The 144,179-nt window shown below is 39.5% G+C and overlaps 1 protein-coding gene across 2 annotated transcripts; it reads right to left on the minus strand.

The window, feature by feature from the left end:
* Nucleotides 1–19,055: 19,055 nt before the first annotated feature.
* Nucleotides 19,056–92,592, minus strand: Igf1 (insulin like growth factor 1). Of its 2 annotated transcripts, XM_076855027.2 has the most exons (5): nt 92,317–92,592; nt 86,949–87,105; nt 40,243–40,424; nt 38,675–38,726; nt 19,056–25,242 (listed from the first exon to the last, which is right to left on the minus strand). In XM_076855027.2, exons 1-5 carry the CDS (start codon nt 92,377–92,379, stop codon nt 25,217–25,219), a joined length of 480 nt encoding a protein of 159 aa, XP_076711142.1. In that variant the 5' UTR covers nt 92,380–92,592; the 3' UTR covers nt 19,056–25,216. The 2 variants fall into 2 exon arrangements, with proteins under 2 accessions (XP_076711142.1, XP_076711143.1); XM_076855028.2 differs by lacking the exon at nt 38,675–38,726.
* Nucleotides 92,593–144,179: the final 51,587 nt, after the last annotated feature.

The following is a 144,179-nucleotide window of genomic DNA, read 5'->3' on the forward strand; positions in this document are numbered from 1 at the left end:
GTGTGTGTGTTTGTCCTGTCTATGGTATAGTGGTATAGACAAAACTTTTTTTTTTTTTTTTGGTACAATAACTAAAAGGGATGTTACATTTTCACTATCTCAATTTTTCAACTTTCTGGAGTTATTCATTTGATTTTCTATTCATTAGTTTGTCAATGCTTTTAAGAAATATTTATTCAACCTTTCTATGTGCCTACCAGCATTATGCTGGTGCTGAGGATAAAATGGGGACAAGATGGGCAGTTTACTACCCCAACTAGTTGGTTCTCATAACTCCTTTCCCTTTATCTGATTTGGGGGCCTGAGCCAATCTCCTGAGAATATTTCCTAGTGCTGGCAATCTGGGGTCCTTCAGCAGGCCATAAAGTGCATGGTATATGGGTTTAATAATGTCAGGGGAAATTTTCAGTTAATCCCTTGGACTGTGGGTACACCCAGGATTCAAAGGCCAGACCAAAACGGCACGAAGAGAAACAGAGAACTAGTAATTATCTGGTGAATTTGGGTCATGTGGAAAGCCAAACCAAATTACTTTAGCCAAGGAAAAAATGAATTTTTTTTTTCTCTTCAAATGAATTAGTTTGGGTAGGATTTTGCTGGGGTCTTCCCTTCCTTGGTTTGCTTTCTTCCACCAGGTATTTCCTAGAAACCAGCACATTGCTGGTGAAGACAAAGACAAGGACTTTGAGGAAGGAAACTGCCCTTCCATGGGGTATTAACAGATCCCTGATCTTATTTCTAGTATATAACAGGTATGGAAAAATTGAAACTACGTTCTTAATTGTACTACATTGGTAGTGCTATGAAAAATCCAATTGGCTCTTAGGTACTTTAATTTTGAAATAAATTTGACAGTTTCTCTTTATTGTGAAACAAACATTTACAGTTAGAGTTTTCTTATGTATTTTGAGTTCTAAATTACATTATATCATATTACAAATTTGTACCTTTTAAGGCAAAAGCAAACGAAGGGAGCAGACTTTAATTTTAATGTTTTGAGGCATTTATTATACTTTTAATAGAGGATTTCAGTGTATTCCCCATCCAGGAAATGGTAATGGAAATTGTCTACTTCAACCTGTAATCTACAAAATTCTGTTAAATGGTGTAATGAGAATTTGTCACTTTGTCACCTAGCTAACCCTTTATAGCCCCAAAACTCAAGGCAAAGTGACATCTCTCTCAATTTGTATAAAATGCCTGCATATTTCACTGTGTTCTCACCAAGAAGCCCCTTCAGCCAAAATGTCAGCTAGTCCAAGTCAATTTTTAAGCAAAGTGCATAACCAGAAATTGGCACAAACATTTGTGTATCATCCTTTCCATATTCAAAAGCTGAGACTCATTTGATTAAGCATAAAAATAACTCTGTGAATGTCATTAGAAAGGCTGATGAACATTCCATGTCTAGTCCCTTGAATTTGTATTCTGGGGATCCATCATTAAGTCACTGTTAAGTCATTTCCCTAGTAAGGACCTGATCATGCTCTCTAGAATCTGAAAAAAATATTTTCATATTGAGCTTAGAAAGTTTAATTTTTCTATTTCCATCCAACAGAAAGGAAACAGCTGGTAAGTTAGGGAAGGCCAGTACAGTTTATTTGGCTACTGTACTCTCCCCTGGCCTCTTTGGTTAATAGAGCATCTTGATTCCAACCAGGACCCCCTCTCTGCCAAACGTCCTCATTGAACTGAGTTGTGATTAGAAAAGAATAAATGACATTTTATTTCACATGTTACTCCTTCCAAGCTTCCATACTCCTCTTTAAGTTTCCTCTTGCTCAACTTCTCCTCAGTATTGGGTGTTTCTTCTCCCTGTCAGCTCTTCAACACAGGCTGCGTGAAGACTCATCAAGCCTTGTAGACTATCACCCAGTTGAACATCTCCTCACCCATTCCTGTGGGCTCCACTGTCATCCATTCATTATTCATTCCACAACCATTAATTCTTACACACAAAATACACATGTGCACTTTAAACTCAAGTGGTCAACTCTGAGAATAATGGATGTTTTGGAAGTGGAAATCCTCTTTTGGTTTACATTTATTTTTCTGTTAGAAGGAGGGGTGCTTTTTTCCTAAAGTTAAAGAAACTCAATGATACATGTTACATATGGTGGAGAGGCCTCCAAAGGTGACTAAAAAAGTATCCTTTAGGGAACTTGTTAAAAGTGGAGATTTCAGGGACTCAGTTTCTAGAAGTTCTGAAGCAGTTTGGGTAGAAGATCCTTATGTGCAGCTAGATTTTGTGCTATTGATGTCCTAGGGTGATAGTGGTGGGTAATTGGTATGAAGATACTTTGAAGAAAGACCTGAGAGACAGGATGGACAGGGAGCAAGGAATGGAAGATAATCAATGTATATTATATATTTTTCTTTTTTTGAAATTTATTTTAATTGGACATATATGACAGCAGAATGCATTTTAATTCATTGTACACAATGGCAGCACAACTTTACATTTCTCTGGTTGTACAGGATGTAGCATCACACCATATGTGCAGTCATACATGTAATAGGGTAATGATGTCCATCTTATTCTTCCATCTTTCTTGGCCCCAAGCACATTCTCTTTTCTCCTCCCCTTTGCCTAGTCAAAGTTCCTCCATTTTTCCCATGATTGGGCCCCCTCCCTGTTATGGATCAGCATCTACTTATCAAAGAGAATATCTGGCCTTTGGTTTTCAGGGATTGGCTTCATATTTTTTCTTCATGTATTTGTAGAAACATTAGAAAATGCTGCCCATTCCAACAATGGGGAAAATTCCCAGGATGGTTTTAATGAAGCAAGATAGAAAAAAAAAAGAAAAAGAAGAAGAAAGAAAACACTCCCAAATAACTCTTTGACCTCAAAAAATAAATCCCAGGTAGAGTGCACATTTTTTTGATTGACTATAATTAGTTGATTGAATATTGGGAGAGGTAAAAATTAAAAGTTACATTTAGCAAAGACCTTGACTTTTCTCCCTGGTACTTTTCAACTTGTGGTCATAGAGACAAATGGTCTTATTGGTATCTTGTATATTTGTAATCCTCAACTTCAAATGAACATTCTCTGTCATCAATAGATGTACCACATTTTTTTCTAAGGTTGTCCTACCATCTGCAATGGTATATCTTTTGCCACCTCAAACTTCCAGCCCCCTCCCCTATTGTTATTACTTTTAATGATGGCCTTGAATCCCATTTCAGAGAATGTTGACATTATCAGATAGGCACACTGTAACTTTTCTGCTACTAACTTATAAACTTACTTGCATTTGGAGTTTTTTTCTTCCCTCCTAGAAAAGATTGTCAAGAAAATAATTATTCAGGAAGTAGCCCTTCTCTAATCAAAGACTTTTTTTTTCCCCTCTGAGAGCCTGGATCTTATCTTACACCTTCTCATCTTTTCAAGGACTTCATTCTTTTAAGTTTCATTTTCCCTTTTTCACCTGTAGCCACTACTGGTGTGTGTTAATATACACACAGTTTCTAACATCTTCCATTCAAAATAAACCTCTCAGGACTGGTGGTATAGCTCAATGGCACAACACTTGCCTAGCATGTGCAAGGCACTGGGCTTAATCTATAGAACCACAATAAATAAATAGAAGAAAGAAAGGAGGGTAGAAAGAAAGAAAGGGATGGAAGGAAGGAGGGAGAGAGAAAGAGAGGGTAGAAGGAAAGAAGAAGGAAGGAAAAGAAGGAAATCTCTCAATTTCATACCTACCATTTCTCTGACTCTTTCTTGGTCAAAACTCTATTAAAAAGTTTCTATACATTTTTTATCATTTCCTCAACTCTGTTGTTTCTTCACCTAACCTCCAAGTGGTATTTGCTCTCTCTAATCCAGCAAACTCTTTCTAATCTACTCAAGAAAATCCACCAATATCTTTTTAAAAATTTTTAAAATTTGTTTTTATTAGTTATTCATGACAGTAGAATGCATTTATGCACTTTGATATGTCATACATAGATAGGATATATTTCTTGTTTTTCTGAGTGTACATGTTGCAGAATCATATTGATCATATAGTCACATATATACATAAAGTAATAATGTCTGTTTCATTCTACTATCTTTCCTATCCCCACATCCCCTCCCCTCCCCTCCCATCACTTCCCTCTATCTAATCTAAGGTAATGCTATTCTTCCCTAGTGGCCCCCCACCTTATTATGAATTAGCATCCACATATTAGGAAAATATTTGGCCTTTAGTTTTGGGGATTGGCTTATTTCACTTAGCATGATATTCTCCAACTCTAGCCAGTTACTGGCAAATGCCATAATTTCACTCTTCTTTAAAACTGAGTAATATTCCATTGAGTATATACACCATATTTTCTTTATCCATTCATCTCTTGAGGGACACCTAGATTGGTTCCATAGTCTAGCTATTTTGAATTGAACTGCTGCAAAAGTACCTTGTGGAGCTCTTACTGCCGCTCAGTGCAGTAGAACACTGATCTTCTCCTTGAAGCACTTTGTCTTCAAGACTTGGTAGCATCTCAGTCTTCTGATTCTCCTCCTACCTCTGTGATATGACTTCTCAGAACCCCTTTGAGGGTTTGTGTTTCCTCTGAGTTGAGTCATGGGGCGTTCTTTCCTCTCTCCATACTCTTCTTAGGTCTATTCATTCCTTTGCTCTGTTTTGTCTATCCATTCCCCCTGTTTTTCTCTCTTTCCTATGTATCCTTCCTATCTATGTATGTATGTATTTATCTATCATTACCATAGGAAATGAATTGTTTTGTTTGCTATTATGTACATGATATGTTACTGTAGATATCATTCTGCACCTTGCTTTTTTTTTAACTTAACATAATTATGGTTCAAGGAGACCTACTCCATTCTTTTTAATAGCTTCATACTGTTCATTACCATGAAAACTGCAAAGATCTAAATGTCCTCCAACATTCATTTGTGGAAACCTAGCCCACATTGTGGTGGTATTGAGGTAGGGCCTTTTGGGAACTGATTCATTCATGAGAGTGTTGCCCTGATGAACACTGCGGGTGTTATTTATAACACCTTTTATAAGGGCAGGAGGGAAGTAGCTTATTCCCTTCCCATTGCCTTTCCATCCCTTCAGCTGCATGAGAATACAACTTCATTCCCTCTGGAGGTGCAGAAACAAGGTGCCATTTTGGAAGCAGAGAGTGGCCCTCACCAGAAACCAAACCTGCTGGTGTCCATCTTGATTTTGGGATTTTCAGAAATAAATTTTTATTGTTTATGAATTGGTCTGTGGTATTCTGTTAGAGCAGCACACATGGGCTAAGACAAGTGCATTCACAGGTTTTCACTGTTCCCCTGTCTTGGACATTGAGATCCTTCACAGGTTTTTGCTGCAGAGAATACAATATCCTTGTGGTTCCCGTCTCATATACACCTTGTGAGGACTTCTCTAGGGTAGAAGTAGAAATGATGGATCATAGCACATGGGCATTTTAGATCTTAATATTTGCTGCTAATTTGCCTTCCAGTGAACTAAAGTGTATACCCAGGGCAGGATAGGAAACTGTTTCCTCCTAGTTTTGTCAATTTTTAATAGTACTAACATTATGGGTAAAAATGGTATTTAACAGTGTGTTAATATTTGGTTTTTCTGATTATAAGTAAATGGGAGTATCACTTTTTTTCATATAAGTATGAGCCTTTTGCATATTAACTCCACAAGTTCTCTGTTTGTGTCTTTTCCAATTTTTTTCTACTGAATTATTCGCATTTTTATATTGACTTATAGGAATTATTTATAGATTCTGGGTATCTCTTTCCATTATATATATTGAAGCCATTTAACCTTCTAAGCTTGGTTTACTCAATAGGTAATTGTTACAATTGACTAGAGTAATTTTGAGGATAAAATATTTAAGCTCTTTAAGTACTTCCTGGCACATAGAACTCCCTCAAGGAGTTTGTTGTTTATATATTTTTTAAAATATATAAGAGTTTGTTGTTTATATATTTTTAAAAATATTTTTTAATTGTCAATGGACCTTTATTTTGTTTATATACATGCAATGCTGAGAATCGAACCCAGTGCCTCACACATGCTAGGCAAGCACTGTACCACTGAGATACAACCCCAGCCTGTTGTTTATATTTTATTATCCTGATGATAATAATCCCAGGACCTTCACAAAATCCTACCTAATTTTTATCGTGTTCTAACTCAGTTGTCCACACAGTCCATGAATCTTTGTTGAAGGCCTAAAATGTATTGGGGACTTTTGTAGGTGCTGTGGATGCATCGTGAACAAGGCTTTCAGGTGATTGACATGCTGGCATGGTCAACTGGCAATCATTACACAAGAACTAAGCACATGTGTCAAATAGAGTCAGTGGGGGAGGGCTGAGGAACAGGGTAAGGGAATTTAAAGTTCAAGGTGTGATGTACTAATTGAGGGTAGATGACCAGAGAGACCCTCTTTTCCTTTTTAGCAGAAAACTATACAAAGGGAGAAAGATCCTTGGGCATATCTGAGAGAAGAGCCTTCCATACAGAAAGCAGCATGTGCAGAGGTTATGAGGTGGGGGCACACTTTTTGTATTTGAGAAACATCCAGAGGCCAGGAAGATTAGAGCGAAGTATAGGTCTGAGAGTGGCCAGAGACCAGGTCACACTGTGTCCAGAAGGTCATAGGCAGAACTTTAGATATCATTCAAAATATGATGAGAAGTCACAGGAGGAAGGATTGTGAATAGGACGTACCTTGGTCTGTTAACTGGAAAGCTCTAATAGTTGTGTTAAGAATAGAATAAGAAAAACAAATGTTTTTTATTTTACCATCACTTATTCTTCTACAATGTTCTTCCTTTTTTGGTGTAGATCTGAGTTTCTATTAACATTTCTTGGAAGGTGTGTCAATAAGCAACAATTCCCTCAATTTCTGTTTGTCCAATTTCTGTTTGTATTCTTCAGTTTTGAAGGATAATTTTGAAGAGTACAAAATTCTAAGTTGGTGGAGATTTTCTTTTCCATTCAACACTCATTTCACTTTACTTTTGTCTTGCCTCATGATTCCTGATGAGAAGTTGGATGTAATTCTCATTTTAAACACCTCTAGGTATTTTTAAGTTCTCTTTTGTTTTGGGAACTTATTTTTTATTTTCTGTAGTTTGAAAATGATATGAGTAGGTATGGATTGTTTTGTTGTGTTTTTAAATATATTGTATGTTGTTGTTGTTTAAAGTATCCCATTTGGTGTTTATGATAGTTTTTCATTGCTGTAGCAAAACTTGACAAGAACAGTTTAGAGAAAGAAAAGTTCATTTTGGCTCAAGGCTTCAGAGGTTCAGTCCATGGTCAGCTGACTCCATTTTCTGGACCTGAGATGAGGCAGAGCATCATGGTAGAAGGATGTGGTGGAGAAAAACTACTCAGCACATGGTGACCAGGGAGCAGGATGAGATAGTCAGGAGCCAAGAACAAGATATAGTCACCAAGAGTGTGCCCCCAGTGACCTACTTCCACCAATCATGCCCACCTGCCTATGATTACTACTCAATAGTCCATTCAAATTATTAATCCATCAACTGTATTCACCTGCAAATGAGATTGCAACTCTCAAAGTCTAATCTTTTCACCTCTGAACATTGATGCATTGCCTAACACATGAGTTCTTCAGGGGACATTTTTAGATCCATATTGTAACAGTGATCTCTGAGATTTCTGGATCTGATATTTGGTGTTTTGTATTAATGTAAGAAAATTCTGAGATATTATTGTTTTGAATATTTCTCTGTTTCTCTTTTTTGTATTCTCATTATGCGTATATTATACTTTTTCTAATTGTACCTATTGAAAGAACGATCAAGGCTTGCCGTCAGAGAAAATGCCCATTTATTGAGGAACAGCTCGGCATATTTATAGAGCCAGGGGTGGTTTGACAGTTATGACAGTTTAATAGTTGAAGGGTTTGACAGTTGGCATGGGGTGCTTTTTGATTGGTGGGTAAGGATCATGTGAGCCAGCAGGGCTAGTCTGATTGGCTGGCAGGATCATGTGAGCCAGCAGGGCTCACCATTGGACGTCTCTTCTTGGGGGATGGGAAAGTTAGTCTTTGGAGCTGGGGTGAGTCCCAACACCTATAGTACTTGGATAGTCTGTGTTGTTGTTTGTTTTTTATACCCAGTCAGTTTTCTCTTGCTTTTTAAATTTTTAAAGTTTCTGCTGATATATACTCAGGCCAGAGATACTTTCCTTAACTGTATCCAGTTTGTTAATAATCCCATCAAAGTTACTCTTCATTTTTGTTTACAGTGTTTTTGATATGCCATTTCCCTGTGTGGTTCTTTCTTGGGATTTTTTCATCTCTCTGCTTCCATTGTCCATCATAACGACAGTTATTTTAAATTCTTGGTCTGATAATTCCAATAATCCTGCCATGGCTGCTTCTGATGCTTGCTCTGTCTCTTCAAATTATGTTTTTGTTTTTGTTTTTATTTTTGGTGTGTGTGCATGCACATGCATGTGTGTGTATGTGTTGCCTCTTGGTATACTTTGTAATTTTTGACAGCCCACATGATGTACTGGATAAAAGAAACTGCTATAAACAGGTCTTTAGAAATGGGACGGTAAGTGTTGGAGAGGGAAAAAAATCTTTATTTCTTTGATAAGTCTCAGTCTTTTACTGAGCCTGTTGCCACGGGGACTATAAACTCTTCAGTTCTTTCTCCCCACCTCAGTGTGGCAGAATGACTAGACTGGTCTATTTCCCTTTTCCCATGTGGAAGGCTAGAGTTGATTAGAATTGCAGTACCTTCCTCTGGTAGGTTAAGCTCTGATAATACCTCAGCAGATTAGGCTCTGGTTAACTAGTTTTTTTCTGAAAGAAATGAACGACAGAATGCTCTGGTATATTTCAAACTACTTCCCCGCTCTCATGCTGGAAGCCTGAGAGGATTTTCTCTGATATTTACCATGGGAACCTGGTTGAACTCCTGGAGATAAATCTCATCATATTGAGGAAGCCCCCTCTGACTGTTGTTCAGGAAATTTTTAACCCTCAGGCTTATCAACACTGAGTTCCAGTAACTTGTCAACTACAGTTCAGGTTTTCCTGTCCTATCCCTGGTTCCCATAATAGTTTCTGCTTGTAAGTTTCCACTCTGGTAAACTGTGGCTCCCTGTGTCTCTAATCCTGGGAGCAGTGGTGTATCTTGGGTCCTCCCTTCTCCTGTGAGTCCAAGAAAAGTGGTTGATTTTCAGTTTGTTTGAATTTTACTTGTTAGGGATGGATTTTCAACTTCCAAACTCCTTTAACGCAAAATCTGAAACATGGAACATTTCTGTTAAGAATAGACTGTGGAAGACAAAAGGAGAGTGTGTTAGTTTTCTAGGGCTGCCATAAAAATTCCCATAAATTGAGAGGCTTAAAGCAACAGAAATTTATTCTCTTACAATTCCAGAGGCCAGAAATATGAAATCCAGGTGTTGGCAGGGCCATGCTCTCTCTGAAGGCTCAAGGGAAGAATCCTTCTTTGAATCTTCCAGCTCTGGTGGCTTCTGATATTCCCTGCTCGGGCCTCTGCCTTGCTTTTCCCTGTGTTTATGTCTCTGTGTCTGAATCCCCCACCCTCTGCTCTCATCAAGACACAAGCCATTGAACTTTGGGCCCGCCCTTGGTCCGGGATGATCATATTGTAAGAGCCTTAATAATTGCATCTGCAAAGACTGTATTTCTAAGTAAGTCTATATTCATAGATAAGGGAATTTTGATTTTATCTTTTGGGGATAAAATTCAACCCATGACACCAATAAAGAACCAAATTAAAATTTGAGCCATGGCGGGTCTTTATGAGGGTATGTATATGTATGAAGATTGTGGGAAGTTCCACTTGGGGTATATTTTTTAGGAGAGAGATTATGGGATTTGCTGAAGGATTCAGTTTGGAGTGTGAGAGAAAGAAAGTCATAAAAAACGACTCAGAGAGTTTTACTCAAGCCACTGGCTGAATATTGGAACCAGATACTTATCTAGACAGAAGCAAACTTCTAGGAGAGAAACTTACAAGACTTTCCTGTCATTGTAATAATGTAATGTAGAATGTAAGAGGCCTCTGAGGTCAGAGACCAGACTTACAAATAGTGCTGTGCCTTGAGTTATGATACTTAATCTCCCTGGGTTTGGGATCTCCATCTCCAAAAATGTGTTCAGTAATAATAATGTTTCTTTCATAATGTTGTTTGGACAATTAAATGTGATTATGCAAGTGACATACAAAATAGATGGGGGAGCACAGATAGTACTTCTTCTATAAATCTTATCCATCCATCTCATTTTGAAAGGAACCTACACAGATTCCCAAGATTCCTTCGATTGTCCCATTCTGTGATCCTGTTATCCATATAGTGAATCCAGAAAACTGATTTGGCAGTGGCATCTAGGGAACAGGGAAAGAAGGAGGCAAGGAACCTACTAAATTGTCCTTTGAGAGATATTAAGAACAGTGGCATAAGTTTAGAGGGAGATGTTACAGAGGGACCTACATAGGACTTGGAAAATGATGCACTGTGAGAAAAGATACATATTTATGACTTCCTAAATCTGGAAAATTAGAATGAAATCTTTGATGGAAGTCAGAAAGCCAAAATATAGAGTAAGCTTGGGAGGAGACTGGACACATTCAGTGTCACTGTGTTGAAGTACTGACACTATGAGAGGTTACGTACCAAGTTGAATCCTGTTATGCTGGAAGTGCTCCACATCTGAATGGATGGACCATTGGGTTAGCACTCTCCAATAGCAATATGAGAGCCACACATATTAGCCATGTGCAGTTTAAACTTCACTAGTAGCTACCATAAAAAAGTGAAAAGAAACAGAGTAGACTAATTTTAATGATGTTTTTTAATTTATTGCAACTACAATATTATCATTCAGGTGCTTAATGTGCAAATATTAATTATATTATTTTTCTGTCAGACCTTTGAAATCCAGTATGTATCTTAAAATTATAGTATATTGAGAGTTCAATAACTGGTTTGTTAGACAGTATAGGTAGAGGTGGAAGTGATTTTTAGTCAGTAGATTATAATGATTTAATTTCAAAAGAGGAAATAAATATAGCATGAAGGAGAATACTACAATAATAGGATGGTATTTGTAAGGGAGGGGATGCAAGTGGAAAAGGTAAATCAAGACAAAATTGTTTTACAAAGTTTAACTTTGTAAAAGTTTGATTTCCCACATTAGACTGCCTGTCCCCAGATAATAGGTGAATTTGTAGTAGCAATTCATGTTTTTTATATGACCCCATTATTTTATTTATTTTTCTATTTGCAAGTGCCTTGTTCATGTGTATTTTTATTGTTCATCTCTCCATTACAAGTAAATCTGATTTCCTTTATGATTATATTCCCAGAATAGTGCCTCTCATACATTAAGACTCAGTAAATTCCCATGAGATAAAAATCAATTTATATCTTCCAAGAATGTTCAGTATAAATGGGAGAGAAGAATTATACAGAAGAGAACCTAACAATAGATTCGAGGAGAACTAGACTCCTAAAGAATGAAATTATAGATGCAGAATTTAGAAGGACAATAGAAAGAAAGACCCACAGGCTTTGAAGTAGCCTAGAAAAATAGAATTGGAGTGTGACTATGTCTTAAATGATAGAAAACCTTTGAATGTTTGGAAGGGAAGAAAGGACTAATGTCAAGCAAAGGTAAGATGCATGTAGGTAGTCTGGTTGTAATAATTATTGAGAAAAACTAAGATATCAGGTTGAGATAGTAGCCACTGAAGTTTTTTGAGGTGTGTGAAGCAGAATTTTAAGAACGTCGTATGAAAGTAAATTGGAGAGAGAGCTGGTAGGAAGCTATTACAACTTTCCAGAAGGTAGCAAAGTTGGATTGTCATAAGGCCTTTGGGGATAGGCAGGGCGAGAGATATAAGAGATTGTTTGAACAATGGCTTCAGTGGACATTGTTTTGACTAAATGTGCTTTGGAGGCTTGAATGAGTTGCTAAGAACAACTCTGTCTTGGTCTACTGGTGATGGCACTGTAGATGAAAAGTTCTAAATAGCAAATTGCTTTTAGAGGTAGGGACTGTGAGAGGAAAATGGACTAAAGTCAAAGTGTTGAAAGATGTCCAAGTGGAAATTTCCAGTAAGCCTTCAGATGACTAAGGGATTTAGAGAATGTAGGTTCTTTCCAAATCTTCCGATCTTTTTCGCCTATATAGAAGTGTTTACTTTATGTGTTTCCCTGTGGCTCCGTTGATTACATTCTTATGTGTGGTTTGAAGCTCCTCTGGCTTCAAACCTGTATTTGTTTTGGGCATGGTTGGAATAGAGTGCTAACGAGCCCAAGGTCATGGGTTTGATCCCAAGAAGGGCCAGTTAGTTTCATGGAGAGGAAAATTGCATTCCATGGTTCACAGACTTCACCCCTAATCCTGTCTACTTGTCTCTAAACTATGTAGCATTGTCTCAAGGGGGCCCAGTGAGAAAGTGTGCATGGTTGTGTGTAATCCATTAAACTACTGGAAGAATAGCTCCAAGTGGCTTTATCTGGGTTGCTTCTTCAGGAAGCTTTGTTTTCTTTCTCCCTCTGCTCTTGGGACAGAGATCACATTTTCTGAGACGGCATCATGACCCAGTGCACATGGAACTATCACGTGCACGTCCACTCACATCTGCCTTCCCACATTCATTTGCTTCTCTGGTAGAGGCAACGCAAGGATCCAGGAGTGTGTGGTTCTTTGCTTTTCAAGTGTCTACTTGCAAATAGTGGGGTAGTATCAGTATGACTTTGAGAGTTGTCTTACTAATGTGCAAATAAACCTTGGAGGGCAAGAACAAGCCAAAAGACACTAAGAAAATCTTTCACTGACTGATCTTCCTTACCTTACCTGTCTGCTTTAGCTTGCTATGGACTCTTACTGGGGAATACAAGTCCATATTCAAAATTCTTGTGAATGATCATACAAGGATACAGCATAGAATTTTTTTTTCTTTTTAAAGGAATGATGATTGGCATAGAATGGCCCTTTAGCAAGCCCCCATAAGGCATCTTCCACAAAAGTACAGTTACAGCTCCTGCTGGGACAGCATCTGAAGTCTGTTTCTGTGCATACTGCATTTTTAAAAATCAATCCTAGAGATTTTCAAATTGCTTTTCTAGTTGACCGACACACCCCTGGGTTGTACAGGAGTGACTCCAAAGAAGATTTGGAAAAAAGGTTACACACAACTTGAAAGAGTAAAAAGAAATCTTCCCGGCTTATGAAGGACTTGAAAATATGTTCACTTCTCTTTCAGGGAATTGGAGTTTGCCATACCAGGGATATTTCTGTTATTTGACATATGAAAAATTAAAGATTGAGAAGTAAGAGACCATTTAATAGACTGCTAACAATAAGAGTGATATCTTAGACTATGATGTGGAATAAATATGGCTAAAAGTAAAAAAAATAACTACATGTGAACAATAGATGATATGTTCCCTAATATCTGTTTGATGAAAAATACTATCTAAAAGGATGGTTTTCAGAATTCTGTATGGTAGTAGACATGTTTTTTGGACTTGAAAAATAAGTGGTGCTCAATAAATATTAGTTGACTGAATAGCAAAAAGTTTTGTAAATGAATGGTAATTATTTTATTATGTTTCAATTAATTTTTGAGCTAATAAAATTAATTGGTATTAGAAAAAAGAATAGCTACAATTATATGCTGATGAATCTGGCAAAATGGTTGAAAAATTATTGGTGTTTGGTGCATAGTGACAACCATTTTTAAAAAATTCTTTATTTTGACGAGGAATTACATTGGTATTATATAGAGATAGACTGGAAGTATTAAATAAGTCACTAAACATTATAATGTAGGAAATTTATAGCTCTGATGGCTAGGTTGGGAAGGGCTGGGTGAAGATAAAGAATTACACTGACCCAGAAAGAAAATGCTAGACTTGAAATTTTATATTTGTTTCATGGTGTAAGGATTTGCACCAGTATTTTCCCAAGTGAGATTCTCTTGGATTAGGGAAAAAGGTGGTAACTTGGTTAGTGTTAGAAAGCTGAGGCCAGGAGTCAGTGGAGAGAATTCTACCTTGGGAATGTTAGATTCTTAGAGTGCTCATTCTTAATAATAATAGTAGTGATGAGAATAAAAACAATGATAATAAACTACACGAGCAAGACCTAATGAACAGATAGTGCTAGACTGTGCTGGTATTTTCACCTAGCCACAGAGAAATAAAAAAGATGGAAAGAATGAAGCCAGTGTAATGAGTTTTCCATACAGCTTTATTTATTCCATTAAAAGAAATGCCTTCTCATATCCATGCCATGATTTTTGAAATTCCTTTTTTTTAATGACAAATGTTGGTGATAGATGATTATTTTTTTATGGCCTTATTTTAGCTAAATACAGATTTTGCCATCCAATGTCCATTTCACCCAATTTTTACTTTTAGTTTTGGAAATTTCACTACTTTAAGAAATTTAGGTGTTTAGGAACTGTGGCACGATAATGTTTAATCATCATAATTAATATAAGACAGATATTACTGATCTTCATAGAAGTCATTTTAATTTGTCCAAAGCAACCAGCTAGAAATGCCAGAGCCATGACACAAACTCACATCTGCCAGGTTTCTGCTATCTTGTTCCTATTTGTTAGGATTAATATTAACACAGAGAGGATTTAATGTAGGTGATAAAGAGAGGAGTAGCTGAATAAGGGAGAGGAGCCCACCCAGAGAATATCAGTATTGGGAAATCACTATGCCTAGGGCTAGAGAAACACAGAAAGGAGATGAATTCCCAGTGGGAAAAACCAGTAGATAGACCTAGGTCCTTCAGGAGGCATGAGATGCTTCTTGGGCTGGAGGACAGGGACCATGGAGGGAGGAGCTGCACATATTGCTAAAAGATGCTACTTGAAGCAGAGGGAAAAGGCGGGGGAATACCCTGGCTTCTTCCTTCCTCTTATCCTCAACGTTTTGCTTGGGTCTCCTTTGGACAAATAAACCCAGAGACCAGAAAGCATAGATGCTGTGAAATGTAGTTCCCTGTAAAATAGAGCAGATCAAGGGAATGTTGGGAAACAGGTATAAAAGCAGACAGGTTAACAACCAGCACATTTTGCATAAATCTGTAGTGAATTTTACTATAGCTTTTACTATAGCTGCAGGGTCTAGTGATACCAAAAGAGACTTTTCAATATTAACACTCAAGAAGAATCAATTTGGCCTATTGGAGAGGGATGGGGTTATTTGTATTTCCAAATGACTCTTAGAGTAGAGAGATCCAGAATAAATACAAAGAGAATTTTGGTACTTTGGTGCATTTTACATTATATAAGGGTGGCTGAAGTAGAATTCTGGGCCAAATAAGATAGGAAGCAAATCCTGGCAAATATTTTTACCTTGTTTAAACTATTGTCTCTTTCAATTTCTCAAGGAACAACCCCTCCCCCTTTTACCTTTTAAAGATTTGGGTTGGGAAGAACAGTGTGGGGTAGAATGTTAGGTTCAGTCACAGCACTTTAGAGAAGTTGACATAACTAAGGTCTATGACCCCCTCCCCATTTCCATTTGAATGAGCTGGGGGCTAGGCAGGAGCCATTGAGTGAAATAAGTAGAGTTAGGAAATTATAGGACAATTACTCGATCTTTATCTCTCTTCCTCCCTAACTAAAGAGAGGAACCTTCTTGCCAGGCCACATTTCCTACCTTACTTGAAATCCAAGGTCAAATGTTACTTCTGATGTACTGCTGCAATTGTCTCAAATGCAATTTCCATCTGTTTCTGTTTTTAGTGATTGCTTTATTCTTTTCAAAGTCATCTAATCCCATCATAGGGTAAAGGAAAGAACATTTAGAAACCAGATGTTGTATTAACCATAACCATTATCCTTTATTGGATCCCAAAGAGGCTTAATCTCTATCCATAAACAGGTGAGGAAGAGGCCAGTTTTTAGTTCAGTTCTGTACTTAGGATTCATCATGACTAAGGGAGCTAAAGCTCCGTCATCTATCTGTCATTGTGACCCAGAGAGTGTCAAAATTGATATCCTAGTGTTTCAGCCCTGTCAGGTCCAAAGCTCCACTTTTTATAATGAACATTTTGTGACAGACATTTTAATTTCCAAAGTGAGATTCATAGATTACATTGAAATACACAATTTTAACAACCATGACAAATCAGAGCCGTGCTTGGATTGTAATATAAAGGAGAAATTAAAGGAAAAGAGTTTGTAATAAAAAAGCATGCATCCAAGATAGAAATGCTCAGACGCAACTCTACTAGAAAACATAATGAAGTTGTCAGATATTTACACCTGTGTAGGGAATTGCGAATGTGAAAACTGCCTGTGCAGACTGCTAGGTACAGACTGAAGAGTTTCAGATAGCACAATCAACATTGCCATTGTTGGTGCGGATTTTCTAAATTGGCGGCAATATTTGGTAAAATTCCAAACAAAAGACCTAAAACCTTCCCTCGATCTACGTGGCAATTGCATTTCTGCAAAATCCAGTTTGTGTTAAAATCATGGAAAAATACTTTGTTTTAAAATAAATTGGAGTTATATTCTACACTTAAATGATTATAAATAGGGTTATCACCTACATGAAAATTCTGAAGGCCTGGTCTCTGCCTAATAAATGCCAGTAACACTTTCCCCAATCATTGTGACCACCCCAGGTATCCCTGTATGTTTTCAAGATGCCATCTAGGACAGCACTGTTCCTACTGGGAACCTGTAATGTGGTCTAACAGGCTGTTTTGAAGGACAAGTTCATTGGAGCATGGTCTCATGAAGTTCCAAGCTTCAAGGGCACTTTTTTTTTTCTTTTCTTTCAGCAGCTCTGATTCAACCTTTCCCCTTGAGACTACACTGACTGTGATAAGTTGTGAAGGGAAAAAAGTAGATGGATTATTGCCGGAGCCCTTGATAAGATTCTTTATGATCGGCTTCAGTTTGACTCATGTGAAAATTGTTTATTTCTGGATTGTGTAAGAGCACAAGACATAACCTTCCTCCCCAAGGAGTCTGGAGATTGGTTTACCCTTGGATGTTACATACTCTGTGTGAAGCATTGTCAGGACTGATATTATAGTGTGGTTGAGTGGAGGAATGATAGCCAGCAATGTTTAAAGCCAGGGTAGATAACATTGGTCATATACAGAAATGCTTATTTATCTTGATAATGCCATACTCAAATGTGATTTATCACTCAAAGATATAACTAGCTGTATTTCTGCCTGTAACATGTAAAACAAAATTTGAATGAGAATGTATTGATCTGTGCACTGAGCTGTTTTCAAGTCAGGATTGGGACGTGGATGGTGAAGAATAAAAACACAGGTTTTGTGGTCTTTGACCCAGATTCAAGCTGGTTCTGACTTGCCTTCAGAAAGTAAATAATGTCTTTGGGCATTCATTACTAGTCTTTAAAATAGGTTTCATAGTTGTGTCTGATGCATAGAAATTTTTCTTTAAGGATGAATGAGACAATGTAGGTAGGTCACTAGGCACAGCGACTGACCCACAGTAAGTGCTCAGTGAATATTAACCATCATTATATTTAGAATAGTGATAGACATTTAATGTAGAAGTTCTGGCCCAGATGGGAGGCAAATCCTGGCAAATATTTTTACCTTGTTTAAACTATTGTCTCTTTCAATTTCTGATAATTATTCCTGATGCAGATCTGACAGGAAGAAAATAATATTTTTAACGGTGGCAGTCATTTGACCTAAATGACTTTGGAGGAAGATAACATTCCTTCTAAGAATGGAATTGTTCCTTTGTTTTGGAAAAAAACACTCTTTGGACATTTAGTAATAAAATGTGGGTCAGCTCTGCCTCCACCCCACCATGGGCAAAGCTGTCATAGAGGAAGTTTGCTCTGCAGAAGAACATAATAGAATTTTCTCGCAAGTTCTTTCTAAGGGAGGTGATGAAAGGTTGGATAGGAAATACTGTTGTTCCTGGGAGGGTTTGCAAAGCAGAAGAGAGTTCTTACTAAGGCAACAGGAGGCCAGTGAGCAGCCAGAAATTCCTTGAAAAATGTGTAGTAATGGATGTTTGACATTGAATTAGATGCCTTTTCTGCTGTGTGCGCAGTTGCCTCTCACTTCCTTATCTACAAAACCTTTATCAGGGGTGGAACTAGATTAATCTAGTGTGAATGCAGGGAAAAAGATACTCTCCTGAGCAGAGGGTGTAGAAGAGCTGGTAGAAGACTGTGGCCATGGGAGATAAAATGACAAAGCATGAGTTAGACATTTGGAGGAAAGAGCCTGAGGAATATTAGTCCAGGGCAGATCCACAGAAATTTTGAGGAAGTGAGGATGGGACTCATGGGGAGTGAAGTTATCAGGGTCGTGAGGGAAATAGTAAAGAAAACTTCAGTATTATTTCTTTAAAACCAAATACTAAGTTCATGAGCTATTTTCACATTGGAGTAATTTTCCAAATAGTTTGTGGTGAGTTTATTAAAAGAAAAATTGACCAATCATGTGCTTTTAAACGAGGGAAATTTTAAACCTTTACACTTTGTATCACTATGAATACTGTTGTGAGTTTGATATCCACAGTGTCTATTCAGTAAAGAGTTAGAAAGATCTATTGAAATATAAGCTCAATACTGAGCAAGATCACATTCTTATATAGTCTCTTGGTTTGGGCATGTATTAAATGCCATCTGTATATTATGTACCCTATAAAATATGTTTAAGTCTTTTGGCAAGAAAATTGTTTGCCAAATACTCTCTATCCTGGGTTATTATTACTCAAAGCTGAGTCTTAGTGAGTGGGGTCAGTTTCTTCAACCTACTTTATTGTTAATGCACATATTATATGATTCATCTTATCTTGCTCTTACTTTGTGTAAGTCCTTTGAAGTATATTTATTTTTAAATATAATCTAGGTTTTATAAGATATTTCCATTTTGTTGTATGATTGATTTTATTTTTCTGGGTAGGTTTTCATGTTTACTTGTTGAGTAATGTTAATAAATAAGAATGTTATATAATAGTGGACCTCTTAAGGAATGACACATTACACCAACATTATCCAAAAGAACAAATTAATCAAACATGATTAATTTTAATGTAATTACTAAAGAAAGATATACCATTTTATTATGACACTCTAGCCATACATTTTCAAAATATGCTTATTAAACAGTAAATGTAAGATAATGATTCAGTTAGTACATTTTTAGAAGTCATTAGGACTGATATTCTTCTGCCATAAATGAATTGAATAATAATTTCAAATGCAATCAGAATTAATTTAATAAAAGTATGCTTTTCACTAAAACAGATACAATGAATGACCAATCATTATTTTCTGGTTTCAAAGAAAACACGGGAAAATTAATTCAGTGTCCGTAAGTTTATTTATCACATTTGGCCTATAAGTGTGATAAAAATACATGAAGCAAAATACATTATGTAATCCCAATTCTCATAGTTCATTAACTCTCTTGGCGAAAAGAGATCTGACATCTATTTGGGGCTTCTATGTGAACTGAATATAAGCTACATGATGTTTGAAAGTTTTTGATATTTTGAATAGACATTTTAATGATACATAGACACAGAGAAGAGATGCGAGCAGACAGCTTGAGGTTTCAGAGTCCCTCTTGCACTGTGTTTAGCAGCAGGTACAAGATAAATATCTAAATAAAATCAGAGTAAGGGATCAACAGAGTGACTTTGCTATGAATCTGTGAGTGGGGTTGGTGGGTGGCTTGGAAGGGATTTTTAGAATTCTAATTTCATTTTTTCTACTTTACATTAGTGCATTGTGGGCAAAAGAAAATGAGTAATGTTTGCTTGTAGGCCTGGGCAATTTGAACAAAGGGGTAGTCTAAGGATTGTAAAAGGTCGTTTTGAAGGTGAATCAGCATTGGATTTTTAAGTAGGAAAAACTCTATTTTCATCTTAGCTCATATTTCAGTTGGGCAGGAACACTTTGACTCTTGTGTTCTCTCTCTTTTTAAATTTTTTTTTAAGTTTCCCTTGAAAGTTTATATCAGTGACATTTGGAAAATAGGGAGAGAAGGACTGTGTTTAAGATCAATGTAATCATACATTAAGTGGGACCATGTGACGTGTATGTTATTTTAAAAGAGGTTCCTTTAATTCTAGGACTTCAGCTTGATCAGCTCTCTAAAAAATTCTGAGGCAGATTAAAAAAAAAAAAACAGAGAAGAATAAAGACAGTTTCAAAAATCTCCTGGGCCTGTTTTATCTGTGAGAGTTTTCCTTAAAAAGAAAAAATTGTTCCAGATAGGACTTATTTATTTAAATCAATAACTTTATCCTGTACCATATGCACTTAAAGCTTTAGACAGTCTTTGTGTCTTCTTTTCTTTTTAAATAGAAATTACACACAAAAAAAGATATCTATGTATCAATTTCTAATACCTAACAGGAAAGTCTTATAGAATATTAAAATAGCAAAAAGCAAATGTGTACTATAAGATTAAGCACTAGCCTTGAAAACAAAAACATAACAAAAACAAAAATGAAGAATCCAAAAAATTTTCTTTTTGTTTTCGCCCCCTCAGATCCTGGACTTTATGATCATTTCAGGGAAGGGGCATGAAGGACTGCTATTTCTTCTACTGTATTTTAAAGTACATGAGGCCCTATCATAGATCAGATTTACCTTTTGAAAACATCGATGGGAAATCCATGTGATTTGAATGGAAATGCTCTTTCTTATGAGGACAGCCAAACAGACTCTAATAATTTAGGACCATCTTTCAAGGTTAAAAATAGCAAAACATTTTAAATAGTTGGATTCGATAAGTCAAGCATATGTTTCTATCTAGCCTATGGTTTAAAGAGTATATGTGGTTTAATCTTATCATCCCCTCATTCCAATATGAAAAAAGAAGAAAAGGACCAAGTCATTTGGAACATTCGGGTATTCATAAAGACAGTTTAAAGTTAAAAAAAAAAAATCAGAAACTGAGAACAAAAACATCTTCACAGATTGTAACATCTCTTTCAACAATTTCTCATAAAGGCTTCTCTTTCTTAATCAGCAGATGACCCTCATCTCATAAGGAAGTCCTTTCCCACATTTCCCAATGAGACCAGTTATTGTGTTTTAGGAGAGCTCCTGCCTGTTTGAGATCTTTGAAGAAGGGAGAGGATCTTCTACAGACCATACCAAAGAACACCAAGGAAGAAGTGGCAGAAGCTGTTTTTAGTAGTTGGTGAATCTATGCATTTTTTTCTCTTTGTTTTTATTTTCTCCACTTGCTGAATATCTGTTTTAGAGCAGAGCACACACACACACACACAAAAAAAAAAAAAAAATCAAAAAGCAACTGAATACTCTTTCTAGTTCTGCCATTTATCTAGAAGATCTTTCTTTTTCTTTCCCTTTATACTCCATGCGTTTGATCAAAGTGTTTGGATTAGATGAAATATTGCTAATTTTGCTGAGTTTGAGAGCCAACAAAATAATGGAGCCTTGTAACTTTTAAAAATTTCCATCTTCTACCCCAGTACCCCCAAACTCACAATTTGGTGAACAACACTTTACTTGTGAGTGATACAAAGTTGAAAGGTGGTGTGACTAGATCTAATGCAATTTTATTAAGCCATCTATCTATAGAATTGTTGGTTTCATACTTTAAAAAAATATGTCTATGCTTTCTTTTTTTTTCTTTTTTTCATTTTTTTTAAGTCAAGTACTTTCTTAAAGAAACAATAGCACCACATTGGCATAGCTGGCCAAACAATAAATGGGAAAGCAAAATATGCTACATCTTCATTCTAAGCATTCTTGCAAGCCATAAACTAGTAACAGAAACCCTGGAGCCACAGAGCATGAGATGTTTTCATCTATACAAACATCCATGTTCTAAGGGAAGGGAAAGGAAGGATTCATAGGGAGGCTTTGTTGGTTTTCATTATTTTTAAGTAAGATTTTCAAGGAAGTGATTTTTTGTCCCACTCAGTATTCCATTGGTCTCTTAGGGTGAGCATGTGTACATGTGTGTGTGCAGTCTGGGTGATGAGATTTTCTTTTAAAACAGAAGAGTGAGTTTTGATGGAGAGATGCATTAGCCTGTCCAGTGAAATTGCCTCATCTTGAAATAGTCAAATAATTCTTTCACTATTTGGGGAAGAGAAACCAAAAATTGACAGAGGTGTGGAATACTGTCAATTACATTGGAAATAAACCTATCCATTGAAAGCTCATCCTACCAATATTTGTCATTCTTTTTATAAACAACTAAAAATTGCCCCATTTCTAAGTACTAAAGAAATATAACTCCATAGCAGAGTGGTAAAATTTTGAGCTGTGAAGTTCTAGGTGTTTCTTTCCTGTCAATCCTGAGCCATTCTGTGGCAGTAATCAATTGAATTGCAGCAATAACATCTATTTGTCTTCGAGTGTTAATTCATTTGAAAGTAAAATGGTGGGCTAGTCTAATTAATTAATTTTTATTTGTTGATTTAGGATCCAGCTGGAAGGGATTATATATTGGAAAATGTTTTAAAAAATGACATGGTATCACATATTGAAGCTTTCCTCATTGGGATGTTTTTGACTGCATGTAGAACTAAATGAATAAAATATGTCGTAGTCACCCTTAGAATTATCATATCCAACTATGTCAAGAAACCCATGAATCTGTGGAAGACTGCCTGTGAAGTTTTTCTGGGAGTCAGCAATTTTAAAAGGTATACACTGGGAACAAAAAATAAAAATCAGAAGAGTCATCTTGGAGAGATGCTTAGTCTGGCATCTCATTCCATAGAATCCATGTCTAGAAAAACAGGCAGAGAGCAAAACCAATTTATAGGTTTTTTTTTTTTTTTTTTTTTTTTTTGACATCTCTCCATAGAGATCAGAGCCTTACTCAGCATCCCCAAGGGGCTCGATTCAAATGGCTCTGAGGACTGAGTGTTAAGATGCTGGTTGGACAGGAACACTCCACTGAATAAGGCCCTCTTTTTGCATATTATCAGAGATTCAGGAAGTCTTTTTTTTTTCCCCCTGGTCTCTTAAACTTGAGGAGACCCAGTAAGAAAGGTAGAAAGAAAGAAAGAAAACCCCAAAACCTAAAGATGTCATTTTTGTTTTTCATATATACTTTTCAAGAACATAAAAGATAAAAATTTACATGACATATTCAAACTGTGTGCTTTTCACCAAAAAATCTAAGGCAGATAAAAATATCTGAATGCTTGATAGTTCATTGTTCTAAAAGGAAAATCCTGATCCATAGACAGGGAGCATTTTGGGGGGCTGTCCTCATTTCTGGATTTTCTTAATATCAATGTTCAGTTGAATGTGTAAGACATTCACAGAAAGTTCGGAATCACTCTTCTAAGCAGATATGAGGAGAAATTTCAAGGTTGAGGAGGAATTTTTTGTCTCTTAATTACCAACTCTATTCAGCATATTTTCACAAAAATAAAATACGTGTGTATATATACAACTAAGGATAAGAATAAAGTCCATTAAAGAAAGTAACTATGTGATATTTTAGTGGATATCCATTTTTCTTATATTTTCTAAGAAGCAAGAAAAGTGTGTTTTTCCAAATGAGTAGAATATTATTTGTCACATTTAAAGAGGTGCTACTAGATAGAAGGCAACCGCTTGGAAAAAAATCAGTTAAGAACTTAACAAACGGAGTGATTGATTGATTACCCTTTCATTGGTAGAAATCTTTTTGTTTTTCCACTGTTCTCTTTTCCTTTCTCTCTTTTCACTTGTATTCATAAAAACATTTGGTAAATAACCCTCTAGCCATGTTGTGAATGGGTTGTTTGTAGAATTCCATATATCCCAGCAATTCAAGGGCTCTGGTGTTGCGCCCTCCTACCAACACAGGATAAAAATCTGAAGCTTCATCTTTTTGACCCTCATACCACCCCTTTGAGGTAGGTAGATGACATATTGCCCCCATTTTGCAGATGAGGAAACTGAGGCACAGAGAGGTGAAGCGACTTGCCCAAGGTCACACAGTGGTGAGTCTGTGGCAGAGCTGGATGTTTGTTTCTTCAGCAAGAAACAGAAACCAGGACTGTTAAAATTGCTAGCCGTTTGCTTTTTCCATTCCAAGGCTTCCTCTCTGGATGTGCCAGTCGAATTTGCATTGGTGTTTTGTATGTTAAATTCCTCTGGAGGCATAATTGGGGGACTTTGCCCTCTTTCCTAAATGGATGGAATTTCCAGTTTCCCTCCCCTTGGTACCATCCTTGGCTCCAGGCTTTCCCTCCTGCTTTGCTTTCGCCTTTTACCGTTTTGACCAGACTCTTTCATATAACAAACTACAAAATAGCACCATTGTACTAAAAAACAAAGTTTTACATACTGTTTGATATATCCTGTATTATTGATATGCTAAATTTACATAGTGCTCTACATGGAAAAAATAAAAAGAGAGAATTTACTAATCAGGTTGCACGCTAACTCATCATTCGAAGGAACCATTGAGAGTTTAAGAGACTTTCTGTTTCAAACATACACCTAAAAATGATTGGCCTCAAAGTTGCAACTGTTTGCGTTCTTATAATTTTTTTTTGTGGCATGATGTGGAAAAATAAAGCTATTTGTTTAAAATAAATGCATCCAATTCATATTTGGTATGAATGCCACAGATTGAATCTTGTAGGTTAAACATCGGTGGGCTTTTTGACTTCTTGCTACTGCTTTTGAGGAGGCCAAATTAGACAAATGTAAATGACATGAAGGGGTGAGTGATGGGATAAACAAAGAAGATTATTAGACACTGTAAAATAAACATTTTGTGTTGTGTAGAAAGAAGTGCAAATAAGAAAACAATTCATAAACCACTTAGACCAGGTTGCTGAATGGATGCTGCAGCAGCCAAGATTCAGAAAGGAACTGAGGGCAGCTGGGTCTGAACAACACCCATGCATCTGTGGCTCTTAAGAGGCAGGGACTAAGATATATATATTTTTCTCTATAGAACATGATTGATATAGGATCAACAGCAATCTATCAACTCCAGGACCGTTTTTGCAAGGTGCAAATCTTCTAACAATCACTGCTAAAGACAATGTTGGAATGTTTACTTGTATATTTCCTTGGGGGAAATGCCCATCTTTGAAATGCTATCAAACTTATTTTTTGGTAGGTGTTCCAATGTTTAACAGGTAACTCGTGCAGAGCAAGGAATCCTGCGGTGACATGTCATTATTGGCTCCTCAGGAGGCTCTTCCTACATTCTGTAGTTCTTGTTTCCTGCGCTCCCTCTACTTGCGTTCTTCAAATGAACTTCCTATGAATAAACGAGAGACAGTGACGTTAGCTTGGTGAGGTTTTGTAGACTCATCTAATTTAATTGTTTTAAGTGCATCTATTTTAAAAAGTGTACATATTTATGGGGAATCTTGTGATAGATAATTCAATACATGGGTATCAACAGTGATAATCAAAACAGGGTAATTAATATTTCTAGTCCCTTAAAATTCTATCCTTTCTTCATGCTGGGAAACTGACACTCTCTCTCATTCTTTACAAAATATATAATCAATTATTCTAAACTATACACAGGCTGCTGTGCTGCAATAGACTAGTACTTATTTTTCCTATCTAACTGTACCCATCTGTTTTTAACACGAGGTCTCATTCTTTTGTATTTTGTATGCCATGAATCAAGCTACAGCAGAGCTTTAGGCATTGGTTTTTCTGAGAGAGGCATATAGATGGACAGGTCTTTAGTTAATTCCTTGGCTAAACCGCACTTAGGTTACTTCCATGTCTGGTGATGTGGAAATATATGTGTGTGTAATATATATATTACACACACATATATACATATATACACATACATATATTTTATATATGTATATATAATCATACTATACATATATGATTATATATAATCATATAAAGTGTATTTCTACCCATCTGCCTATCTCACACATTAATCTGAAAGGGATCCTGAAAATCCCTGTGTCTGACCTGTATCATCTTTTCTTAGAAAAAAACAAACACATAAAATAAACAAACACATTTCACAAATAAAAAAAACACATCAGTCAGATGGTGAGATCATCCTCTGCTGTTTTTATCACAGTTTTGTTTTAATTTTTGTGAAAAAGGTGATATTTCTCTTTTTTTTTTTTTTTTGTTCTTTTCCCTGCCCTCTAGAAAGAGGCAGAGTTTGGGAAGTAGAAATTCACAAGTTTGTCAGTGATGTCATCTATAAAATCACAGACTTCCTGAGCTGAGCTCAATTCCTAATTAGTGTATTTTCCAGCCATGGGAACTTGTGCAAATGAGGTCTCTTTTGTTTCTGTTGCTTCATGAAACAGAATAATAACATTATCTACCTTATAGGATTAAAGATGAAAGGATTCATGTATAATAAAACCACTTAATACTAGTCTGGCACATGATAAGCACTACATAAGTATTAGCTGTTACTATTTTCAGTTATTCTTTGTTTGCTCTTATTATTATGTCATCTGTATTGCAAAGTAATCATTTTAAGACCAAATATCCTGAGTTCTGTGCTTTAGAGATACCATTCACTCACTGACAAACAATGCTATTAGCTAAGGAATTTGGAGTTTCATTTAGAATCAAAGCTCTATGAGGGCAAGGACACTGTGACAGCTGCAGAGTCTAAAACAGGACCCAGGATATTGCAGGTGCTCAAAAAATATCTATGAATCACATGAGTACGAGGGATTCCTTCACGGTATGCAAAACTAAGTCATTCAACTTTTCCTATAGTTCTTATTTTAGCCTTGAATCAATTTAAATAGCACTGTATGTAGTCATATAAGGAGATATGAACTAAAATGTTATTCACATGGCACACACTTAAAGCACTTCTTTGCTTGATTTTGCTTCTAGCCAGAGAATCTTCTATGGGGAGACATAATGGACAATTACAAAATGGAGTTCAAGAATTCTTATCCTCATCCTTAAAACATGTTTTCACTAAGACCCCAAACCAGTGGTTCTTATAACGATGGCCAGAATCTCCAAACTTTTCCTCTGGCTTAAGTTATGATCGCCCACCCAAACACAACACTGTTAGGAACTAAGAGTCCTTAGCGCTGCTCAGAACTGAGACCTAGAGCAACGAGAGAAGTTTTAATGCTGAAACGGGAGAAAACCTACCTACCATTCCTTAGAAATAATACCTGTTGGCCAAGACCCACAGGGATTTGGCAATTTTTCTTATATGTGTTCAGTTCTGCCTGGAACATTATAGAGTTTTACCATCAAGTCCTTCATGAAAGGCAGCTAGCATTTCCAGTTGAAGGTTGATATCCCTGAATTGACTGAATGAAAGGCAGATGGCATCACTGTATGAAAACATTGATTAAGGAGTCTAGCTCAGTGGCCACTGCAAAAGAAGCTGATGCGAAGAAACTAGGCACTTGAATAGAATCCTCAAAATGCTTTCTATTTAAAATCCTGGCACTTTTTTTCTCAAATAGCACACACCTTTTACCAAATCTATTTAACATGCATTTATTGCTGTATATTGCAGCTATGAATATTGCTTTTTAAAAAATAGTAGTTAAGAAAATGAAAGAAAGACATATGGGCCCACAGAGTAAAAACACCAATGTTCCCAAACTCCTTGAAAAATTTCTGTGTTGACCCTGCTGATGGGATGTATCTCATGTAAGTCCCTAAATAACTATTTTGAAGGCTACCACCTTTCCGCCAAACTATAAACCAAATTAACTAACAGGAAGAGATATATTCTAATTTGAGTTTTACCTTTTTTTTTCCTATTTAAGATGCATACCAGCTTAAAACAAATATTCTTAGGAATCTGACATGCCCAAACTAAAAAAATACTGAAGAATGATATGTTAACAATGCTCTGCAAGATGTTTAATTCCCAGTTTTCTTTGCAAGCTGAATTAATTACAGATATGTAGAAAACAGGTATATTCTGTATTCTGCTCTTCAAATTCATGAGCGCTGTATCAAAAACATTGAGGTTAGCTAGACACATCATATAGATCTTATCTTTTGTTTCCAACATAGATTCTTTTCTTTGCTCCTAAAGCAGAAGGTTGAAAGTGTGAGGTTTGAGCAAAGTTATCTTCTGGACTTTTTCTTCTGGGCCTGTCTCAGCGTCACAGCAGATCTATGGGCTGAAACTCACCCAGCACTGCTCCAAGTAGCATGGTTCTCATGCACACACACATACGGTGAAGGCCATTCAAACCAGCTGGGATGTTGTCTGGTTTGCATCTGGCTCTCTTCCCAGGCTCTCACATGTGACTTTTTTGTTGCAGACAATGACAGTGACTAAACAAAAGCACTCAGGGACTTGGTCTCAGATGCATCTGTTGCTTTGCTCATTGTCTTAATTTAATTATGCCGCCACCCTTGACAATGGGTGGCAAGTGTAGGCACACAAGGAGCGACCGTCCTCGTCCTGAGCTGGCACCACCTTCAATGCACTTCTCAAAGGGTTATGAAACTGTCCCACATTCAGCCAAGCAAAAACTTTTCACTTCAGCAGCCTGTCCAAGACAAACAAACCAGCTGAAGCTGTTTCTAGTATGCAACTAGACAGATTTTTGAAAGGGAAACAGTAGTGAGTAAATACTGTTTCCTATTGACATCAGGGAAGGTAAGATTGTTTTAAAAAATATCGGTCTTCCAGTTTTACTGGGGTTGGTTAACCCTTTTGAAGGGAGGGTTAACCAACTCATCAGGGAATAAGCTGGGAAAGAAACTGATTTGCAATTTACATTATTGCACATAGGTATACCTCCACCCTGAGGTGGCCATTCACTATCTCCTATTACATTCTGGTTCTTATCCTAGCTCCAAGCTTTCCTCTGGAAAGTTATCCATTAACTTTCCAATGAAGAAGATCATTGAAGGCTAATAACAATGAAAATAATAATCATCTTCACATTTGCAGAAGCTTTATAGTTTGTGGAGAATCTCACTCAATCTTCTCAAACTACATGGTGAAGTCACGTTATTCACATCAGCCCCATTAATAAGCTGAGGATTCAGTGATGTGCTTGAAATAACATAGGAACAAGTTGATAAGCCCAGAACTGATACTAATAGTACCCATCACACGAGCATTTATTATGTGCTGGGGATTGTACTATGCATGCTCATTGAAAATATTTTCTGTATCTAGATAGGGAATAGGGGTGGGAGGAAAAGGGAGGGAGAAGGGGAATAGAATGGATGGTGAAAGGAGACCCTCATTACTATACAAAATACATGTATGAAGATGTGAATTTGGTGTCAACATACCTTATATACAATCAGAGATGTGAGAAATTATGATATAATGGTGTATTAAGAATTTTAATGCAAAAATAAATAAATATTTTTTTTAAAAAAAGAAAATATTTTTTCTGATGTAATTCTTATAGTCCTTTAGGGGTGGGTATGAGTATTTTGACCATTTGACCTTTAAGGAGTCTGAAGCTTTGAAAGGATAAACATATAGAGAAGATGGAGCAGAGATTGGGATTTGTGCTGGTTCCTTCTGATTCTGGAGCTTACCATGTTAGTCATTCTACTGTACTATCTCCCCAAGACTGAAAACTGTACTTGGTGTCTCAAAGTCCAAAAGTCTTCCCAATAGCAATGGCCAATAATGCTCTGAGCTGCCCATGATTACAGCCGTTGTTAGGGGCTTTTTTAGAGAAGAAGGTACTACCTGGTGGGTAGAAGACTGATCTAGGTGGCTGGGTGCCCTCTCTTTCTACTGATGTGAGATGGACTTCTTTGTGTGATTATTTATAGAGATCTAGTAGCACAGTATTCAGTTAGTGAAAGTGAACTCTTGGATAGCATAACCATTTCTCTTCTCCCTAATCTGAAGGAGATTTGGCCTGAAAGACAGATTCTGAAAGAAGAATTATAATAGACTCTTTAGATTTCAAGGAGGAAGCAGTGATCTTTTCAATGACTATGTTTCCTTCTCCACCCACTCCAAACAAGTTAACTATTGTATGAGAGAAAGTCTGGAAAAACCTGGCATCCTATAAAAAAATACTGGGTAAATACTGTCCAGCATGGAACATTTACTGCCTGTTGTAAATCATAAAGTATTAACTTAGCATTGACTTTTTCCCCAAAAGGGTAAAATAGAGGAAAAAGAGCAGTGGGTGATGGAGAAATGGCCCAGATCTTAGCTCGTCACTTGTTGGAAGGATGTGCTTTTTTCCTGGTTTGGCCTGGGAATGTGTGAAATTGTGAAGGATGATTTAGATGTCTCAGTGTCAACTGTGATATCTTTTTAACTTCACAAGTTCAAATTCCAGGAGAGCTAGGTCAGCCTTTCATCTCTGGGAGCCAAGCTGAGTGAGTGTCATGAGATTTACTCAGGGCATTTGGATGTGACTTTAAAACTAAAGGACGAGGTGCAGAATTCAAGAGATCTGTATGTCTCAGGTAAGTGGCTGTTTCTTTAGCAAAAAAAGAGAGGTGTGTACTTACTGGACATAGTGTTAATTCTGCCCCACTTTATGCTGTTGCTCGGAAACTACTTCATTGCCTTTTATGTAGTTATGCTAAAAATGGCCTAAAGCATAACTTTTTTCTCCACCATGACCTTCTTTGATCATAGTAGATTGACCCAGGGAGGAGCCTCCCATAAGCCAATGACTAGGTGTGGTGGGGATACCAAGCTAGACCCATTCCTGGGAAATACATTCTTTTGCAGGCCAACTTTGGTTTAAAGACTAATATGGATTTATGTTTCTTCCTTTCGACCACATAATAGTATAGATATTTCTTCCCAAGTTCTTCTCCCTTTCTTCTTCCCATGGGCTCAGACTTACATTGCCATTGATGGTTTGCCTAGTCTTCCAAACCCCTCCTATTTCCTTTCACACAATAAAATAAAATCCTTGCTCATTTGACCCCCAACTCATTTTCTGCTTCTTAGGGAACCTAGGCTTATATGCCTGATTTGGATTCCAGCTGTTGGACCCCACAGGGGTAGTGCGACCTTTGATAATCACTGCCTTGTTCTTGCCTCAGTTTCCTCTTCCATATATTGAAAGGGTGAAGCAAGAGCACCAACCCCATACAGGCATTCTGATTAAATATAATAACCCTTGAATGTTTAACTGGCCCAGGGAGATAGGCATAGTTGTATATGAGAGAACCGATACTTCAAGGGCACTTGATTAAGGTGGTTTTTGTGAAGAGTATCAATCTATTTTGACATGTGCATTGTTAGAATCTGCTCTAGGGCTACTTTTGTTAGAACACTGGACTAAGTTCTGTGTGTCTCGTCTCCCCGGTAGAAGGTAAGATCCTTGAGGGTAGGAGGCATGTTTCCTTCACCTCTGTATCCTCCCCATACCCAAGCATGGTGCTTTGAGCAAAGCATAAAGCTGGTTAAATTAATTGAAATGTCCTGTAGGATTGAGGGAACACAGTTTAGGTCAACAGCAAGCACCGCATGGCGGCCTGTTTCCTGTTGGCTTCTGAATAAGGGACAAATAACACAGAGCCTTCTGCTGTCTTGGAGCTTACTAGGGGCAAGAGGGAGTGCAGTGCAGTGGTGGTGGTCTGGTGTCTGACTTGGTTTTGCATTTAGATTTGGCCACTTTTTAAGAGTAGCTAAGACCTTGGCAAGATATTTACCTTTTCTAGATTTTCTTAACTTGAGTCTGTTCCTTCTCTCCCTTTCTTCCTTTCTTTCTGAAGTTCACATTTTCAAAATAAAATATACTTTTAATTCACTTTAAGGAGGAGTTTTGTATAATGTATTTATTAGTTTTTAATGTCACAGAAAACTTATCCACATACTACCATTCCTAAAATTTGGGGGATTGTTAGAGAAAATTTCTATTATAGATCTTTTATTTGTTTTAAAGAATTATAATCATATGATGATTCTTTAGCTTGAGTTTTCAGAAAAGAAAAGTAGGGATAATCATAGTATTTAACCTGCAGGCTATAGTGATTAAATGAAGTGATTCACTGTGGCCTTCACCACAGAATATTTTCCTAATAAATATCAGCTCTTACTATTACCTTTTTTTTTTTTCCTTTTAATAGTCAAAGCACTTTCCATGCTAGCGCTTTTCTGGCTGAGTACAGTGAAATAGCAGGTACCTCCAGATTTTCAGAGCTCCCTGGAGGGCTGGGAGAGCAGACTTATAATTCTTCCCTCACTGACCCCAGTGACTGGTATGCACCCCCAGCAATTCCAGGAATTGGGGAGCTTACATTCATCCCATCATTATTCCAAGATTGTCATGATTTATCAATTTTCTTAGTCTTCAAAGGACACCACCTGACTCTATTTCAAATAGTTCTTCCTGTGATGTAAAAAAGCACTACCAAAATGGCTTAAAAGTCTGGAAGAGAAAAGAAAAAGAAGAAAAAAAGTGCTGAAGGGTACTTTCTCTCCCTGGCAAGAGGTATTTATATTGTTTTTAATAGTCTTGAAGGGTGTTGTAAAATACTTCAGAATTCAGGGCTGCTTAGATTGCTGATTTTCTGGGCAGCTTGTTGAGTTAGCTGTTTATGTTTGTTTTACATTTTTAAATTAAAAAAAAGTTTAAGCATACTATCTTTCCCAGAGGGAGTTGATTTTGGAATTGCTAAAGGTTCAAGTGTTATGGCATTTAAAAAAGTGAAACGCCAGATTCTAGTAATTGTACTGATATGCGTTAAAATTTCGGCACATTCTTCCCTAAGAGCTGGATTTGATGATTCCTTTTCTTTTACACTTCTAAATACCATTGTTTCATCTGACAACTGATTTAAGCTAGGGTTACTTCAAGTAGCGTGTGTGATAGTTGACATGATGATGTCCTTGAGAGATGTGAGGCCCTGGGTTTTTACCTGTGGGTGTCAGTGTAATGCAGTTGTGATGAGTCTGCAGGGTTAGTAGGAAAGGGTGTTGCCTTCTTCCACTCATTCTTTGTATGTGTGACAAATCTGGGCAGAACATTCAAACTCTGTGTTCTGAATTTTCCTCCTCACTGAATTGAGAGAAATTTTGGAAGTTTGGAAGACTCTTCTGAACTTTTAGGATGTACAAAATAACACTATGACAAGTTGAAGTGATTTGCATCTGTTTGAGGTTGATGGTAGACTTCAGCACATAAAAGTAAACATAACGGATGCCAGCCAGTGCTTTTCCAAGACAGAAAATGGCACAAGAACAGTTCATGCGTGCACAGTCTTAAAAAATCAGACTTGATGCATTGTGCCAAAAGGACCTCCTCCTCCACCCTGTTATCCTTTTCAAGAAAGGAGACAAGTATTATTTGTAGAGACAAACCAGAACATTCGAGAATGGCCTGCTCAACTAATGTTGACAAAAGAACAATAATGATGTTGTACATTTACTGGTTCTTTGCTACTTTTCTTCTCATCTTGCAATACCTCATGAACAAGTCAAGCATGCCACACCATGACACAGATTTTGGGCATTCCCATGTTTACAGTTGTCACAGGATTAGAGATCTTTCTCAGCCCTAGACTTGCCATGGTCTTGCTCCTAATTATTTGGAATTTTTGTCTTGCCATAATTGTTATCTACAGCTGTGAAAATAGCCCATCATATTTTCACAGATGGCAGGGCTGGTTGGTCTTTGATTACTTAACCTCTTGGTGTTGGCCAGACAGAAAGCCCCATGCAAATGTTTATAGATTTTACACAGAATTTTATAAAACTTTTGGCATATGAATCCTAGCTCGAAAGCCTGGGCCCATTTGGCTAGTGCAGGGTTGATGTAAAATTTCTTGGTCTCTCACTGGGAATGGTGGAGCAATTTTACCAAAGACAAGAGTTGCTATCATGCTCAGCCAGTCAGAGGTCCTGCTCTCAACATCTTATTTCAATTCTGACCATGCCAGTTAGAGGAGCCAAGGTGGACATTGTCTCCTTTAAAATTTTTTTTTCCAAAGTGAAAATAATACATGCCTGAACAAGTCTAAACATATGTTCCTTTATCAGAACTATTAAAAATGAAAGCGTGTGCCAGAGTGAATAGAGGAAGTTAGAGATTTATGGTTAAGAAAGGGGGAAATGGTGCAAGAAGCATGTGATGTTTTTTTGCCAATAATCCTAGTCTCCATCAAAAGGGAGGAAGGGTGCACTGGACCTTGATTCTCATGGTCAAGAAGTAGATTTAGAAGCTTCTCAACTTGCAAACTGATTCCATGGAAAAAGTAATTACAGATTCTGAATTACTACCAAGGACATTTAGAATTAAAATCAGTTGGCTGTGTCTTTAGTATTATCTTTTAAAATAAGTTTCCTAATCAATGGTTCTTAAAACCATAACCATAATAGTTAATAATATAAAGAAATGAATTTCCCAAAATGTTTTCTAGTTTTGTTACTCATCTACCACTAGCCCATGGAAGCTGTAACTGAGCCCTTAAATTGTGAGAACTTTCCTTTGGACTCTAGAAATGTCAGGCATGGACTCATGAGTGTCTCTCATCATTTCCCTGCTGTTCTTGATACCCAGTTCTGTCTTCTGGAGTTTAAATCTGTTTATATTTCTAAATTATCTCTTTTGTTTGCTGGGTAAAAATGAGTTAGGACTAAAGGCATCCAGAAGTTCCATGAGAGGCCCCATACCCTGCCAAATATGTAGGTATCAGGGAAAAATTCTGATTTCGCTTAGAACATTAAGGATGGACAAACTGATTTTGGCCTTGCAGGTCAGGTGTTTAGTGGTCCCTGAAGAACTTTTGCTAACATGAGCTTCTCCGACTCGTCTTGCCTACATTAAAGAAATCAATAATGGGGCTTTCATCTTTGAGATGAGCATATAAGCTGCAGAATTCTGTAGTGGGTACTCCAAACTTAAAAAGGGGGAATTGTGCTTCATCTCAAACTGCTAATCTTTGTATTGCTACCCAAAGCTTCTACTTTAAATTTAGACTGTCAACTTTGTTATCAGATGAAAAATCACCTTCACCCTTTCTATTAAATATTGCAAACGAGCGCTATTCCCTTTAAGTGGGCAAGTAAAGAGAATAGGCCTCATCTTCTCCCATGGATGTAAACAGACTTGTGAAACTGTAAGATATATGACCAAGGAAAGCCTTGCTTCCCCTGTGGATGACAGCTAGGTGGTCAGGAGAGGCTGGAGAGGGCGGGAGTTATTCTTTGGAAGCCATTTATTTGCCTCCTGTTCCATCCTTCCATCCTAACAGTACCCACATTCAAAAAACATTTGAGGAGCTGTATGAGGTTTTGTTTTGTTTTGTTTTCAAGAGACGCTTGAAAGAAGATCAAATGCTTGTGAAAGGCACTGGATTGGTGGTCCTAGAAACTGAAGTGTCCAGGAAGCTGTGAGAGCCCGGAAATATCCCCCCTTTCTATTTAGTTTGGCACTTACACTTAAAACTAGCAAGAGCTGGAGTTCATGCTACAAATACGTTTTCCCCAGGCACCATGAAAGGAAAACACATATTATACTTGATTTTTAACTGGTTGAGAAAAATGGTGGCTTCCGAAAAGTTCATTATGTGGTCCTGAAATAAATGTTAATGGTTCTTCATGTAGGAGAGCCAAGCTACCATTTCAATTGAAATTCTTCATAGTTTCAGGGGTTCTCCTAGTTGGAAGGGGCCTGAGGTCATCGGGTTCTCTCCATCTGTCACATGCTTGAGATTTCACTACCACATCACCAAAAAGTGTTGGCAAGCTTGGGCTTAAAGTTTTTGGTGATATGAAACTTGTTTCTACTTCAAGAGACTAACTTTTTTATATATGGCTCTAATTTTCAGAAGTACAATCACATTAGTTAATACTTTAATAGCACTTGTCGTGTGACATGTGCCATTTTGGTCACCATAATGTGTGTGTGTATGCACACATACATACATACACACACACACACACACACACACACACACACACATACACATTTGTCTGTACCTACACACAAAATCTCGGTCCTCACAACTATATGAGGTAGATGCAATTATTAACCCCATTTGACAGACTAGGAAACTAAGGCATAGGATTAATTACATGATTTGCCTAAGACTATGCAGCTAGTAAGTGAGCCAGAATTTGAATTCAGGCATTCTGACTGTACATTCTGTGTTCTTAATGGAAAAAAAAAAAAATATATATATATATATATATAAAATCTCCTTCATGCCTAGTATGGAGGTATTTTACATTGTAGTCCATTCTTATTTCAATTCATTTTGCACACAATCATCAATTTGCCCTAAGAAAAACATTTAAAGTTGAAAGTTGGAAATTTTAAGTGACTATTAATACTCTGTCTATTTAAGAAAACATTGAGGAAGTTAATAAGCATCTAACATTCACTATATTTAGCCTTTTGTAGGTCCTTGAACAATTCACCTTATGTTAGAGAAGGACATTCCAAATATATAAGATTTGTGTCCTTTCCTGTTTTACTCTTTACTTGCCTCACTATTCTACATAGAAATCATTTCATCTCAGCAGTGAACTTGTTTTTATGGTCTGTCTTTCTACCATGATACAGTCATCTATATCACTCATTTGTCCATCTGTCCATCCATCCAGTGGGCTCTTTGGTATTGATAGTACCTATTACATGGCAATCATTATTTGGTAATTCCAAAGGATTGCTTAGGGTTGATAAAACCCATTCCAAAAGAAAGTTTATTTTAATGCATAGTCTAAGACTATGGGAACTTAAACTAGACAGCTCTCTTGCCTTTATAAAATTCTTCTTGAATATAGTTTATGATTATGTGTAGTAATAGTTTACCCAAACCTTTCCACAAGACATGCACTTTGAATTCTTCTGCTGAACTAATGGTTCCTTGAGAAGCTTCTGATTGGAACTTTTCCTTATGTATTGAGCCTTGGAAGTCTCCATACTGAATGAATGCTGGGTTTTCAGGAAGGGGGATCTGGAGTAGAAAGCAGAGCAGGGGCACCAAGAACCATGACTTCTTTAAACTAGGCTACTTGGATGGACTAGGTCACGTGTGGTTTTTAGTCATCTTCTTACCCCCGACTTCATCATTTACTTGGCTAAGTACTTCTCTTTTGTACCCTCTCTGAATGCCTATAATTCACAATTTGGATGATTTTGAGACTTTTTGCTTTATCCTCTAGGAAGACTTTGTTCCTACCAATTAAATCAAGAAAAGTGAAGAAGAATACCTCTAAGACTTAAATTCTGCGAATCTACTTAGTTTTTCTTCACCCTCGGGGAAATCCAGCATCTTTTCTGTTATTTACTATTTCCTTCTGGATGAAAAATATTAAATTAGTGGGAGACTTCATGTATTCATTTCTGTTCTCCTTTTCGTTTTAGAATTTTTTCTCAGTTGATTCATTGATTATGTACTTTTGTTGGCTGGCCAGAAAAAAGAAAAGCTTGGAATCTAAGTATGTCTTTACCCATTTCTAAATCTCACTGTCCTTATATTTAAAATGAAGGGATTGAACAAAACAATTTCTGAAGCTTCTTCCGTCTCTAACATAACATGGTCCTAATGTTTTTCATGGAGCAGAAACTCATGGAATTTTAATCTAAAAATCCAAATCAAATTTAGAAATGTGTGTGTAAAGGAGTAAAGGGATTGTGTATGTGTTGGGGGTGGTTCTAGGAAAGATAATTAGAAGGTAGTAATTGGACATCAGAAGTTTTCATTATGGATTGAATTATGTTCCCTTCTCTGAAATTTATATGTTGAAGTCTCAATTCCCAGTACCTCAGAAATGTTTCCTTATTTGGAGATAGGATCTTTACACAAGTTATTAAGTTAAAATGATGTCATTAAGTTGGGTCCTAATCCAATATGACTATCATCCTTATACAAGGAAGCACTTGGACACAGACATATGTACCTAGGGAAGATGAGAAAGACTCAGGAAGGAGACCATCTACAAGTCAAAGTAGGAGCCTGATGCAGAACCTTCCTGATAGCCTCTGAAAAACCTGATACCTGAAGTTTGAGTTTCCAGTCTCTGAAACTGTGAGAACAAAAATTTCTGTCGTTTTTGGCCACTCAGCCTGTGGCACTTTGTTATGGCAGCCTTAGCCAACTGATACATTTTAAAAATCAGATTCCAAAGTTAGAAAAAAAAAAAAAAGTTCAGCGACCTCTCAAAGGTTACCTCATAAGCCTTTAGGTAAATACTGGGTGCCTTTTGGTCTGACCCCTGGACCTGACCAAGAAACACGGCCTCCAATAATATTGCAGGAAAAGAAATCTGGGAACTTCTGTGACACAATTCAGTCTTGCTGAGAATTTGGGGCTAATATTTAACTCTGAACATATATTGACATGGGCAATTCTTCTATTATAGATTAGTAGAAAATTTAAAATAAAAAAATATATAAAAGCCTTTTTTATCTGAATTATTTTTACTCATTTAAATTTTGGAAGGGGAAAGGAAAAGGGTACATCTTGTTTGCCTCTTATAATTTTTGTTCTTTTTTTTTAATCCATTCTTGCCACTTTCCTTGTCCTTTCTTGGCTTTCCATTTTTCTTTCCCATTTAACAGGTTATTCTCCTTCCATTGTGAGCATTATCTAGCGCTGTCAGGGCCACTCGTCTTCATGTCCTCTACAGCATTTCCTCTCTTATCCTGGCCTCTGTCTGCTTAGCCCTTCTCTCTTCCATTTTCCTTGTTTGATCAGTTTCTACCTTGTATCCCTCCTCTGCTCTTTCTTCTTTGCTCTGATTTGCTGACTTGCTTCTGCCCCTTCCTTCTGTTCCCCTCCTGGGTGTGGCTTTGACCCACCTTTCCTTCGCCTCTGAGACTTCTTTTTCTTGTTGGTAGATGGGAGCTGATACTGTAAACATCACAAAAATAATTGCATTGAGAACAGGCTGTTCCTAGGGTGACCCTGAAGACAAAGTCTTTGAGTCAGCCCAGAATGCCCAGGCTCCATAGAAAGTAGGAAGCCAGCATTGGCACTGGAGAGGAGTCTACAACTGGGTCCCAAGACCCAACATTCCAGAACTTTGAGACTCATCTCTGACACCCACTTCCTCCCTGGCTAGAAATCAAGAGGCACTGAGTCACCTGGGAAGAGAAAGAATGAACATACCTTCCCCCCTTCCAGCACACCTTCCCACCTCACTTATCTAGAAGTTTCTTCTGTGGCCCTTGCTCTCTGACTCACTGTTGGCTACTGTGTTCTGTGTGCATCCTGTCTTCAACAGTCCCTATATATCACATGAGATGGTTCCTTGGGGGACATCTCCACTAAGACACCAAGGTCTTCCTTCTGCTTCAGCTGTGGCTTAAGACCAGGAAGCACCAAAACTGTCGGAATGAATGGTCTCCTAGCTGTGCTTTCTAAACAGTGTAGTTTTTTGGCTTCAAAAATTAAAACAACACGTAGGAATTTTTTATTTTTCAACAGAGTCCCCAAAGAGTCCTAAATGTAACTTTATCTTTTTTTTTTAAACTCATCTTCCTCAGTTTCTCCTCTTCTTTCATCTTCTCTTTAGTTCTCATTATTTCTACTTACAGACTAAACCTTTACTTAGCCCTCATATTCATTTGTCACTCACCCATTCAACAAAAATCTGTTGAGTGATTTTATGTACTTCTGATGGCATAGCTGGTACCTCTAATGTTTATAGTTTAACTCTTAGAAAACAAAGAAGCCTGCAAATTTTTACCATTAGAAATTTCTAGATGTTCTCACAAGTCAAACAGAAATTTCTATTTGTAATTTTTCCCCTCTAATTTGTATTTCCCACTGAATGTCAATTTCAAATAGTTCCCTGTACAGAGCTTTTTTGTTGTTGTTGTTTGTTTGTTTTTGCACCATTGCAGAATTCCAGGATTAACAAGTTCAGTTTGCAGTTATCAATTACAATTACGACAGTTTTGTCTGATACTAAAACCCATTTTTTTTTTTTTTTTTGGTACCAAGGATTGAACTCAGGTCACTCAACCACTCCACATCCCCAGCTCTATTTTGTATTTTATTTAGAGACAGGGTCTCACGGAGTTGCTTAGCGCCTCGCCATTGCTGAGGCTAGCTTTGAACTTGCGATCCTCCTGTCTCAGCCTCCAGAACCACTGGGATTACAGGTGTGTGCTACCCTGCCTGGCTCCAAAGCCCATATTTTTGCCAGCGTTTTACAGCATATTCCAGATCATCCAGAGCAGAGGAAGGTGAAATTTGCAATGCTGAGTGACTGAGGGATGGACATAGAATCCATCCTGTTGGTGGGAATGTTTTTTCCCCCCTTTTAACCAGGAGGCTGTAGGCAGAATTTCTGTTTGGCCCACCCACATGCAGAAGACGGAGATCACTTGAGGGTGACTGGATCCCACCCAGGTGGGCTTACCTTCTGAGTCTTGGGCATGTCAGTGTGGCGCTGGGCACGGACGGAGCGGGCCGACTTGGCAGGCTTGAGGGGTGCACAGTACATCTCTAGTCTCCTTAGATCACAGCTCCGGAAGCAACACTCATCCACGATGCCTGTCTGAGGTGCCCTCCGACTGCTGGAGCCGTACCCCGTGGGCTTGTCTGTACAAATCACATGCAGAGTGGCTGGGGTTAGTGTGGAATCTGCTACTTTTCATCTTCCAACTCTCCATGCCTCTCTCCTCTCTCCACTTGGAGCCAATATCCATCCTCTAATATCTCACCTTCTCCTGGAAGCTTCCCCAGCAATTCCTGACCCACGGATCCTCCTGGTTTCCTTGTGTCTCCTGGGGTCTATACTATACTTGTTAGTATGAACTCATTCACCACAAAACTTGGAGAGAAGTTTTAGAGAACGTCTTTCCATGTTTTCAGCAACTCATAGTCAAGGATCTTGTCTAATCTGAACATTTTTAATATATTGGCTTATTTGGGAGGCCACTAAAAATACTAACTAAAAGAAAATCATTCAGTAAGTTTCCTTACCTCTTTTTCACTTATTTATTTGTCCTTTTGACAGATAATATTAGTGCATGTTTATGGGGTCCAATGTGATATTTCAGCACATGAATATACTTTGTAATGATCAACTCAGATATTTGGGTTTTCCATTATCTCACATATTTGAGCAAGGATACTCTTCAATAAATGGTTCTGGGATAACTGGGTGTCCTTCATATTTTTAACAAATCTGTATATTTTTATATTCAGGACAGCTCCAAGGTTTGCTTTTTCCCTTAACTGCTTCCTTTGTAATATCAGATTGAAGATGAAAGAGGTTTTAAGTGTGAAAAGGGCTCCTAATTTTACTGGTGTGAAAACTTGAGACTCATTTGGGAACAACTGTCTCAAGGGGATGCGTGCAGTAAGTGGTGGAGTAAGGATTCAAACTCCTATGTGCTTTCTGCAAAGCCCAAGTGTTCCATCAAGCCCAGGAGACCTGGCATGTGACTCCAGACAAGTGACATAAGTTCTTTAGGCTTCAGTTTCCCCATTTATATAATGAGGTTAATAAAATCTTCTTTGTCAAAATAGAGGATCAAGTAAAATATTAGAGGAAAGAATGTAAGGGTAGTGCCTAATGCAGCACCTGACACATGGTAGATGCTAAATAAATATTGGTTTGCTTCCTCTGCGCAGCCTTTCTGGGTCTTATATGGTCTATAAAGAAGCAGTGTTACTATTGACTACACCCAGAAGCTTGGGAACTTAGAACCCATAGTAGCAGTGGGATAGGGCTCCTTCTAGCATCACCAGAGGGATCAGTATAATCATTTCTTTTTTCTTATAGAAATCTACTAGACTGAGACAGAATAAACTAAAAGTCCATCTTCCATATGATTCTGATTGCTAAGAGGGAGCACTCAAATCAATTAGCCCTCTTTACTTGGCAAGTAGGTCTTGGCTTGGTTTGATTTTGTTTGGGGCACACTTCTTTTGGCTTTGGAATTAAAAGAGAGGGCAAAACAAGCTCACACAGAACTTAACTGCACCTGGAAAAATTATTTGTAAATTTGTGTCCTATTAGATCTTTCGTTAAATCAAATCTTTCCTATACACCAGAACATAAAACAGACCCAGGTGAAGCTCCTCTGGCTCAGGTGAGGGTAGGGAGACTGGACTTTGGCCTTTTCTCATCTCCCTTGTCTCCTATGGGAGGGTAGGGAGACTGGACTTTGGCCTTTTTTCATCTCCCTTGTCTCCTATGGGAGGTGAGGTGCCTGGAGGTCCTCCATGGAGGTCCAGGCTTCATGGAAGACAATTTACAAACCATCAATCTACAAGAATACAATTACAAATATGAAAGAGATTCAAATTTAATCCCCGATCTGGGAAAGCTTGACATTATTAAAAAAAAAAAAAAAAAGTCTTATGTTTGCATGATAATGACACTATACTTAAGGATGGGGTTTTGAAAGTCTAGATCCTCATGTCTACTTTGAATTTCCTCATTTGAGGATGTCAGGCCCATGGTAATGGCCAGCTACCAAACTAGTCTGGCTGCCTCTCTGCTGGAAGGGCCAACTGTTCATGGCATCCTCTAAGAACCCAAATGTTTTCCTGATGCTTGGCATGCGAGCCTAGTGGCTGCTTCCTCCCGTAAGGCAGGTTTATTGTCATTCTTAGGGCAGCTGGAGGCAGTCTCTTAGTGAGGGTTCATTTGTGGACTCTCTGGGCGGGATCTGCTGCTGTGTCCCAGTGCAAACGCTGTGGGCTTCTCATGGTTGTGGGCTTTGGGAGGGACCAGGCAGCTGGCCCCAATTGGAGCCTTGGCTTTGCCTTCACTTGCCATCAGAGCAAAGGCTAGTATAGAAGTGGACTCTGCTCTGACTTGCCAGCCAGGTCCTGGCAAGCCGAGACCGGCTGATCCCCTGAGCAGTGTAAACAATGTTTTCTGTGTTTTTTTGTTTTGTTTTGTTTTTATAATCTTTTCCTGGGACAATAAATTAGAAGAAAGACCCAAATTGGCTGACATGGTTCTTTGTAATCCACAAAGGACTTCTACATACTTTTTGCTAAGTGGCTAGCCAGTCAAGAGTAGTGGTTTTTCTCTTGAGGTAGGGAAAAAAAGTAGGTGACATGGTCATTTTTGTGCTAATTGACACTGTCATCCACTACAGGTAATGATTGTTCTGTGTTGAGACAATCTATTTCTTAATAGGACCTAATTGGGATTCATTTATTGATGATGAAATAGAAATTTGATATTTGGGGATGGGTTTGTAGGAATGGTTCCAGAAACTTCCAAATGTGTGGCCAACTCAGAAAAAAACTGATTTGAAAACTCAAGGCTTACACATTGAAAATGGAGAGGGATAGGTTTTGGGATGCCAGGACCTACACTGCATTCTCTTTTCATGCACACCTGACTTAATCCTTGCTCTGAAAACCTTACCTACTACAGGAGGAAGTCGCCAACCCTCACCTGGGATAGCAGAGCCACTCTGTGTCCTATAATCCCTTCTTGGCAACTGTCAACAGTCAAAGGTCTCTCTCTTCTTGGGAAACAGATAGTAATCACCACAGCCAAAAATGGCAGACATACCCGACACCAGGTTTGTTGTCTGTCTTAGGTGAGCTCAGGTTTGACAGGACTCAGTTTATGAAGTAGCTGTGTTTTTTAGTTCTTAGACTGATGAATTTTAGAATAGAGAATATTAGGAGTTTTCTGTAATGTTCCATAAAGAAAGTTGATTTTATGTCCATATCTGTTTTTTAAAATGTTATTGAAGTAGTGCTATACAGACTTGGATTTTCCCATAAAATATAACTACCACTTATCTCCACTACCAGAATCTTAGATGTTTTCCTTTGTCTATTCATAATGTCTACAATGGAATCATTGTACTCTATTCAGAATATATGAAATGACAAGTGTTTACCTATTGCCTTTTAAAGTTTAATTTATCCTTTGAAGTGCCCTATAGGCTTGATTTCTGGTTCTACATTAAGATGTTTAACAAACAATAATCATCTCTCACCAATTGGGAGACCACAACTGTGAGTCAAAGTTTTGTTCTTTATCTTCAAATCCTCATATGCCTTCTTTTTCTGAACCACAATAAAGTTATGTGCTTCTCTGACTAAAACAGGAAACCTGTCTCAATGTGATTTATTAGAAAAGGCAATAAAATAATTTTCTCCAGTATAAATTTTGAGAAAAATAGGTACTTTTAATGACCTCAAAATTACAGCTTACTCTATTCATTTTGATTAATTTTTAAATGAAATGGGACAAAACTCTATATTATATACTTCTGCTGTGGTGGGTAGAATCATAATTGGTATTTCTATAAATAGAAAACAAATTTTGGTTTAATAGAAGAAAACATTTTTTAACAATTTAAATTCAAAAGAGTTAACAATGAGACAGACATCCCTGAAAGCAGTGAGCTCCCCATTGCAGAAAGCAGTTAAATAAAGGCAACATGAACACCGGTCAGTGGTCCTAGGAGCTCACTCCTGTGTTGAGCATAGTGGATAAGTACTCTGGTCTTTTCTGTTCTAAAGATTCCAAGAAAAGATGGTAGAAAAAGCTCATCTAGGCTGAATATTCATTGTGGTTGGAAGCCACTCACATTGTCCTCAAGAAAGAAGTTCAAATATTTTTGAATACTGAAGTTGAAAATTTGTTTTCTATGCATCATTTGGGTTCTCCAAGATGCTCAAAACATTTTTCATTGTCCTTACCCAATGCAACAAGAGAGAGATGACTGAGCTTGTTCCTTCTACATTGAGAGACAATCCCAGAGTTTTCTTGTACCAGCATTATAAAGTGTCTAAATACTCTGTTGTTACAGTGAAGAGGCATGTATAACAACACACAGATTTTTCTCACTGACAGTCTTAACATTGAAAATTCATATATTTATGTATTTATTTTGCCAGTAGTTGTGCTTCAGCACTTTCATAGCATGTAGACCAAAGACTGCTTATCAGAGAAGTTGATCACCACCTAACCTAGACTTCGACTGACTAGGAGTAGACATAATGTTTAGTCATAACACACTACTGTGTCTTGAAAGTTGGCCAACAGACAGAATTCCAATGGTTAAACAGCTGGCTTCTGTAATAACAGCACTTCCCTTTAAATAATGCATGGTCAGTGGAGTAATTCAATAATCTTCAGGGCAAACTTGCTAGTTACAAGGGTTTTGGGCAGAATTGTGGCATCATCAAAACCACATCAATCAGCTGAGTCTCGCATTTTGTCATGGATACAAGCCACTTGCTCTCCTCCATTGCTAAGGAGCAATGTGTGATGCTGAGATCTAACTGGGGTTATCACTTCGAGAGCAAAGAATTCTCCACTGATAAAACTACCTCTACTTGGGCTGCACAAGTTTTTGTTTCTTACCGGTTTTTGGACATGCAGTCGAGACCTTGTACTTGACTGATTTCCTTTGAGACTTCCCCTATTGCTTACTGAGAAAGCTCTACTCTATTTTAAGTCGTTGGAAAGAGGAAACATTGATTTGAAGAATCAGTATTTAAATAATGACAACTGCAAACATTTTCCAAATAGAGATATATCTAGTTTTGAAGTAGAAATATGGAAAGAAAGATTTACTACTGGTCATATTGCTATGCATTTAGAATAACATGGATATGTACCTGTATATACTCAAACACATATCAGGATGAATTATTGTCAATATCAAAGCTTTAGAAACTAGGATTGGTTTTGAAGAATTTATGAATATATATCCTATTTTACACTTTGCTAATGAACCATATACATCTCTGATTTTGTTGTGGAAGGGTCTTTCCACGTAAGACTGATCTTTGGCATCTGTAAAAGTGAACACTGAGAAAATGTTCTCTTTTCTGTGAACTCTGTGTCATAAACTTTTCTTGAAAACCTATCAAATTTAGGTATCGATTTCACTTTTGGTCTGTGTTAATTTTTAATTGGCCATGTTTGCTGGCCTCACTACCTCTTAATGGGACGAGGTCATCTTTTCTAGGAATCATGGCCTTATATGACCTACCACCACCCCCACCACCACCCAGCAATTCTTTCTCAGCTGCTAAATCCCCATACCCAAAAGACCAGTCTTCCTGTTACCCAATAAAGTCAATGTTTATTTGTGGGTCTAAAAGGAATGAAACAGAGCACTGTGGGGTTGCCCCTTTCTTGTGAGCCTCTTTTCTTTTGAAAGCCTGACACAAGGACCGGTGTGAAAGGGTGCTACTCAGTTTAGCTTGGTTTCCAAGGCTAGGGAGCTAAAGTACAAGGCCTATGGGCAGAACAACTGGAGATTCAAAGCAGAAACATTACTGTTTTAGGATTCTTTGGAGAAATGGGCAGACAGAGTGGGAAGCAACATGATGTATTACTTTAGCCTGATACAATGCCCTGGAGGATGAGTATCTTGCCAAGACAGCACAATTGACTAGCTTAGGTCTGATTCCAGGGCTTGGAGGAGATAGATGTAGCCAACAAAATTATACTTTGGCAAGAGAAATGCTTTGCTTCACAGAAACCTGTCCTAAGGGAATGGTTTGGCTTATCAGCGTCTAAGGTGAAAGATAATCAAATGCCAAGAGGTCATTTTTAGGTTTGAATTACTTCAATGGGTCCTGCTAAATAAGTTAGCTACCATCTTCTAGTTATGTAGTTTCTACTTTAGAACATATTAAGGAATTTGAATAAGATCTGTCATACTGTTGATGGAGTCAAAATATGGAGTCATTAAAAGCACAGGTTTTGGAGTCAGACAGGTCTAGAATCTACCATTATTCACTGTTCACTTTGGTTTAGCAAGACACCAAATCTTCCAAAACCCAAATCCTTGAAATGGACATAGCAAAAGTACCACCTAGAACTGTTATGAAGATGAAGAATGTGTTTTGTACAATATCTGGCTTGCAATAAACTACATAAATATGGGTTATTTGTATTATGGAGTTGAGTTGCTTAACATAGTTAGCTGGGCAGGTATCCCTTTCCTCTCTTATTCTTAAAAATGCACCCCCCAAGTTTGGTTGAAACAGATGGCTATCTAGAAATACAGGAGGAGTGTTCTCCATTAAAATAAATGGAAGGCTATCTAGACTTTATGTTGTGCAGATTATCCTGAACAGTTTTAATCTAGAGTAGACACTGAGGGAGAATGGATCCTCCAATTAGGTCCAACAAGGAAAAGTCATATGAGATGATCTTGACCCCCTGTTACTGTTGATTTCTCCTCAATAATTAAGTAGTTAAAATCATTGGTTTATCAGTGGCAATATTCATCCATCTTATTTTAAAAACAATGCTGTAAGGCATTGGGATGGGTGTGGGTGAAATACGTTGTCAGAAGCTCTTTCCCCCCTCTTTAACCAGCATCTGAATTTCTCTCATCTCTCTCTCATTCATGGCTTACCTCTTTCTTTTCTTCTCTTTTTCCCTTTCCCCTCTTCTCCTGATATTGATAGCCATTCTTTTTACTTACCGATGAATGTCAGGTCAAAAGCTCATGTCATGCAAAGTTCATGGTGGGCTAGGAATTAAAGGTTTGTTCCCTCCCAGAAATGACTAATAAAAGAGGGCTTCATCTCCCACCAACCCTGCTTTGGGAATAAGCAATCACCAAGTATACTGTGTCACCAGGCCCATTTAGTCACTACTCCATCTTGGACCCATGAGATGAAAATGACAGGAGAAAGGATGAGAAGAGGTGTTGAGGAACTGTATATATGAACTCTCTCTCTCTCTTCTTCTTCTTCTTTTTGTGAGAAAGACTGTGACAAAAATTGCAAGCAAACTGGCGGCTGTAGACATGCCAGCAGCATTATCTCTTATACTTATGCAGTTATTGTTACTCCTTCAGAAAAGAGGTCTTGTGGGCAGAACATAGGGCATTCATGAATAAAGGGTAACACCTCTCTCTCTGGTGACACAGAAAGATGAATCAGTCACAGGGGTATTAAAACACATTCTCTTCATTTTTAGTTTCCCCCTAGAGTCTATCGTTTCTCTTATTTGTGCCACTTGGCATCTGTCCTGTGTTCTCAGGGGCCCTACTCCCTGTCAGTCTCCTCACTCAGACCTCTGTTTTTTTTTTTTTTTTTTTGCTTGGGGCACATCTGGACATTTTCCCAGGGGTGGGTGTGACAGGGTCAGGATGGCAGGTGAAGGGGCGATGGCTGCCAGGGAAGTCTGGCATGTCTGAAGGGAGTGTGTTGGGAGGTGGAGGCCCTGTAAAGGGAGTCACTGGGGCTGTGTCAGGAAGTAAACTGTTGGAAGACAGCCTCCACAGCAGCAGGGACAGCCCTTGGCAGCATGGCAGAAAAGGGAGCAGCCAGAGTCAGTGACAGACTGAAGACAGGGAGAGAGGGAGGGAGAGGGAGGGCAGGAGGAGATGGTTCAGGTGTTTCACGGTATAAATAGCTGCCTGGTGAGCACCCGAGTGCCAGCTGGGTCATGTGTGATGCCCCTTTCGTGCTGGTGGGTCAACAGTGTTCTTGGATTGAAAGGTCCTGAGAGTGTTTCTGTAGCACCGTGCTATACACAGAGAGGGGATAGAAAGAAGGCAGGATGGGATATCAAAAACATCACTGCATTCCAGCTCGGGATCCTTTGTGTGTCTCACAAGCCACCCAAACTGGCTAAGATTCAGTTTTCTCATGTACATAACCGAGGTACTGAATAATCTCAAGCTTTTTTCTGGGTGGTTACACATTTTTTAAATCAATAATATATAAGTTATTTCCCTGTTATTATAACTATGCTATATTTCCCTGATCTCTCTGTCTTTATATCTATCTATCTATCTATCTATCTATCTATCTATCTATCTATCTATCTATCATCACAGCAGTTATTTTCCTTATTAACAGGAAAATATAGTAGTGAAGAGGGGTTAGTGTAAGAGTCTTTCTTGGAATCCCTTTTACAAGGCCTTTTATCATTACACTTCACAAAACTGCATCTTCAAGAGGTGAATAAGTGACTCTTTCTACCCCAAGGCGGATTGTTAATATTATTGGCCAAAATGCTTACCTTTCTATTGCTCAATGTAGGCCAATGTTTTATCTCACTAATTTCTTTGGTGCCTGTCAATGATCTATGAATCCTCTGTGTGATATTTACTTCCGTTCAGGTGAACAGATGCAATTTCCCTGAAAATTCCCAACTACATGTTGTCTCATCTCTAATGATGTGAGTGGGCCACCAGACATTGGTACCCAACATGTGCCAAGGGAATAAAATCGCATGAGAAAGATTGTAAACATGGTTTTTCAAATGCCACCCCCAACACTTTTTTTGGCAAAATAAACGAATGCTGAGGTTACTAAAATTCTAAAATCTGTACAAGAAATTCTCAAGCAAGTTGTAATATTACTCATCAAATATCAGGCAAGTATGCAGACTGAGGTTGAATGGTTCATTTAGAGTGTGATTATTTTATTTTAGAACCTTTAGGATAAAATCTGGACTTATCAGACCATGACTTTTTTACTTTTTGTGGATTTTTGATGCTGTAATTTTTCTTTCTTTTTATGATAGTATTTGATTGCTTAAGTATGACCAAGAGACCTTAAGTGCTTTCCTCAAATTATTGGGTTTTAGAGTTTCCTACATCTTTTGATATTATAGCAGATTCATTATTGAGTCTGTTAGTGTTTACCTTCTATGTTCCTCTTAACTTTCTCCCCACTGCCCACATATTATTTTTCCAAATTGAAGAAGTGAACTATCTGTGAATAAGGGGTGGAGGGGAGGGGGGAGGGAGGGAGGGAGGGAGGGAGGGAGAGAGAGAGAGAGAGAGAGAGAAAGCGAAGTTACAGCTTGACTCCAAGATAAGTCATGTTCTTGTCTTTATTTCATCTGGGACCAACATCATGCCTATATCCCAACCTCATTAAATGCTTTTTAGCAAATACAATTATCCACCAAGAAAAATCTCTGATTCTTTTAATTGTTTTACTAAATTCAGCATAGAAAAATATTTTTGGCTTGTGATACTGGCTGGAAGAAAATCACACTCTTTTCTATTTGTAGTTTTTCTTACATACTTGAACACATTGTGAATGGCCACATCACTGCCCTGGGACCCACTCTGAGGCAATGGCCTCTTGGCCTTCTGGCCACTCACCCACTTCTGTGAATTTCCTTTCTGAGAACCAGAGACTGTTGTCCCACAAGCTGTTTTCTAATTTATCACAAAATCTTTCCCCAGTTGCAGAATTAGTTGGCCTCATTGAGAACGAGCAATGTGAGGCCTAACATGACACTCAGCTGGGAGGCTCTTTTGGTACAGGGACACTGAGCCTGAATAACGGCTGTGGGCCATTTTATTTCCCCTGACACTTGCCTTCTGTGTGCTCTCTTTGGCTCAGTCTGGGTTTGGGAAAGTTTCATGGAGACATTGCTTATGCCAATAGGTGTCATCGGCTCTTCCCTGACTCTAACAGAAAATGAGGGCTCAGCGCAGGGGCTAAATGCTCTCTTCTGATATACAGTCTCACAGTAGAAAAGTGTCCATTCTCTTTCCCCAGTCTTGAAGCCAGCACCTTCTTCTTTGCCACCCTACTCAAAGCTGTTGTTCTTGGGAGAAAGGAGAATAATGAGTCCATTGACCTCTTGGTGGGCATGGTCTCCATAATCTCTCCTATGTCAACTACATACATATATTTTTAAGATGCATAAACCTTCAGGTTGCTGAGGAGAAATGAATCTCAAGGTCTTAGAATAGTTCCATGCAATGGCATTGGAAGCTTTTGACTATGAGTGGTGGAGCTCTGATAGGAGACTGGAGAGCCCACCCTACATTCTCTTTCCTATACTGAAGCTCAAGTTTTTGAAGAAAAAAAAAGATAGGAAAAGGAGATCTATTGGCTTAGGAATATTTTAATCTACTTTTAAACACTTGCTAACTTACTTTCTTCCCAAGAAAATTCTTCTTCTTTTCTTTTTTGCTTATGGTTCAAGAACATACTCTGGTAAAGGTCACTTGTGAAATCTTAGTCTTCTCCTATCTTCTTCTAAGAACCAGTGCTCCCACCATCTACTGAGATTTGCCTTTGGCAGCCATTTATTGCAGTTGGACTATGAACTGTCATAAATTCCCTGCGTTCCTCAGAACATCTGTGCCTTCTTTTGCCACATCTTTTTTCCTGGTACTCAACAGGCCACAAATCACCCTGGACTTCTCTTTCCAGGCTGTTGCTATCTTAATACTTTCCTTTCAAACCAAATTCCTCTCTTGTCTTTGGCCATTGCTCCTGGCTCCCTGACCTTCTCATATCCCCCATCTGGGTTAGTCGTCGGTAACATCACCAACAGCGTCTCTCCAGCTTTCTACCTGACCTAGATATTTGCATTTTCCAAATGTCAGAGTACTATGCAGGCTGTGCTACTTGGTTTGAAATTTAGCTAAGCTCCCTCACATGAATTAAACAGAGTAACATAGACAGTGTGTGCAATGCAAGCAGGAACACTTGAGAAGACACAAATCTCAAGGAAGCTGATAACTAATGAGAGAGAAGGCATTATAAAACCCAAAGATATCACCAAGAGGAATTTGGGAACATTTTTATTGAGTACAAGTTTCTTTTCGACATTTTAGAAAATTCAGAGCCTCTGCAATAACTCTACCACTAGCTCTCCTTGATTGAGTGCTTTCTGTTAAGCTAGTATGGTAACTATTGCTTTTAATGTCTTATTCATACCCTTACAACATCTACATGCAGTCAGTGTTACTACCATATCCATTTTATGTATTAAAAAGCTGAGACTTAGCAAGGTCACATAGTAACTTGACAGAAATTATACATTGGGGCATAAGCATCTTGACTGGGGACACCTTGAAATTGTGAGAATTCTGTGGTGATGAAATATTCTGAGGTCGATAGCATTACTGAGATTCTGGAGGGTGCATAATGCAGTACAGGGTGATCCTTTCAGTTTTAGATGGGGCAGTCAGCTCTGTCATGTATTCAGATCATCTTTATTCCAATCCCCTTGAACCATACAAAGTGGTAATAATTTAAAGACAATGAAAGAGGGAAATTTTATCCACAATTTTGATATCCCAATAAATCCCATTATCTTCATTTTTCTAAATTTTTTCTCATTCTCATCCAGATGTGCACATTATTTCAATATAGTCACAGCCTAAAATCTATTCAGTATTGTTTTCTACTTAACCTTACATCATAGGCATTTTCAATATTGCTACATAGTATCTTCATAATTATAATTTTAAAAGTGCAGAATGTTTTATAAGGTAGATTACTATCATTTGTGTCCTCAACCATTTTTATATTTCTATAGACATTTGGGTTATTTCCAGTGTTATCAGTATTTTAACTACTGAAGCAATAAGTATTTGTAGAAATAACATTCTCCTCAGTCATTTATAAGAATAAATTCTCAGGAATGAAATCATGGAGTCAAAGAATGTTATTAAAAAATTGTATTTTGATGAAAGTTCACAATTTTGCATAAGGACCAGAAAGATTGATTGATTGATTTTGGTGTTGAGAATTGAATCTAGGCAAGTGCTCTACCAGTGACCTACAATCCCCAGTCTAGGACCGGAAAGAATTTAATAAACAAGGAAGAGAATAAAATCCAGAGTAGAAAAGAGACAGCCAAGGTGGAACATACATAGGAATCTTACCTGCCTCCCATGAATTAGAACAAATGAACCCATTTCTGCTTTCAATTTCCTCTGAAGGAAACATGGGATGTAACCAAGACTTGGGCTTGGCATTTAAAGGTTTGCTAACTAGAGGAAAAAGCACGGAAAAAGAAATTGATAACAAGAGACCCTCATTCTTAACTTGCACGATCACCAAGTATCTGTGAGTTTTTCTTCTCCAGAGAGGGTTCTAGAATCACAACTGCCCAGATGACACTACACCCCAAGGGAAGGAATGGGGTGGGGGGCAAGATTTGTATTCTAAATAACAAAGGCTCTGAGTTCCCTTCTGGTGTTTCCCAAAGTTCTTTTGTGAAATAATATTCCTGCCTTCTCATCCAAGCCAAAATTTGGCCAAGCACATATGCCCTTCTTTCACCACAATATTCCTCTCCTGCTCATAATCCTTCAATTACAAATGTTTATTGAGCACTTACTCTATTCTGGATGGTGTTCTTAGTAGGTGGGATAAGAAGTCAACCCAACAGACACAAATGGGATAACAGGTCAGTATCCCCTTATGACCCTGGTTCCTGTGGCAACCTTAAAGGAAACTGTAGTGCAGAGATGCTCAACTATTCACTGACAACTGCTCAGAGCCAACATTGAAGTCTGTGTCTGGCCAGAGTAAATTCCCTCAGAACCTGGGGAGCGTTCTGCTCTGAGTACTTCATTCCCATTAACTTCTTCAGATGCATAAAATGATTACTTTGTGTATTAACAACTCATACTTCTCTATATATTGACTTTTCTTTTTTTTTTTTTTTTTTTTTTGCAATGATCAGTCCATTTCCCCAGCTTCATTTTAAGCATCTTTAGAGCATTAACTCCAACTGCATGCTCCCATGCCTGGAAGTACAGCCCTGGGCACATGGGTACTTCCTAAATGCTTGTTAATGGGTGGATTGATGAAACTGTGCAAGAAAAAAAAAAAGTACACCACAAGAAGAGAAGCAATCTGTGCATAGAAAAGGGGAAACCTACCTATCATCAAGGGCCTGGGATGTAGCACAGTGGTAGTGTACCTGTCTAGCATGTCTGAGGCCCTAGGATTGATTCCCAGCACCACAAAAAGAACAGGAAATCCTATTACAGGCCCAGGGTCTGTATCTCCATATCCTGTCTTGTTAAATGGTATTAACTTATATGGGTTATTGGGAGTTAAGGCATAAATAGCATGTGGGACATAGCAAGTATCTGACATCACCCTCCTTAGTATCACCACGACAACTTGGGTGCCAGGTTGTGTGGAGAAGAGGTTCTGTCACGGTTCTGGAACCTGATTTTTTGGTTGACACACTGGCTCTGCCATTTCTACCTATGTGACCGTGGGTACACAACTGTGCCTCTCAGGTCTCATCCAAAAAGAGGCAGAGACCTCACAAGGTGCTCGTGATGAACGCAAGATTAAACACTTAACAAACGTTACTTAACATCACTCAGCAAGGAGCCAGTGCTTGGCTCTTATGTGCCTGGACACAGTTCTCAGAATGCCGAAGAGGACAAAGGGGACAGTCCACGTCCCCTCCCACCCCCAGGAGCCTACAGTTCATAATGCACGTCAGCATTATCGATCCATACAGCCAGCACCACCGGTAATTCCAGAGTGCAAATCACTTTCACAGAAATTATCTCCTTTAGCCATTTCAATAACCTGGTGAGGTAGGTGGAATTATTTCTATTGTCAAGAAGAGAAAACTGAGAGTAGAAGTGACTAATGTATGAATCTGAGGATCTTTTGGTTTCAAATGGTGAACCTTCTCTATTCACATTCCTGTCCCCCAAACCCCATGAAAGCATAAATTTCAAGATCACAAGTGTGTGGGTGTTCTTGAAGCAGCCCATGCCCAAGAGGACTAACACACCACAGGATGGGTGGATTATGCAATGATGCATATCAGTGGTTCTTAAACTTGAGCCTGCATAGAATCACCTAGAGGACTTGTTAAAACACAGATCATGGCTTTGGAGGCTGAGGCAGGAGGATTGCAAGTTGGAGACTAGCCTCAGCAACTTAGTGAGGCCTTCTGAAAGGTAGTGAGACTGTATCAAAAAAAATAAAAAGGACTGGGAATGTGGCTCAGTGGTTAAGTACCCTTAAGTTCAACCCGTGGTACCAAGACAACAACAATAACAACAAAAACAGAGATCAATAGAACCCACCCTCTGTTTCAATAGCTGATACCTGAGAATTTGCATTTCCAAATGCAAGTTTTCAGAACTTTGAGATAAGGCTAATGCCTCTGTGTGCTATTGACCCCCAACATGTGATTGAACAATCAAGCACTAGAGAAAAAGAAAAAGCCAATGAGGGCTTCAGTCCTGAGAGAGACCTAGAAAACTCTAGAAAGTCTTCATAATAACTGAAATAATTGAAAATCTTGATAATTGCCCATAAAAATATTAATATGTCAGTCTGGTAGCAGAATAACTTAATTTCAAAAAGAAAAAAAAATCATAATCCCTCAAAGTAAGAAACGGAACTGGAATTAAATAAACAACAACAACACATTGACCTATCTCCCTTCCCTTGTTTTTTTCTTTTCACAGTCTGTGTCCTTCTGAGTTCTAGTTAGAACCTGAAGACAAGAAGTCAGGTCTTAAGGAAAGAGAGACTGGAAACACAGGGACAGTCTCTGATACCAACAGCCATTTCTTTTCAAAGTCCCATGTTCAACTCATTTCTAAGCTTTCATTTCTAAGCTTTCAGAATGGCCAGGTTGGTGTTCCAATCAATCTGCTCAACTGTACAGCTTAGCTAGAAGACAGACTTCACAAGAACCCTAATTTTCCTTTTCTATGCCTTCACCTTTGTACACTCCTAGGGTCATGCAGAGAAGCCAAAAGGGGTGGGATTGGGTTTGAGCACAACTTCAGAACTACACTGTCCAAACATCCTTTCATGGATCATTCAGAACTCAAGGCCAAGGAGGGTGAAAAGGAAACATTACCGCTGGTGATTGCCCATAGAACCAAGGTGGCTACACAAACCAGGGGACATTCAATTTTGCAAAAAGAAAAAATATATACAGCTTGGTATTTGTCAGCCAGGCTATACATAATCACCTACGTTTTTCAAGGGAGGATCAAGCTTACTGCATAAACGGGGTTAATGAATCCAAAGGGTCCATACAGAAGTGGCAGGAAGAGGGTGAATGAGGCTCTGTTTCTGAGCCCTCTCATGAGATTGTGTGTGAGGTTCTCATAGCTTTAAATCAAGCAGTGCCCCGCAGGCAGGAAATCCATATTGGAGGCAGAGGCAGAGGCCATGGCTGGCCGGATAATTATTACTTTCCTTCAAGTCCCTGTTTCCATTGCCCTTTTAAGAACTTGGGTTTTTAATGATTCTCTTTCTAGCTACTTCCTTCCCATTGCCTCCCTGGGTCCTTTCAACACATGTCTTCCTCTAGGATCTATTTCTGGAAAAGAAAAGAGGGAAAATGGCCTCATTTATTCATTGCAAATTCAAAACTGAGTGTCCCCAGGGTCAGTTAGAACCTCTGTGTTGAGGAGTCTTCCCATCTTCCTTAGCTGTTTCTCAAATGGCAGCCATTTCAGGACCCTCTGGGGAGAATCAGCCACAGCACAGAAGTATGTATGCAAATTCCTTGGATACTGAAGTGTTCCACCAAGGCTGAAGGAAGTTTAAGAGGTGATAGGACACTTGCTCTGACCCAAAGAGCCCATGGGTGAGTCAAAGATCTGGACCATGCTGGGTTAACATGATCCAAGAGCCCAGACTTATTCAAACTGCAGTGCTGGATACATAGGTCCCTAGAAATCTTTCCACCCATGGATACGTTTTGGGAAGAGGCTTGTGAATCCATTTTTTTTTTTATGTATAATTAAGTATGTTTGTGGATTTTCTTGGAAAGAGGAAATTCAGACAGACAGTCAATGGATTTTCAAAAGGCTCCATAATCTGAGAAAACTAGAGAAATATAGGCCCATAGGGAACTGAAGTAGAGTCTGTATTCCCTGTCTCCCACTACACTCTTCTTTCTCCCACACCCTTCAGAGATATCCAGGAGTGGCTTGAAGTTGTGATTTGGAGTCACCTCCCCAGTGACACTTCCAGTGTCAAAAGACAATCAGGGATCCAAACAGTAGCCCATTCTGGAGAGTCTTAAAGTTCACCAGTCTGTTCAAAGCTGTGAGGAGTTCTATAGTGAAGAAATCTATGTGATAGCACCAAAGTCTACTCTCCCCTTGCTTCATCCACCGCTGGACTCCAGTTTTCCAGGAATATCTATTAACTTCCTTAAGGACTAAGGTACCTCATCCTGAAATTCCTTCTGCTTATCACTTTTATTTTTGATTAAGAGAGAATCCTTTGAGAATGTAAACAATTACATGAGCAACAATGCATTGTCCATCATTAAAATCCCCTCAAAAGTTAATTCTGTGTCTGGGCAAAGAGAACACAGGAAGGTTGGTTTGCTAAAGGGGCTGGTTTAGAATAAAAGAACTCTGTTAAGCTGTCAGATCTTCAGGGACTCCTCCCCTGTCTATCTAAGCAGCCGCCACCATCAAGTCTATCACCCACTTATATCCTTGTAGACATTTATCAAGATTTGACATGGTCCTGTTTACTTATTGGTGGACCTGTGCTTTGTCTTCCTCCTCCCCCTTCCTCCTCCTCCCTCCCTCTTGGTTTATGGAACCAAGAGCTTTTTATTCCTTTTCACTGCAAGGGCTACAAGGCCCATAAGAGGTCTGCATAGAGTAAGTGCTTAATGAATACATTTTGTATACATGTATGGATACAATAGTGAATGGCTGGAGACACTGTTCTGTTCATCCCCGAATCCTCAGTGGCTATCACTGGTGCTCAAAAGTTTGCTGAATGAACAGATGGAGGGGATGGTCATGTTGGTTTTCATGTTCCCACCGTGCCTGTGATATTGGAAGAAATGACTGATAGTCGGGCCCTTTTGGGAATGAATGTAAATTGAAATTCCTTCCTCAATGATAAATAATAGAAAAGAATGCTTTTCAGATTCCACTGAGTCAGGAAAAGATCTTCAAAATGGTAGGAGGTAGGATTAGAATTTAAAGAGATCTTTAATAATTTAGACAGGGGGAGTCATTAAAAACAGGAAGATGTTTAAAACCAACTGAAATGGGCTTCATCTGGCGGAGACAAGGACTGAAGTGAAATAGCTGTGGGCCCCAGTGAGTGAGAGAGGACTACAACACATTGAAATATGAGGCGAGCGTACGTGGAGAATCAGGAGCAAAAGCCTGGAGAGTTGTCTTTCCACAAAACTTGGCATTGCTGAGGTTTTAATTAGAGTGAGAGCTCAGATTTCATCCTCCCATTTTAAGATTCATTTGGAGAGGGCTGGAAAGGTTCCAGGGAGGACTAAAAAAATGATTAACTGTGTGGAAAACGAAGTTAAGATATAGCCCAGTAAATGAAGGCTAAGAGGTGGCTTAATAACCACCATCAGGTATAAGAAGGGTTAGGATTTCACTGAGGATTCTTTCCTCATCTCCACTGAGGACTAGACAAGGGTAAACAGGCTTGAGACACTTTGAAAGTTATTCCCACTTAAACACTGGGAAGAATTTCTTGATTGTAAGGGGGAAATGGGCTGACCCAGGGTGCTGTGGGAAGTTGAGCATTTGCTACCCTGGAGATCTTTAAACGTAGGATGACAACCATCTGTCTTGGAAGGCTTAGGCAGAGACAGGGGACTAGACCTCAGGACCTCTTGGCTTTCCTTCCATCTTTGATTCTGTGTTCAGAACCATGGCCACTAAGCACCCCTGTTCTACAGTAATCCTCCATTCCTGTCACAAGACAGACCCCACACTGTCCAAATCCAAATGGCTTCCCCTGGGAGGAGCTGGATTGTTCTCTTCTGAATGGAAAGGAAACTGATAGTGTTGCTTCAGCTGCGTCCGTTCTGCAGCCCCCACAGAGAGAGGCCAGCTTTTGTCCTTATGGGCCTCCCAAAATGCCGGGGATCGGCCCGCTTCTCCATATTGTGTGGAACTAGAAGATGGGGATCCAGTTGGAGACAGCTGATTCCTCCAAGAATCGTGGAATGTCAGAACTGCAAGACATTGCAGTCTAGACCCGTCCCCTTCCTATTAGCCCTTCCTATTGGAATGGGGAAACTGAGAACTGGGAAGATTAAATGACTCTCTTCAGGTCATTCTTTTTGCATGGGACTAAGATCTAGGCCTTTTGGCTCCTTTGTTATTCACCCTCTCTTTGCCACCTCTGCTTGCATTTCAGTTAGAGGGAACATTTTTAATGCAGGTGAAATGTCTAAAATCATATCATCAGAAGCTGGACTGCAGGAGGAACAATGAGCAAAGGAAAACAGAAATTCTGACAGAATTTCTGGCAGCCTTTTATTCATCATGAGAGAGAAAGCGTAGGTCACCCACATCTCTAGCAGGTCGGTTTCCCCATATGTAAGCGAGGCATTTGGTTCAGGAACATTTTAAGGCTTCTACCAACTGCAATATGTTATGATTCTGTGATTTGAAATCTTAGTTACAAAAATAATGGGTAGAAATTTAGCTGCTGGTCTAGAGATTATCTGTAATGTAATTGGGTGGTCTCGGTCCTTTTTAAGTAAAAAGGGCAATTTTTATTCCACTTGTAAAAATGATTTATAAATGTAATATTTGCTGGGTAGAGGAATGGGGAGCCTACTTCAGCTATCAACTGTATTAAAAAACTTCCAATTCTCTTCATACTCTATGTTGCCCTCTTTCTGAGCCTCGGATTAGTACCTTAATGACCCATAAGAATTATCTTCTGAATGTGCCATAACGATTCAGTATCTCCAAAACCAAAGTCAATATCTTTACCATTGACCAAAGTCAATTCAATTAAAGTCAAATCCTTTTCTGGACTTGCCCATGTTTGCTCTATTATCTTCATGCTTAGTCAGGCTCAAAATCCTACAATCATCTTTGGCTACTATCTGCTCCTTTTTCTTTTATTCAAAGAAGCATTAGATTGCTTCCAGATTTCTGTTATCACAGATCTCAGGGTCCCCTCCTACTACCCACTCCTACTGCTCTTGCAGAACTCCAACCAGTCATGATTCTCCTCCCAGCTTTTTTCTAACCTGTAGGTGAGCTACAGCAAAAAGGGGGCAGATGACAGAGGATAGCAATTTCAGGAGTCTAGAGTGATAAGTGGGAGTGGGAATACTGGGGAGGCAGACCGTGACGTGAACTAACTTGGGAGAAGCAGAGGCCCCAGTGCTGCAGAGCTCTTAGGCAGAGTATGGACTCCCCATGGAAGGTGGAAAGAAATCACATGATGATTTTAGTAGATATTGGAGGAAGTGTGACCCAAGAAGACCAGAAAACCTGGGGACATCTGGCTTGTACATGCATCATCGCATTTTACTCTTACAATTCTTTAATCCTGTGAGATGGAAACCATCCTTGTTCCCACTATACTGTTAAAAATACTGAACTTTAGAAAAGTTTATTAATTTGTCTCCAGATCACCCAGACCTAATAAGTACACAGGTCAGGACTCAGACTCAGGTCTTTCTGAGCACCAAGTTATTCTATTACTTCGATTTTCACCTTGACTAGAAAATTCCTGCCTAGGCAGAAGCCAAAGAGAAGAGCTTAATGCATCTTAGCACATTTTCTAGGAGTGCCTTAGCATGAAACAAAGTGAACTAAATCCCAGGACACCTCTTAACCCACTTACTTGATATGGCATAGTAGGCAGTGACAGAAGAGATACATTTTTCTTGACCTTTTTCCACAGTGACTTCCCACATTAGTTTGCTTGACCTGATCAACAGGGTGAACTGAAAAGAAATGCTCTTTGTAACCTATAAAACCCATAACCCCAATGCTCACCATTTTATGCTCCTTTTTGAGCTCTTCTGATCCTAACTGTTATCTCTTATAGTGCTGAGAAGTTTAATAAATTGCTTTTGTCTTGTTCAACACCATCCAGCAAAGAGGAAGGGAAGGGCAGATGAGGATAGGCATTCTCTTGAGCATCACTTATTTGCTCTAACACATCTGGTTAATGGATAGGGTGTAAAATTGTTCACGGAAGCATGACTGCCAGGAACTTTGTTAATGTTTTCATGCCCAGGTTGATCTAAAGTCTGGAGCAGAGCCAATCTTATGCACAGGCAGAATGATAATAGTAATAATTGTGGACTGAGCATCTCCTCTTTGCATTTCACTTCGCTAGCCACCATACCAGTCATCTCAGGATCCTACAGAGATCTAAGAGGGAAGTGTTATGCTCATTTGTGATAGCACAGGACATGGTTTAGAGACCATGCCGTTTATTAGTGATGCTGGCAGGATTGGCATCTGGTTCTGGATGACACTAGATCAACCTTTGATTTTGCAGTGCCTTGATGTTGGACACCTAAGTGATACAACTTATAAGAGCTCAGGGATGTTTATTCTGGCAGGGACTCCTAGTCATTGCCCAATATCCATTCTCTCTGTCTGTAATAATAGAAACTCTAATTTTCACCTGAATGTATATTTCCCAGCCTCCTTTGCAGCTCTGCATGGTTATGTGCTCAGGTTCTAGACAAGGCACTATAAGCGATATGGCAGCTTCTGGGATCCTTCCTTGAAAGAGAAACAGAAGGTATCCCTTTTCTTTTCTTAACTCTGCCTGTTTGCTGGAGCCTGGATGTAATGTTGAATCTCAAACAGCCACTTGGGGCCATGTAGACGAGGGCTACAATGCAAGGAGGGTGAAACAAAATGCTAGAAGGAGCCGGATCCTTGAGGACTTTGTAAAACAACCGCTCTGCATAGCAGATAGTCCAGGAGCCCTGCACTATGTCTCTTGAGACTGTTATGTGGGAGAAATAAATTCCCATTGTATTGAAGCTATTGTAACCCTGGAAATATTTTGCTCATGGAGTATTTTAATGCTATCCTCCTCCCCTTCCTCTTCTTTTTTCTTGGATTACCCCTTCTTGAATAAGTAATTTCCCCATTATGACTTTGTCCCATTGAACTAGGATGTATTTATACAGAGATTCTGGGAGAAGGTAACAGATCACCCAGGGTATGTGAGTGGAGTGACAGAAGGCACAAAATAGGAAATCTGGGCAGGTCTCTGTGCTGCTGGGAAGGTTGGAGTGAGGGGCCAAGGTGGAAGAGGCAGAGCAGAGTCATCATTTCCTTGATCTTGACAGTAAGTAAGGAAGAAGCCCAATGTTTATTTTTTCCTATTTAACAGTTGTGTCCAGGGCTGTTCTCTTCTAGGAAATTCACCACTGATCTGTGATAACACAGAGCAAAAGTTCAGGTTACATCAGTATTGGATTAACAACGATGATGATAATTTGTGTCATCATTACCAGACTGAAACAGGAGAGTTAGGGTCAAATAAAGCCATCTGCCAACACTGTCCACTCCATAGGTAAAAGAGGGAAGCACCTGCTATTCACTAATTTATTCACTCACAAATTCATAAATTCATTCCTTCATTCACTCCCAAATTCATTCAACAGACTCATTTACTTTCAGCTATGTGTCAGGCATGCTTTTTAGCAGATGAAATTTAAATTTAACAGACTAAGGAAATTTCAATCCATGTTGACAAAATCGCTTATAATCTAGATGTCTTCTTGCAGAGCTAAGTTGCAAGTCAGTTTAAAAGTAACTCACACTGAAAAGCAAGCAAAGCTACTGGTTACCTGCCATATTTAAGGCATGGCCCTAACTGGGAAAATGAATGGGTAAGCCCAAGCTAGGGTCTTCATGGAGTTTCTGATCTAGCAGGGAGATGAGGTAACCCATAAATAACAATAGTCCAAAGCAGAACAAGGGTCAGTGTCTCTGCAGATACAAACAAGGAAGGCTCAGAGGAGCAACTCCACTGAGTCTCCATCTCACCAATGTGACACCCTATTGATAGTTTTCTGTTTGCAGAATGGGGAAGGCAGGAGAGTTATCTGTTGTCTGCCCCCTCTGGAGGAATTTTAGCACAGACCTCTGTCATGTTGTGGAAGAAGGGAAAGCCATCTCTGCAGAGTGATTCTGAGTTAGAAGGTCTTTTCCAACCCTTTAATTCTTTGGTTCTTCTACCTCTCTCCTGACACAAACTCTTGCCCTTTTAGTTATCTGCACCTAGTCATGTTGCATCCACTTGGAAGAAGTCAGGCACAAATGTGGGTAGGTGGAGAGGCCTCCAGGGAGACCCACTCGTGGACTTCCCTTTTCCTTATCCAGTAGTGGACAGAGAAGGTGAGCTTCTAAGAAGGAAGTGCTCAGCTATATCAAACATAAGAGATAAAAACTGAGAAAGCATTTTATTCAAGAGACGGATTCTTCTAAATGGAGAAAATCTGTCCAGAGGATATCTGGTTTATAGGTGTAAATTTTTACCTGGAACACACTCTTTTCTATTACTCTCCTATCACTTTTTTTTTTCTTTTCCTTTCTAAATTGTATGCTTTCCTTGCCCAATTTACTCATCTGCCGCTCAAATTTAAAAGTCTCCTTACTTTTACACAACTGTCCTAGAAATTGCTCTATGACAAAGCGTAAGAAAAGCATGCAATAGCTGAGTGAACTGTTTGGGATGTGACAAACCATATTTGCCTTTTGGGACTCCTCTCTGAGTCTCTTTGTGAAGCCCCTCTTGCTTTGACGGCCCCAGTGGCTTTCTGCCAGCCACCACACAATGCTCCACTTAGAGGCAAATGGAATCTCAATGACTGGGACTAAATTAGACCTGATAAAAGTCTGCTTTTCTGGATTTCTCCATCTACTCTACATCTTCCACTTGAAGACTAGGGCTGTGCACCATCTAATTTGGAGATGGTTTTTACTATATCTTGTGTTGACAAATACAGTTAGAGGATACATTTGCCTTTTCTTCTTTCCAAGTCATTTGGTACCCTTAAGTTCTCTTGGTATTTTAGATGTCATTTAATCAATATCTACGTGCTATTTGCCAATACAATGTCCTTCCATCTATGCATCTAATTTTGACATATTCTTTCCAGTTCTAATAGGACTCCAATAATACCTTGGGTGGATTTTCAGAAGAAGGGTCTTGGATCAAACCTCTGTTAATTAAAGTCAGGATTTGGGATCTAGGGATACAGAGTCATGGGGGTTCCTCCTTGAAAGAGACTTCGGAGAGTGTTGTTATAGCAAGTTAGTCTAACGGGACCAGAGGAGAGAAAGATTATTGGTGAGAAGATAAGAAATTGCCAAAACATTCTAATGATATATCAAGTGTATCAAAGTCTCATAGATGGGATTTAATCCTAATCTAGTTTTGTCTATGCCCAGAATTAGTTTAGGCAGACCAGATGGCTTCTGGGTGGGAACTGAGTTCATCAATGAAAATTATGTTAAACCTTGGGACTTCTTCATGTACCTGGTCAAGATCTGGGATCACTGCTTTCCCTTTTACAGAGTAGCTAAGTATTTCTCCAACAAATAATATGAGAACTACCATTATCACCTATCATTCTCTATTTTGTTTATTTATACAGTATGGGTAATGAGCTTTGAGGAAATCAGCAATTTCAGAAGTTTGAGATCAAGGTGCCATGATAGAGGGCCATGGTTTCCTTTCTTTGACATTCAGGAATATGGACCTTCCTAGGACAAGAGAATATAGCACACCTGAAATTTCTAGATGTGTATGGGAAAATGCAGAGGACCAATGAGCCTGACTCTGGGGGGAGACCAACAAGGCACACAATTTTAGTAACCAAGGTCCTTTGGTTAACTAAGAAGAGGGGAAGATCAAGAAACCAACTGAACCCCACAGTGAGGCAATCTAACCACAAAAGGAACCCATAACCAGTTTCTAAAACAGTGGATAACAGTGGGTATGCAGAAGCATACGTTACAGAGGATGATAAGAAGAAAACGTGAAAAGAAGATGGGAGATTGAATAGATATTTTAACAGTTGGGAAGGAAAGAAAGCTAGGGAATGTACTATATAGTGCTCCTATCAGGTGATTCAGTGCACAGGGGTCTCTCTCCCTCTTCCTTGCTCTCCTTTGGTACTGGCATCTATACTTTATTGGCTAAATTATAAGCACCTAAGACAGAAACCCTGCCAGTTTAGTTCAGCATCATATTCCCAGCAATGGTCATAGAGCCTGTCATGTAGTAGATGTTCAGCAAATATCTGAGCACTTATCAATCACATGTTAGCACTCAACTTGGCACTTATTTGACACCCAAACTGTGTTAGGTTCGTCTTGCCAATTAGATCATTGTTGGCCATTCCACATGCTTATTCTTATTCAACAGCATTCCAGAAAGACCACTGCTGTCCTTACTGCTGTTATTGACACTCTGAATTGGGACATAACTACTGAAAACCCATTCCGTCCCATCATCTTATACAGAGTGGAAAACTTGAGACTTAATGGGTTAAAAATTACAACATTATCTTCCTATGGGCTACTCTCACCTATGGGAGAAAGAACTATTCTGGGCCAGAAAAGTTTTGGGTGAAAGAGAGAAAGTTTGGATTAAAATCTGCCAGAGAAATTTGGTCCTTAGAAACATTTATGCAGCAAAGTAATTTAAGGACATAAGCCCTAAAAAGAAAACAGCACCTGCCTTGCTGAGCAGTCTAGTCTGGAAAATGCTGGGTTAGCAACACGTTGTATCCTGTGAAAACTTGTGACTTCAATGTGAAAAAAAAAAAAAAAGAGGTTTAATTAAATTGGGTGTTTTTGAATCTCCCTAAGGGAGTTTGGGTTTGGGGGCTGAGACTCTGAGAACTTTATTAGGATGAAGGAAGCCTTCTCAGAAATCCTGAAACCCCATGGCCCTTGGTGAGATGTGTCATGCATGTGTGGCCACATATTTGTCTTTAGAAGCACTGTTGCCATTAGCGTCTTTTGCAGCCAAACTCGGCTAAACCCGGAATAGTGTGCGTGGTCTGTAGCCTGAGATTATCTACACTGTGCTTCTCCAAAGAGTTTTTTATGGGTTGTAGGTTTTTAGGAGTGGGAGAGTTCCCTGTAGGGCTCCACATTTGTTAGGTTGGTCTTTTTTTTGTTTGTTTGTTTTTGTTTTGAATTTGGAAAGACCATCTTAAAGATATATGGCGAAGGTAGAAGTAGGGGACATTTCTTCGGGTCTTAACCAGAGGCCTTTGGTATTCAATTCAATCCAAGTGATGCTAATAGAACACTTTCTATATGCAAAGAACCATCCCAGGCTTTGAGGATATAAAGAGAAGGATGATGTCAATTATGGCCTGAAGAAATTCATAAATGAGTAAGTAAGGCTGGTGAAATTATTGTATGACAAATGAACAGTCACCTGGAGTCCAGAAAGATAAATTCTTTTCTTATGGAGTAAGAGGCTACACTAAAAAAAGAATAGAGGAGCTTAGCCTTAGAGGTTACCCAGCATTTACACAGATAAGGAAGAGGAAATGGAAGAAAGAGTGAAGAATAAAATCATGCTATGGGGAGTATGATGTAAAGGTGACCAGGTACCATGGGTGCTTTGGTTGATCACCTGAGTTAAATCCCTGGTTGTCGCACTTAGAAGCTATGTGCCCTTCAATCCGTTGTGTAATTTTCTGTGCCTCTGTGGTGTAACTTGTAAAGAGAGAATAATGATAGTACCTATTTCACAGAGTTGTTTGAATACTAATGACTTCGAAATACATGTAAGTGTTTAGAATGGTGTAGTGCATATATAAGTGCTCAGCATATGCTAATTATTATTCTCCACTATAAATGTTATGCCAATCTATTTATTTTGTTTTGGACTATCTTGCACTACACTTTGCTAGGATAATACCCAAACAGTTGGATGATATCTCATGTACCTAATAGACTCTATACTTTTCTTTCTGGGTGCTTGTTCAGTGACTTCTTTTTTATGCCCAGAATCTCTCCACCTATCAAAATACTACCTGTTCAAGGTCTACTTTAAACACTATCTGTGACTTTCAGGCAAAGGCAAGCACCCTTGTTGAACTTTACAGGTTTTGTGGCAAGTGGTTGCAGGATCCCCTTCTAAAACTTGCCATTTACCAAAGCTACTTCTGACCCTCCAGAGTGATTCACGGAAATGGCAGGGCTTTCTCTTCCTCCTCCCTGGAGGCGAGGGCATGTAGCAGAGGGAAGGGCAGGCAGATTCATCTTTCTGCTATTCCTAGATTTCCCTGAAGGATGTCAGCAACACAGAGGGGACAAGGCAAACACTAACACCAGCTTGTGACCTGCATGTGCCAATGTTTGACTTAACCAAGTCTGAAGGCCATTGCCACTTCTGTGAACAAGCCAAGACTCGTTGTTCTTCATGGAGCTCCTAAGAACATTCTAGGCCAGCCTATGCAAGAAGAGAAAAAGAGCCTCATATTCTCAGTTTTGAAAAATGTTCATAGATGGAGCCAGAGGAGGGATCCAACACAGATGGACGATTCTTCATCAAGAGGTCAACTGAGTCAGAGGTCAACATCAGATGTAGAGTCAGGCTGTTGGATGAATTTCAAAATATCTTGATGGGAATGCTGAGATGAGGGTGGAAGAGAAGTGCTTCCTCTTTGCTGTTTACCTATCAGTCTGGGAGTGAGTTTGTGTTCTCAGGCTCATGTCTCCATATCCCACTGGGTTGGAGTCCATTAATGCCATGCTTGGCAGAGACCCTCAGGGCTGACTGACCACACAAGGACTGAGCTGCTTTGTCACTTCAGCCCCCTTATGCCTGGAGAATCTTGACAGGGAGTGTGGGGGAAGGGAAGGAAAAGAAAGGAGGACAGGGCCCCAGCCACCCGCTGTGCCAGTCCTGGGATTTGATTAAAGAGGAAAATATTGGCTCTGACATTCTGGATTTGCAAGAGCTAAATGTCTTTTGACTTTTTAAAACAAAAACGAAAGGCTCAGGTTTCAAGGGAATGATCCTTTTTAGAACTTTTGACTCAAAACTTAAAGTCAGTCAGCTTCTCAGTGGAATGCACAGCAAGTGCAGTTAGCAGAGTGACATTACTTGTGTCTGATTGCACAACGGTGTGACGTCAGCCTTCTGATGGGAGCTAGGCTATTGAGCAACGCCACTTGGAAGAGAGAGGTCATACACAGAAACCTGTCCAACGGTTCTAAGTATTTTGTATCTTTAAAAAATATTCAATGTTTCTTTGTATGTTGGGATCCACCCTTTCCAAACCCCCAATTAGGGTTTTTTTTTCCAGAAATCTCCCCTCTCAGGTCAGGCAAAGAATATCCAGTTGACAAGTTAAAATTATGTAAAAGTATCCCACAGTGAAATCAGTAGGGCATTTCAGGTGGGGGAGGAGTTTCCTAGAGGGGTCCCTGCCCAGCACATCTGCCCTGTCTGCTCAGCCATCTTTAACTATAGCACCTTTCTTAATGCTGAGTCTGAGATAGCTGAAATCAAAAGCCTCCTTGGGACAAGGTGGGTACACTTGGGCAAGATGTCCCATACCCTCAGCCAAGCGGGGATGAAATGCATGTTCCATTGCATTCCATCCATCCTGCCTGGTACAAGACTGAGGCATCCTGCTGCTCCATCTTCAACCCCTCATCCTAGGGATAAACCTAGCAGAGAGCTTGGATGAGAAGCTGTAATTTCTCTCCCTGGGCCTGAGAAGAGATGAGTCATGAACATGAGCAGAGGGCCAGGAGTTGACTAAACAGAGTTCGGACCATTCTGATATTGCCCCCGTCCAAATGAAAAGAAAATGGTTCCATATCTAACAAGCTCTCAGTAGCAACAGCTTATGTGATGTGGACTTTCTTCTATAATACTTCCCTTTGTCTCTTTGGTGGTTATGCTCATCGCTAACGTGTATTTAATTTGTCCATGGTAATTTGGTAAAGAATCTCTTTCATTGAAAAGAACTTCTCTAATAGAACAAGATGGCCAATTTGGGAGTATCTGAGGCAACAGGTTTGCCCCCTGTTGAGTTCCTAACACTAACATTTGATGTATTCAATTTTTCCCTTTAAAGAAAGGGGTGTGTATGCATGTGTGTTGTCTAATCTAGAAAGTAAGGAGAGATCCTGGGGACCCAGGGAAGAATGAACAAATATACTTTAAAGACTACACTGAATTTTAAACTCAGACGAGAAGAAAGTCCTCATTTAGGGGAAATCAGAGAAAATACCTCAGGAAGGAAAAGGTATCAAATCTAACTGTTAGCATGTAATAATATTTTGTCAGGATTTCTTCCCTCATTTCTGTTCAACTACAGAGTTTCAGCTAGCGTTAATCTTCTAATCAAAAGGGAACAAATCTATTTATAATTGACATAAATGATAGTCCTATTTATAGTTCTCTTTGGCGGTCCATGTTTCTCTGTGGGAGATTTTCCCTGAAACAAAAGCCTACTTTTTGAAGCAACTGTGTTCCAGGGGCAGCCTTGATCATTTCTGTTGCCCGAGAGATGTATTTAATTAACCTCTTATCCCTGCTCATGGGATGGAGGAATGTGAGATGTATTGACCAAGAATACAGTGACCCCTCCTTTTACCCTTGTCATTTGAGTTCGCAGAAATTATATATGACCCAAAAAAGGAATGGCAGTCCCTAAGCTCTTGTGGTAGATGCAAGACTGCCATCTTGGCTAACCCACTTTCAGCTTTAGAATACTCCAGCCTAGCTCTCCTTCAGTTCTAACAACTCTCCACTCAAATTATTTCTAGAAACTGGTAGTGGGCCTTGGTTCTCTGACAATGTTATGATAATGCCACCAGTATTACCTCACCTCATACTTAGAAAAAAATCTCTTTTGGTAGGCAGGTAGGGATGGCCACCCTCACTTTCTAAGGGACAGAAATAGACCCAGTTTATAACCAGCTAGTTCAAGGCTGTTTCCAGGTCTCCTCAACTTAGATGCAGAGTTCTTTGTGATACTCTGTGTTGTCTTTCTGGTAGCAAAATAATCTCTCTCCAATACACTCAGACACTCATAGTTGGATTTTTGCTTACTTTAGAAAAATCTGCATGGAGAGTACTTGTGCTGAGAACAGGGACCAACAATGCCCGTGTTCTCTGCATCTGATCCTCTCTGTATTGTGGGGTGTGGAGGTCAGGTGGGAGGTGAACCTCAAGACTCTAGGAAGAATTTGGATGCATCACTTAAAGCCTGGCCTGGCAACTTCACAGAATGAGGGAGTCTTTCATGAGCTTTCCTTCAACTCAAAGTCAAAGCAGCTTGCCACATTATTTCTGGCCTGTCTCAGGCTACAGAAAACATCCACATCTCTGCCTTGCCAAAGACCCAGCAGAGACAGGGCATGAAGGTGACATATTCTACCTTAAATATCAGTGGGAGACCTTATAAGACTGAATAAAAGAAGAGGAGATTGAAAATTGTTGGTATTCATTTGGAAATTCAATAAACATGTTTTAAAATCTATGTTCAGGAGACATAGAAAAGAAAAAGAATACCATTTCTACATATTATTATTTCTTTTAATACTATAGGCTTATGATGGTCATTCCTACATAGTAGCAAGGGTTGCTTTCTGAAGTAGATTGAAGGACTTTAGGACAGACTTGCATTCCCCTTGGGCAGTGTCTCCTCTGGCTTTCTTATTTCAGCTTTCATCTTATTTTTTAGCACCATGCTAGGTACACAGTAGCTCATGGAACCTTGCTGAATTTAAATACATTTAAAAGAGCGACTTTCTTCTTTTTGATCATTATTTTACAACAGATCATTCCAATTGAAATTCATTAAGTTGTATTCATTTCTGGAGCCGAAATAACCTTGTGACTTGTTGACAACCCTGGTACCAGTGCCAACAAGGATGAGAGTCCCTTTCTAGGTACTCACAAACTTGAGAAATGGATGCTTTTGAATGTAGCAGGAAGAGCTCTTTGCATTCCATTTTTTTCCTAGTGTATTTGTGATCTATTGGTATTGGCTCAATTCACTGTTCAGCTGGGGCCTCAGGAATAGATGGACTCCTGTAATTCAAGTACAAGTTTGAGCAAACGCAAGGATTTGCTGATGTTCCTTGTGAAGCATGCACTAGCGTTTTAATCTGGAGATCACAGTCAGTTTCCAACAAAAAGAATCATGTTCTGTTTACCTAAATTCCCTCAGTAGTTTCCTTTAGATACAGCATTTCTCACTCCCTTCTTGAAAATGCCTAAAAGTCCATGGGGGCCTTCCGACTCAGTCATGTCTGCATTTCAAATGAGTTATTGCCTTCTTATGAGCACACACAACTAATCTAGGCTTGTGAGTCCAAAGAAAAATGGAAGCCTTATTTATTTCCATGCAGTAATCGACTTTCCTGTGTACAAAGGAGTGAGGGGGATTTTACAGAGAGTAATGAAATACAGTCTTCACCTTCAAGGATCTGATAGTTAACCAGATGGCATGAGGCATGAACAATCCACCAAAAACCACGAAATAGAGCAGATTATAAGTAAGAGTAATATTATTGCTGTCCTCAGAGGAAAGACAGTTTACATCTGGTAGAAGATTTTTACAAAGGAGGTGACATTTGAGAGAACAGAAGGGCAGTTCAGGAAAATAAAATATGCAGTAGTCAATCATTGGGGTTACACATAGGAATATGCAGGGGGCAGTTGTAAACTCAATGAGGAAATGATTCAGTGACTCTATGACTGACACGAGTCATTATAAGGAAGTGAAGTGGGCCAGAAGAAAATAATAGAGAATGGTGGGGTTTTTGGTAAAGCATCAGGCATGTGCCAATATGAAGGGAAGAGTCATTTAGTAAATATTGGCAAATAATTCACATTTTCATAAAAACACTGTATTTGCCAAACAAAATACTTGTGAAGACTGGATATGACTTACAGACTGCCAGTTTGCGAGCTCTGCTGTAGGGAAACATTAGGAAACACAATTGGAAAGTCAGATAGAGGTCTTCCATAAAATGCCTTGCTGTCAAATTAGGAAGTTTGGACTCAATTTATTTAGCCATGGATGGTCACTGGAAGTTGTTTAGAAAAGGAATAAAGTGATTAGGACTGTTTTTTAGAAAGATTAATCTCATGGGTGGGATGGCTGGTGTCAAGCAAGATTGGACACAGCGATCACTGAGGAGGCTGTTGCAATAGTTTTGGTGAGTGATGAGGAGGACCTAAATAGTGGTGGGACTGGAAGGAGGGACACATGTGTAATCTTCTAGCGAATTGGTAACAGCTGTTCTGGATCTTGGTGCAAAACAAACTATAATGCTACAGCTTGCTTTGTCTAAAGAGTTGGGTTTGATGGTCTCCACTGTCCTAAACACTCTGGGTGATTGCGTAAATCATCCATTGCATTGGCTGGGAACCTAGCCTTCCTGCTTTGAAAGGTCACTGGGAAAAAAAAAAAAAAGTCCACTTGCTCTTGAAGAAATATCTCTTTGTGATCTCTAGATTATTGAATGCTCAGCTTTTCAGATCTGGGATCTTCCTTCACCAGGAGGACTTATTGTCTTTTAAATTCTAGCTGAGCTGTAGCCTTGGTATGTCTGAGGAGAGTCATGAAATTCTATTAAGATGAGGTTTGTGTCTCATTCATATGAACCAGCTGTGGTTAGCCTAGTGCTGGGTGACAGTAGAGAGTGAATAAATGCCATGTAGAAGTGAATAATGAGAAGGGTAGACAGTTAATATTCAAAGAGATCTTGCATGTCTGAGGCAGAGAGGCATGGCTCAAAATATGCTAAAACTAGAAAGGTAGGCGTACCCCCCACACACTTTGAAACCTGCATACCCCCCACATGGAAGCCTCCAGTTTTTCTGGCTGGCATCCAGGAAGTAAGCCCAGCCATGGTAGGTTGCCCCATTTTTTTTTTTTTTTCAAGAGAAACTGTTAATCTTTGCTTCTACTTAAAATCAGTTTTATAATTCTGAAATTCAGAAAAAAACACACACACATAGAATGAACCAAAAAATCATGACTATGGGCTGGATTCAGGCAGGGTGGGGTGGGGCCTGCACCACTGTGTGCCATCTGCTCTAGAAAACAACTCCACCAGCAAAGGGGTTGTGCTTTATTCCCTCCTGTCCATACTGGGGTTTAGATTGTGGTGTCTTCCTCAAGTCTTTCATCATTTGTGTAGAGGGCTAGCAATTTTGGAAACTAATGTGATGGAGGGAAGGAATATCTCCATCTCACTTAACTTGGGGTGTACCACTGATATTTAAGGGGCCTTGTGCACTAAGTGAAACCTCTTTGAAGACATGGTTTTGTCTTCTCTTGGGTACTTAGTTCAGAGCAGGTGCTCAGCCGATGATTCTACGGTTGCTATAATCTTATTGCCATACCTTTTGCCAAAGCACTGAGAAAAAGTGCTGAGAAGAGAATGCTTACAAAGAAGCAAACAATAAACTCTACACACAGTTGGATTTGAATTTTATAGATTCCCATGAAGCCACATTAAATGTTCATTCTAGAAAAGGTCTTAGAGATTATTTTGTGTCAACATTCATTCAGTAGGGAGAGTACCAAGGAGTCAGGGATATTATTGTGTCTAAATAATATGAACTAAGTTTAAACAAATCGAATATGTAATCTTGATCAAAGCCTAATACCACCTTATCTTGAATTTGTATATAATCAAGAGGTAGCAAATACTTAAAGTTTGAGGAAAACATATGTAAAAAATGCAAAAATGATATTGATGAATTATTTCTTTTTCCTGGAAAATTGGGGAAAGGGATCACATTTCAGAGGTGGGATGTCTTGTTACATCTTAGTATCATCATTCCAATGGCAACAAGTTTTGAGATCCAGAGGAGTGATCAATAAATATGCCAAGTTATTTAGTGATAGAATTTTGATTAAAGCCATGATTTTCAAATGGTCCAATTCAAAGCCTTCCTTTTTTTTTTTTTTCCCTAGTGTCACTTCAAAGAATACAAGTTAAAAACTGACTCAAGTTACCTACTCTGTTTCAGGATAAGGTCCTTGTGAAGAAGAAGCACATCCTGGTCCTCCATTAATGGACCCAGATGGGAGAACCAGTCACATTCTAAAACAGGTGTAGCAAAGGCTGGAAGCCAGCTATCTCTCTTTGAAAAGCAGTTTCCAAATTTATCCTTCACATCCCAATAAGTGACAGAAATATACTTTTCTCATCTTAAAATCATTTCTCCTAAATCCTAATAGGTGCCCTAAGGGTACTAATCAACTCTGACTCATAAGAAATAATATTAGAACCTGGCTAAGCATGACAAAGGAAGCAATGTGATATGAGTAAAACACATTTGTCAACTCCCTGCATTTAGAAAACATATTTTATTTACACACACACACACACACACACACACACTCACACATCACTCTCATTTGGCTATTCTTGGAAAAAAAAAAACTATTGAAAAAGCAATTGGCAAGATCTTAAGTACTGGAGCTCAGTTCCTGGCCACAGTGAGGTTTGGAAATTATGCCTACAGCAATTAGGAGTTCCAATTTCCAGTTCACAGAAAGTCAGGCCATGGGGTTATCCTTGGAACACTTCTAGCCTCCTCTGAAGAATGGCTCCACTGACTTAAAGGAATGCGGACTTGATACAGATAAATCACCTTATATATTGTTTATATATTGACCACAATTTGGGTATGACCCCATTATTGATTTTATCTTCAGTGGAAGGTGAACTCTGATTATTTTTTCTTTTCTCTCTTATCAGATGAGTGTCACCAATTATTCTTAGACTAGGGCTCAGATCCTAATGCATGTGCAGTCCCTGGGTATCTAGTTAAAATGGCAGGTTTGGATGACTTGTCCTGGGATCTTGAAGCTCCTGATTCTGCATTTCTAATAAGCTCTCAGGTTGCTTTGAGTAGTATATTCCAATGGCAACAAGTTTTGAGATCCAGAGGAGTAATCAATAAATACGCCAAGTTATTTAGTGATAGAATTTTTGACTAAAGCCACGATTTTCAAACTTCACGCACTAAGCAACATTGGCATGTGTCCTTAGAACATGTGTCAATCAAACCAAATCCACTGATTACAAGAAATTGTTCCCTGACACAAAACACTTACCATAGCTACCAATCAAATCTGGTTTCTTCTAAGAAGTAGACATCCCTGTTCTTTATCATTGTAGTTGTTTTTTATGTGGTGATAGTGGTGGTAGAGGGGACCAAACCATTTATATTGAAACCAATAATCCCCTGAGTGACTTTAAGATTCTAAGTGGCCAAATGACTGTCTCAGAATCAGTCAAAAACAAGTCCTTTAGCTTACACATCATGTAAGCTCTGTACCCTTGACTGACTTATCTGGGAAGGGAGATTTCCCTAAGCACATGCAAGGCACCAATACTAATAATCTCCAGAAGTGTCATCTGGATCTGTGGCTGACCCTTTTTACAAGTCTTTTGATTCATCTGACTTAGTGCCCACAGATTGTCTATCTTAAGGGAAGCCTGAAATGATACCTATGGTATGAGCATGTCATTGAACTTCTCAGAATTGATCCTCAAGTGTCTGTTCAATACTGGGAGGCAAGAACAGGCAGAAAATAAGGGATCTTTGGGGAGCCAAAAACATCTCTACACCACAATTGAGAGAGTGAAATTATAAGGTGAACACAATGAACTGGCAGTGGCATTTACACCGAAACATCATCATGCCTCTAATAGGGAACATTTGCGGTGCACGACAAACTCACAGTGATGTGGTTGGATCCATAGGAAGGAACATGCTGAAAATGATTTCAATTTGATCCTGTTTTTTCACTCAATAGCCATTGATTGAGGGTGTCCAGCCAAAAACAATGAGACAATGAGCCAACAATAGTCTTACCCTTTGACCATATTAGATATAGTTGCAGCTGAAATTTGTTATGTGTTTCAGGAATAACAAAACATCCATATGGAACAAATATTTGGCAGTGTGGTAGCTGATGAAACCAGAGAAAATTAGACAAATTATCAATTGCTTGCTCCCAAATTACCCTAAAAAGAAATTAGATCCATTTTCAGTAGCTTTGCCTTCAAATTTCTTCATTCCATGAGTCACCACTACCTTCTGCCAAACTAAATATGTCTATGAACGGCTGGAAACTTTAATGGAAAGAAACATAAAACTCAAAATACGTAGGAAAATTTAAGCTTCTTCATGGAAGACCTTCATGGAAGACTAGCAAGTCGGGAATGTGTGGAAACAGAGAAAACTCATTGACAATACTTTTTGTTTGGGGTATCTTCTAAGTTAGCCAGCAATACAAAATGCATTAACTAGACTTCAGATTAAAATTAACTATAAAAAGGAATTAGCTCTTTTTTTTTCTTTTAGCTCCCAGACTATCAAACTACTAGGGTTTAGGAAGATTCATAATCCTGTAAGTCCAGTTGATCAGATTTGGGATAAAGAGACTTAATAATATTATCCAATGGGAGACAAGAACTGGGAAATTTTTTAATGAATAGTTAAGGGCTTGAATTTTCAAAGATTATTCTGATGCATTACACCAGTAGAATGTGCCATAGCAGTTCATTCTGAGTGTTTGGACCACCTTTACAGGAGTTTATAAAGGTTAAGTTTAATATATCTAGCTGTGGGAAAGCTCTCTGAGTTGAATGAATTGTAGTCCTGGTTCCCCCAGCCAGTATTTATGACCAGCTTTATGACCTCATGCACATTGTATTTTCTCTAGATCTCAGTTCCATGGATCAGATTGTTCTATGTGGTTCTTTCTAGATTTCCAGTTCTTCAATATGCTTTGGCAATAGAAACTATTTATGGTGTTCTCCAAGGGTTGATGCTCCAGCTGTGCCATCCCTTTGGGACATATTTTCCAGGGATGTCCCCTTTGTTGCATGTCTTGCCTTGCACAAATCCTTTTAAATAATTCAAATGGTATAAGAAAGAGAAATTGAGTAGTGGTTCTCATCTGGAACCTATTAGTGAGGGTCCAGACTAGAATAAGTTCACTCTTGAGATGGGAGTTTTAAGTATGACAACATTGAATGGATCCCCAAAAGGTTATTCCTCAAGTAGATTTGTAGATTTTTCTATTCCTTCAATCACAATGCCATAAGTAATGATGATAGTAACAAATGGAAACTCCTGGGGTTTATTCTGGGGACTGAAAAAGGAAAATAGCTTCTGGTATGACTTTTTAAATATCAAATCAAGTATTAAGTGCCACACACTGGGTGCTATAAAGGACAGGGGAAAAAAACCTGCTAAAATTTGTCTCTGCTTTTACTGAAGAGCTCAAAATAAAACATAATGAGAACTCACCACAAAAGCAACCAGTATTTGACTGTGTAATTCAAATATGTCTCTACTATATCAAATCTTATCTCTGGGATCCCCTGGATGTGAGGTTCCTGAGAGGGAAGGACTACTTAGTCACTGGTCCATAGGGTGATGAAACTCACAATTTTGATTTGACAAAAGGCCTGCTCAAACAAACAAAAAAAATTTGATTCCCCCAAGTAGGATAGTGATAAGCAAGCAGTTTAGATGTGCAACTTGAGAGTGTAAAGATACTTCTCAGATTAGGAGCATATTCCCTCTGCTGAACAGTTTTTGGAGGCTAAGCAGAAATCTCCAATAGCTGATTTGGGAGAATGGAAATTGTTTGCCTAAGTGTGATACCTCAGAGACTACCTAACCACCTCATTGGGGACAGATTCTCTAAGCAAGCTCTGTGTGGTAATGTGATAGACCCTGTCTTTTTTCTGCTTCTTTCAATAAGAGGAAATAAAGAGCAATACTGAGTGAGCATTCTCAAAGTCATTAATTAACTCTTGGGCAGCCTAAATGCATAGTGGTATGTGACTACAAGGTACCTACATGCTTTTCTTTTTAATTAAAAAGTTTGAAAAATGCACTGCCATATTAACTTCTCTGGACTATAATTCTTGCATAAGGTTTTATAGAAGCTGAACCATTGAACTCATTTGTGGAACATGAGAAGGGAGATAAGGTAAAGTGAGTCATTAATAGTGACGTACTTGGATATCAATAGGGACATATTAGGATAGCCCTTTCAGTTTCCAAAATCCTTCTGGACTTGAATCTCAGAACAATGCTGAGGTATAACATTTTTATCCCCATTTTATGACAAGGAATGTAAAGCTGGAGGATGTTAAGTGACTCCTCCAAGATCACAGAGCTATTTGGTAGGGAAACTGAGTCAGGCCTGAACATGGAACTGTTGACTGTTTCTAGGTAATAATTAAGTTCATGTGATGCTGTTCAGAGAGGAAAGAAAAAATGAAGGAAGAGAAAAATGATGGCTACTACCTTCGAACTAGGTTTTTTAACTGGTGAGGAATTGAGAGTTTATTTCTTATGAGACTAAGAAGGGAACAGCCACAAATATCGAGGTCAAAGATAAACAGCTTCTTTTTCATTTTCTCCAGGTGGTCACAATTAAACTTCTAAGCACAAGGCTTTGCTAAAATAAATGAGTTCCATAGCTATAAGGCAGAAATGAAAGCCTGCAAATACTTTTTAAAGAGCCTATAGAAAGAGCTTTTTATTTTCAAAACCCCAATGACGCCTCTCATTGCTTACTCTGGGCAACTGGACACTAACTCAGGATTAATCAGTGACTCCCCCACAAGGGAAGCCTTGCTAAGGGGGGTGTTATTTTCACTTCTGGAGACTCGTCTAATCCAGTACTTTTTTTTGGGGGGGGTGGGTACTGGGGATTGAACTCAGGGGCACTCCATCACTCAGCCACATCCCCAGCCCTATTTTCTATTTTATTTAGAGACAGGGTCTCACTGAATTACTTAGCACCTCAATTTTCCTGAAGTTGGCATTGAACTCATGATCCTCCTGCCTCAGCCACCTGAGCTGCTGGGGTTACAGGCATGCGCCACCACGCCCAGCCCAGTACTTTTTAACTAGAGGTCATTTTGCCCACAGAGAAGACCCTGGGCAATGTCTAAAGATATTTTGGGTCATCACAATTTGGTATCTAGAAGCCCAGTTTGTTGCTGAGCATCCTATAATGCTTAGGACAATCCCCTCCTTCAATAATCAATGAATCTGGCCCCAAACATGCATAACACTGAGGTTGAAAACCATGTTGCCAGCGGTGTGGTTGGAAAACTGAGTGAGGATTACAAGATTGGAGCAGGATTTAAAAATGTGTCACTTGGTGTCATAAAGGGGTTGGGCAGGGGGCAGAGAGGAGGGAGAAGAGAAACTGACAGAGGCTTCACAGCAGTTAAATCCAGGATTCTAACTCCTGTGCTCCTTTCCCCAGTTTCACAGATAATCAGGAGTTGGCTGCCTGTGGGTTGGCTCAGCACAGACTTTCTAAATCACTCTCTTCTGATGAAAGACCCATTTCATCAGGGTAAATGGTACAGAGGTAGTGCCATCTTCCCAGAAACGCTCACAGAATTGCCTGACAATTCTGTCATAGACTGACAGATTTTCAGAGTTTCAAAAGGTTCCTCAAACAGCCTTTCTAATACCTCACAAAGGCCACAAATGAAAGAAGAAAATCAGAATTTATAGAGTATTTGCTTGGGATTTTGGGGAAAAAAAATCAGGTGTAAATTTCTTTTGGCCTGAGACCATCAGAGAAATCTCCAGAAAAAAAAAAAAAAAAAAAAAAAAAAAGGCTGATCCAACAACTCATCAGACTTTTTCAGATTTTCCAGAAACACAGCTTTGCTAAGTCATTCCAAGGCAGTTCTCCCAAAGTTGACATTGGAGTGAGTGACCAGAGAGTCAGAATAATATAATATACAATAATAGTCTAAATTATGACCTTAAGTGGACTTGAAATGCCCAAAGTACATTTGAAAAAGTTTTGCCTATCCTATATGTAGGAGATAAGTAGGGGATCACTTTTTGTAGCAAAGGAACCAAAGTGTTGATTAAGTCTCTGGTGAGTTAATTGGAATGAAAGATCCACTGACATCTGTGCTCATTTGCATGAACTCGATTGGAGGCTCTCCTGGTCTTGTTGATTTACCAGATCACTTTGACACACACATGGTTAATTACTGCACTGGGATCAGAAAACAGAATCTCCTTCTACTTCTGGCACTAATTAGCTATGTGACCTTGGACATGTCATTTCTCTCTGGGTCTAAGTGTTTGACAAAAATTATTTTTCGGGGGCCTCCAAGCTTACGGCGATCTTCAATTTTGCTTCCTTTCAACAATCAGGTAGTTTTAAGAAGGAATAGGAAGATGTATACTTAATCAATAATGAGGTTCTTGGGTGTCTCTTCAGGGGTTTCAGCATGACTTTTTTTTTTTTTTTTTTGAATGGAAACTCTTATTCCTGCAGAATGCCTTAGTATTTAAAGCAAGAGGTTTTAATTTAAAAGACTGTGTGGTCTCTGCTGGTTGCACAATTTCTCTTTGTATCTGTGTTTCTGCTGATCAAATATTGCAAAGCTATTAATTACCTTAGGACAAATTCAGAGGGCCATGTGCAAAGGTTCTGGTGAATTACATAAAGCAACATGCCAGATATAAAGTAAGTGAAGGGTTTTTCTTGGTATTTAAGGTTCAGTGAAAAAGTAAGAGGGGCAGCTATGCCAAGAATGAAAGCCTAGAGCTTGCCAAGTGCTTCTTTAAGTGGCTTTAGCCAATGTGAGACTAAACAATGCATTAAATAGGCACACAGCTTACTGCAGTCAGGGAATTGCACGTCAAATAACAGCTCTTTGCTATGTTTTAAACATGATCTCACATATAGATAAAGACAAACAAAATGCTGTGTTGTCATCTCCTTAGTGTAACAGCTAATAAGGGGTTTGAACTTTCCAGGCAACCCAAAGTAATTCTTTAGGATGGAAGAGCTTGTGGTGTAGGACAGACCTTTGCCAGGGTAGCAGCTCAGTGCAAAAATGACTTTTTGCCACCGCCACTGTCAAAAACGTCTGGCTGCATAAAAGAGCAAAACCTTTGCAGCCTGTTATTGAGAACAATGAGAAATCTCCTTGAGAAAGATCTTGTGCCCGTTTTCAGTGTGTCTGATTCTTTGTGGTGGGCTGTGTAATCAAGGAAGATGATGGAGAGCAGAGGTTGTCTTTCACCGAGCCTGAGGGATGCTGGCATGTCTAGACAAGGCATCTGAGCCCACTGAATCCACACAACGAATGCCAAAACCCTCTTTTGGATCGCAAATGCCTACCCTACAAGTTCCAGAAGATATGAGACATTCCAATACCAATGGTCTCAAACAACTGGTTGAGTTATACCATCCAGGTGGAGGTCTTGCCTCCAAACCTCCTGGCTATTCCCACAACTCTTATCCTGGTCAACTCTTATCTCTTCCTGCCAGGCTCTCTGGCTCATGGTGCCTCCTAGTCACTATCACTTTCATAGTACCCCAAGAGAGATGCTTGTTCCAACTAAATAGCCCTCACTGAAAGCTCTTCACGAAAAACCAACAAAGCTAATAGCCGCAAGAAATGAAGCACTTGAGATTTGCTGGCAGAGGAAGAAGAAAACTTGAGTTGGCTAGAGGAGAGGCACCCTAGATCACACTGGTGACCACAGAGGAGTGGCAGTGTCCTGCCTGAGTAGGGACCTGTGAAGTCTTTTACACAGCAGGAGACTCTGATCAAAGAAGACTTTTCTTTTGCAACCCAAGAAATTCTTATTAGTATTGTCTCCATTTTTTTTTTCCTGAAGGTAAAATGTAGGGTCATTACATGGATATCTTCTTCAAGGAAATGTTCAAAATCAATTGAGTCACCCCAGGATTCCTGCTTCTTATTTCTTGGAAGAGGACTGAGATTTTGGAAACATCTCACTCTGCTACTAGACTTTGGGCTTCTAAACAATGTAAACGACCATATGAATACACATCTTGGAGACGAGAAAACCTGGTTGTAGTTCTGGACCTATCCAGTAGGGTAAGTCACCAAATCTCTGTACTTCACATATCTTATTTGCCCAGAGAAGCAATGATCTATGTTTTAAACATGATCTCACATATAGATCATGAGAGGACCCAGACAATTGGATTTTTCAAACAGTAGATGTACTCGACAAACATATGGTCATTCTTCTTGTTACTAGTATAGATCCTCCTTAAATAATTGTTACTAACAATTTTAATCAGCTTCCACAAGGAGAGAAAATGAGTGCATAATTAATTGGGCTCTTCAGATATCTCAACCTTTGCAATAGATTCTGCAATGGATCCCAGAAGAGAATAAATAAGTGTAATAGCTAAGATGTGTGGGTTGCTATATGTCAGTTGGTATTTTAAATGAACATATTCTCATCCATTAATTCATTTAATCCTAATACCAACTCTGTAAGGTTGTCCCATTTTAGAGATGATGATATTGAGAAACAGGGAGGTTAAGTAAATTTCTTAAAGTCACCTGCCAAGTAAGTTGCAGAGCTGGGGTTCAAACCCTGGACACCTGGCATAGAGGCCACAATCTCAGTCTTGAACCCCTCACTCTCCTGTTTATAATTTTCCATCAGGTAGAAGATGGCCTTAAAGAGCATTAACAAAACATCAAGATGCAAATTATTTTTAAATTTTGTGCAGAAACCATGCTTTTCCTAGTTATATGGACTCATCTTCCTGAGTATATTTAAAGAGTAGTAACAAGCTTTTGGGGCCAATATAAAAACCCAGTGCTTTTCTTTTATAATATCTGTGGCCTATAAACATTGTGGTATTAATGAGTCCAGGACCATAAGTTCAAACTCCACATGTACCAACTTATTTCAAAGAGAATAGCTTTTCCAGGGTTAGTGGTTGTACCCCTAATTTTGACCAGTAGTCACACAAATGCATGCCTGGGAGTCTCAGGGGTATCAAGCAAAGGAATGCAAAAAGCACAGTTCAAATCCAGTCTGCTTTAAAATAATGCTGAAAGTGGGTGAATGTACATCTGAATGCTCCAAATTGTAGATTCTCTTCTTCCATTGGAAAGGTAGTATCCATAGACTGGGGAAAGGCTTTTGGTGGAAGTTCAGAAGCCTATAGATCCTTGTCTCCTCTAACTTATTAAAACACAGCTCAAAAGGAGCCTATTAATTTGTTCTCACAGCTAAGAAAATGAGAAAATGCAAAGATGAGAATCTTTAGGTCATGCTTCCTAACAAAGAAAAATGGCAGTGTGCTTTCATGAGGTGTGTACTCTTTGGGGTAGATGATCTGATAGTACTTGGCCATGTCTGAATTTCTGTTTCATCTCTAAGGGGTTGAGGCCCAACTTAAAACAAAGAAGGTGACTCCTTTTTCTCTAAGTGGGTGGTATCTGCTATCTTTGGGAACAAAGAGAAACTATCTAAAGAAGATAATGCTCTTTGGTCACTACTTAAATCCAAGATTGTCCTTCCCTGAATAGCACCTTGCTAATTACAACCTAGAATACAAATCTGTTAGAGTTAGTAGAAGTCATTTACCTCAACAAAATCCCCTTGTTTTATGGACAAGGACATTTCAGCCCAGGAAGTTTAAATGCCTGCCAAAGTCATACAACTAATGAATGGCAGGTCTGGGAGAAGTTTTCTGAACACCATATATCAAAGGAAAGACGCTTGAGTTAATAATAATAACTGAAATCTAGGAAGGTTTATGCAATCAATAACAATGAAAGTTAATTGCAAAGTTTCACTTAAACTCTTTAGAAACAGTATGTTTTAACACATGAAGAATGTCTTTCGTTTATTCAGACCTGTTCTTAATAACTGTGCATTGGAAGTATGTTTTACAAAAGCCATAAATCTGGAATAGCTGAAAGGGTATCCAACTTTCTTTTCTAATTGATTTACTTCTCCTTTTTCCCAGACTGCCCGAGGTATAGCATATACAGTTTATTTAAGGGACTGTTTATAGACTCTTAAAACTAAAAAGGACCCCAGAAACTCTCTTTCTTTTGCTTGCTCTTAATTGAAACCATCCAAGATGGTTGGTTGCCCTTCCATTTTTAAAATATCTTCAAGAAGAAAAATTCCACCAGCTCCTAAACAGCATGCTAAAATGGCTCATCACTGTGGCTGTCAAAAATGACTTCTGTGCAAGCTTAACTTCTCCCACTTCATTTCACCTATTGCTGTGTTCTATGTAAAAGGAGATTACAGTGTGCCACCCATGGCGAGGGCTTCTTTAGTCTGCAAAGGTAATAGCCAGCTCTGGCTCAGTGTGCTTTACCTCCAAGATGCTGCTATTTTCCACACAGGACCCTGAGAGCAAAAGGCTGATTGATAGGCCCTCTTACTAAGATGTATAGGGAAGGATCAGTAATTAGTTCTTCATCGGCTCTTCTATTTCATAGAATGTCTGGGGGGATGTTACATTAATTATAGGTGGACTGATCCACTTAGGCTTGGGATAAATGTTCACAAAACAGGTTAAACTAGAAGGCTGCTTCTACTGTGCTCCTTTGGAACTTGGGCTTGAAGGGGAAAGTAAACTCATTCATAATACTGTGTCAATTTATACAAAACAAGCATTACCAACATTTTTATTCAGAACAGTTCTAGTAGTATTTTAAAAACTTTTCTTGTTAAAGATTCTGTATTAATGAATAAGAGACAGATGGAGGCAATTTTCTTTTAAATTTCAAACTAAGATCCGAAACTCTCTTTCACCATTAAAAAAAATTCACACTCTAAAATAGAGTTGAGGAAGCCTAAAATAAAAGGTACAGCCACAATGAAACTTTGAAAGTAAGGGTAAAGAACAATAAATAACAAGTGTCAACTCACAGAGGATAGAAGTATGGAAGAATGCTTTCCTCTAAAAAGTATTTCAAAGACTGTAAATGCTTAGAGCTGACTTCTCCACACACAGTAAATCTCAGGGAATGAAAAGGAAACTCAATAAAATTTGTTGACAACAGTTAATTCCTGTAAAAATAATTGGCTCAGACACAAAACAGACCGTCAATGTAGCCCAGGGATGACCAAAACGCAGCCTCTAAGTCCTTGTTAGGATATATACATTATACACAATTGGGAGAAAGAAAAGCAGTTTTATCAAATAACTGGGTAAACATTTGAGGTAAGAAGTATGGTTCAAAGTACTTGACAACCAAGCCTAAGTTCTGATGGCTCTTAGGTCTAAAATTCCAAAGAAATAATTGCATTAGATTCAGACTGAGTCAATTGGATTCAGTCCCAACCTTTCAAGAATCAGATATAAGCAACCACCTTATCAGTGAGGCATTAAACTAGACAATGGGATTCAAGGGTAAATAAACATGGTCTTTTGCAACAAGGAGCCCACTGAGAAGGCATTATTCATGAGAAGGTAGAACCAGGTAAATTGATGGCAAAAATGAGACAAAATTCTCAGGAAAGGCATCAAAGATAAAGTCTCTTCTTCCAGGTTCTTTTTCTCTTAGACTCCTGATGATATATATGTGTACATTTTTTTTTAATCTTCCCACTAAACTGTGAGTCCCTCAAAGACAAGGCCAATTTCTCATTCATTTTCAGGCATCTGATTCATGCTTGGTATAGAATCTGACACACATCTCTTAGACAAAGAAGCTAACGAGAATACTTTTGTGCATAAGGAACTGTGTCAGGCAGGTGATTAACCTAAATCATGAATTTTATAAGGCAGAGCATATGAAATATATGCTCTTAATGACAGGATTGATAATAACACAATTTATAAAACCACTTTCTAGCCATACTTTAAACACACAGAATTGCAATAAGTAACTTTCTCTCTTTTAAGTGATTAAAACATAATTTAAAAACATTCCCTAAAATATGGTCACTGTGTGACAGAATAAAAGAAAGCTTTCAGATTTGAGGTTGGTTTTTTCAACATAGTTGCCTTTAGGTGTCTGTGTGAACATACATAAGGATCACAGTTACTTAGGACTAAGCTATTCTTTGCATTTTCATCATCTAAGGCAAACATTCATAGGTGCAGAAGGATCTATTTTCCACACATCCACACAGACATTCCATAGTGAGCATCAGAACCTGGCATGTAACAGAGGGCACTCAGAGACTTGGCAATTATTAGTGAACTGGATGAAAGGAAATTGCAAGCATGGATTATCAAGGGAAAAAAAATCCTCTTGGGCATTAAGAGAACTAATTATTTTCTTAAACAAATACAGATCAGTAGCAGCAAATTATCGAATAATTTCAACCCATTGTTGAGTCACAGTGTTGTCCCATGTTTACCTTCCATAGGATATTCTAAAGTTATAACAAGTCTGCCATTGGAAAAGCACCTCCCAGTGAACTTATTCATTTGGCCCTGCAGCAGAAAATTGGATAGAATTGCTTTATTGCCAGAAAAATAAATAAATTCACTCAATTCAAATACTGGTGGAAAGCACTTAATGGGAAATGGCCCAGACAGTAGAAAGCACTTCTGATTCTCTGTCATTTTTTGCCAAAGCCATGGTAAGTACAGATCACAAGTGTCCCTACCAGCCTCCTTCTTCCCACCTCCTCTATCCAGCTCCAGATTGGAGTGCTACCCACCCCTTCCCCCAGTTTTACACACACACACACACACACACACACACACACACACACCTGTCTAGAGAAAGGCCGACATTTGGGAAGGAGATAAGAAAGGCTTCAAGAGTGTGAGTCATCACAGGAGCTATTCAAAGCTTAGTGGGTAACTGAGGTAAGCTGTCTACACTTGGAGTGATATCAACCTTTGAGAATGACTCATGCTCCGTTTCCTGGAACTCTCTAAAATTCCAAATAATTATGCAGAGTGAGCATCTGGCTTTAAGTCTTTCCCTGTCTTGTAATATACAGTGAGATAGATGCATTTGGGGTAGATCTTTTAAGTGATCAGTTCCCTTAGGTACCATTGACTTTTGTGTTTATTATTTGCAGACATTGACTCAGCTGTCTACTTTTTAACGACTGTCAATTTTCTAATTGTCTGAGACCTACTTATAAGATAACTGATTCTGCATTCATCAAAGACCCTTTTCCAGATGGAGCTATCATTAGGAAGTACCAGGGAAGAGCTGTGCCAAGAAATAGCCATGACAGAAAAAAAAATCAAGGTCACTTGGCATAGAGGGCAAACTGGTATGACATTTCAGTTTGCATTTAGAGGAAGCCTCCTGTGTATTTGCAAACCTGTCTTTGAGCAAAGGTCACCTTCTCCCTGTTCATAGTGATTTCATATTGAATGAGACATCTAGGATATGCCCCTATAATTCTTTTCCTAAACCCACACGAATGGAGGGTCCTTACTATTTCCCTTCAAGTCACCCAGCACTTTAAACAGTCCTACATATCTTTTGTATGTTTATATGTGCGCCCACAGGTCTTGAAAACAAGATCTTAACTACACCGGGGCCATTTTATCCTATTCTTTGGATGAAATAGAAGAATGACAGTAGACCATAATAGATGAAGGAAGGCTCCATAGGAAATCGTTAAAGACAAATTGTTAAGGCAGAAAGTTCCACCCTAACTCTGCAAAAATTGCCAAAACCCCGCTAAAACAGCCTGCTTACTTTAAGGTAAAGGGATCTTGGAGGCCTAGGATGACTGCCAGCCATGGACAGTCATTCAGTTATTCACACACTCCCTGTGGTTGTAAATCCACAGAGCCATATACTTCAGACTTTGAGCAGCAGGAGGAAAAGGAGGACTACTTACTGAAATAGAAGCCCCTGTCTCCACACACGAACTGAAGTGCATCCACCAGCTCAGCACCACAGAGTGTCTCTGGTCCAGCTGTGGCCGAGCTGGTGAAGGTGAGCAAGCAGAGGGCCAGGTAGAAGAGGTGTGAAGAAGACATGGTGTGCATCTTTACCTGCCGAAGAAACAGAAGGCGGGTCAGGTTTTTCTCCCTGATCCTTGAAAGGGGAGTGGGGTCCAGGTAGAATAATGACTCCCATCATTCCACTGCCCTCATTAATCAGAACCACTTTGCCCGAAAGTGCACCAAAAAATGTGTGATGGACCCCTACAGGTCCTGACATCAGAAGACCTGCACTTAATCCCCTTGATACCAGATCCTTGGAGAAATCCTTCTGAAGCCCTTGTCCCTGGGTTTCTATTGCAATTAAGATAAGAGATCTGTAAACATTTACTCTGTAGAAGAAGGATGCTATAGTGGGATTCCACACCACTTTGAGATCAGGTAAAACTTATGAATTATCAAAGGTTAAATTGTGCTCAGTACGGATGTGTGGCCAAATATGTTTTATTAATTTAAATTCTCTGAAAGTTGGTCATCCATGAATTATTAACCAGAATGTGAAATGAACCAGAACATCATTCCTCAGCTACTGATTAAGAAGAATTTACTGTGGCCAAAAAAGGACTTGTAAAAATTCTACATATTTTTATATGTTTTTATAGTTTCTTTGAAAGAGAGGGAGAGAGACGAAGATGGAGGAGAATACAGATATTTCTTACCTGGGGAATATCAGTAGTTAACATAATCACAAGTGGAAGAAAAACAATGAACAGAAACAGGAAAAATATAAGGATGTAGAAGTGAGATTGACTCATGCCAAAGTCAGGGCAAAAAGGTGTGATCCTTTCCCTCATTCATCATAAGGGTCACAGGTGACATCCCTAGAACTCAAGACAGTTCACAAAAGAAAGAATTAATTTTGTTGAAGTTTTATGCAACATGGAGGTCACAGAAGCAAGACCCAAAGACTCAGGGAAAACTGTCTTTTATACTTTGGTTAAATGAAATATGAATTGGTGGGTAGAAATATGTTTGTGCAAAAGGTAGGACTTAGTGTTCACAGCCAGAGATGGGGAAACCCAGCAAGGTTTGTCTGTCTTGATTCTTCTTTGCCCCTAAGTGTACCATTCCTATGTCCTGGATATAGGGACAAGGGTCCTATGAATGTACTGACAGATAAGCTAAGTCACAAAGTTTCTTTTTGGACAGCTCCTCCCCATCGGGGGATGGGAGGTGGGGAGGTTAGAACTTTATTTCCAGGTTTGGGGGCTGGTTTGGGGGAAGAGTTTTTCTAGTTTCCATGGTCTGACTTGGGGGAGAATAAAGAACAGGTAAAAGAAGGTCAGAGGAAGGTCAGAGAGACTTTGCTTTTGAGACCTTTCAATTCCCTTTAGTTTATAATACTCAGTGTGCCAAGAACTGTATTCTGGGGTGTCGTTTTCTGAGCCCCAACACTAAGTAAATTCTACTCTCTCTGCATTCTAAAGCCCCTCACCCCAAAGCTAATATCAAGGCAACATGGGTAGTGAGTCCATTCCACATACGGGACACGGGGCTTAAAATCTGAATAAGTCTTTTTATTTAGTCACGGGAATTCTCTTGGAGGGATTATTGTACACTGTATCCATTTTACAGTAAAATCTAAGGAGGGCCCCCTGGTTTCATGACTTTGTCAGTGATAGACAGGTAAATGGCAGCCCTGGAAAAAAGCAGGATTCTTGTGACTCAAGTCTCTGTCCTCATTCTGCAAAGTAGAAAAGGGATAAGGTGACCATTGAGTCACACTTCCCACATTGTTATTTCTGTCACAAATACTTGTGGTTTCTTCCAGGAAGGGTCCCAAAGTGAATAGCTCCACCTGTCCCAGATACCTCTACTGTCAGCTGCACTGGAAGGAGCCACCATAGAATGTTAAGTGAGGGACCCTTAACCCTTAAAAGGGTTGTGGGGTTATGCTGGATATATATATCTTTTTTAGACCTCACAGTAAGGGCAGGTCCATTCAGTTTGGGAGAAACGGACACTCAGGTCATTTATTTTTTTTCATTTATTTATTTTCCTTGTCCTCCCTGAACTCTCAACCAGATGGTTCTGCACCAGTGGCAATGTTTGCTCCATCATTCTAATTAAGATTTCCAATTTTGTGGCCAGACCTTCAGCCGGCAAGTGGGGTGGGTGGAGGGTAGTGAGGCAAACCCCTGACTCTTGTTAACATAAGGTAAATATTTAGTTAATGCTTATAAAATAGCTGCAGATGAAAAACATCCTCTATTTTCAAATCATCATGATTAATGGACATGAAATAGAGCAGGAGGTAAAAACCCAACATTTGTTCCCTTTTCTCAGTGTGACCTCTGCAGGGAAACCTTCCGTCCCCACAGAGTTAGAGCCATTGGGAAGGCTGGAAACAGATCACCATCCAGTCCTGATTTCAGTAATTCCAATGGCAACCTCAACAAATCTAACCTAACTGGACTTCATGGCTCTTTGTAAAAGAACAAACTGTAACTGATCTTACAAAATGTATCTCCATGCTCTGGTGATAGGCCAGTTCTAAAAAGTATTATTCTATAAACCTTTCTCTACCCTCCCTTCTTTGTTCAGTTTCTGACACTGTTTGAAGACCAAGCACCTGCAGCTATAAATGCCTTCAAGTTCTTTCAATTTTTTGTGAAATCCAGGGGGAAATGACTCACCTTATATCCTTAGTCAATTTGGCACTTCATTAGATGTCAAAACTGTATTTTTAATTGTTATTTCTGGTATCACACTTCTAAATCCAACAATACATGTAAATCTCTAGCAATCAAAAACTCAAGATTCTTTTAGGGCTGGGGTATAGCTCAGTGGTAGAGCACTTGCTTAGCATCTACCAGGCACTGGGTTCAATCCCCAGCACTGAAATTTAAAAAAGATAATAATAATAGTTTTTTTTAATGTTGTTTTTTTTTTTCATTTTTTCCCCTCCAAGTTGTATTCTCAGATAAATATCAGTACTTAATAGTTCTAGGATGAGGTAGAACCTTTAGTGCATTTTCCTTTAGTTCACAAAACAGTCCAGCACAGCACACCCACAGAGAATCAGAAAATTTATCACATTATGTTCCCCAAACAGAAAACAATAATGAACTTGCTGAGGAGTTGAAAGTTTTAAACAAGTGGCCCCATATGTTCATCATTCCCTTGGCCTTTTATTTTGCCAACTGTAAAAGCAACGAATAGAAAGGGAAGCCCATGAGAGAGAGCAAAGAGGGAATAACCCGAAACAGAAGAGAAAAAACCAAAAATTTTTCAAAAATTTCTTACTTAGAAGTCATTCACAACTCCACATTTTCAAAAACCTTTCTTTTTATCTTAAATAAATGGAAGATCAATGGATTCCAGATGTCTGGCCTCCCATGAAAATGCCCAGTAAAATGTGAGGGCCATAGTCATAAGAAAATACTCACTGTAGGTGTAATCGTTTTTTTGTATGTTCCAGGTCTTTTACAGCAGGTCAGGGTGGGTATTATGAGGCTGATGTGAATAGAAAACTGAAGACTTAAAAACATGTGCTGCGGGGTGGGTGGGGTTTGTGAAAGCATCTAGTTACATTTGGACACCCAGGCAGGTATGCTGTGAGCCTGGGTAAACTGCCTTTTGTCCATTCAAACAATGAACAAATCACACAGCTGGGATCCCAGTCAACCTACCCCCCATCAAGCCACCAATCACCAATGCATGCCTCTTGTAGCTGCCCCAATTGTGACCTGAGCCCCAGTCTGCTCCTGCTCCCTTCCTCTTGGCTCTGTCACTGGGAAAGACCTTGAGACTCTTAAGTACCAGCAGCTCCTGAGTTCTGCCTCGGGGCAGGATGCCTTTATTCTCTTAATTACATTTGAAAGACCACGAAGCTTTCTCTGGCTACTTCCTGCAGGAAGCACATGAAAGGGTTAACAAGGGCTAGCTCCCCTTCTGAAATGTTCAACATGCACAGCAGGAAAAGTTCATTTGGAGACAATTTTCCAAACTTGTAAGTAATGCAGGGATCACATTCCACAGCCTCTTTGATCATCCTTTACGTAGGGACATCAAAAAACCCCCGGCTGCCAGACCACACAGTGTATATGTACACTGACTTCATTTCTTGTAAAAGAAAAACGTGGCCCCGGGTGTGCTGGCATCTCGGGGACAGCAGAATCAGGTGCCTGACAAGGGTATCTCCTTAACTCCCGAGCCACTTACTAGACTAAGAAAAGTCCTCGTGGTGGAGTGTTTGAAAGCAGTTTAAAAAAAAAAAAAAAAAACCGGCTTCACTGAGTAGCTGGACCTTTTATGAATTGAGCCCTCCGGCAACTGCCTCTGAGGAGCCAGTGACAGCGGCTTGAAAGTGCTTGCAAATTGAAAAACGCAAGTCTTGGAGGATATAATTTTGCCGAGAATGGAAACTTGAATCACAGCCAGTGATCAGAAACGAGAAGCTGAGAAGCCGAGAAGCCGGTGCACCCGACTACAGCAGCCAAATTCACCTAAAAAGACTTTACAACCCCGAGCATAAAAATCCGAGCTTTACAACACAAAACCCCGGGGTCCAAACTTCACCCGGGGAAGTACTCTTCAAAAGAAAAAAGTCAGACTAGCAGCTGCTAGAAAGTTTCTGCTTTCCATATCCAGTATGCGTTTGTTTAAATTATGTGACTATGAAAGGTAAGCAAGCACTGTCACGGAGTTCTTTTTCCAAAGAGCAAATTAAACTTCACTCTAACTTTGACTCTCTGGGCATAAGTGCAGAGAGTTCCGGGTCTTTAGCTTTAAAGATCATATTTAAAAGCTTTAATATCATCTAAAATATAGCTTCTGTCTGTGGCATGCCTTGTAAAGTCCTGACAAATCTCCCCTTCTCTCCCTCTCTCTCTCTTTCTCTCTCCCATACACACAGACACACACACACAGACACTCACACGGTCTTAAAAATAAAACATCTGCACCTGCAAAAGAAAGAAAAAAATCCCAAAGTTCCTATGGATGCTCTATAGCCCTTAGCCATAGGCAGGATTTAAAGGAATCTTCCAAAATGACACCACCAAAGCCCTGCAGAAGTGGAGGATTTAGCATAAGTACCTTGCAATAGTTTCTACTCATACAGTTATCTGTGCAAATGCATCCATCTCCCGGAGCTATTTTCTCAGATCCCACAGAATTGCATATTCAGCAATTTATAAATATCTCCCAGTTCCCAAACAATGAAAATTCTAAAGTGAATAACAGTTCTAGGCAGAAGAAAAAACGGCACACAATTTAAATAAAATTCCCCCATGACTTCAAAGAGTAAGAAATATTTACCTTCAAGAAATCACAAAAGCAGCACTTAAATAATTGAGTTGGAAGACTGCTGATTTTTCCCATTGCTTCTGAAGTACAAAGTCTGGAAATGAATTGGTGAGCAGGAATAATGAGGCAAAAAGAAATCCAGAGAGATGGGAGATGTTGAGAGCAATGTCACATTTCAATTTTGAGGGACTTTATTTCATCGCGCAGGCTCTATCTGCTCTGAATTTAGCAGTGACAGTGAGATTTAGCAAACAGAAGAGGGATTTAGAGAAAATCCTCACATTTATCTACAAAACACAGACACTGAGACAGGAAACAGCTGGGGGAACATTTGCCTTCTCTCTCTCTCCCTCTTCTGGCAAAGTTATCGAGTAAGGACTTTTTTGGGCATAGTGACAAATAACATCATACCTTTGCATTTTAAAACCAGAGCACAGAAGCATTTTTTTTCCCTTAAAAGAATGTGTGTTAGTGACAGGGTTAGCAGACATGAAAATACTTATGCTGCCATAGAAAATAAGAATTTGTTCTCTGATTAACTTTCTACCAGGCATGAAGACACGCACGTCTGCTAATACACCTTACCAGAATTAAACGGTGATAGGGGAGCAATTTTATATTTTAAAGCAAATGCTTTTTTTTTTTTCCAAAGAAAAAGAAGAAAGGAAGAAAAGACCATCTCTAGCAAATCCTACAATTTTAACCCTGCAATGACTGGGGTAAACTTAGGTTGGAAGACGGAGATCGAGTGACCCCTTGTCCTAGTTGCCAAGTGAGGGGAATGAGCTCATATCCTAAAACCTACAGAAGGGGCAGGCAGCTTTGGATTGGCTCCTTTCAGAACATTGTCTCCATGCTTTTGGCCAGCAAAAGAGGCAAAGACGGTGCTGAGCTGTAAAATCAACTGAAAAATAAAATCTTTTTCTTCACTCTTAGGCTAGGCTGGCTGCCTGTCACCTTCCCCACTCTCCAGGAGAGAGCACCTGAGGGACAAGCTATTTTACTGTTGTTTATATTTTCGGCATAACTTGAACCTCTGCGTGTGTGGGGAGTGTGTGTGTGGGGGGGGGGTGGGGAGAGGGCGCCCTTTTCTTTCTCTAATTGTTGTGTATTCTAAATTTCTAAATAGCACCAGCTGGCTAGCAATACCCTCTCAAGGGTTATGATGTCATTCAAATCCCTCAACTGCGTGAGTGGCCGGCAGCAGGGTCCAAGCCAGCTGTTTTGCTATTTATAATGTATACTTGCCTTTGCCATGGAGAACCAACTTCTGACATTTTGTCAATACAATTTGTACCTATTTCTCTTTGGCTTCATGAGGCAGTGATAAGAAAATGGGTTATGAAATAAGGTTGCAAAAGCCCAGATCAGACATGGCACCTTCCCTGGATCTCTCTCCTGGCACGGTTTCCCTGGGAGGGCAGAAATTAGTTGGACCTTGCCTCTCTGTCTCTGTCTGTTTGTCTGTCTCTCTCCTGATTCTCAGGGGACCTGACAATACTGACCCATCCACTGAAAAGAGAGGTCTGCTAGAAACTGTAGTCTGGCTTTTTACATTGTCCTGTAGCTATAGAGGTGAAAACCTGATTGGTTTTGAAAGGGAATTGGGCTTGGGGAAATCTGCCATGCGGTTAATACCTCAATGTTTACCTTTCAAAAATAAAAGTTAGCTCCCTGAAGTTCTCCTGTTGCAATGGTGCATGATACTCAGCTCATTTTGTGAGCAACTATTATGTTCCCAACTGCACACATCCCCAGAGAAACAAATAGGAATAAGACAGAGAGGCAGACAGAGAGGAAAATCTCACTGTCATGTGGTGAATATGTGCTCTTTTAAAACCATGAACACTTCACAATGAAAGGGAGCAGCAAATTTCCTGGGAAGACAGGGAAGTGAAATCTGTTTTTGCAAATCCAGATTGGGGAAGGAGGGATTATGCTATGAGAATTTTTTTTTGGGGGGGGTACCACGTTAGGAAATTTCAGCAGAGAAGATTTGACCTGAAGAACACACAAAGATGCATCCTCAAGAGGTGGCCTTGTAAACATCTGCAGCTGTGTGGTGATCCCTGCTCTTAAAGAGTAATCCAAAGCTTCCTTTAACAAGCTCTCCTTGTGCACTTGATTTATGACTTAATTTACCAAACATTTTTTTTTTTTTTGAGGATCATGCCCCTCATGAAAAAAGAAAAGGAAAAAAACACACAAAATCCATCCTCCTGTTATGAACTGTGATGATATAGATTATATAGAAGCAAAAAACCCTGATCTCACTTCTCTCCCAGGTGAGAAAGAAACTCCCCACTTTCAAGTGTGGAGAGTCAGAATTAGGCTGCAGTCTGGGAGCTGTGTTCTTTGCTCCACCATCGGGCACCTTCACAGGTGAGCCAGCACTTGATTGCCCCCCCCACCCCGTGCTGTTTTAGCATGCTTTAATTGTTCCAAGATGTTCTAGAAGCTCACTAAATTTCTCCAAGTTTGTGACCCCATCTGATGTGCTTTCTTGGCACATGCTCTGCATAGATTATCTTATCCTCAACCATTTCTGTCTGAAAGGCCGCTTTGGGGACAGAATATATACCATTCCACCAGATGCTGCCCTCCTGCGATATCGACACAGGGACTCTCTTGGTTTTATAACCCCAATTACCCTTAAAGGATAATTGAGTTTTAATTTATGTCCCAGTTTTTATGTCACAATCAAAGAAAACTGAAATTTCAGAGAGTCGTAATTGTCATCAGCTGTGCTTTGGAAACATTCCGATGTGAGCTATCAGTTTCCAATGGGGGAAGCAATTTCCTGAAGTGATTAACGTATATTTCAATTTGGAGAATAGTCTATATTTCTGGGGAGGTTGAGCCAGCAACAGAGCAGGGCAATCATTCCTAGAGAAATGTCCATTTTCTTTGCTAATTCCAGGACTCAATATGAAACGAAGGGGCAATAATGGGCCACATTATTACTTTTTAATGACTGAGTGCTGTACCCATTTAGGAAAAAAAAAAAAAAAAAAGAAAGAAAGAAATGAATGCACCTATTACCCGAGTCCAAGGTGGTAGTAAATCTAATGCCCAAGCAAAGTTCAGGTCAGGAAATCCCACTGGAGAGAAATATCCAGGGTCAGTCTAAAATTACGGGATGATTATGCAGTCTCCTGTCTGGGAAAGAAATCTGGCAGATATGGGAACTGTGTGCCAACCAAAATAGCTAACTGCAAGGATGTGCTCATCATGAGAACATCCACTCCTGGAAATTCAGAGATTCACAGTTTCACCTTTTGCATGTGTAATGCCTGTGGGATATAAATAACTCTCCCCTACAGCCTTCTACTTGAGTAGTATATTTGCATAAAAGCTGCAGCTTCAGAAGACTTCTGACACCTTTCTATTAAAAAAAAAAAAAGGTGTTCATTTTCAGAAAGGGTAGGCTGTCTGAGGGTCACAGAAAGGGGTGACAAGACCTGTCTCTCTTCTTTCTGCTTAAGCCATATTTCCCAATCTTCCCCTTGTTTCCTGGAGAGGAGCTCATCCTAAAGGTTATTTCACACCCAGGTGGAGCTGGGCATATTTACAATTTATTTCCTTATAGGTTTTTGCTGACTCCTAAGAAAAGCTCAGAATAGAGATTTGGAGGTAAAGATTCTTTAGCATCCAATAAAGGATGGGGTCTACGGTTCTAAAGCAACCCACCAGGCAAAGAACTTTGGGGGAAATTCTTGGCACTTCTCTTGGATCTTGGTTTGTGGGGAGGGTTGTTCTGGGGGTGTCTTCGCCAATGTTTGAGGTGAAGAGTTTGTTGATGCAGACAGCAAAACTCAGGGGTAATGCTGGACCCCCCAAGTTCAACATGGTACTAGCCACGTGGAGTCCTGTCGGCTTCAAAAGATCTGCTTGGAAGGGTCTGGTTCTTCCCCAGAAAGACCTTCTTCAGTTTAAAGGGGCCCCCAATAGCTGCTTAAAGGAGCATTTTCCCCACAGCTAGGGAAAATGGGAATAGGGAGGAGAAATCCTCTCACTAAAGAAATCAATGCTTTCTTTTCAACAGTAAACTTGGATCTTATTTCTTCTAAATGTCAAAAGGATAAATGCTGGAAACAGGAACAAAATTGTTGTGGTTTTGTGAGCAAAGGAATTCTGTGTGATGGCAGAGGAGGAGTCACTGCATGGGGCTAAGGATGGGTTGGTGGAGTGAGGGAACTGGAGGGCTCACCACACTTGCTCCACGTTGCGTAGAAAGTGGGCAAACAGACACCAATTGCAAACCTCAGGGGTAGAACCCACGCAGCTGCTTTCCTTGGGAATAGAAAAATGTGCGCGCCCTCTAGTGGGCGTCTGGGAAACTGCCATGGCATTCTTCCCTGGATGGGAGGTCTGCAGGGGGTGGTGGTGGGAGGGATGGTCTAAAAGCTCTGGATTCAAATACGCCTCAAACTGTACTTACCTTTAGTTTTATTAAGTCTTTGGAAATCCAGAATCTAGATTTAAAACTCTCTGTCGTTTAAAAGGGGACGAGTGCTAAGAGAGAAAGGAGGATCATTAACTTCATGAGAGCATGTCTTCATGCCCATATTCCCCAAACCTAACTCCAGGTGAGGGCTCCAAACATTTTGCTGAATGAATGGAAGTCTCAAAAATAAATGAGACTAGGGGCTGGGGTTGTGGCTCAGCGGTAGAGTGCTGGGCTCGCATGTGCCAGACCCTGGGTTCGATCCTCAGCACCACATAAAAATAAATAAGTGAAATAAAGGTATTGTGTCCAACTACAACTAAAAATAAACATTAAAAAATAAATAAATGAGACTAAAGATAAATGTTTTTTAAAAAAGGTGTAAACTCTCTGAGAGTAAAACGACCAACTTCCCCATTTTCTAAATAAGAAAAAAATTAGACTGGGGAGCACCGTTGCTAGATAGAAGAATGACTTATTAAACCAAACCAATTCAGGTGCTTGAAAACCAAGCTCGAACCCAGACTCTGTTCCATGCACTTTTTATCATGTTACTTTTCAAAATGTGGATTAGAATGCCTCTGAACAAAGACCAGGGCATTAAAGAATTGCTCACCTTCACACGGTGGTTCCGGTTTTTAATTCTTTTTCTATCCTGTATCCATCAGGGAGAGAGTTTTGGTTTGGGACTAGTTTGGTTTCAGTGCTTCTCTAACACTTGCTCAGCTCCCTTTTTAATTAAAAATACAAAAGTGGATTCCAAGCCCTAAGTCTCTGCAGGTGGCAATTGCTATCCAGAATTCAATAATCCTGTTTTGTTTTTATGGTATTTCTTTTTAAGAATATACCCTCAATTTAGGGCAAGTGATGCTGTATTTAAAATAGATATCTTGAAGTTGAGTTTTAAAACTTATGTATCTAAATCCTAAAAACATATAGTTAAGAAAGAATATATTAAAAGTAAAGAAATAACATTTACAGGTGACCAACTGTTATGAGAAACAATGTGTAAATGATGTTTAAAAGTCTCTGGTTTGGGACTTGTGTCCCATAACAAAATGTTATTATACTGGGAAAACAAATAAAGAACCTCAGTTGCAAAACCTGGGGACAAAGTGTTTGTGTGTTAAAAAAAATGCCACCATATAAATGTGTTAATTACATTTCTAGATAATTTAGATTCCTTCTAGGCTCACTCATTTTTCACCCCAGTCTTCCAAAGACTCTGGAGATATTGAAAAAGGCTTCACAGAAAGACTGGGGATGTAGGTCAGTGATAAAGCACTTGCCTAGCATGTGTGAGGCCTTGGATTCCATCCCCAGCACTGCAAAAAGCAAAGCAAAAACAAACAAACAAACAAACAAAAAACCACCAAAAACTAAAGGAAAGGGAAAAGACTTGGCAGAGAGTATAGCATTTGAGTCAGGCCTTGAAGCATGTGTTCTCTTTTGAGATGTAAGACAATAAAGGCTGTTCCAGGCAGAAGGAACAGCATGAGCAAAGTTGGCATAATATAGTCATGTTCTCAGTGTCCTGCACGGTGGCTCCCCTTCATCACCTCTGCCTATATCAGTAGCTTCCTTCACATGGTTGAAAGACTGAAAGTCTTAATTCTCTCAGGTTTCCCTGGTATGCAAAGATGTGTACATATCTGAACCTGTGATCACCCCTGAGAATAGAAGAGTGCCTCATACGTGCTATAACAGACTCAGGGTACATTTTTACCCAGATCCATTTGGGCAGTCCTCCAGAGGAACTGAGGTACCAATGGATCACCCAGTGGTGGTTCTAGAGGTCCCACTCTGGAAGGTTTAATTGCACTGTTGATACCCTGGGACATAGATGTTAATAGAAAAGTGAACTGATCATAAAAGATTGCTGTAAGGGTTGAGGCAAAAAGTTATTTTATACCACTCTTTATGTGGCTCAATTAAAAAAGTTTTGTGGTGCTCTCTGAGAGTGGGGTGCAGATTCTTTAGCCTCAGTCTTTTACTTGAAGGAGACTACTGGGGAGCTTTTGGGGTTGCTCCTTGTTCCCGCATAGACAGAAGTGTGAGTGTTCAGTTGAGGAGTAGACAGCCTTGAGGGGAGTTCTTGGCATCTGCACACCCTTGGAGAGGGCCCTTCATCCTCTGCTCAGCACAGACCCTTGAATGTGAAATGAACACCTTGAGACACTTGGATGTAACTATAATACACTTTGTTCCGTTTCACAACATCTTGGCACAGTCCTTGTTTTTTTTTTTTTCTGAACTCAAAACGCATTTTCAAACCCATTTGTATTGGTCAGAATTCTCTAGAGAAGCAGAATCTGCAGGATGTATACCAAGAATATAGAAAGATTTATTCTAAGGAATTGGCTCACGTGTTGGTGGTAACTGTGCAAGTCCAAACTCAGCAAGATTAGGCCTATGGAGGGTGATTTGCTCCACTCAAAGTCTGCTGACTTCAATGTTCATTGTCCCTTAAAAAAAATCACAGGAACGTCTAGAATGATGTCTAAATATCTGGGTACTGTGGCCTAGGTAGATTGACACATATGATTAACTATCAGACCAGTGGTTCTCAAATGGTGTACTCATGGGCCTTCCTTCACTAAAACTGAACAATCTTTTATCAATTACAAAAATAGAAAACTCAGAGTTAGTGGATTATGTTTTCCAATTCTAAGTTTTCTTTCCAGGCATTTTTTAAACTTTGGGCTCCTGCACTTAGTGTTTTTTGAGCATGGCTCTGAGGAAGGCTCAGGGTGCTTGCCTTGGCTGTGACATTAGTATCCACAAAGACGCGCTCACTGGGAAGTGTGTTTGTTTTGTGTTTTTGTACTACAAAGGGAAACAGATATACATAGAACACACACACACACACACACACACACACACACCCCACCCAAACATACACATGCAAATACATACATAAACACCTGTGTTCATTGTCTTATAAGAAAATTTGCTGTTTAGACCAGTGGAGAGGAATATCAGGCCTTCAGAGTAGGATGAGCTCCTATGTTTTGGCAAAATGGAGAGAGAAGTTTCCCATTTGCTTTTAATTTTTTTTTAAATTTATTCTTTTTAGTTACATTATGACAGTACAATGTGTTTTAATATATCATATATACATGGAATATGATTTCCCATTTTTGTGGTTGTACATGATGTGGAGTTACAATGGTCATGTATTCACATATGAACATAGGAAATTATGTCTGATTTATTCTACTCTCTTTCCAATTCCATCCTCCCTCCCTCTCCCTCATTCCCTGCTTCCAATCCAGCGAACCTCTACTCCCTGCTGCCCAACACCTATTGTCAATCAGCATTGAACATCAGAGAGAACATTTGACCTATGGCTTTTTTTGGGACTGGCTTATTTCACTTAGCTGATATTCTCCAGTTCCATCCATTTACTGGCAAATGCCATAATTTCATTCTTCTTTAAGGCTAAGTAATATTCCATTGTATATATGTATCACCTTTTCTTTTTTTTTCTTTTTCATTTTGTCCTGTCTTTATTGGTATTAGGTATTTTCCAGAAGAAATGGGGGGAGGATTTCCCATCTCGTGTCAAGAGTCTCCCGGGACTGAATCCTCCTTGTCCACGCTTTCCCTGAAGATTCTTTAGAGATTCTCCACTTTGAGATGGACCGATGTGTGTGCTGCTGCAGGTTTGACAGCCATCCAGGAGGAAAAACAACCACCAAAAAAAAAAAAAAAAGTGTTCCAAATCTCCAATACCATCATCTTTGTCATCATTCCACCATCCTTGGAAGAAGAAAGTCAATCCAAAAGTCTGCATAAGAAAAAAAATCAGTCCTCACATAGACAACTGGTCAACCTTGGTCGTTCTGGGGCATACCGGCCAATTGGTAGAGTAGGTAGAGTGCAATGCGTCGAATGTCCAGTAGCAGTCCTAGTCCCGCATTGAACCGAGTCAAATGAGAAGCACCAATACCGTAACTCATTCAGGCAGAATTCACATTGAGACAACTGGTCAACCTCTTTTGTTGAGGGCGTACTGGTCGACCTCCGGGGGGAGGGGGCAGGGCATGTGTTGGAGGAGGAAAGGAGTAATAGGATGAGGGGGGCAGGGAAAAGAGAAAGAGAAAAAGAGAGAGAGAGAGGAGAGAGGAGAGAGAGAGAGAGAGAGGAATCACCTTTTCTTTATCCATTCAGCTATTGAAGGGCACCTAGTTTGGTTCCATAGCTTAGCTATTGTGAACTGAGCTGCTATAAACATTAATGTAGCTACATCACTATGGTATGCTGATTTTAAGTCTTTGGGGTATATGCTGAGGAGTGGGATAACCAGGTCAAATGGTGGTTCCATTCCAAGTTTTCTGAGGAGTCTCCATACTGCTTTCCAGAGTGGGTGCACAAATTTGCAGTCCCACCAGCAATGTATGAGTGTACCTTTTCCCCCACATCCTCACCAACATTTACTGTTGCTTGTATTTTTGATAATTGCCAGTCTCATTGGAGTGAGATGAAATCTCAGTGTAGTTTTAATTTGCATTTCTCTAATTGCTGGTGATGTTGCACATTTTTTCACATATTTGTTGACTGATCATATTTATTCTTCTGTGAAGTGTCTGTTCATTTCCTTAGCCATTTATTGATCAACTTATTTGTTCTTTTGGTGGTAGTTTTTGAGTTCTTTTTATATAGATTGTTAATGTTCTATCCGAGGCACAGGTGGCAAAGATTTTTCTCCCATTCTATAGGTTCTCTCTTCACAATATTGATTATTTCCTTTGCCATGAAAAAGCTTTTCAGTTTCATACCATCCATTTATTGATTCTGGATTTTAATTCTTGTGCTTTAGGAGTCTTGTTTAAGAATTTGGTTCCTACGCTGACATGGTAGGGAATAGGGTTTCCTTTTTCTTCTAGTAGGTGCAGGATCTATAGTCTAATACCTAGATCCTTGATCCACTTTGAGTTGAGCTTTGTGCATGTGAGAGATAGGGGTCAAATTTAATTTTGTTATATAAGTACTTCCAGTTTTCCCAGCACCATTTGTTGAAGAGGCTATCTTTTCTTCAATATATGTTTATGACACCTTTGTCTTGTATGAGATAACTGTGTTTATGTGGATGTGTCTGTGTCTTCTATTCTGTACAATTGGTCTTTATGTCTGTTTTGGTGCCAATACCATGCTGTTTTTATTACCGTAGCTCTATAGTATAATTTAAACTCTGGTATTGTGATGTCTCCTGCTTCACTTTTCTTGCTGAGGATGGCTTTGGCTATTCTGGGCTTCTTATTTTTCCATGTGAATTTCATGACTGCTTTTTTTTTTCCATGAAGAACTTCATCAGAACCTTAATAGAAATTATATTAAGTCTGTATAGCTCTTTTGGTAGTATGGCCACTTTGATAATATTAATTCTGCCTATCCAAGAACATGGGAGGTCTTTCCATCTTCTAACTTCTTCTTTGATTTCTTTCTTTAGAATTCTGTAGTTTTCATTGTAGAAGTCTTTTACCTATTTTGTTAGGTTGATTCCCAAGTATTTTATTTTCTTTGGGGCTGTGAATAGGATAGTTTTCCTAATTTCTCTTTTAGTTGATTCATCACTGATATATAAGAAATTAATTAATTTATGGGTATTAATTTTATATCCTTCTACCTTGCTTAATTCATTTATGAGTTATAGAAGTTTTCTAGTGGAGTTCTTTGGGTCTTCTAAATATAGAATCATGTCACTGGCAAATAGGAATAGTTTGAGCTCTTCTTTTTTTATTCATATCCCTTTAATTTCTTTTTTCTAATTGCTTTGGCTAGAGTTTTCAGGACTATGTTGAATAGAAGTGGTTAAAGAGGGTATCTCTGTCTTGTTCCAGTTTTTAGAGGGAATGCTTTCAATTTTTCTCCATTTAGAATGATGCTGGCCTTGGGTTTAGCATATATAGCCTTTACAATATTGAACTATGTTCCTACTGTCCCTAGTTTTTCTAGTGTTTTGAACTTGAATGGATGGTATGTTTTGTCAAATGCTTTTTTTGAGATAATCATATACTTCTTGAATTTAAGTCTAGTGATGTGATGAATTACATTTATTGATTTCTATATGTTGAACCAACCTTGAATCCTTGGGATGAATCCCATATGCTTCTGCCAACAGAGATTGACTATTTGCCTGGCCTTACATGAGGACATGACCTTTTGGGTAAAAGGATGACAAGTGCTTTTTATCATTCTCATTTCTGAACTTAGTAATTAGTTTTCATTAAGAGGATGTTACTTTTATAGCCAAAAAAGTCACACAGTTATTAAAAACATCATTGGAGCTGGGCTCAGTGGCCTATAATCCAAGTGGCTTGGGAGGCTGAGGCAGGAGGATCGCAAGTTCAAAGCCAGCCTCAGCAAAAGTGAGGCGCTAAGCAACTCAGTGAGACCCTGTCTCTAAGTAAAATACAAAATAGGGCTGGGGATGTGGTTCAGTGCTCAAGTGCCCCTGAGTTCAATCCCCAGTACCCCCCCAAAAAAAAAGAAAGAAAAAGAGAAAAAAATCATTGGCAGATGCTATCTATACTACTTGTCCTTAATGTTGACTGAAAATGTAGCACATACATGTACAATTCTGTGTGTGTGTGTGTATTTAGTTACTCACTTAACCCCTGTTTTCTTCAAAGATTTGGAACCTCTTCAATTATCAGCTTGGTCTTGGCTTGCTTATTTGACCGGCACAGTCATTAGCTCAGCAAACCTCCTCCTCCTTCTTCCATTTTCCTTTGTACTGACTCTCAGCCCTCCTCTTCTTTTCCATTTGCCTGCCATTGTTCCCCGTTGGATGGATGAGGTCCATGCAATCATGGACTTCTAAGATGCTTTCCCCCATAGCAACCAGGCCAGTGTCTGACTGCTAGAATCGTCTTCCTCACCTACCACGTTCACGTATATCAGGCTTCCTTAGGGACATGCAGCGTGTCCTCTGGAGTCCTTTCATATCTAAGGCTCCCCACTGCCATTTAAAACAGCCCCCTCCTATAAGTAGCCTCCTGCCCTGCTGATGCTCAGCATGGCTTTTCACAACTGTCCTGTTATTATTCCCAGCATAGCCCTACCTCACAGCATAGTGCTTGGTTTTTAATAAGGACTCAACAAATACTTGTTGATTAATAATTGTAGTAACCAAACTACCATTATTAAGTGCCCATTATATTCAATTTTAATTTCATATTATTTTGATGATCTAAGTAATTCTCTTGTCCTTCGATGGAATAGATATTCAATTTCCATTTTCATGCCAAAGGACTTAGTTTGGCTCTTGGAAGAAACTAGATTCTCAAAAATATTTGTCGGATGAACGAAAATGGAGCTAGAAGATAAATGTTTTGGTCGGTGTCACATGGTTAGTGAGTTACAGATTGCAGATTCAGATTCAGGTGGGCACCATGTGTAATACGACCTGGTTTAGACACGTCCCTGCAGACTTTCCACCACACTAAGCTGCCTCTGATAAAATAAAGCAAGCTGTCAGAGCAGCATGATAGAAGATAACTCTCCAGAAGCAAGAGGAGCGAGACAGAAGCTGAGGCAAGTCCTCACTCCGACAGGAAGCCATTTGTTCCGTGTACTTCCAGTAAGAACAGAGGACAGACAGGATCATAGTCTTCCCAGAGCTTTAGATGTGGGGAGCTGCAGTAAAGCTCCCAATGCTCAACATGTCTCTGCTGATTCCTACTCTGATTTGTATAAGCTTTGTTCAGATGAAACATGGCCTTCATATTTCCCACTTAATGACTGGGAGTGCTCTACTTATAATCGTAGGGCCGCAGGAAAAAACACTCTTCGGTGATTACAGTTCCTAAGGATAAAAAAGCAGTTACAGGTCATCCTTGGACCTTGGATAGGGAACCAATCCCTCTCAACTTGCCCAGGACTCTGCAGTTTGGGGGATCTGGGAAAATCTTTACTTTTCTTCTCTGGTTCCCAAATGGGCTCATGGTAGATTTGAGACAGTTCCAGAAGAACTGTGGACCTTCCTGCAAGTTAAGGCAGGACCAGTTGACCAGACTGTCTGCTTAGTGACTTGGCCTCAGCTTTCCACTCCCAGTTGCTCTTTGTGGACCACCCTCACCCAAATCCTGTCTTTATCCTCTTTCCCTGGCTAATGGGTACTTGCCAACTGGTTCCCTTTAATCAACTGCTCTCTGTCTTCACATCCCTGATGTTTTTTCACAAGGAAAATGGTGACTTCAGATTTGGATCTTGCCAGAGTTAGAGCACTGCCAGTCCACTGGCAGACTCCCATCTTGGGTTCCCCTTAAGGTAATAATCCCAAATCCTGGACGGGGGAGCTCCTCCGCATGGTGCCAAGGTTGTTAAACACACTCCACTGCTCTGAACACAGAAGACATCCAGAGACAATTGTAGCAACTGCAAAGTTTGGAGAAGCCTGGGCCTTCTAAGTGAGGGCCTTTGTTTTTCCCAAGGGGTCATCTAGGCCAAGTCTCCCAACATCAGGCCTTTTCCAAACTCCTTCCAAATTTGTGAATTTTGCAGATAAAACAAATGTTTTGTAACCACACACAATTTATGAGGTGCTGCCTCCATCAACAGCATCAGTGGAGCAAGGAATTTGGGGTCCAAATCTGACCAACTCATAGGACTCAGCTCCTGGGAATTCAAGGGAGTCTTCAGAGTGAGAGGGAGGAACTGAGGACAGGTGCTTAGCATAGTCAGGAATAACTAAGCTATAGCATCACCAGCTTTCAGGACCAGTGGTAAGACACTGCATTTTTTTCAGTCTGTAAATAACAGTTCTACACAATCTTCACTGAGCCCTTTTGAAAAATTTCAGAAACACCCATGTCACAAGCATGCCAAACCCAGCCCTGGGCTCAGCCCACATCATGGGATTTTCTTCCTGAAGGGAAAGCCATTACTTAACTGAATGGCTGGAAGGTGGGACTCATTAATAGGGGTGGTCCAGACCTTCACTTAGAAGCTGGGGTCACCCAAAACTAGAGAAATCATTGTTCTTTTGGAACTACACACCTATGCTGCCTGAGGAATAGGTTTACACTACTCCTCAGTAGGTTGCCAGGCTCGGCCCACACGGATGCCCCAAACTACAGTATCACTTTGAATGGGTTTATTATTTGCATTTTTAAATATCATGTGGCAAAATCATGCCTTATGCAAATCAGCCGAAGTGTGAGATATAACTATATTAACACGTTTTTATAGTCCTGGCAGGGGTGCAGTGGGATTGGGTCTATCAATAATCATGTAAAGAAGCCAAGTATATATTCCAGATGTTCATTATGTCCCAACGATTCGTTGAGCGCAAAAGAGAGGCTTTCTGCTTGCCCAAGAAGTTTGATTTCCGTCATCATGACAGAGATGCACTTGAAATCTGATATGTTGGGAATTATAATGTTGAATCTCATACTTCCAGTTAAGTAAGTGTATGTGCGTAAAACAAAACAAACATTTTTAAAAGCAGTCGAGGAGGAAGAAAGAAAAAGACAGAAAGAAAGAAAATAGAAAGGCAGGCAGGCAGGCAGGCAATACCATAGAACATTTTCATCTGAGATTTTTCTTCCCCAGTTTGGCCTCACAACACTGTGTTCCTTTCTACTGTCAAAATGAATTTTCACTGAAAAGTTTTAGGGGCATGGAAAGCAAATGCAGATGTGGATCCAATTGACTGTAGCACACTAACTGACCTGTGTAAAATCAGACCATTCCAGGGCCTGTCCTATCAGAAAAAGATGCTTTTTATTCATTGTGTTGCTTCAATTCAGAATCTTCTCCAGAAGGAATCAACTCTAAACAACTTGTAATGAGTTCTAGACCATAGGAATCCGTTTCAAAGTGTTCTTTATTCTGGAGCATGATGTGTTTAGGTCACACCAATATTTTTATTAGAGATATTATGGAATCAGTACAACTCCCAAGCCCTTGGTAATTTATGTGAATGGAGCTTTGCAAACAAACACCTTCATATAGCTTGCATAACTTCGTCTGTCCTTCTTGCCAAATTGGACGACTTATGTACTCCAAACACATTTTGTCCTATTTCCATCTTTAGCTCCTGCTAAAGGATTTTCATCCCCACCTTGACCCCAACACTTGCAGCTGAAAATTCCAGCACATTATCACCTGGCTGCCATCAATCTTCCTGCCACCTCTTCTGTGCCTACAACCCTGTACCAGTTAGCAGTGATGACTCATCCTTATGAACTCTGTGCCACTCTGTTCATGCCTTGACTTTTTGTACATGTGTCTGTAAATATGTGTACATTCATCAATCGCTTCATTCATAAATTAGTTATGGAGCATAACAGGCAATAGAAATATAATGAGTAAGACCACACACCATTCTCCCCTCATGAAATTTGCTGTCCAGTGTAGAAAGATGATCACTCATTAAATAGTCACACTAATGAATGCATACTTAGAAGCTGAGTTATGTATCCTGTAGGAAATTGCTTTTTTTTTTTTTGTCATTTGTTTATGGCCTTAAGGAGTATTACAAAGGTACCTGATTAAAGTAGGGACTGGGAGGGGAGAGGCAGGGGAGTCTTCCTTAGGGAATAGTGATATAGGGGCAAAAGGTTTGGTTATCTCTATTTCTTCTTTCTTTTTCAAAACCCATCTTTGACTCCCCTGGTCACTGCCTCCATGGATCTTACTGTCTGGAGAGTGTGTGTGCGTGTCTGTGTGGGGGGTGGGGGTGGAAAAGAAGCACACAAAGAAGTAAGTGAGAGGATAATTTCAAAAAGAGCTAAGCATGTAGAGAAAATAAAACAGGGTAATAGCATTTGGGATAGCCAAATAGACTCGCTTAGCAAGGATTAACTCAGAGATAAAGTGGAAATGACCCAGAGATGACCCCGTGTGAGAGAGAGAAACCCATTTCTGTCTCATTTCCCTGTAGTCTTTTAGCAGCCAACGTCGTATTTGTTGATCTCTTGTAGGGGAGAAAAAAAAAAATATCCTTTCTTCCCTTATTCTACGTTTATGGCTGAGACCCTTATAAAACAACACATATTGACAAGAGAAAAGCACACTTTTTAATTATTTTTTATTTTAGCATGGTACAGGAGCCTGCATAAGAAAACAAAGTCCCAGGAACAGTGAGTGTGAAAGCTTTTGGGTTAGGTTTGGTAAGAGTAGATATTCATGGAGGACAAAAGGTGCCATGTAATGGTGACAACCTGGGGGAAACTGGGCAGGGCCTATGTGTTTAGACTTGCCATCTCTCTGGGAGTAGGGAAGGCATGTTTAACCTCAGGGCCTTCTTACTTGATTCAGAGGACAGGGGTGGAAGCTTCTGCTGTTTTCTCAGGTGCCAAGGTGCCATATTTTGGGGCAATGTCCCTAATCCCTTCCTGTCCATCTGCATTTTTCAAGTGATACAGCTCTCTGCCACCTGTACAATTCTATCCAGTACATGAGCTAATTGGTTATGGCATGGGAGGGCTCCTAGAAACACAAACAGAAAGTGGTTGCTGTGGATTTTAACTGAGCAACCCAAACTCAAGTCATTTTTTTTTTTTTTTAAATGCAGGTAGGAAGCAGGCTCAATTTGACAGAGAGTTGATAATTTTGGTTGAAATAATACGAAATCACATATACAAGGTTGTGAGGGGAAAGGGGGGGAAGGGAGAGAATGGAACAACAACAGATGAGGTAGAGAGGGAAGATGAGAGGGGAGGGGAGGGGGGATAGTAGAGGATAGGAAAGTCAGCAGAATACAACAGTCACTAATATGGTATTATGTAAACATTGTGAATGTGTAACTGATGTGATTCTGCAATCTGTATTTGGGGTAAAAATGGACATGCATGACTCATTTGAATCAAATGTATGGAAGATGAAAAAATAAATAAATAAATAAATAAAAAAGAAAAAAAAAGAAAGAAAAAGAAAAAAAAAGATTAGAAATACAAGAATCTAGAAGTTTTTCTTTAAAAACAACTGAACATGTAAGCATTACCTTTTATAGCCAGATGCAATGGTGCACACCTGTAACCCCAGCAATTTGGGAGATTGAGACAGGAGGATCACGTTTGAGGTCAGTCTTGGCAATTTATCGAGGCCCTCAGTAACTTAGTGAGACTCTGCTCAAAATTAAAACTCAAGGGCTGGGGATATAGCTTCGTAAAATGCCCCCTGGATTAAATCCTTAGTGTTCCCTCAAAAAATTACTTTTTATAATAATCATATTTTAAAGAAGTAATGCTAAAAACTAACGTCTCAACTTGCCTCAAACCTCTTACCTAGCACAATAAACCTAGAACTACAAGCTGAATCAAATGTTCTCCTCATTAGAAATCATGGTTTCCATAAATTGAAAACACAGAGTGTTATGGTTTGCATTTGAGATGTTCCCTAAAAGCTCACATGAGACAATGCAAGGTTTGGGGGAGAAATGATCGGGGCATACATACATAGCCTTAACCTAATCAGCACATCAATCCCTGATGGGATTAACTGAGTGGTGACTGGAGGAAGTGATTCAGTGGAGGTGTGGCTATGGGGAATATATTAGTATATGGCAAATGGAGACCTCAAACTCTGCTTCCTGATCACATGTGAGCTGCTTCCTTCTGTCACACTCTTCCACCCTGATGATCAGTCTCACCTTGAGCCCTGAGGAATGGAGCCTGATGTCTATGGATGGATACCTCTGAAACCGAGAGTCCCTGAATAAACCTTTTCTCCTCGACAATTGTTCTGGCCTGGTCCTTTTGTCCCAGCAGGGAGAAAGCTGACTAAAACACAGAGGTAGGAAACAACAAATACCCAAACGTTCTTGAGAAATGAGTGAGCAAATGAATTAAGAATAAATCTCAGTTAACTCATCTAAATGCTTTGGATATTGCCATGAGCCAGGTGAGTTCCATTATGCCTGCCAGGTCACAGTAGAGAAGCACATGGAAAGTTTTCCCAAGTGGCCTCACCACTGTCCAGTATGTTTATTTGTATTAACATGGTGGCCTTCCTAATCATGACCTCAGGATTTGTGACCCTGAGAAGCTTTTTATCTTATGTAGGAGGCACTTTTAAAAACAAAGAAATTAGAGCCAATGTACCCTTCAAGTGTTCAATTGAATAATATGTGATCAATTTCTAAATTACATGATTATTGCTAGGAGTTTATTGCTGGGATGGTCAAAGATGGAAGGGGTGGTCCTTGACATTGCCTAAAAGTCACCTCTATTTCATTCACCTAATCTCTTTCACAGATGGTTGCTAGAGATCATCTCTCCTAATTCTCCAATCCCTCCTCCACTATTAGTTGAAAACTTGACTTCTGTTTTTATCATAGAGACAGAAACTGCCAGAAGAGGTCCTCTGTGAGCTCCCCCAGCACATTCATCTACCTGCCCACGTTTGACTCCACATACACTATTTTGCCTCCTATTCGCAGGGACAAATGTCCATTATTGGCCTCACGGAGACCAGCCTCCACCTGAACCCTCCTTGCCTCTTCAAGGCTGTCTCCAGGAGTTCCTCTCCTCCTCTGAATCCTTGCTGGGCTTGCTCTCCTGAGTCACCCCCACCATCACACATCACACTCAGGATGCCCTTCTCCCATCCTGAGTCCACTGCTTCCTCTAAGTGCAACCTCATCTTTCCTTCCCTTCACCACAAGCATTGTTTTGTTGAACTTTTTCAAATGACTGCTGTGGGGACAAGGGAATTAATTTATCAAGGCTTAGAGTGTCTACGGGTCCGAGTCCAACAGGTAAGAAATAAAGCATTTTCCTTGTTTGGGGAGGGGGGACATACCTGTTAAAAGTAGATATAACAGAAAGAAATTTAGGATAAAAATCCACACTTGTATGTTCTCCTGTGGTTTCATCACCAGCAGCCTAGCAACTGGGCTTCAGGTATTTTTTATGTAGGTCTGATTTCTTTGAGTCTAGGATCATTTAGAAAATGAATCATTGATGGATTACCTATTGTTATTTTTTTTAAAACTATGGTAGTTTTAGTTTTTTAGCAGGAAAAAAATGTATCTTACAGAACTGAACCAAAATTGTGTTAGAAATAGGTGGATAGTAATTTGAGAACAATCCTGGAAAATTTGAAACTTTAATAGGCAAAGCTCAACTGGTAAATAGCCAAAACAGTGTTTGAAACAATCTGCAGACATCAAAAGGGAGAACATGAGGCACTTTATAAGTATATATCTTCAGCCTCAAACACAGGTCATTCAATGTCACCTTTTCTCTTACTACTGGGTACTTGGAAACTTGGGTTGCTAATACAGAAAACCATGACCCTCTTCCATTTTTGCAGTCAGACCTGGTTATCTAACATCATAGAACAAGTTGTGGAAATCTAATATTTAAAATAATTGCTACCCATAGTTTTTGCTAGAAAGGGGCAGGAAGGATCAACAAAATCACAGATCTGCTACCAGGGCTAAATGTACCATGTTTCAAGACAAGGATCAAAAGTACAGTATTGATAGACGTGTGGAATTTTAGAATTGGAAAGGACCTTAGTTAGACATAATCTCAGGTCCAAGTGCCTGTTTACTTAATACCTCATGGAAATGGAGAAAGGGAGATCTGGGCCTGGATAATGTGCTAAATAATGGTGTACAGTCATCTCAAGAGGGTGACACAGCAAAGAGGCAGCAATGGGTATTTTTGCTACATATGGTCCCTAACATGGCACTTTATGCAATAAACAAAGTAAAACTTGGATGGCTTCTAGGGCACATTGGTAGGCACTGGCTTGGGAAAAGCCCTTCGAGGTTTTATACTTCAGAAAAGAGAAGTAACATTAAAAGAAAGAAAATCTAAAACCAGATTGAGGCAGGGGAATTGGTCAAGCTACAAGATGATCCAGTTACAGGGAGAAAAGCATTGTATTGGAAAGAGGAAATGACTTTCCTCCAAAATAAGTGTCACAGGGGTTGAGATCAGACCTTGGTTTAAATCCCAGAAGTATCACAGAATAGTTCCATAATAGATAGCTTCTCTATCTATCACCTCAAGTTGAGATAGACTGGGGTTGAAATTCTAGCAGCATCACACACTCTATGACCTTGGGCAAGCTCTTTCTTTTCTGGGAAGCTCCATCCCTATAAAATCAGAATATCAATACCCAGCTTACAGATTAAGGATAAAAAAAGTTCTCATAGAGTGGATGTATTAATATGAAGTTATTTGTAAGTACTTAATACAAACCACTAACCTACAAAGTTCTCCGATTTGGAACCCATCACACTGGCGTCATCCATGCGTGGAGTTTCCTGATGGCCTATCCTTGGTGGAAGAGTTGGGTCCAGGTCAGGGTGACCTGTTTCAAATGAATTTTGGTGTTCTCAAGTTTATTTAAACCTCAAGAAATGAGACGATTAACATGAATGATTGCAAAGGCCTTAGGAAGTACCATCTGCTATAAAATTCACCATCTTTTTCACTAATCCAAAGTAGAGACCAAATCTAAATATTCGGCCTTAGTAGCTAACAAAAAGAATTTAATGTTCTGAAACTTAATTCAAATCTCAAACAGTCACATTGAGGGCTGCAGTTTGGGCTTATTGGTAGAGTGCTTGCCTTTCATGCGCCAGGCACTGGGTTTGATCCTCAGCACCACATAAAAGTAAATAAAATAAAGATATTGTGTCCATCTACAATTAAAAAACTTATTTAAAAAATAGTGACAGTGACCTTTCTGTCATGTTTACTAGATAATTTAGAGGGATATGGTATCAAATACCATGCTTGGGTTGTTCTTTGATGGCGGGACAGTTGCATCTGTAATCCTTGTTCTGTCATATTAACTCTAGGTGATTCGCAGAGTGAAGTGGGGAACGTACATGAATGTGGGTCAGAGGAGGAAAGATGTAGAGGCTCAAAGTCCCACCCTTCTGCCTACTTCAGGAAAATGGCCTTCCTTTAAAATGTAAATAGTCCCTGAAAGAGTCACAACTCACTGGGAGCTCAACATGAATTGCTTTGGGTCCCATGGAAGACACTGAGCTTCCCATATATTTTGGCAAGACTGTGTTGCCTTTCAATGTCCCACCTCATTACCGAATACAACTTCTGAGACTCATCTCACAAAGAAAGCTACAGTCATATTGGTTACTCAGTTCCTTCTAAAAGACCATGTGGGCCAAGCTACATGCTTTGGATCCCTCTTTACATCCCATCATGGAGACTCTCTCTACTGCCCTGCACATCTCAGCAATCCAGCTTACTCCTCAGTACCCCTCCCCTAGCCTCTCTTTGGAATTCATAGCACATCAGCAGCAGAATCACCAATTTCTTCATTTTCTTTTACTTCCCAAACCCATATGCCTATTGATTTTTTTTCCAACCCTCTCTGTGAGGGCCATTTACTTTTTTCTTCTATTTAATACCAGTGAGGTCTGGAGATGATGAGCAGGTGTCCTCCTTATTTCCAGTGAAATAATTTCCTTCTTATCACCTATTTCAGATGATTTTTTGATACCTTTTCCCTAAATCACTCTGCTCCAACTCCCCTGGAGCACAAGCTAACAGAATGTTCCACCTCCTATCCCATTAATGCCATGATCCATTGTCGTCCTTGACATTCCCCTCATTAAAAATTTGTTGTCCAGACCATAGTCTCTTTCTTTGTAGCACTGTTTCTGTTACATTCTTGAGTATGTTAGCATCCACATGGGCAGTCCATCTGACAACCTGGCCTCTCAATTCCTTCACCTCCTTGCAGCCAACCCTCTGCTGTCCCTTCCTGCCTTACTTATCAACCTCCATTCTCTTATCCTAGATGTTGTTAACTGCATGACTTCCATTTCAAGTATCTCACCCATTCTTACCTTCTTCTGTTTTTCCGTCTTATTTCTGGTAACTCAACCCCAACTCTTCCTTGTCCCCATTGCAAGCTTCCCTGTCCCCATACATTCACGCCCCTTTACTTAGCTTAGAGTCAATCGCCCATCATTTATTCCATCCCCTGTGGATACACCTCGTGCAGGCCTCCCCTGATATAATTCTCAACTCCATGCCTACAACTGAGCAGCTAAAGCTGGAGAAACCACATAACAAAGCTGAATGGCTTCATTTTAGACTTTTGACCAGAGGCATCATCATTCAGTACTACTTGGAAGTCCAAGAGCTTTCCAGAAATATTGTGAATATCAGGGGAGAGGACAAGATTGGAAACAAGAAGACTGGATGGAATTTAGATGAGATTCAGTGGCCTTAGGCATCTTAAGAAGGGGATGAATTCCAGGAATATTGAAGAGGTGAAATTGGCAAGCTTTAGTGAATGAAACTTGGTAGGGGCAATCAGATAACCAACTTTGCTTATATCATGGACTATCAGTGGTAACTGGAAGACGTGGACAGATTAAGTCATTTCTAAATTTAAGATTTTAGCCAGAATACTTCTTTGGAGGAACCTTGTTAGGAAAGTCATTTCTTCTCCAATAATTTCATTTCTTTCCATCCTGACCATCCTTCTCCAATGAGGTTGTTATCTCAGCCTTCTCAAAAATAGTCCCTGAGGTTTTATTCCATTCTTATTTTGTAAATTCCATTCTACTATATTTTATTATTAATTACCTCCAAGGTGTGGGAGTGGAGAGAAGATACCTCAACTAGATGTAAAGATCTTTTTTAAAAGAAAAAGCAAAACTGAATAGGAAATTAAAAGTAAGGAACATATGAATTTTAGTTTAAGAGAAGTTAGTGAGAAGGAGTAACAGGGAAAAAACTTTTTATTTAAAGATGGAAGCAATTTGACCATTTTAATTTCCATATAAAGTGACGGGGCCCAATGAGCAATAGGATATGATAATTAAAGGTGTAGAGCTGAGCATTAGTCAGCTTTTCCTCACTGTGACCAATAAGTATGACAAAAAAACTGAGAGGAAGAAGAATTTATTTTGACTCATGGTTTCAGAGGTTCAGTTCATGGTCAGCTGATTCCATGGTTCTGGGCCCCAATGTGAGGTCCAATATCATGGTGGAAGAGTGAGGCAGAGAAAGCTGTTCAGTTCATGACAACAAGAATGCAGAGAAAGTTTGAGTGCAAGAATCCAGAGACAATATAATTCCCAAGAGCACACCCCAAGCAACCAACTTCTTCCATTCGTACCCTTCCTGCCTTCAATTACCACCATTAATCCATTTAAATCATTATTCCATCAAATGGATTAATCCACTTACTAGGTTCCAGCTCTCATTATATACTTATTTCACCTCTGAACATTCCTGCATTGTCTCATATACAAGGTTTTGGGTGACACCTCATATCCAAATCATAGTAATCTGGGAATGATAGTGAGTATCTATTGATTTTGCCTACCTAGAATGCATTAATCCTTCTGTTAGCATCATCCTGATATTCTTGGGGAATCAACCCCTGCTCTTGTATTTATGAGCTTCTTTGCTTATGTTTGTCTTGTTTATTATGTATAATACCCTCTGGAATGCCAGTTCCTTGGGGCTTGGGATTTTTATTTTGTTGTTCACTGCTGTATTCCAGAACTAAAACTAGTACTTGGGACCTTCATGTACTGACTGTTTTTAAATAAATTAATATCATTTGGGGCAAGATTGACCTCACATCTATCTCCAGAGAGGGCAATGTGACTCAGTTTTTAGCAAGTCAACATATTCTACCCTGCTGGCAGCCACAGTTGGTTTAGAATGGGCATATAAACAGGAAGAGCCCGACAGTATGAGCATGGACTCTTGGGGCTTCAAGGAACAACATAAGGGAACCTCGGTTGAAAATAACGTCAACTCAAATAGAAACGAGCTAAGAGAGAACGGAAAAGGCCATATCCTGGTGTCCTTATTTAAGACCTTGGATTAGGATGAGCATATTACATCCATGAATAACTTCTATCTTTTTGTTTAATTTTTCTTGACTTTGCTTCAGTTGAATTATGTTTTCCTTCCATTTACGACTACAGAGTGGGAATAGAGAAGTCCCATAAACAAAACAGATAGGGTAAAATAGAACATGAGGAATAACCATATTTAATGGATGGGTGGATGAAGGACACACAAAAAAATATAGCTTGAAAGACAGATGAAAAGGCTGAAAGGTAGATTACAGAGAATAAGTGAAGAAAGGGTTTCAAAAAGAAAGAGGGGAGGTTAGCAATAGGGAACTCAAAGTCAAATCATGCATCAGAGGGCTGGGATTGGGGCTCAGAGGTAGAGCACTCGCCTAGCACGGGCGGGACGTGGGTTCGATTCTCAGCACCACATTAAAAATAAAGGCGTTGTGTTGTGTCCATCTACAAAAAAAGATTCTCTCTCTCTTTCTCTCTCTCTCTCTCAAAAAAAAAAAATTCATGCATCAGAGTCCCCTGGAGGGCCTGTTGAAATAGCCTACTGGGCCCCACTCCCAGCGGGTATTGGTTTGGGCCAATCAGTTAAGTGTCTAATAAGTTCTAATAAGTGTCTAATTAAGTGTCTAATTAAGTGTCCAATAAGTATCTAATAAGTGATATTACTTTTTTTACATTTGCTAACCACTGATGGCTGAGACTTTGAGTAAGGTGAGATTTGAAAAGGGTTTATTGGACCTTCAAGCTCGGAAAAGTAGAAACGTATCTACATGGTGTTGAGTAGAAGAAGATGCAGGCATTAGGAATGATTGAGGGGAAATAAGGTGGAGCCGTGAGAAGAGATGATTCCTTCAAATGAGAAATTGATTATCAAAAAAATGAGACCAAGAGGAAGTCAGCAAGAGAGAGAGTTAGAGGGAAACCTTTCCATTTAAAGTTGGGATAAACCTGAGCATGTTGATTTGATGCTGTCAAAACATTGCGGTGAAGTTCTACGAAGCAGAAGATCCAGGAGGGAAGAGAGGTAAGTACTAGCATGATGATTTGGGGAAGAACCAGAGAAAATAGGTGAGGTCCATCTTTGGAGGGGCCAGAAATCGAGAGCAGGGGAGAAATGCACACGTGGAGAGGTTTATGGTTGGAGGAGTCTCAGATTTGAATGGCTCTACTTTTTTTCCCCTTAAAATAGAAAATAGGCTCATGAGCTTGGAGCAAGGGAGAAAGAAGAACAGCAGGGAGTTTAAAGACACAGGAGAAACTTTGAAATAGCTTCTGAGAAGAAAGGACAAGCACAAGTTTTATTCAGAGCAGAGAGGGCTCAGCTGTGGTTGGAACCCAAACTAGAGTGGAGAGACTTCTCCGGAAGTTCATGGCAGCTCTGTATTAGAGGCAGATCATGGGATTTGTGGAGGCTAGGGGTGACTGACTTTCTTTCTTATTTTTCCTCCTTTCCTTTTCGTTCTTTCTTTCCTTCTTTCTTTCAAAACAATAATACCTCCATTAACGAGTGCTCTGGGAATAAGCTCTTTACTATGAAAACAGGCAGTCTGAAAAACAAAAACATGTCTATAAATCATGAAAGCAGAGCCTTTGTAGCCTAGTGACAAAATTGCTTGGTACGCAGTTTCTCTTTGTCTTGGATTAGACTCTGGTGTAGATCAACAGGCAAAATCTCTGAAGATTATGTTTTTACCCAGATCCCCTTGACTCACTTCTAAGGTCGGATATCTCTTGCTCTCCTCAGTCCCATCCCTTGGAGAACCTGGGAAGGATTGGATAGTCAGTGTTGTTACTGATGGTTACAAATTGTTGGAACCCTTGTTCATGGGCTGCTTTAGTTAAGATTATATATTTTAAGTGTTTTGCTCTGACTGGAATGGTGTTGTACTTTGCTTCCTTGAAAATAGTTTAGGTGTTGCAATGGTTTGTCCCCCAGAGACTCATACTGGAAGCTAGGTTTCCAGTGTGATGGTATTGAGAAGTGGTGGAATCCTCAGAGGTGGGGACTATTGGGAAGTGATTAGATCATGGGAGGCACTGTGTTTGGAAGAAGTTCATGTCTGCCTTGCTGAGGGTTAGGTAGCAAGGGGTTGGATTGCTTATTGGGAGAACAGGTTGTTCTAAAGTAAGTTTGGCTTTCTTGGCTCACTCTTCTGCTTCCTTTCTTGCTATTTAATCTCTCTCACACATGCTTTTGCCATGTTATACCATCTGCTATGTTATAACTCAGCTAGAAGGCACTTGTCAGAGGCCAACAGGATGAGGCCACTTGATCTTGGACTTTCAGCCTCCCAAATCGTAAGCTATGCCTCTTTTCTTTATAAAGTACCCAGCCTTAGTTATTTTGTTATAGCAATACAAAATAGACTAAGACAGATGTCAACTTAAAAGGAGGAGGGATTATGGGTAATGGAGACAGTATATCTGAACAACAGTGGTTGTTCATACCCAGGAGTCAGAAAAATGTCTGACACAGAGGAATTTATGGAATGAATGAACATATGAATGAGTGAATGATGAATGAATAAATAAACAATATGGTAAATTGGGGTGGTGATGGAATTGGGATGGGATGGGGAATGGACATTGTTGCAGAAATTAAGTTATTATAACTTTTGTGAAGGAGACCTCTTCTCAGAGGTTGACCCTAAGACAAAAGTTTGAGGGTAAGTTTGTCTTAGTTCACTTTGTGCTGCCATAACAGAATACCTAATTCATAAAAACCAGAAAGGTATTGCTCACAGTTCTGGAGGCTGAGAAATCCAAGATTATGGTTACAGTTTCTGGTGAGGCCTTTTTACCCTTCATATTGGTAGAAGATCAAAGGCAAGAAAGAGTGAATGTACTCCCCCATGCTCTTTTAACACATGTATGATCGTTTCAAGAGGGTGGAGCCCTATGACCTAAAACCTTCCTGTTAGCTCCTACCTCCCAACACTGTGGCAGCACATGAATTTGGGGAGACACATTCAGATCACAGGAGTGGTTTATTTAGGAAGTGATCTCGACTGAAATTGGTAAGAGAGTGGATAAGAGAGAGAGAGAGAAGGAAAGGGGGCCAATAAAAGGATGCATGAGTGAAGGGGTTTTCAGTGTGTCCCATAGAGGTTCAATCCCAATGGCACCTTCGAGAGACTGCACAGAGTTTTCCTCTGCCAAAAGGCAAAGAAACTGGGATATTTATACATCATCATTTATTTGTCACTGGGTTAGGACTGCTCTTGCTATCTTTCAAAATTTTAAACGAATTTAACTTTCCATGCAATCATCCTGCACTCTGTGAATTCATGTGTTTTGTATGTGTGCACATGCACACAAAATGGAATTCATTGCAGAATTACTTCAGTCACAAAATATTGGATGCAATCTCACTGTTCATCAATAGGGAGTTGGCTAAAGGATATATATGTATTAATACAGAAAGATCTCCAACATTTTATGTTGAAAGAGAAACAAGACGCTTAAAGGTATAAATAGAGTAACATGCTCCTATGTGGAATATATATGTTATATATTCTTATATATGATGGATACCATATATATTATATATATTATTTATATAATAACATGTAATGCATGTGTTATATATCATATATAATACTGATCATTCATATATATATATATATATACATATATATATATATATATATATATATATATATATATATATATAATCACTGGAAGAATACATAAAACTGAAAATAATAATTCCTCTGTCATAGAAATTGAGAATGGAAGGAAAGGCAAACAAGGTGGAAGAGAAACTTTTTAAACTAAAGTCTGTTGTGTGATCTACTTTTTAAAAACATCTTAATTATATAACCTATTTTAAGAAACTAAGATTCTAAGTGAATTGGAGTTTTTGCATTTGTGTGCATATCTTGGATTGTAGTTAATAAAATAAAATACAAATGTCTTCCTCTACCTCCATTCCTCACCCCCTTTCTAATCCAAGGGAATTAAATCCCAAAGGGCTATAGGTGTTCTCTGGAGCTCTTAGATGCTCCAGTGCTGGGATCATTCCATTTCATGACAAACATGAAAGTGATTTACTCTAGGCTTCTATTGCATTGTTCAAAGGTCTCTGCCTTCCTGGTCTTGCTGACCCAAAGACATGGTAGCTCACAGATGTCAAGACAAACACAAAGAAACGAATGAATTTGGACTCAAGCTGGACTAGGAGTTCCTGATAATTGCTGCCAGTAGAAATGTTCTCATCCCTGAAGAAAGTCCTTCAGGTGTTGAAGGCACTCTTGAGCAGTCAGCAGTTGGCTGGACATTGGCTTGTCACACAGGTGCTTAATAATCATAGGTCTTCATTTTAAGGACCTGAGGTGCTTTCTCTGGAGAGCGAGGGTAGAGGAACTAATTTGCCCTCTGAGCCATAGAACTGCTGCCATTTCTCCTGCTTCCTCAACCTCTACATGAAGGATGGGATTCATCAGCTAATTGCTCAGCTTAATCAGAACAGACAGTCACATTTAGCATAGAATGCCCAGATTAGAGGGCTTCATTTTTGGCAAGCAGTAGAGGTAGAGGTACAGATTCCCAATTTCTCTGAAGAATAATGACAAAAGTCATAATTTTTGTTTGGATTATTGCAATAGCAACCCTGCATGCTCTTCCTGTCTCAAGCCACTTTTTAGGTTATCCTCCAAGATGTGGCCCTAGTGATTTTTCTAAAATGTGCATATAACTCTGATGACCCATTTCTTCAAACCTGTCAATGCTACTCTATTTTCCTATAGAGTAAAATGCATCCCACTAACTAAGATATTCAAAGCCTTTCACAGTCTATCAACTTTTATAATCACATAATTTAGCATTTCCTATATTTTTGAACTTTCAGCAATGTTTACTGATACCTACATGCCGCTCACATTTTTTTTATTTATTTCCAAGTCCAGAGATGTGGACTCTCTGGGTTCCCACAGCCCTGTTAGAAGCCTTCCCTCTTATGGTGATTATTGCACTGAATGTGTTTTTATGTCTCCTTTCCTATGTCCTTAATTGTATGACAAACTTTTAGAGATAAAGATAGTCTTGTCTTTATATTCACAACATGCAAAGCAGTACACACTTAATAAGTGATTTTCAAGGATAAAATTCTCTCTACCCTTTTCCCATTGGGTGCTGATGATTGAATGTTCCCAATTCCCCCACGTTTGTGACCATCTCATTTCACTCTTAATCATAGTTAAGAATGGTGTTGCAGGTGTCTCCTCCAGGAGAAGACTCCTCAATGCAGATAAGTGTGCAGAGATTTTGGAGAAGGTTGCTCAGGATTAGCACCCGTGGAGGAAGTGAAAGAAGCAGACTGGAAAAGGCCCTGGTGCAGTAGCAACAAGGCCTTGGCTGACTCTGCACAAACCTCTGAGGCCAGGGCAGTCCTTTAGGGCTGGCCCAAATAGAGCTTTTATATCCCTGCATCAACTTGATATTGGAGGTAGACTGCCATGGAAGGGGTCATGACTTGGGCCAGGTGGCCCAAGGGCATTACTCTAGAGGCCTATGAACTTAGACCTGCTGGTGGACAACAGTTGCAGCATTTGAGGGAATAAGTCTTTCCATCCTCTCTGGGGATCTGGCAGGGCAGCATTCTACATCAACTGTAAATGGGAAGTTTGGAGATACGAAGGCCTATTCAAATGTGAGCTCTGCTGAGTGTCCCCCTATCTATTGCTATATGAAAAAACACCCCCATAATTAATGGATTAAATAACAGCAGCCATTTATTTAGATAATAAACCTGTGATTTGGACAATATATGTGGGGACAACTCGTTTCTGCATCACATATTGTCAGCTAGGATGTATCATCTAAGGTTGGAAGGTGTACTTCCAGCTCACTTATGTGGTTTACAATTTCAACATGGACCTCTCTTCAGGAGGGCTTGGGTTTCCTCACAGCACAGTGGCTGGGTTCCAGAAATGAGCACTCCAAGACAGGTAGGCAGAAGCTTTATCACCTTTTCTGATCTAGGCTTGGAAGTCACAGAACATTTTGATAGAGGGACGTTGCTATTATTTGAATGTTTGTCCTCTCCTGAATTCAAGTTGAAATTTGATTGTCATTTTAACAGTACCAAGAGGTAGGACTTTTAAGAGATGATTAGGCTAATAGAGCCCTGCCCTCAAGGATGGATTAATCCATTATCATGGAAGTGGATTCAATATAAATATTCATTCATTACAAATTATCCAAACTCAGTTATTATGTTATAGCAGCATAAACCACATTAAGACAGGTGTCAATATTGCATTGTAAGGACAGCATGTGGAAGTGAAGCTATTGCTATGGCTTTTGGGAAAACACAATGTTCCATAATCTGCCTTCTAGCCCAATAATTCATACCCATCCTTACACAAAATAATCAAAGTTCTTTCCTTAGAGTATCCAAACCTCATTCCATTATAATGTCAGATACAACCAATTGAGTATCATTCTGAAGACAACTAACTAAAGAGGCAAGTTACCTATTGCTCTCCCATCTGACATATAATGTAGAGCTGGCATAGAAGAACGCTATATATATTTCCATTCAAAGAGCTGCTATGGGACCATAATAATTTTGAATTCCACCTTGGCATTGCTGTTAGCTCCTCAATTATGGCTCATTCTCCTCCTTAGCAATGTTTCCCCACACTTCTGGTTCTGCTCTCTGACTCTTGGGTCCATACTCTGAATTATCCTTCATCTTCTATTATTGAAGTTGAGTAATTTTATTAATCTACAACCTTTTCTAAAGTACTATTTTCATTTTGTATGGCTTTTTTTCTTTATACTCCAAATTGGTATGCTTTCACCAGAATAATTCTTTTAAAAGCCCCATTGATTTTCTATGAATCACACTGATGGATTTGTATTATATAAAAGTCATACCCATAAACCTATTTGAGATAGGCTTTTCTTTATCTATGTCTCCCTGTGAGTGTTCTGAAGGACATTACCCTTAAGATTCTAGTAGTAAGCCCTCTCATTTAATTGAGAGGATTTGTGAAATGTCTCCCTTATATCCTTAGGAGTCAATGTATTTGAACACATCTCTGAGGCACTACCTTAAATATTTCTGAAATCTTAACAAAGGAATTTATAGTCACATCCTGTATTTGATCATCTTTGCCTTAAAACCATTTATAGATTTGAAAATCTTGGAGAGGATTAGAATGAGAAACAGTTTTATTTTCCAATTAAGCAAATCCTGGCTCATTTGCACATAACAGTTTGTTCTTGATCTCATCTCTCTCCTCTCACATTTTATCCTAGGCAGTGAGAAGAAGCAAGATGGCTCTTCCAATATTCCTCTTGGAAGTCCCCATAGCTAAATCATCAAATTTTCTAGGTACATTTCCTTTTGGATATGCTACCCCAGGGACTGGATTGCCAAATTTTCTATCACTTATAACACAGGAACCTTTTCTTCTAGTTTTGACTAATAGTTGGTTCACTTCCCTTTCTAATAGCCTTCTTGAGTCCCTCTAAACGATCACTAACCAACTCCTCAAGGTCTTTTAGTTTTCTGCCTACTATCTCAAAGCCAATGCCCCATATTTTACATTTTTTATGGAAACATCCTATTCCCAATACCAAGATTTCTTCAAATTATCTACTTCTCTACAACAAAACACTCCTTAAATTATGGCTTAAAGCAAAGCCCATCATTATTTGGTTCACTAGTCTTCAATCTGGGCAAGACACAGCAGGACATTTTATCTCTGCTCCACCCAATTGGGACAGCTTGTCTAGTGCTTACAAATGCAATTTGGTGCTGCATACCAGTTATTCTCCTGGGGATTTTCCCCACCAGGTGACCTGAGCTTCCTTATATCATGGTATCTGTTACAATGTCAAGAATCATCAGAGAACCAGGTGGACACTGTACTACCTATATACTAGTCCAAAAGTCACCTAGAGCCATCTGTGCCATACTCAAGTTTGTCAGAGTCAACGGGAAGAAACATGGACCTAAGCTTTTTATGAGACAAATCTCATTGTAAGAAGAACAGATGTATGAGAGATTTATTTGAAAAATATAACTTAATTCAGGTATATTGTTTAACATTTTGTGTCTCAGTATATTGTAAAAGTGTGGTATCTGGGAGAAGATGCACCACTGTAGTACTTCTGACTAGCACAGGATGTAAGAAACCTACTTCCTTTCATCCCTAGTGTCAGGGTTCTAGTTTTGATAGCTCAGGGTGAAATCTGGTCGATTGCTTGTTTGTGTCAATAAAGTTTTATTGGAACACAGCCACACAAACTCATTTACATATTTTCTATGACTACTTTTACATTATAACAGCAAAGTCAAGTAGTTGTGACAGAGACCAGATGGCCTGGAAAGATTCACTATCTGTTCCTCTATAGGAAAAGTCTGCCAACTCCTGCTTTACATCCTACTCAGTCATAGAGTGCAACAGAAAATGCTCGTCTCCACTGAGACTTACAGATGGACCTTTCTGATTGCAGTCTTCTATGGATGAAGATGCTGAGGCTCACAGAGGATTAAGTGACTAGTAAAGTCTTTCCTTTTCTTTTTTGTTTTTTAACTATTTACTGTATGCTTTGCTCTGTGCTGCTAAAAGTTTTACAAATACTCTGGGTTTTATCCATAACAAACAAAACAGGCCCTATTTTGCTCACCAATATATGTTGAGGAAAGTGAGAACTCAGGTTCTAAGTAATTTGTCCAGTTTCGTAGAGGCAGAGCTGGAATTCCAAACCAGGTCTTCCTGAGTCCAGAGCCTGTGCTCAACCTGTACAGCAAACTTTCTCCGGGTGAGGTCTGCATTCCCCTTGTCTCTGAACCACCCACCTGAGACCCACGGTAGCCCACATATGCTATGCTCAAGGCTTTCCACCCTGGATGTGGACTGGAACAGCCCAAACAGTCATGTGTCTGTTAAAAAATGTAGACTTGGAGATTGAGAAAGTGTGGAATGGGCCCCAGGCATCTCTGATTTTTAACCAATTATTTTGGTGATTCTGTTATCATTCAGGATTGAGAACCATGAGACCCCTTTCACTGGACTAGGTCTTCCTAACTCCCATCTTTCCATAATTTCCACTTATTCTATCTTACCATTTCATTTGCCAGAGTACCATGAGAAAGGCTGTTGGGTGTGCTGAGCCCCAGCCTGAGGAACTTTAATAGAATGGCCAAGAGGAAGGCACATCTGTTTCCTACTGGCCCGACTCTTCCTCTGGAGTACATGTAACCCAAAACTTTACCTTGGGTCTACAGAGGACTGGAGGGACTAGAATTCCGAGAAGAGTAAGAAAATTCGGGAGAGGAAATGTTGTCCCTTTCTGTGGGTAAGAATCAGTCTCTGGTCCACCACTACAATTGTTGAATTCTTACCTTGATCCTTCTTCTGGCTTCAATATTAACATATTTTCAGAGGATTTGAAAATGGAATAGAAATGCAAGCAGCAACTCTAACCAGCCAAATCCAGAGAAACTATTTTTAAATCATCAGTACACATATGAACTCATTTAAACCTCAGTATTTTACATAGAGTGCTTTGGTTTTATTTATGGAAGTTGTGTTTCTACATATATTACAGAGGTTTGGTGAGTTGCCTGATCAGTGTGGCACAAGAGTAGCAAGAGAGGAGCTTTCTAATCAAGCTTCTCACATTCATAAAGGATTCAAAAGTTTTGATAAGAGCTAGACAGTAGCTTTTGAAATATAGAGTCTTTGGAGGTAGGAAGAGATCTCTTTCCTACAGTGCTCATTTAACCTGTTGCAAAACTTGACACTGTTTTGTAAAACTTGACAGTGCCTTGGATTTTTGAAACTTTATTTTGTAATCCAGATGTTAGATGAGGTGGCTATCTCTCATAACTGCACATGTTACCTTAAGGTGATTAACCTCTCTAGTTTGCTCAGAACTGAGAGGTTCCTGGAATGCAGGACTTTTGCAACTGAAACTGGGAAAGTCCTGGGCAAACTGGGATGAGTTGGTTAGCTTACTCAGCTTGGACAGAAAATTCGGTTGTTATTTCATGAGCCTCACAAAAACTGACCTACTCACCAACATTTCATAATCAACATCTCTCATCTCTTCCCTCTTTCAGGAATAAGTAGAATTCTCTCCTCTTGTGCAGGAAATTCTACCCACTCCCAGAAGACTTAGCACCAACCATTTCATGGCTCCAAGGCCTCAACTTCTACTCCAAATGCACTTATTTCAATATTCCTTGAAACAAACATTGTGTTCTTCAGGAGAATAGTTTTTGTCTTGACCTGGTTTTTTATACACCACCTTGTTCCAAGTGGACATGTTATACATCTGTAGTAATCTCTTCCCATTCCTCATATAACCCCCAATGCACTTTCTACAGACCACAGTGATAAAAAGGGCATGACTAGCTCTGTGGCCCAAGACCACCCCCTTGGATTCTCTGAGCTTGGACACCTTATCCAAAGAAAGGGAGGGGAGGAACAAATGGAATCATTTCTAAGATTTCTTCCTGTCCTGACCTTTGTTTGTGTTATGCACTGAGTTGAATGAAGCTGGTCACAAGCTTTTGCATGTAGCTTGGAAACATGTACCACTATAGAATAGGTACAGAGCCCAGGGTTGATCCTTAGACCTAACAATGTAACAATGGCTATCAGGGTCTCCATCATTCTCAGAAGTCCCTGCCTCTGCTCTGTTCTCCTGTTGTGGGTGCCTTTTAAATACTTCTTTACACATTAACTACTTAGAAGCATCAGAGATACCCTCATACCTTTGAAAACACTCTGAGAAATTTATACTGATTGCAGAAAATTGAGGAAACACTGTATAGAAAAACAGAGAGGATGACAAAAATCAACCATAGTTCCTTGTGCAGATATTGTCACTGTTAAACCTTTGATATATCATGGTTAAAAATATGCACCATGCATATTTTTCACTCACAAATGGATTAAATGCCTTCATTTAATCATGAGATTTCTAGTGGCTGCAATGGATTCCATTTTATGAATAGCAATAATTTATTTAATCAGGTGTCTCTGGTTGGTTACTGAAGGAATTCCCTTATTCCAGGGTTTTTTTTTGGTGTTTTTTTTTTTTTAAATAAACAGTTAAGGAATTGCTTCCTGTTAAATATTCTGCTTCTTATTCTTAGTGGCAAATTTCTAGGTTATAAGTTATATGTATTTGGGGGTTTTAATACAGATGGTCAAATTATTTTCTAAAAAGTGTTCTCAATCCTCTAAAAGGATAGGAGACTGGCTTCTCGTTGCCACCTTTGCCAACCATTTAGTGATGATCAATGATTACATCAGCCAAGTGCTCTGGGCAGTGGCAAAGTCCAGCATGGTAGCCAGACTCTGATATTAGTGTTTGATTTTGCTGTGTTTATAATACAGCTGAAAATAGAACAGGAAAGAAAAAAGCAACATTGATAATTTTGGGTTAGAATCATCCAAAAGTACTAAACATACATCAGGGATCTTAAAGTGGTGTCTCTGGACCTAACCCTGGACTCTTCATGAAAGGGTCTGCTCCAACCTGAACCAACCTATTTCAACCAGAGGCCGTGGCTGCCACCAGGAAACTTGAGAATAAGTAAAGGGCTTATGAAAAAAGGAGGAGTGAGGGAAATCTGCCCGTGGTGAGCACAGTTGCCATATGGATCGACTTATTTCATCCAAGAAACATAGTGTGGGTATTTTTTATGCCCATTTTACCAATGAGGAAACAGAACACTGGAAGAATCTGAAACATCCCCCATGGTCATACGGCTAATTAAGAACAGACGTGGGAACTGAACCATGGTTACTGGACTGGAGACCAGTGCTGTTGCTAACACAAAGCCTCCCTGGGAAGGGAGGAGAAATCTGGGTTTAGACATCACATATAAAATCATATTAGGTTAACACACCATGCCCAGCACACAATGGGATAGGAGTGTATTTTTTTAAATGTATCTTCTTCAAATTTACTTGAGTCCATGATTATTGGGCACTGTGCCAGGCAATTTATTTTCATTTAATACTCATGGATCAACTCCACGAGGGAGGTCTTCTCCTTCTCCTTCTCCTTCTCCTTCTCCTTCTCCTTCTCCTTCTCCTTCTCCTTCTCCTTCTCCTTCTCCTTCTCCTTCTCCTCCTCCTCCTCCTCCTCCTCCTCCTCCTCCTCCTCCTCCTCCTCCTCCTCCTCCTCCTCCTCCTCCTTCTCCTTCTCCTTCGGATTGAACCCAGGGGTGCTTTGCCATTGAGTTAAATCCCTAGTTCTTTTTATTTTTTATTTTGAGACAGGGTCTCACTAGGTTGCTTAGGACATTGCCAAATTGCTGAGTCTGACCTTGAATTTGTGATTCTCCTCCTGCCTCAGCCTCCTGAGTGGCTGGGATTAGACATGTGTGCCACTTCTTCATTTGTATTATGAATATTTCAAACATATATAAAAAGAAAGAATGATAGGATGGATCCCCAGATACCTATCAACAGCTTCAGTGATTATAAAATCTGTGGCTTATTTTATTTCACTTATGTTTAACCAGTGTGTTACGATTGTACAGAATGTTGGGTTTCCTTGTGATGTATTTATACATGCACCTAATATAATTGTTCAGTTTTGATCCCTAATACCTCTCCTTACTGTCCCCTCCTCCCTCCTCTAACTTCCTTCCTCTACCCAGGGGTATCCCTTCTGCCTTCTGATGCCCCCCCCCCCGCTTCCACATATGAAGGAAAATATTTGATACTTGTCTTTCTGAGTCTGACTTATTTTGCTTAACATGATACTCTCTAGTTCCATCCACTTTTCTGCAAATAACATAATTTTATTCTTTTCTTATGGTTGACCAAAACTCTATGGTGTGCACTTACACATTTTCTTTATAAAATCATCTGTGATGGACACCTAGGGTAATTCCTATGCAATAGTGAATTGTGTTGCTATAAATGTGGGTATACATGTTATCTCTAAAGTATTCTGACTTTAATTCTTTTGCATAAATATCCAGGAGTGGTATAGCTGGATTATATAGTAGCTAATTTTAATTTTCTGAAGAATAGCCATACTCACTCCACAGTAGCTATACTAATTTGCATCCCCCCGCCAAAAGTGTCTGAGTTCCTTGGCCCCCACATCTTTGCAAGCATGTATTGTTCTTTGTATTCTTGATGATTGTCTTTCTAACTGGAGTGAGACGAAATTTCAGTGTGGTTTTTATTTGCATTTCCCTGACAGCTACAGATGCCGAGTATTCTTTCCTATAATTGTTGGCCATCTATACTACTTTTGAGAAATGTCTGTTCAGTTCATTTTTCTATTTATTGAACTTTAAACAAAATTTTACTATATTCTGGATATTAATCTTCTGTCAGAAGAGTAGGGGTAAAGATTTTATCCCATTCTGTTGTTCCTTCACACTGTTGTTTCCTTAACTGGGAAGAAGCTTCTTAATTTGATGCCATCCCATTTATCAATTCTGGTATTATTTCCTTAGCTGTAAGATTTTTGTTTAAGAAGCTATTGCCTGTGCCTATACGTTGAAGTGTTTCCCTTGTGCTTTCTTTTAGCAGTTGCAAAGCTTCTTGTCTTATACATGGATCTTTGATATATTTTCAGTTGTCTTTCTTTTCTTACAGGACGAGGATAGGGATCTAGCTTCGTTTTTCTCCACAAGGCTAGCCAGTTTTCCCAGCACCATTTGTTAATGAAGATGTCTTTTCTCCAGCTTATGATTTTGTCACTTCTGTCAAGAATCAGGGGACTATAACTGAGTTTATCTCTTTGTCTTATGTTTTATTCCATTGCTCTATGTGTGTGTGTGTGTGTGTGTGTGTGTGTGTGTGTGTGTGTGTGTTTATGTCAGTACCGTGCTGTTTTTGTTACAGCTCTGAGGTACAATTTGAACTTGGGCCCTGTGATGCCTCCAGCATCATTCTTTTTTTTCTCAGGATTTCTTTGGCTATTTTAGGTCCTTTATTCTTCTGTAGGAGTTTTAGAATTTTTTTCTAGTTCTGTGAAGCCTGTCGTCAGTCAGTGTTTTGATGGGAGTTGCATTGGATCTGTAGATTGTTCTTGGTAATATGGCCATTTTGACAATATTAATTCTGCTATCCATGAACATGGGAGGTCTTTATATCTAATGTGCTATATGATTCTTTTTTTCAGCATTTTGTAATTTTCCTTATAGAGGTATTTCATCTTCTTGGCAAGATTTATTCATGGGTATTTCATTTTATTTGGAATCCATTGTGATAAGGGAATTGTTTCCCTTACTTCTTTATCAGTGAGATTATTATTGGTGTCTAGAAAAGTTATTGATTTTTATATGCTGATTTATCTTACTACTTTTCACAATTTGTTTATCAGTCTTAGAAGTCTTCTGGTGGAGCCTTTAGGGTCTTCTAAGCATAGGATCACATCATCTATAAACAGTGATAATTTGACTTCTTTCTTTTTTGTTTGTATCACTTTTATTTATTTCCCTCTTCTAAGTGCTCTGGCAGTGAGAGAAGCAGTGGGTGTGGATATCCTTGTTTTCTTCCTAATCTTGGAGGAAATGCTTTCAGCTTTCCCTGTTCAATATGATATTGGATTTGGTTTTGTTGCATATAGCTTTTATTTGAATGCATTTTTGTCAAGGGAGTGAATGACTAGTATTCCTTCTTATCCTTGGTTCCAAGTGCCTTGAGCAATAGGAAAGGGGCTGGCAAGGTTTTCTCCTCCTTTCTCTCCTCTGACTAAATTTCTCCTCCTCTGAGTGATTTAGTCTCCGTTTTCATCATTTTTGTTATTTGTACTTGTTTATGGGGCACAATGTTGTAATTTAGTATGCATCTATGCAATGTGTAAGGATCAAATCAGGGTAATTAGCATTTTCCTCTCCCTGAATATTCTATATGTGGGGAACCTTTAAGCTCTTCTTAATTATTTTAAAATGTATAATGAGTTGTTGTAGATGATAGTTGCCCTTTTGTGCTAAATAACATCAGAACTACTTTTCCCTCTCCTAGGTGTTTATTTTGGTACCTATTATCCACCTGTCTTTATTCTACCTCCTCCACCCCTTCCTGGCCTCTATGACCTCTACTCTATTCTCTACCTCTATGTGGCAACTCTTTCACTTCCACAAATGGGTGAGAACATGTGGCATTTGTCTGTCTATGACTGGCTTATTTCACTTAATAATTATTATATTCTGCAAATGACAGAATTTCAACCAGCCTTCACCACTGAATCTACCAGCATCTTGATCCTAGACTTCTACCCTCCTGAACTGTGAGAAGTAAACAGTGAACTTCTGTTGCTAATGAGCTTGTGTGTGTGTGTGTGTGTGTGTGTGTGTGTGTGTGTTTTGTTTTAGCAACCTGAATGGACTAATATGTCAAGAGGCTTAACAGTAAACTAGGGTGAGGATCAGGGCGGGGGAGCAAATAGGCTGATGGCAAGATTCTGAATTCATATGCTTTTAAGTTTGCCTCAATTTGTTGACCTAATAAATAGTTACTAAGCACTTTTTGTCTTCCATGCATTTTATTGAGACTGGGACAGTTTGCAAGATAAATTATCTGTCTTCATGGAGATTCTGTTCTGATGGGGAAGAGACATAACAAGGGAACCGATAAAAACCAAGATGATTCTGTATGGTAATAATATCATGAAGCAAATTCCCAGGGTAAAGGGATGGAAAGTAAATGAAAGAAGCCCATTTCAAATGGTTGTCCCAGGGCACTTGATCAGAGGTCCAAAATGTGGAGGAAGAGCAGTCTAGGCAGAGGAACATGCAGGTACCAGGGCATGGGATTGGAAGTGGCTGGTATGTTCTGGAGCCAAGGAAATACAAGGAGACCAGTGTGGTAGGAAAGAAGCTAAGAGGTGAGCCTGGAGAGGTAGGCAAGAGGGAGGATAGGCAGGGACTTAGAGCCCTCACCTAGGAGTTTGGCTTCATTCTAAGTGTAATGGAAGGATGTTGGAAGGTTTTAAGTGGTGAGATGACATGATCAGAATTGTCCTTTAAAATTTTTACCCAGCTGATCTCTGGGCCATAAAGACAGGTTGTGGAGCATCCAGATTATAGAATTTAAAGTTCTTTGAGAACTCTCTGCTATTCCTTGATTCCTTGTGAGACCCCCCCCCCAAAAAAAAGAAAACAAAAACTGTCAAAGGATCTCTACTCTTTACAAGTATCTAAATTCATATTGTGCAGATAATGTGCAGAATGATTAAGTTCTAGAGATCTGCTGTACCTCATAGTTCCTATTGTTCACAATATGGTATTGTGCAAGTTATAATATGCTAAGAGGGTAGAGCTCATGCTAAATGTTTTTTTAAAACAAACAAGCCCACCAAAGAATACAGCAAAATTGTCGGAGGTGATGAGTATGTTTAGTAGCCTGATTGTGATCCTGGTATCATAAGTGTATAAATATGTACAAATTTATCAAAATATACACATTAAACAAGTGTAATTTTTTGTATGTCAGTGATGCCTCCATAAAATATAAAAAGGAAAATAAGGAAAACCAAGAACCAGTCCAAGTGGAGTTACATGAAAGAGCAATGAAACCTTATCTGGGAAGAGCTTCAGGTCTCCCAGGACTGGGAGCTCAATAAATATTGGTTGACAAACAATTGATATTGACTGAATCATTAACTTCTCTGGACTTGACTCTTCCTTTGAACAAAGGGGAAGAGCTGGGCAGGTGGCCATAGACAGAGAAGCTGACCTACATAGCTTCTGCCCATGTTGAAATTGTATCTTGCAGGAATTGGATGGCTGAATCATGGTGAACAATCTTAATGTTAGTAAAGTAAGACACACAGACATGGCAGCCTCCCGAATGACAAGATATGGTGGATGTAGCATTCCCCAGGAGGTCTTCTTGCCAAAAAAAAAAATTGGACAATGGTCTGGTCAACCTTTAGCTCTACCCATTGTCTATGGAGAATAATGAAGATGGAAGAGCATAGCATGTTAGAGACCTTAGAAGGCCTGATAATGCAGGAGTCAGATCTAAATGTGGGCAATTCTACAGGACAAACAACTTGATTTCTTTAACCCAAAGGAAGTGCCAGGTTTGGGGTGAGGGGGCACAATTAGATTAAAGAAAACTTGAGAGGCATTTAAACCAAAAGTAATGGCAGCCCTTGTTTGGATCCTCATTTCAACCAACTAAATGTGAAAAGGACACTTATGAGACATCAAAGAGAAATGAACCCAAACTGGGATGATATTAAGGGATTTATCATTGATTTTGTTCAGAGTGAGAATGGTATTGTTTAAGTCAGCATTTTCATTGCTGTGACCAAAAGACCTGACAAAAACAATTTTAGAGTTTTTGAAAAGTTTATTTGGCATTGAGTCCTATGAGTTTCAGAAGACCCAGTTCATAGATGGCTGACTTCATCTTGGACTAAGGTAAGGTAGAACATCATGGCAGAGGAAAGCAGCTCAGGACATGGACATCAGGAAGCAGAGAGAGAGAGAGGTCTGCTCACTGGGGACAAAATATAAACCCCCCAAGGCATGACCCACCTCCTCAATCCACACCCTACCTGCCTATAGTTATGACCCAGTTATTCCATTCAAGTGGATTGACACAATGATTAGGTTAAACTCTCATAACCCAATTATTCACCTCTAAACATCCTCACATTTCCACTCATGAGCTTTTGGGGGAGACCTCATATCTAAACCATAACAGATACTATGGTTTTCCTACATTAAAAAAAAAATCATTGTCCCTTTCATGCTGACTGGGGTACCTCCACAACATTATGTTAAGTGAAAGGAGCAGACAGAAATAGACAAATACCATGTGATTCTTCTTATATGATGTTCCTTGAATAGTCAAATTCACAGAGTCAGAAAATAGAACAGTGGTTTTCGGGGGCTGGGCAAGGCTCAACAGGGTGTTGGTGTTTAATAGGTGCAGAGTTTTAGTGTGGGGAGAAGAAAAATGTTCTAGAGATGGATGGTGGTAATGATGGTTGTATAATAGTGTGAGTATACTTAGGGTCCCTGATCTGTGCACTTAAAAAATGGTCTCAATTATAAATTCGATGTTATGATCATCTTACCACAATCTTTAAAAATTCTGCAGATGTTAGAGATAAATGCCAGAGTCTTTACAGGTGATTGATAGGATGCCTGAGATTGGCTTTAAAATAATCTAGTGAGAACAAACAAAAAGCATGCAGGACAGAGAGGAAACAAGACTAGGAAAATGCATATAATTGTTGAAGCTGGGCGTGGGGTATTGGGGGGCATTATGCTCTTCTTTGATTTGGGGTTAAACACTCTACAGTATAAACTTCAAAATATTTCTACCAAGTTTTAGTATGTGGAGTTTAATGTTTTGAGATGCTGTGCATTTATCGTCCTTTTTAGAGGACTCTGGGAAACAAATAGGGAACAAAACCCTGCAGTGCCCTAGATACATGAGTTGTCAGGGTGCAAAACTGAGCATAAAATAAGACCAAGCTCAAGGATGCTGTCATTCAGAGTGCCTCCTCATACGTTATACAGGGATCCTTGACTTCCCTTGTCAGATGGTTGGGAAGAATAAGTGAAATGTGTGTGCACCAGTGTCCAGGAGCTACTTGCACATGAACTACCTGATACATAGTAGGTGCTCACAAAATGCTGCTTGAAATGAATCTGGAACAAATTACTCAGTATGCTCTGTTTCAGCCATTAGATAAAGTCTTTCATAGAAAAGAATTTATATGCAGTCTTTTCTCCCTCCCACCCAGGGGATCCAACTACCAGAGGCCGAAAACTTATTTCTAGAGTCTTTGCCTGAGCAGGCACACTTATGCCCAGGAGAGTATCCTGGTGGCTGTTAGTAGGAGCCTGGAAAGATAAGAACAGTTTCAAAAAATGTTTTGGGGGCATCACAAAAACCCTATTGTAACAAAATGCTATTTGGAATAACATTAAAGAAAAGAGAATTATGCCCATTTATCAAAGGAAAAATGAAAGCCCCTTGGACATGAGTTTTATTTTGAAGCTGAAGCCTTTAATCAAATTGACAATAAAAGATATGGCCCTTCTCTGAACCGAGGAATGAGAAGGAGCCATTTGCAATCTCAGTATGTGGCTGCTGGTATTTAACTCATGCCCTACCCCTGTGTGTTGAGGACAGATGGATTTTCTTAATCAGTAGGGAGAAATGGAGTCTTGATGCTGATTAGTTAACTGAATGTGGAGTGTAAAGAACTCCATGAATCTTCTAGCCCTCACCTCTGTGCCTTGAGAGAATAGTCACAGGGCAGTCATCGCAAACAGACTGACAAAGAACAAGTTCTCTGAATTTTCACTGAAAATTGCTCTTCCATGTAGCAGTAGAATAAATGATCCTAAACCTTAAGTGAAGGGAGGGAAGCAGGGTGTCTTTGTTTCTCTAAAGCCAATCAGAATGAGTAATAATAAAGGGACCACAGTCACATTTAGAAAATAAAACTACAAAATTTTGTTAAATTTGAATTTTGGGAATGTTAGGAAGTATTGCTATACCTATAGCAAAACTGTACAATTTATATTTTAAATGTCAGTGAAACAGGGACTCCTAAATTTTATATTTAAATTCTATAAACAAAAGAAGTCCTTCTGCTCAGATGTACAGAATCTAAATATCTTTTATCCAAGATGTGTGGGAGGTGCAGAGTCAATTAATATTCAATAATATGGGTCAGAAATAGTACTATTGGCAGCCAATATCAAGAAGTTAATGTATCAGTTAGTAATCGCTGCATAACAAGTCACCATAAAATTCTATAGTTTAAAAAAACAATCCTTTATTATAGCTAAAGGCTGTGCAGATTCAGTGTGGTTTGTTCATCTAGACAGGACTTGAATGAGCACCTCTGTCTTGAACTGTTGTATTTCAACTGAGGGCTGTGGCTAACTCCCTTCTTCTTCTTCCTGACCCAGTCGGGTAATTGATGTATGGTCCTTTTCATAATGGTAACAAAGGCACAGGAGTGCAAGTTAAGATGAGCAAGGCCACTGAAGGACAACGCTTGGAATCTGTATGCCATTGGCCAGGGAAGCTACATGGCCAAACCCAAAGTCGAGAGATAGAGAAGATTCCATGCCTTAAGAGGCCATAGCAAGACTGTGAATGCTGGGGGAATAAAGAGTTGGGGCTAACAATTCACTCTACCTCAGGCTGGCTCAGGGAAATTGAGGTCTAGGAGAGTGAAATTAAATCCCTTGGATCTTCAGAACCCAAAAGAACTCAGACATAAAGAGAAAAGGATGCAGGAGGTCAGTTACTGGGGAGCAGGGCTATGAGGATCAGAAGGGCTTAGATGCAAGGATTATCTGATTCCTAATTTGGGCCCTTGACTCCAATATTTCCATGTTTGCCTGAAAAAGTTTTCATGGACAGAGAGGTAAGATGGAGCATATAAAGATGGGGACTTAATGGTCTTATGTATGGAAGTTAGAGGACAGAAGGATGGCAGTCATATTTCACTCTCTAACTCATATCTACTCCTTGCCATCTCATCTACCATTCCTTACTCATTTGGTTGATGAGGCAAGATTAAAAGGCCATGATAAACAATAATTCATTTTCATTTATTAGTGTATCCATGACATTTTCCATTAAAGGAAGAGTAACTCAAAGTATCTCAACATAGAAAGAGAAATTATTAATTTCTCTTTAATTCTATTTTCAGGTAGGGCTGGACCCAGGTGCTCAAATGATGTCATTAGGAATTTGTTTCTCCAAGCTTAGGCTCCGAGTTCCTCTGTGATGTCATCATTCCTAGATGAGCTGATGCTTTAGAATGCAGAATGCTCCAGATTTATGTTCTATCAACGTGGCAGCCCAGACAGAAAGATTACATCTCTTTCTCCTTAGTGCAGTGAAAATCTTAGAATTGCATTTTAGGCTTAATGTGGGTGGAATGTTCACTCTAAACCAGTCACTATGACGAGGTTATTAATTTGCCAGACCTTGGTGTTCTGACACTGGATGGTGTATGTTTGATCAGTCCTACCTACACCACGTTGCCACAGTCTGGCTGGGCACAATTCAGGAGCCACTTGTCAAAAGAAACTAACTTTATTTTTAGAACCACACAAGCCAAACAAAACAGCTCCTCAGGAAAAAACCCTCAGAGCCCAACTGCCACCACCGGCTTCCCACAAGCCACACTCCCCAACCACCAGCCTCCACACCTCCCACAATCCTCTTTCTCTTGAGGCCGATTGGCTGGGTCGCATGGGTGGAGCCAAAAAGTCCCCCAATGAGCAGCTCCGTGGCCTGAAAGGGCAGGGAAACAGCCCAATGAGCTTCACCGCAGAGGAGCCAATCAGCTAGATGTTGCTGGGGCCGCTGTGAGCCAATCATCAGCTGGCAGTCTGAAAGTTTGCTGGGGCCCCTTCAGCTGTGGCTCTCAACACCACGTGGGCTGAGAGCAGAGGAGGGATGGGAAAATTGTGAAAAACTGATGAAAGCAGTATGTAGGTGCTAGGCATATTATATAATTTACATATCTATCCTGTTTATTGCCTGTCTCCCATGCTCTGTTTACTGATCCACCAAATGTCAGTGTCACAAGGGTACGTGTCTTTATCATTCACTTAAGAACTCTGTGCCCACAATAGTGTTGAGTGCATGGTCAATACACGTGTGGCATGAACCTGCTATGGTTCCTGAGAGACGATAACATCAGGTCCATGTGGTAGGAGAGGAGGAACTTCCCAGGTTTACAATTCATATGATTGTCCTACTCTCTAAGTCCCCAGTTACATATCCATGACCTAAACATCATTCTTTCCCCCTTGAACCTGGAAAAGACCCTCCAGGCAGGCACTATTCAATCTTCAGAAGGTTTCCTGAGATTAGAAAGAGAGGCTCTAGTTTTGCACATGAGATGGAACTTGGGATGTCATTCTGGGTGTGGTGCCATCAGAGAGTGACAGGAACCTAGTCCGGATGCTGGTGCTCTTAGCTGGAGGAGAGTGAAGTGTGACTGAGGAACTAGAGGATGTCAAGGTGGAGGTAACAGACATTGAAAGAGAGAGAGAGCAGTGTTTAAAGCAGGATTAGATCTTTGTATTTTATATGTAATCTGGGAAGAGGGGGATTTAGTTACCAAGTTCAAAATCACGGACTGCCTATGGGCTGTCCATGGATTCCTCAATAGGTCCTCAGCGCTCACTTTCCTGGTACCTGAGCTTCTTTATGAGATGAACAGCATTGTCTTGACCCAAGAAATAGCCAAAACCTATTGCCCAATTTCCATTTTTTTGGTTTTTTTCTGGGAATAAATATTCATGTCTCTCTCTGTGGAGAGAAGGGAGGAGGACTGGGATGAGCGAGGACGAGAGGGTGTGCCATTCGCAGACAGAAACCACATTTGGAAGAGTGAATGCATTTGGAAGGACCTGCTTGGGAGGTTATTTATTAGGGTCTTTTGGACAGAACTGCCCTTTAACTTGGCCAACAAGAGAAAAAGCAAAGTCAGATGGTGAAAGTGGGATAAAGGGCAGGACCCCACGTGGACACTGGGGCCTGTCTTTACTTGGAAAGCTCCAGAAAACAGATCCTTGGGAATGTCTCTCCTTGCCAGTGGCCTCGTGTGTTTATTGAACTGTCCAGCCGAAGAAGGTTCACCCTGACATTGGAACAAGAAGGCGGAGCTTGTGGATTTATGGTGACCACGAAGACAGGAGGAAGGAACAGCTGCTGCAAGAAAGGCTATTCAGGAAACGCCGGCTTTTCAGGGTTTTTGGTCTTTCACTTTGTCTTTCCCACATCACAAGATGCTGGTAGCTGATCCCCTCCCGTGATTTTGCCCAAGACGACTGTGAACTGGAAATGAGCAACAGGTAGCTCCAGCCCTCTGGAAGGGGCCTAGAGGCCTGGAGAGGCCAGAAGGGGACAGGGACCAGGCCGAGGATGGTGTGTGTCAAGGGACTTGTGCCTTGAAGGGGGAGGAGGGAAAAGATGGCTTCAAGGGAGGAAGTGCTTCTTTGTACATTCAAAGAGAATGTTTGCCAAAAACCCTCCAGAAACTTCGAGCAATTGTGATTCTTGCAGAATTTGGAGGGATGACGAGAAAAGAGAGGAACAGATGTTTCTGCCTTTGGTTGATCACTCGCCACACTGTTGGGTTAGGTTATTTCTCATATCTATTATTCTTTAATTGAAAATTTTAGCAAAGACTGACTTAATTAAAACAAAATAAATCGTGCGGGCCTCATTCCCTCTACCTTTATTCTCTGTGATCCAGGAAACGGGGCTTCATTTGCCAGCTGTGTGGACTTTGGCAAATTATTTAACCTCTCTTGGCCTCTTACCTCATCTGGAAAATAATGGTTTATAATAGTACCCACATCAAGGGGGTGTTGTGAGGATTCAACGAGATAAGGTACGGGAAATGCTAAGCTCTGGTTATCGCAAGCACTGGATAATCCTAGCTGTCATTGGTATGGTTCCAATGCTGTCCTAACACAGAACTCAGCAGTGTACCCTGCTTTGTCCTAGAATCAGTACCTAACAGTCATGGCAAATGACAGCAGCTGTTGTCTCTGGTCCCGTGGCTGGGGCCGTGCTGGGCAGTGAGACACAGTGATGTCTGGTGGAGAGATGATTCCAGAATGTCCAGTGTGCATCAGCAGAGGGGAAGGAGCAGCTGTTTGGGAGTGGAAGCCTAGGAAAAGGCAGAAGGAAAGGTTGATGGGGGTCACAAACACACCTGTCATCGACTTGGTAAAATAAATGATCCGTCTTCCATCCTGTCCTGAATGTATCCTACCTCAGAGAACTGAAAAGAATAGAAAATGTGGAGTTGACCAAACGGGAGAAGACATATTCTTTAATAAGTTTAAAATGTAGTCTGCCCTTCTGTCTCCTAACAACACCCTCTAGATACGTTTACCTTTCCACTAAAGGTGTCTGGGATGAGCATGATCTTAGCAACATCTAGAATCATGAGCTCATGGATGACAGGGACTGAGAGAAATCATATAAATTGATTTTATAGTATCTCAACTAAGATTAAATATGATTTAAGCTAACTTTCAGAACCAGGGAATTTGTTTCATGTGGTAAGTCTGCCTTTAGGTGGACTTCAGTTGCCTTTGGTTGATTCATCAGCCCGGCGAGGTTTTCTCTACCATTCTTGGTATTTGAGTTGTATTCTTGGACTGTTTTCTAAGATGCTGGTCAGCAGCAGGTGGGGCAACATTCTTGAGCCCAACCAATGGAGTCATGGAGAGAGAGGGATTCAGGGAAGAGCCTTTCCCTCGATTATGGAATGAGAAGTCTATCTTTGTAGTCCAGTTGATCCCATTTAGGACATGTAATCACTCCTAGATGAATGATAGGACCTTCCAGCAGGACCCACCTCTTAAGGTCCTACCATCTCTACACTTCCACCCTGGGGACAAACCTGCATCATATGAATCCTTGAGGGCTACACTCAGACCACATCCAACCATACCAATGGGGCAGGATCTTATAGGTCACGTGAAGGATTTTGGTTTTTAATCCTAAAAACATCAAGAGGCCACTCAAAAATTTTAAGTAAAGGACATTTTGAGCCAAGCTCTTGAGAAAGAATAGAAATAGAATAGAAGGGGAAACAACAGGACTAGATTACAGTTTAGCAGGTGAAAACCGAGGCACTTTCAGCTAGGGTGCTGAAAAGCAGAAACAGAGAGAACCAGGTGTATTTGAGTGGTATCTAGGGGCTAAACTAGTTAGAGCCTGGTGCTAAAGTCAATATGAAGAGATGGTGAGGAAAACAAGATATTAAGGATGATGCTTGGGTTTCTTATTTGCTTACTTCATGTTGGAGAAGGAAAAAATTGTAGGAGAAAGATTATATTGATACCTTGAGTTTGCCATATGGATGGGACATTCCCTCATATGGGTGGGAAATGGCAGGTGGAGTTCAGGATACAATTTCAGGGGAGGATACTGGAAAGGAGAAAGTACTGTAGTTGGAGCCACGGCCTGATAAGGACTCACCTTGAGGGATACTGACGCTCCACAGTGCGATACAGAGCTGTGAATCTTAGAAAGAGCTGCCAGGGAGGAGAAGGGATTATAGGAGAGAGTTGTAGTCCTTAAACCATGGCAGAGGAGAGTACTCGGATAGGGAGGGCTTGATCTGCAGTGTTGCATGCTGTTGAGAAGAGATGGAAGGACCAGAAGATGGCCTTTTGGATTTAGTGACATGGAGACCATGGGTGAGCCCAGCAAGAACTATTTTAGAAGTTGTGAGAGTTGGACTCAAAAGCCAGTTTGCAGAAACTGGATTCATGCATGGGGAAAGTTGTGGGACCCACAGTAGATTCTTTTAAAGAACTTTGGCTGTGGAAGAAACAGAAGGGAGGAAATAGCTAGAAGGAGAAGTGAGGACCGGGGGAGATTTTCTTTAGGATGAGGTTGTTGACCATGTTTAAACAGTTTATGGTGGTGGTCGTGGGGTGGGTTGTGGGGTGGGGGTCTAGAAAAGACAGGAGGGAGAGTGGAAAGGGATAATGTAAGGATGCAGGCCAGATCCACATGCCTCAAAAAGCCCAGGAGTACCTCTGCTGATGGAGCCAGAGAGGAGGAGGAAAGAGGAGACACAGAGGTCAGTGGATTCAAAGCGTTGGTGGCAGGAAGATAGTAACATTCCTATTTTAACTTGTGTACAGTTCCTGAAAATAGGAAGCCCTGTTTCTGTAGGAAAGGAGAGGGAGAAATGTCTCTAGCCAATTATGTTTGGGAGATTCTGTGTTAGGCTAAAGCAATTATCTTCACCATAGGACTCCCCAGAGCCTTTAGTTCTCAAGAGTTCATTGTGAGTGGCAAAGAGAGGGCTGTAGGAGTCAGCATTTCCCACTGGACCACAGGGCTCTCTGTGCTCGGCATCTCACCCAACCCGTATTTTTACATTACATCCTCTGGGAAACACTGTGCTGCAAAAGCTTCTTCCTTAGAAGAATCTGAAACCCGAAGATGGAAAGGGAATTGTAGAAGATCACTTGGCTGGACTAGGAGCCATGGAGGGCTGGGTTTCTGGGCACAGTCTCTCACTCCTGTTTGTGTTGTGTGACCTGAGCCTTTGAGAGAGCGTCGACCATTCAGTTCTACTTCAAACTATGGGATTAGACAGAGAGACATCCATTAGCCCTTGGTGTATGACAGGGAATTCAAGGTGGGAAATCTGACTCTGAATTCATCCTGTCTGAAGCCTATAATGGAATCTGCTCTGTGTCCTTGAGCAAGTTACTTAATTTCTCTGTATCTAAGTTTCCTCATCTATATAAAAGGAGTAATTGTGACATACCTGACCACAAAGAATTGTCACGATAATTAAAGAGAAAAATACCTATTAAATATTTGAAATAGGGTGACCCAAGGAGGTGGCCAGATTCTGTTAACTCTTACAGGTTGAGTATCTCTTACTCAAAATGCTTGGGAATAGAAATATTTCAGAATCTGGAATACTTGTATATTCATCATGAGACATCTTGAGAATGGGACCTGAATCTCAACATAAAATTCATTTCATATATAGGATATATGCAAGACCTGAAGGTAATTTTACATAATATTTTTAGTGTGCCTGGGCTTTGATTGTGACCGTCACATGAGGTTGGGTGAGAAATTTCAACTTAAGAAATCACATGAAAGCTCAAGCAGTTTTGGCATTTGGAGCATTTTGGATTTTGGATTTTTAGATTAGGCACACTCAACCTGTACTGGGAGCAGAGGGGCAGGTGTGTTCCAACCCATAAACAGGTCAGCAGAAAAAGCTACTCTGGCCAAGGAACAAAATAATGCACTCATGTGTCAAGTGAGGTAGAGAGAATAATGGAAAAAGAATCATCTTTCCAGAGGCCTGGCTCTGCCTTTGGGATTTGTGAGACACCCCTGTGTCTTTACAATGAATCTCCCTGTCAGCTTAACCTGACCCAGTGACTTGCAAACCGACCTAATGACTATAGTGGCCATGACAGGATTTGAACCTGAGTCCCCTGGCTTCTAGTCTAGCGTGCTGATTATTCCCACATGCAGATGGTTTGGAACCTAGAAGTAACTCATCCAAAAACATCTCCTCCCAGAGGAAGAAAGCAGATCTTTGCAGCCAGCAGCAGATTGTGTCTGGGATTAAATTTAGTGCCCCTGGTTTTTCAGAACCTGACTTTGACCTTCCATCTGTTGCAGCCACTGGCCCTCTGGAGCTGTTAAAATTGTTGCAGAGATTGAAGGCACCCAGGGTGGCTAGAGAGTATTTTAGTACCTCCCTCTAAGATGCTCAGCTCCGTGGTTAGACTATGACATCATTGAGGAATTGATGCAGTAGATAATTTTGGCCTATTTCTGTGTCTCATCTTGTCATGAGCATCCATAACTCCAGAGTGTACTTCTCCCTGCCTGGGATTTTGGCCCTTTGTTTGCTGCCTAGGGAGGGTCTGATCTTGTGGAGCTCAGACAATCACCCGAGGGATCTTGGGAAACTGCCACTCTGCTGCCCCAGCCCCTGGGCATTCTGACTCTGTGGATCTGGAAAGCACTGAGAAGTCTGTGTACTTGATGAGCCACCCCTGATGAGCCTGATGTAGGAAATTGAGGCTCTGCTCATTAAAACCACTGTTTTATCCAGACCATCTGGAAAGAATCCTAGAATGGAGGAATGTATGAAATGGGGCTAATAATGAAACAGCATCTCACCTGAGGTTGCTGTATATCTCAAATGAGCTAAATGAAAACAAAGATAGTTTGTAAGCCATAAAGCCAGTAGAAGTAGTTACTTTGTATGAAAATATGAGTGTTGGTGCTGGAAAGAGATCTTAGTGGTTATGTAATATGACACTTAAATTTTCAGCAAGTGAGGGCTGGAGTAGGAACCACATCTTATTTTCCCCATTTCCCTTGACCTAGCTCAGTGCCCAGTATATAGCAAAAGGCTTCATTTCTGTTGATAAGGACCCAGTATTTTTAAGCTTTTGAATGCAAATGAGTCATCATCCAAGATGCTGATTGGCTGACACCAGTTCTATTTGGTTGGATACTAAATAATGAAAAGGGAAAACTGGTTATTAATGCAGAGAGCCTAGGAAGGCGGCAGTGAATAGCAGCACAAAAATAACTTCAATAATTATAAGCCTTACTAGCCTGTCATGACGTACTTCATGAGTCAAAAATGAAGTGTGTGTGACATGAGATGAATCATTCTGTGAATAAGAGAAGGAATCTTACTTATTTAAATGTGTTTGTCAGCAGTAATGCTGTATCCTGAATGATGTATGCCCTTAAACAAAAGTGATGAATAACTTTGTTGATCTAACATAAGAGATGTGATTTTCTTGTTAAGAAAAATCATGGAAATTCAGAATAAAGTTCATTCTGGCCCCATCTTCATAAAAGATTACAACACATTTAAGTAAGTTTTCATGTATCAGTACCCTTGCTCTTTGGGAATGTATGACTAGCATTTTAGTTTTTAGAATCGGATGGGTGGAAATAAGAACATATTTTCCCTTTATCTCCCTCCAAAGTAATCTTTCAATATTATATTCTTACAAGCTGCTTGTCTCACATACAAAAATGGTTGTATTCTCATACTCACATTATTTGTGATGATTCCATGATTTTTTGGGGTGGGGGAGGGTATGTTTCTTTGGTGCATTGGTATCTTGCTTCCAGAACAAGATTTACATAGAAATATTAGCTTTAC

Source organism: Callospermophilus lateralis, chromosome 4 (genome assembly GCF_048772815.1).
Source record: "Callospermophilus lateralis isolate mCalLat2 chromosome 4, mCalLat2.hap1, whole genome shotgun sequence".
In the NCBI taxonomy this organism is placed as follows: domain Eukaryota; kingdom Metazoa; phylum Chordata; class Mammalia; order Rodentia; family Sciuridae; genus Callospermophilus; species Callospermophilus lateralis.

What these genes read in the sequence shown, in the direction of transcription:
- Igf1 (XM_076855027.2), bottom strand. Translation starts at nt 92,379, where the DNA reads ATGGGAAAAATCAGCAGTCTTCCAACTCAATTATTTAAGTGCTGCTTT. An exon ending in GCTTTTGTGATTTCTTGAAG is followed by an intron (nt 87,106 to 92,316) that starts GTAAATATTTCT and finishes TTTCTTCGGCAG; the next exon opens with GTAAAGATGCACACCATGTC. An exon ending in GTCTCAGAGGCGAAGGAAAG is followed by an intron (nt 25,243 to 38,674) that starts GTGGGTCAAAGC and finishes GTTTATTCATAG; the next exon opens with GAAGTTCATTTGAAGAACGC.